We start from the raw sequence: 144,179 nt of genomic DNA, 5'->3' as shown, positions 1-144,179 counted from the left end.
TCATGTTAAACATAAAGATGTTTCACATGTAACTTTTTCCTGTTTCTTATCTAAAGGAACTCACTTTACAGTGATCACTTCCAATAATCATCAGCTGCATCTCATTCGTGCTAAAAAATGGATATGAAAATGTAAAGGCCTCATCCTCACCAGCATCTGCTGTTACATTTGCAACCCCATTGGAATAGCAGCAATATCAACCTACAAGACCCCCCCCCCAAGAGCTCTCAGGGACTAAACTGCCAACCAAAGTGTACACTTAGAATGACACATGGCTCCAGCTGCATTTGTAGCAGAGGGTGATCTTATTGGGTATCAGTTAGAGGAGAGGCCCTTGGTCCTGTGAAGGTTTAATGCTCATTGTTGGGGCACGCCAGGGTGGGGATGTGGGAGTAGGTGGGTGGTTGGAGGAGCGGCCTCATAGAAGCAGGGGGATGGGGAGGGGATAGGGGGTTTCTTGAAGAGAAATGGGGAAAGTGGATAACATTTGAAATGTAAATAAATAAAATATCCAATAAAAGATGAAAAAAGTTGATAAATGCAAGTGAAAGTGTAAATGTTGACAAGAAAGTGATTTAACACATATAAAATAAATGAGAAATACATTATATTTATTTCCCTGCCTATAATACTGTTGTATTTGACTTCAAAAGTTCAGAGTCCTAACGTTGATCAGTGGAGTTCTAATAAATTTTTAGTCTATCTCTGGTAAAGCCTCCCAGTATACAATCTACTACTGTAGTCATAAGCTTAAGATTTTAGATTTTCTTTGGCTCTCTGTAAGTTAAAATTGTTTTTTCCTTGTACTATATATATATATATATATATATATATATATATATATATAGTACATATATATATATATATACTCAGGCCTCTGGATAAAATGAAAAAGCCCCTTTCATGGTCTGTAGTCATCCTAAAATCAAGATCAAATGACCTTTCACCTCTTCTGCTCCATAGAAGGATGCTGTCTTCTCTGAGCTCACCTTAAGAAGTATTCATGTTTTTAATAACAAAAAAAAAAACTGTTTCCTGAGCCTCTACTATGACATAATGATATATATTTCCTACCATTTCTGAAATGTGGATTTTAGTACAGATTACAAGCAATGTAACATATCTAAAATGCGTCTATTTTTGTAAACTTAAAAAGATTCTTGTAAGATTCAGAGAATCCACGGGAATCTACTTCTCATGGGTCAAATGGACTATAGATAAGTGTTCCCAATAATCAAGAGCCTAATTTCCTACCTGTTATCTATTCCAGAGAGTGTGATTGCTGTCTTGTGCCCTAAGTTTTGGACTCTCCTTTCCCAAGATACCAAAAGCATGGCCCTACAAGATACAAATATACACCTACCAAAATATGTCCTTATTTATCTTTTGCCTATAATACATATACATATATACATACATGTATACTACTTTTACACACACACACACACACACACACACACACACACACTATGCTCCAATATCCTGCCATGTCCAAGTGTTTCTTTGAGTTCTGCAGTCAGGAAGGCTCCAGAATGGCCACCCACAGATCTTCCAGCTAGCCTCAGAGATCTTTCAGATGGGCCTACACTTTCCCAGCCACAGATAGTCTCACGTGAAGCAGTCAGCTCTCCTAGTATTTAGTCAACATTCCAATTTTCTTTGGGTCCTCAAAAATGACATTGCCTCCACTTGTCAAAAAATAATCTAAAATACACAACTCCCTCACTCCTGCCCCACCATTAACCCTTCCTAGTTCCACACTGTTCATTTTAAAAGAAAGTGAGAGAGGTTAGCTTATAGACAATACTTCTATCCTCCTCCCAGGACCTAGCAACATCTTCTTACATCATTATCTGCTGCCATGGCCAGGTGTGCCAGATGTGGGCTACTTGTAAGAGGACTTCTTACCAACTCAGGTTCTCTTCTCTCTCTCTCTCTCTCTCTCTCTCTCTCTCTCTCTCTCTCTCTCTCTCTCTCTCTTCACTCTCTCTCTCTTGTTGTCCTTCTCTGCATTCATAGCTGTGCTCCCACGTGTCTATCTGCCTACAAGTTTATTGATTGCCTCTAACCCCTTTCCCAGGCCCACACTTCACTCTATTCCTCCAATAAGCCCCCTTTATACCAGATCTGTTTTATGGCACATGACACAGGGGTATACCTTGGTATGCTACCCTCTTGCTCTATTATGTCCCATGAAATTTCATAACATTGAACTCTTAAAAATTATTTCAGATTGGACCAATCAGTTTTCAGCATGTAAATGTGCTTATAACTGGTGATAAGAATTTGAGCATAAAGCATGTATTGGATGCAATATTCCCCCCCACACACATATGCACAAACACACAAAACCACACACACACACACACACAGAAACACTCAAATAAGTGCATGTCCTAATACATAATTTTAGAATTTATTCTAAACTATTTCTTTATTATCTTGCCTTATTTTTTGAGAACCATTTTATACAATTTGAAAATGGTGTCCTACATCTTGGTTCTATATTTAATCATACCTATGTAGATTAACTTTATGATGTAATATATTCATTGGCCTAGTATCTTCATTAACTTCATTAACTTCAATAAGCTGTACTTTCTTCATAAGTATATTCTAATATGCAACAAATTAAGAAATCAAATTATTTACAAGGACCAATAATTTATACCAAAATAGTCAAGCTGATCTACCAGCCTCAGCTTAATGTTTTGCTCAGTCCACTTTAGTATAATTTAACTTGCATCTCCAATGCAAACAATTTGAAGAAACAAAGGAGTGAATGCCTTTATAATTGTAAATGTTTATTTCAGTGTTTCTCTCAAATTGTGATTGTATTTTATTTGGTATTCCTACAAAATTTGATGATTTGTTAATGGAGTACTTATGAAGTTAATGGCAATATGACTATTCATCATCGTGATTCTCTAAAATGATCACATTCAGCTCTAAATTTATGTTAGTGAGCAATAAATTTGGAATTTATAGAATGAGTATGGAAACATAGTAAGCAGAAACAATCAGGCATGCCACATAAATGACATGGTTTCTTAACTGATAAATGTTAAAGGCCTGCCTGGAACAGTAAACTGTCTACTAGAAATCCATAAATGTAAGTTTTGTTCATAATTCTGACACTGAGATTTAGTGTCAATACTGTGAGCTAAACAATGGGGTTTCAACTTGCCAATATATTATGTAAGGCCATGTGTTGGTCATATTTAACATAACAGAACTGTTTGTAAGGTTTTACTTTATTTATGGAAGTAGAATGCTTCTAAGTCTATGCTATTTTTGAAGTTTTTCTAATTTTTTTAAAAATATGTTTTGAGTTTCTGAATGAATAAGAAAACACCTTTCTTTCCTGCTTCTTATACTTTCCCCACTCAAAATAGTTATGAACTTACATGGAATGCTTTATATAGGTCTTATTAGTAGTGCTTTCCATCTTATGTGTTTGTCACGATAGAAACTAACCATTAATCCAAGAAAAATAAAGAACTGAAATGACTGATCACATCAGCTTTTAATAGAAGTTGTTTACAGGGCAGCCACAAAGGCAGATGTTAAAAGGACTAAAGAGTGACATGAAATATGAGATAAAAATATTGGCATATTTGTAAATAAAATTCTGTGGTTAGAAATATAGATGCCTAACTAAGAAGACATGTAATAAGTAGTTCATATGTATATTAATCTTTATCCATTTGTCAAATGTCATTATTTTTTCTACAAATGTAGTGTACTCTCTACTTTAAGGCAATACTGTATTTTCATGGTCAAACAATAAGCACATTTATTGAATAGAAAATTTGCATATATAGCTATAGTGTTTTACTATTTGAGAATCATACATTATCAAGTTTTCAAAAAATATTAGGCTTAAGAAGATGTTAAGAGGTGTATGTAAGATAGAATGACCTAAAAGTGAATTTTCACAATTATAGTGGCTCCTTTTAAAATTAGCACTCTATGTGATAGTTTAGAACTCTAATTTATTTCTGGTCCTATACCACTGAATAAGAAACACCAAAAACTCTTACCCTCTGGAACCCATGTTCTACTAGAGAAATTCTAATTAATTAAATACAACATGAAATGTCATAAAAATATATGCAGAGAACCATGATGACAGGAAAATACATCATCTTTGGGGTAAGACAGAGTTCTAGACAGAAACTGTGCCTTCATATTAGAAAGACATCTAAGTTGGAAAGTGACACTTAAGATAATAATTGAAGAAACTGGAGCTTATATTACAGGAGACATATACAAATGAACATATCACAGTTAAGTGTGAGACTGATCAATGTTTATAGGTTGGAGAGAAAATCTTCAATCATTTAAGGGGAGAGAGAGATGGTAGAGTTAGATCAGAATGAACTTAGGAAGAAGAAAACAATATACCAAAGATTCCAGGAAGCAGAAGGCTTCATGTTGTTTTAGAGGAATTTTAATCCAGCACAAATCCAAAGTGATCACAGCCAAAGACCTTCTAAGATTATGTGATCTGGCTAGAATCCAGATATATCCTAGATTACAGTTATGATCTGGTTGGAATACAGAGATGTCTTAGGGAAACACCTTTAATTCCAAACAATGAACATAAGGTTCGATTATTGAAGAAAGAATCCAGTTTAAAAGTGGCATCTACTTGAGGGGTAGACAAAGTGAAGAATTTGAAAGAGTTTTGGGAAGGTGAATCAGAGATAGGATATTCACAACTCTCACGAGAATAGCACAGAAAAGCTATGTAAGAGTAGATAGCTCAGTTGAGTGGAGTACAGTTAATTTCCATTCAGGGACTTGATTTTAGGCAATGCAGATGGGAGTTTAGTAGAGTTCAGTTCAGTCAAGATTGATACAGTTCAGTTGAATGTAGTTTTGTTCTGTTGAGTTTGTGCAGTTCTGTTCAGTTCCATTCTGTTTAGGTTTGGACTTGCTATAGGACTGTTAAGTGTAGGCCCCCAAGACCTGGAGCCTGAATGTAAATTCAAGTGACCCTACATCCAAGTTATGTCTGATTGGTGAACAAAGAATTCAAAAGCCAATAGGTGGGCAGAAGAGACATAGGTGGGGCTTAGGTTCCCAGGTCTTGGCATCTGAGGAGAATGATTGGGAAAAAAGAAGGTAAGAGTGGAAGGAGAAACTACCATGAGTTAGGTGAGTCATGAGATCATGGCCTTGAGGGCTGGCCAATTGGAGTTAAGATCATCCCAGATGAAACATAGTGAGTAATTAGTACTTTAGGATTATCAATAGGAAAGCAGAAGGGGGAACAAAATACACAAGGGAGACAAGTGTGGAACAGAGACTGAAGAAAATGCCATGCAGGGACTGTCCCACATAAGGATCCATCCCATATACAGACACAAAACCCAGACACTGTTGTGGATGCAAGAAATGCTTGCTGACAGGAGCCTGATGTAGTTGTCTCCTGAGAAGTTTTGTCAAAGCCTGATAAATACAGAGACAGATGCTCACAGCCAACTCTTGTACAGAGTGCAGGGTCCCCAATGAAGGAGTTAGAGAAAGGACTGAAGGAGCTGAAGGGTTTTGCAACCCCATAAGAAGAACAACATCAATCAACCATACACACACACACCCCATAGCTCCAGGGATTAAATCATGAACCAAAGAGCACACATGGATTGACCCATAGCTCTAGTTGCATATATAGCAGGGGATGGCCTTGTCAGATATCAATGGGAGGAGAGGCTCTTGGTCCTGGTAAGGCTTGATGCCCCAGTGTAGGGGAGTGCCAGGGTTGGGAGGTCCAGAGATAGACCCAAAGTGGGATCAAGGTTAAGGGGGGTCCCAAGTCATGAAACTATTGCTGAGGTTATAGAGTGCTCACAAAAGGGGACCAAGCATAACCGCACTACAGAAGACATAACAAGCAACTGAAAGTCATATGCAGATATTTGCACCCAACCAATGGGCAGAATCAGCTAACCCTTATTGTTGAATTAGGAAAGTCTGAAAGAAGCTAAAGAGGACAATTCTATTGGAGCACCAACAGTTTCATTTAATTGGGTACCCCGAGATCTCTCAAATACTGGACCACCAAACAGGTGGCATAAACCAGCTGATATAAGGCCCCCAATTCACATACAGTAGAGGACTGCCTGCTGGGTCTGTGTTCATTCAGAGATGATGTACCTTACCCTCAAGGGACTAGAGTCCCCAGGGAGTTTAGTGGTCAGGGGTGGGGGTAGGAGGTAGGGACATTCATGTGGAGACAGGGGGTGGGGAGGAGGCAGAGGATGTAGAACAGTCAAAGGGTATACCGGGCAGGGGGAGGAATAATAAAAAATCTAAAACATAAATAATTGAATTAATAAACAAAGAAATTGTCTAATGAAAAAATTAACAAAAAGAAAACTGGAAAAAATCAGATCTCATGAAGCTAGAAATCTTCTTTATAGTAAATGACATACTCAAGTAAAGAAGGTACAGCACACATGACTGCAGAAAATATTGCCAAGTGTATATCTGACAGATGATCAATCTGACAGAGTGTTTAAGAGAAACTATCCTGTTAATAAATGGAGCAGGGAATTAAGTAGAGAATTCTCAAAAGGAGAAATACAAATGGAGAGAAAACACTTTGCAAATCATTGACTATACTTAGTCATCAAGGAAATACACTTTGGAACTTAGTTGAGATTTCTCTTCTTTACACTCAAAATGTCCACCATCAAGAATATAGAGGTGATATTTGTGAGGAGAGGAAAAATACTATTTATTGTTAGTGGCAGTGGGATTACTAGAGCCACTTGGGAAATAAGGTTGACATTTTTCAAAGAATTACAAAAAGAACCACACATGCATTCCATCCCTAGACAATCACACAGAGAACTCAACATCCTACTACAGAGGCACCTGCATGTTCTTCACTGCTGTTTTATTCGCAGTAACACATAAGTGGAATTAGTCTAAATTTCTATCAACTATTGAGTAAAAAATGAAAATTTGCTACATGTATACAACAGAATTTTATTCAGCCATAACAAATATCATGAAATATGCATTAATATATATGTCCATATGTCTATCTGTGTGTGTGTGTGTGTGTGTGTGCGTGTGTAATTTTGTCTCAAATTTTTGTTTGTTTACCTAGGAATGTTTGCAGAGAACTTCATGTGACCAAAAGACGCTGCCATTGAAGCCTTAAGAACGTGGGCAGAGAACATTTCTACTGTGAAAATACACAAAGGGAAATGGGACTCCAAAGGATTAAACAGGGTGGACAGGAGATAAAATTCGGTTCCAAGTGACTGATTAACTAAAGCTAAGAATCTACTGGAAGTCACTCAATATTTCATAAGCTCATTAAAGAAAAAATTAAATAAAAAAATATATTGAAATTTCTTTACCAAGTGACAAAAACCAGAGATATAGAAAATACACTGCTATTTTTAAAGGAAAGTTCAATTCTCATAAAATTATGGTGTTCAGGGACAGGACCTATTTCCTTTTCAAAGTGGCCTTTAGTCAAACGGAAAAACAGCAACAAGCCTTCCCTGAAAATTATGCTTAATTTGAGATGTCCTCCACTCTGTTTTAAGTGTTCATGTGCAAGCAAATATGCATAAACACACACATGCACACACACACACACACACACACACACACACCACACACATCCAAAGAGAGATAGAGACAGAGAGACACAGAGGGAGACAGGGAGAGACAAAGAAGAAGGAGGGTAAAGAGTTATCTCACAGCTGTTTGTATAATATTATAGTATCCTTTGCTTAAAGTCTTAAGGTGATTTTTTAAATTTTTGTTGCTTAGCATCTAAAACCAAAATTTTAGTTATTTTCTAAAAATACCAGACATTTTGTTATTAAATAAATATGCTATATAAGTTCTTTAGCAGAATGTTTTGACATATTATATTTAGTATAAATGTATTTCTAGTCCATAATTAATATCTTGTAAAATAAATGTTTACATAAAAAGTGTTTATAACAATATGTAAGCCAACTTTGTGTCACTGTCTAGAATAAGCTTTAAAAGGTATAGTAGGAGTTGAGACTATAAGTTAAGTAGTAGAGCACTTAGCTAGCATATGTAACTCCTTGGATTTGAGTTGGTTTCCTTTTTTAAAGAACAAATAGAAAACAAAATGTAGAATCATTAAGAAAATATAGTAGAGTAAGTAAATTATGTAATGAGTTGTTTTAATATATAATGGACCCTTATACTTTTAGTCTCCTAAGAAGCAAGTTATGATGGCACATTCTGTCTATCCCAGAGTGGGGGAAGGGAATGATGAGTGCTTACCATGGCTTGCCAGTAGACAAGGCTAACTGATCCCTTAGCTTAGGGTTTACTTAGAAATCCTGTATTAAAGGTAGTTTTGAGTGTGATTGAGAAAGACAAGTAGTAATGATCCTTGGACTCCATAGGTATATACACTTAGGTATGTGTGTGTGTGTGCACATGTGTGTGTTTGCACACACATACATACACACACACATACACACAGAAGTGAAAAAAAATGAAAAAAACTGTGAACTAACAATGCTATGTTCATAACACACAGGTAGTCCAAGACAAAAGTATTAATAAAATATTTAGAGAGAAATCTAAATTGCAAGCCCTCACCCCAACATACTGTAATAAGATTTTCTTCCAATTTGTTTTAAATAACTGAGGATGCTGGGAGCCCTAAATGTTAATTAGTTGATGAGCATTTCTCAATGATGTCTGCAGATGGATAAGGTCAGGTATGTTCAGGATCAGTTTGATCCTTTCTGATCAGTGGGTACCTGTGAAATTTATTTTACTACCCACTGGTCTTAGTTCCCAAAGGCCATCTCTATGCATCTATGCTAACTCAAAGCTCAACAGGTTCAAGTTGATATTTAGAGATTTTGGTGTTCTTGATACTCTGTCCTCAGAGTTGCTACATTTTCATTCTATGTACAGAGGTTACAAATTTATAAAGGCCATAGCTTTATCTAAGGTTTCAAATTCATTGTCTACAAAACAGTAGTGTCACAGCACAAAAGTCTTATGTTGAATGGAAATGAAGCAATTTACATCAAAAATAGCTATCTGTCTTAAGGGTTATAAATGAAACAATTTACATCCATAAAAGTTGTGTTTCTTAAGGATTCTAATGAATGACTCATTTGGTGTGGCATTGGAGGCACTAATTGGGTCACTATATTTGCTTTTGTTGCATAGTTTTAAGTGGAAAAATAGGTTTTGTTGTACACAGTGGATCACCATAGTGGTTCTCAAGCTTCTTATTGCTATGAAACTTTAATAGAGTACTTTATGCTGAGGTGATCCAAACCATAAAATTATTTTGTTGCTATTTATTGTGCTACTGGTCTTAACCATATGCAAATTCTTGAAGTGCAGGACATTAGATATGCAGCAGGTAGGGGAATGCAACACACAGTATGAAAACCAATGTCTTTGTGATTTCCAAGATACATCAAATAGTTTAGAAAATATAGTTTATTATAAATTATTAAATTTATAATTTAATTTTTTTATTATTCTAATTTGATTTCCTTATGTCAACTTGTTCGTATTTTCACAGTTTTCTATATTTAGTTGTGAAAACAGTAATGATTCATTTGTTCAAGTCCAACCTGTGTTTGCATAAATATTTAAAAATATAAGCAACTTGATTCTGAGTGACCTCATTTGACTATGCAAAGACTCCTTTCTTAATATCCTTCTTTAGCCTGATTAAACTAATGTGCATTAAAGGACACAAACTCATACTCATATAGGTTATGGAATAGTGACCACAGCTGTGTCACTAATACAAATGTCAGAGACAATCTCCGATTTATTCCTACTCTTATTTTTTTGTAATTTTTATTGCACAATAATGTGTTGTCAGAAGGATTATCACAAAAATATAATAATAAGTGATATATAGAACACATTGATGGGGTTGATTACATGTCCTGAAATTTAGCGTTAAAGTTCAACACTTAGGAACTGAGGAAACAGATCATGGTTGAAAACATTAGCCACAGAAGTCTAAGGACAGGGGGTCTGGGTCCCAGAACCCTTGTAAAGTGCCAGTGGCAGGGCAGCAGGCCCTTTTATAAAAGTCACCAAATAAAGATCTCTAGAGCAAGCAAATGACCCTGCATAGATGCAGACCTTAGCATTTGCTTTAAGAAAGCAATCATAATGAGAACAGAAAATACTGAGTTAAAGTTTCGTTTCTCCTTGTCAATTATACTGTCTCAAATTAAGTGATGGATTTCTTTTTTTTTATTTTATTCGCTATATTTTTTATTTATATTTCAAATGATTTCCCCTTTTCTGGTCCCCCACTCCCCGAAAGTCGCATAAGCCCCCTTCCCTCCCCCTGTTTTTCCACCCGCCCCTGCCCACTTCCCTGTTCTGGTTCTGCCCTATACTGCTACACTGAGTCTTTCCAGAACCAGGGGCCACTCCTCCTTTCTTCTTGTACCTCATTTGATGTGTGGATTATGTTTTGGGTATTCCAATTTTCTAGGCTAATATCCACTTATTAGTGAGTGCATACCATGATTGATCTTTTGAGACTGGGTTACCTCACTTAGTATGATGTTCTCCAGCTCCACCATTTGCCTAAGAATTTCATGAATTGATTATTTCTAATGGCTGCATAGTACGCCATTGTGTATATATACCACATTTTTTGCATCCATTCTTCTGTTGAGGGACACCCGAGTTCTTTCCAGCTTCTGGCTATTATAAATAGGGCTGCTATGAACATAGTGGAGCATATATCCTTATTTCATGCTGCCATTTTAACTATATTAATCCTGCTGATCCATGAGCATGGGCGGTTTTTCCATTTTTCGAGGTCTTCTTCTATTTCCTTCTTCAGAGTCTTGAAGTTCTTGTCATACAGATCTTTCACATGTTTCACCCCAAGGTATTTTATACTGTTTGTGGATATCGTGAAGGGTGTTATTCCCCTAATTTCTTTCTCAGCCTGCTTATCCTTTGAGTATAGGAAGGCTACTGATTTGCTTGAGTTGATTTTATAAACTGCCACTTTGCTGAAGTTGTTTATCAGCTGTAGGAGTTCTCTAGTGGAGTTTTTTGGATCACTTAGGTAGACTATCATATCATCTGCAGATAATTATAGTTTGACATCTTTCTTTCCAATTTGTATCCCTTTGACCTCCTTATGTTGTCTAATTGCCTGAGCTTTTTTTGGTTGGCAGGCTTTCTATGACCCCTTCTATATTTTTAGGGGTTATGGGACTGTTTAGATGATCTATTTGGTCCTGATTTAAATTTGGTTCTGATGTAGCTTCTGTTCAGTGAAAGGTGCTATAAATCTGCCACCACTTGCAGCCCTGCTGGCCTGCGAAGGTCAGTGGTAGCGGGCGCAAGGCCTGCCTAGACCTTGTCACCTTGGTTCCACTGCTAATGGCCCTTCTGCTGGACCAGCTGCCTCTACCGCTGCTGCAAGTGATAGACTTCTTTATTTTATTGGGATGAGAACTGAATTAAGGATACTGATAAACTTTAAATGACTGAAAGATATTAACATACTCCTGAGGACTATTAACTATAAAATTAAGTATAACAAAACTTATAAAATTAATGCTTGGATGTAGATTTCAACCTCTCTACCATCATCCTAGACATTGAACCTAAATTTAAAATTCCAATGGTCTTGATTTTATTTTACTGTTTTTATAATCCATGTGGCTCTCACTCCTGAAGTGTCTTCAGAATTGCCCCCAGATTCCATTCAATTGCTATGCCTTTACTTCAGAGTCTAATCACTTTCTTTGAGTTACAAGAAATATCCCATAATTAATCTTCCTTTAGAAAGCTACATTTCACAAGTCCATAATTTTCTTATTTAAATTTAATCATTTTTAAATTAATGACAGAATGAAGCAATGCCCTTCTGTGTTTTATGAGTCACCCTATAATTTGCTGTGACTGAACTTCTCATTGTTACTTAATACACTCTACATTCCAACGCTATTAATCCAGTCTCATACCTAGTATTATTATCCTCATGAAATAATCAATATGGAGACAACGGTACCATTGTTTTATGATGAGATAAAATTCTTTCATATAGAAAATGCACAAACATTATTCTGAGAACTATGGATTTTACATTGTGGCTATTTCATTTAATATATCAAGATTTGCTTCCCTGTCATTTGCAAAGTGCTAATTCCTGCCTTAAAAAATTACTATTGAGAAAAAAAATATACTTAGTAGCCATCTATACTATTGGATTGACAGCTATTTGATCACCTATTATTTTGAATGCGTGTATGAGATGGTTTGTAATTGAAACTGACATTTAGATAAGTAAATTAGATTGCCCACCAATGTGAAGGATTCTTCTCCATTTAAATTGATCTATATAGAAATAAAAAGTCTAATAACCTGTGAATAGTAACTCTTTCCAATTTGTTCTTTTTTTTTTTTTTTTGAGACAGGGTTTCTCTGAGTAGCCCTGGCTGTCCTGGAACTCACTGTGCAGACCAGGTTGGCCTCGAACTCAGAAATTCACCTGCCTCTGCCTCCCAAGTGCTGGGATTACAGGCTTGTGCCACCAGGGCCCGGCTTCACAATGAAACATTTTTATTTAGACTTTGAAATCTGAATAGGATTATCAAGTGTTTGTAACTATTAAGGTTGTCAGCTCTTGTGGTAATAGAATAGATTGGGTATTTATTTCTATGAATACAGAGTTGCCCTTTGTTTCACTAAATTAGTATAGTGATACATAATCTGTCTCTCACACTAGCTTTCTCAAATACACACACAGACACACACAAACACATACACACCTTCATGCACATATACTAACTAGGGTGTCTGCTTCTCAGAAGAGCCTCTATTAGTGTGGAGTTTGGTACAGAGGTATAGAGAAACACTTTATTGACCAGTTTGTAAACTTATTTTGAGAATTCTGAAATTGAATATTTAATATGACAATTGTAAAATATAATTATAGATAATTTCAGTTTTAGAAAGTATACAGGTAGGATAAGGTGTTATCTGGAGGAAGAGATATTTTTCTCCAGATAATTCAATTTTACTATTGGGAACCTAAAAGTATATAAGAAGCACATGTATCGCTATCTTTAAAGTTCAGTCTGTACTGTTACTTTTATGAAATCTCTGAAACAGGCTGCTTATTATGAAAATGGACTAAGTTAACTCACAGTTTTGTTGAGAGTTAGATGGCAGATGATGGAGTGTATACAGCAGAAAGAGTCACACACAGGACAGGAAACTTGAACGGCTGTCTACTGTCCCATTCAGGCCTTTGTAAAACTGCTCTGACAGTTTTAAAATTGTTATTAATTAATTATTATTATTAATTAATATTAACCACCTACCAGAAGAATCATTTTAATCCCTTTCAACGTCAGCCCCAAAGGTCTTCCCACCTATGCTCCAACCCTAGAATGTAGGCGTCAATTCTTAACACTATCATTCTTGGTAAGGCGTATCCAAACTAAGCATTTTAAGGGAAATTTATCTAAGACATACAAAATATAATGTATACACACAGTAATTTGAGAATTTCTTCCAATACAACAAATAATCGGGTCTTCTGGCTACTCCTTAGATTACTAGGCAGAGTAGTTCTTTACATATCCTCCCTTCTGGATCCAGTCATTGACTGTTCCTCATAGGAAAGAAGAGTCTTCTAAGTGATAATGACCAGACATGATAAAATAAAATATAATACGATGAAGCAAAAATGATCATATAGAAGTGGGTCATGGCAACCCATCAAGAAAGAAAGAGTCCCAAGAACAAACACAAGAATCATTACAACTATACTCATGTCCTAGCTGGACTCCAGATAAATGACAAAATATTACTAAATAAAAGGCTTTCTTCTAGCCAAGATAACTAATTCAGAATTTGAATATATACATATCTGAATCCAGAAATATTCAGTAGGAATAAAAATTTAATAGTTATCATGAGGTTAAGCACTACAAACACCATAATATTGGATGTACAAAGTGATTTATCTGGGCTACCTTATAAAAATATACTTCAATAAATATCCACTCAAGGAATTAGTAAATTTCAACTTGTCTGATTTGTTGCCTGAAATATAGCCAGCATGTTTCCCTATAGTGAACAATTGGAAGGTGACAGGAATTCCCTACTATCATGCTGAGAATGATATTCGAGGATTCATACAAACATTGGAATGTGACAATTGATGAATGAGCCACATGCAATGGAATAGATAAAAGACTTACCTGTCAATAGTCACATGTTGCACATATCTTATCTGAAACTTACAGAGACATGAATTGTTTCTATAATATTGAAAGACATTAGAAGGTTTGTATATTTGCTGATAAATCCAGGACTATGAATGTAATCTTTTACATATGGACTTCTCAAAGCATATGAAATTTTCTGATTTACCGGGTTTTCATGTTTTAAATATTGGATTTTCATATAAGGCATTCTCAATATGACTGAGAAGTGAGTTTCTAAGAGAGTGACTGTACTTATAAAATCTGTACAGTTTTATGTATCAGACCTTACAGTGGAATATGCAGTTACTGAATTTAGAAATCTAAATACAAAGAAAATAAGTGGATTCTGTGGTGGGTGGTCTGAAACAAATAACGGCATTTAGTCACCAACGCTTGCCTGAGAGTCACTCAGCATGCATGTAGCAGTTCTTAAACCCGAATTATGTCTATTCTTCCAGACATGGTGTATAAAAATGGGGGAATCCTACTTTGCTGCTTGTGAAATCTCACACTTGACTGCTGTTCTGTAGCGTGAGGGCCATTATTTTGGCAATATCAAAGTAGAAAATATGACGCTCTGTCTTTGTTGAAAATCGGCAAAGTCAAAAGCCAAGGCAGCAGAGTGTTCTTACATGATTTAAAGTGAAATTTATATGAAATATTTAGAAGTGGTAATTTGGACACTGATATTTATATACAAGTATTGTATTTGATCTGGTCAGCAGATAAATATTCAAGCACAACTAGGTAATGGTACAAGCCTAATCAAAGATACTGTGTCATGGCAGATACTCTTACAAATATGGTTTCATTATACACCCCTGGTTCCTAAAACATTGATACTGATCTGTTATTGGAAGTTTGTCAACACTTGATCATAAAGATATTGTTATCAAGTGCTTCCTCTCGGGACTCATATATTCAAAGGATGAACCCCAGGTAGTGGCTCCATAAAAGAGTGATTGGGCTAAAAGTGCAAAAAGTTGATCAATGAGCTATTAGGAGATGAGGACTGGAATTTTGATGATGATGTATTTAAGTTAAACGAATCATACTCCTGACAGTTTCAAGCCCTTTTGGCTTCCTGGCTGTCATGAGGTGAGCATGTTTATAGCAATATGCACCTTCTCCGTGATAATCTTCCTCACTACCAGCCCAGAAAATAAATGCAGACGACACATGGGACTGCCACCCAGTGTAAATACTTTCACTTAGATTGTTTCTCCCAGGCAATTTATAGAAAGATAAGTCTAGATGAGACAGAATTCAAGAAGTTCTCTGCTGCCAGATGCCAATAAGGGCATGTTTGCAGGCCTACTTCAGAGGTAAACCCTCCCGTCAGTCTCTGTCATAACTTACTCCACAGGGAATCTAGGCATCTTTTCTTTTCCAGAAATACCTTGTTCTTTGCAGAACCAATGAATTTAGGCCGAGTGGATGTACTATGCAAGAAGTTAAAGCTATTCAAGACTTATAAAATAAGTTCAGATAGCTTCTATCTGAATCCACCGAATCCATGACGGGGCAGTTTAAGATGTCTTCGTAGATGAAGTATAATTTATTCACTGAACATCAAGCCACTCTCATTAATTTTCCTTTTTTTTCCTCATTGCCATTGGATAAGTTATACAACCTGTGGTAACTGATCTGACACCTGTGATCTCATAAGCAATTCTTATGGAGAATTCCTGTATTAGATTGTTTCATTTCATAATGTTAATAAGAATGTATATGAAATTAAGTTAATTAATTATCCATGTGGTTAAACTAAGTTCTCATGAATTAATATGTAGATTGTGTAGCACAGACCACATTATAAAGTCAGACTTTCACAAGATGAAATATCCTTGATTGACAAGATGTTAAAATATGCATCTATAATTTTGCTTGGTCTGGAAGAATTAAATGCTACCTACATCCTTATATGATACTTTATTGACTGCAGCCAATAATTAAAAGGCCTTTTCAAGGACATGCATAGAACTTTTCTAGAAAACTGGTACAAAATAAGTCCATGGAAATAATGTTTGAGTAGAAATCTTTAATGGATAAACCCAAAATGACAACAAAGTTATATGTGCATATCAAAAGATCAACAGAACTAAAAGGATTGTGAATGATATAGGATGGTCTAGCATCAGATTCTGGCATCACTTTTTGTTTAGTCTTCTCAGTGCTGATTACAATTCTGATTCAAGTATTTACAATGAGAGACAAAAATAAATATGGGAGGCAAAGTAGCTGCCATGTTTAATTTTCTGGTAGAAAAAATGATCATTTACTCACTCCATATAGGGCACAGGAAACAATCCAATGGAACATCTCCACTCTCCCATCCTGAAGATGAATGCTGATACACATGTATATAGTAAAGTATACAATACTTTATTTCCCTTTGGAGAATATTTATGAATACAAATTGAGAACATTTCTATAATTGTGAATGCTTTACTGTAGTGGAATTTAAAGTAGTCCAGAGGTTGTTATTTCAAAATAAAAATGTTTTCAATCTGTGGTGTTTTGTTTGTTATTAGACTGCAATCTACTTTATTTTTTAAAGCATGAGGTTCTTTGAGTCACACATGGGCTCAATCAGAAACATATAGCATTCAATCGAGACTAGGTGTTTTCATGAATAACCCAACCCTGCAAATATGATCTGTGCTGTATAAGCTATATTTTAGTCTATGTGAATTTTGGTTCTTCACACATAAAAATAAATTAGCATTACTTTACTTCTATACTTATTAACAATTAAATAATGCAACACTTAAGTAATATTGCATTAATAAATGTATTTTATTGCATAATCATCTGTCATTATTTTAAGAAAAGCCACCAACCAGAGAATATTCAAGAGCTGAATCTAGGCCCCCTGAACATACGTAGGAGATATGTAGGATAATTCCTTTTTTGGAATTAAAAAAAACTTTATTGATTAAGGTATTTGGTATATCTTAATGTTTATTCATTTAGAAAAGACAGTTTAATCATCACAATTCAGCCATAATAATTATAATGCAAGATATTTTCATCACCCACAAGAGATTTGGCATATGTAACAGCTGCCGCCACTCAGTCTTTACACCTCCCCAAACAATTTTTTCCTTCTGGATCACACAAACACTCATCTTTTAAAGTTTTGAAATACTAAGATCATAAAATCACTATTTTGTTCTTTAGTACTGATCAATATCACTCGTGAAGGTTATGCCCTTTTTCATGTATTAATTTTTTATTAATTTTAATATGGGTTGATTTTTGTTTGAATATACCATATTTAATTTTTCTACCTTACCACATGTTAAACATTTATTCTCATTTCTTTTACATGTGTCCCTAGGAGTAGAAGGAGATCATTTAGTACTTCCCATACCTATCTAAGGAACTAAGGAACTCTTTCAAAGTCTCACAATATATAATTCATAGCTACCAACAGTGTATGAGAGTTCCACATCCAACCTTGCCAACACTTTGTTAGCTGAAAGCTCAGAATACCCAAAATACAATTCACAGACCACATGAAGCTGAAGAAGAAGAAATAGCAAAGTGTGAGTGCTTTGGTCCTTCTTAGAAGGGGGAACAAAATACTCAAGGGAGGAAATATGGAGAAAAAGTATGAAATAAAGACTAAAGGAAAGGCTATCCAGAGAAACTGCCCCACCTAGGGATCCATCCCATACATGGTCACCAAACCCAGACACTATTGTGGATGCCAAGAAGTGCTTGCTGATAGGAGCCTGATGTAGCTGTCTCTTGAGAGGCTCTGCCAGAGCCTGACAAATACAGAGGCAGATGCTCACAGTCAATCATTGGACTGAACACAGTGTCCTCAATGGGGGAGTTAGAGCAAGGACTGAGGGAGCTGAAGGGGTTTGCAACCCCATAGGAAGAACAAAAATTTCAACCAATCATTCCCTCCCTCCCCCCAGAGTTCCCAGGGGGAGCTATACCACAAACCGAAGAGTATACTTGGAGGGGCCCATGGCTACAGCCACATTTGTAGTGGAGGATGTCCTTGGTTATATGAACGCCCCAGTGTAGAAGAATGCCACGGTAGAGGGGGTGTGCGTGGATGGGTGGAAGAACACCCTTACAGAAGAGGGGTGATTAGATAGGGGGTTTCCTGAGATCAAACCTAGAAAAGGGGATAACATTTGAAATGTAAATAAAGAAAATATCCAGTAGAAAAAGCAAATGTAATAATTTGAGAAAGAAAACAACATGTTTTTAATAATCAGAAAAATATGACTAGACATGTTCAAAAATCTAATGTATAGAAGACTAGAAAGAACATGAAAAGATGCCCAGAGTCCTTATAGAATGCCAATTAACACCTTACAAGACAGCACATTGCATCCATTAAGAGCTCCCCAACAGACAAGCCAGCTAACAAAGTGTTGGCATCTTGGTATTAATGTGAGACCCACAGCAAGTGGAGTGGGAAATTATCCTGACTGTTGCCTGCCTGTGGATCTTGGCCCCCTCAGAGTTCTGCCTTGTCTGATCTCAATGGGAGAGGGTGTACCTTGTTCTGCAGCGATTTGAGGTGCCAGGGCAGGTTGGTTCTCAGCCCAAGGGAAGGGAGAGATGAGAGGAGGGGCTATGTGAGGAGCGACTCGGAGGAAAAAGGTCCTCTACTCAGAATGAAAAGTGAATAAATATATGAATACTGGGGAAAAAAGAAAAGGCATGCTAAAACTTAAATGTACTTAATAAAAAGGAGAAGGAATGTTTGTCAATCATGATGTAGAATGTAAGACAACAGGGAGGAAAATCAAGCCTGTTAAAAATAGAAAAAAAAATATAGCATTTTCATAAGATATAGGCAAAAAAGTTAGTGTCTGATAAGGAGAAAAACCTATTCTTGTGAGAAGAACTTTATAAGATGCATGCATGCAAGATAATGGTGACTTTTTCTGTAATTACTTAATCATAGGCACAAGGTTAGACTTGAAGTACCCCAAGTCCAAGGACATTGCCATTAACACTCAGCTGGGCTCTATCTGATGGAAACAGTGTAACACTTTATTCAGTGAATTAATATCACAGCTTAAGAGACAGAGTTTTACCAGATTGTGTTTTTCAATGGCCTCTGGTATGCATATAAAATCTTTATGCATTTATTCTTATGGAATTTTTGTCCTGAAGGGGAAATCGGATATTCATTTGAAGCTACTAAACCTTAATCAAACTTAAATTATATCCAAAGGGCCACACAACCTTACTATCTAACAGTTTGTCATTTTTGATATGTCCTAAAATGGCAATTCTAACTTTGGAAAGAAAAGAAAAGTATATATATATATAGTCAATATCGGATTTATGGTTTCTGTGTGAAGTCTCGTCATAAGATGACCCATGATAAAATTTTCTGAACTCACTGTGCTAGAAAAATTGATCCCAGAAATATAAATTTAGTTTTGTCAAATATGAGATATATAGCTCAGGATTTATATATTTAAAAAAACAGCAGTAAAGGTGTTAAAAATAGTCCCTTCATATGTTTTTATTTAAGCAATCACATGAACCACTACTAAGTCTACAATAGATTTTGTTTGATGTTTATGAATTTAATCGGTTATTATTTTAAATTTTTTACTTATTTTAGATATTCAGGCATAAGTACTATATTAATTTCCACCTCTCTTTCTGTCCTTAAGAGCCTTCTTCATCCCCACATTCCTCAAATTCAGAACCTCCTATTATTTAGCTATAGTTATTACTGTCAACTCCATTTAATGTTGCTGCTATGGATATCTATTTAGGGTTGGCCGAGTGAACTTAGATAACCTACCCGAGGATTGCCCACAGAGACTCGTTCTCCCTGTCCTCACAGGAGTTGCCAGCCTGCAACAGTCCATCTCCACTCAGCATCCTGTGAAATGTCTCCCACTCATGTTGGCACAGTATGGCTGATGCCATTAGTTAAATCAGTTAGTCTTATATTTAATAATTGTACTGCTTTTTAATTGAGATATTATTATGTCAATGTAACAATAGGATTTTAGAGTGAAAATTTTCCCTTTTCTGTTTATACCTGGCGATGTACAAAGCAGTAGTTATCAAAAAATCAATAGGGCATTTGGGAATTTTGGAGAGAAAATTCTGCAGGTGGAATCACAGTGTGGTTTTAATTTGCATTTATCTGATCATTAAGGACTTTCAACATTTCTTTAAGCGCTCCTCAGCCATTGGAGACTCCACTGTTGTAAGTTCTCTCTTTAGTTCTATACCCCATTTTCCGATTAGTTTTTTTTTTTTTTGATTATTTTGTTGCTTAGCTTCTTCAGTTCTTTATGTATTTTAATTATTAGCCCTTTATTGGATGTAGGGTTAGTGAAGATAGGTTGATGGTTCGTCTTATTAACTACATCCTTTGCCATACAGGAGCTTTAGAGTTTCATGAGGTCCCATTTATCAATTCTTGACCTTAGAGCATGTGTCATTGGAGCTCTCTTTAGAAAAACTCCCCCCTGTGCTAATGAGTTCAAGCCTCTTTCTCACTTTCTCTTCTATTAGATTCAGTGTATCTGGTTTTATATTGAGGTCCTTGGTCCACATGGAATTGATCTTTGTGCAGGGTGATAAATATAGTTCTATTTATATTTTTCTACATACCGACAGATAGCAAATTAGAACAACACCTTTTATTGAAGATGCTTTTTCCTTTGTATATTTTTGTCTTCTTGACAAAGATCAAGTGTCCATTATAACAGCCAATACCAAATTAAATGGAGAGATACTTGAAGAAATCCCACAAAATTCAGAGACAAGACAAGACAAGAGACAAGACAAGAGTATGCCTACTCTCCCTATATCTATTCAATGTATTACCCGAAGTTCTAGCTAGAGCAGTAAGACAATAAAAGAAGATCAAGAGGATACAAATTGATAAAAAAGAAATCAAGGTATCACTATTTGCAGATGATATGGTAGGCTCATACCCAAAATTTCTGCCACAGTAATTCTATAGCTGATAAACAACTTCAGCAAAGTGGCTGGAAATAAAATTAATTCAAATAAATCAGTAGCCTTCCTTTATACAAATGATAAACAGTCTGAGAAAGAAATTAGAGAAATGACACCCTTCACAATAGTCACAAATAATGAAAAATACCTTGGTGTGACTCTGGCAAACAAGTGAATGATCTGTATAACAAGAACTTCAAGTCTCTGAAGAAAGAAATTGAGGAAAACCTCAAAAAGTGGAGAGGTTTCCCATAGTTATGGATTGGTAGAATCAACATAGTAAAAACGGCCATTCTAACAAAAGCAATCTACAGATTTAATGCAATCCCCATCAAAATTACAAGAGAAATCTTCAAAGTTATGGAAAGAGCATTTCTCAAATTCATTTCGAAAACCAAAAAATCCAGAGTAGCAAAAAAATTTCTAAACAATAAATTAACTTCTGGGGGAAACATAAGCCCTGACCAAAAGCTGTACTACAGAGAAATAGTGATAAAAACTGCATGATATTGGCACAAAGACAGACAGGTTGATCAATGGAATAGAACTGAGGTGAATGTTTCTGAAAGGACTAACATGTGTGCAGGATGAATGTGGTTGTTTGAATATCTTTGGGCCAGGGAGTGACACTATTTTTAAGTGTGGCCATGTTGGATTAGTTATAGCTTTGTTGGAGGAAGTATGTCACTGTGGGTATAGGCTTTAAGACCCTTGTCCTAGCTGCCTGGAAGCTAATCTTCTAAAGGCTTTCAGATGAAGATGTGGTACTCTCAGATCCTCCTGCCCCTTGCCTGCCTGGACACTGCCATGTTCTGACCTTGGTGATAATGGACTAAACCTCTAAACCTGCAAGCCAGCTCCAATTAAATGTTGTTCTTAAGAGTTGCCTTGGTCATGGTGTCTATTCCCAGTAGTAAAATCCTAACTAAGACAATGGAGAATTATTTTGCACTGGGAATTAACTAGAAAATTTAGGTGATCTGAGTTCGAACAGTATTGTATGTCTAGAAATAAGCATAGAACATAAAGACATTATATTTCAGTTACCACATAGGCCAAGGACAAAATGCTGAGCCTCAATATTGATAAGTAAAGTACAGTGAATAATTGATCCAAAATATGTTTCTGTTTTAAAAATTAGGATTAAAATGTAGGCTAAAATATGTTATCTAATTCTAAATATGTAATACATAAATTTTCATAATACTATGTTGACTGTGATTGACTGTCGTTCTCTTCAGAGCAATTTTGTTGTTGGTAAACAAGCCTTGTTTATAGACAGGTGTACTCAATATTCCATAAATTTTAGATTTAATTAGCTAGCCTTAGATAATTTTGCTTTGAGTTTACTTTCAGGAAGAATCTTAAAGTAGATCATATTAAGGAGTAAAAATCTTCAGAGTAGATGGTTTTTGTTTATTTTGTGTGTTTTGGCTGTCTTCACTGTGGTAGTCAACACTCCTTCCAATATTTACTCACTATGATTACATCATTATGATTCATTTCAAACCCTGTCAAAGACTTCAAAGTTACTACTTAATTGACCATAATATAAGATTCCTGGCTGTCTTAGAGCAATTGGCCTTCCTCTATCATGTCCTTCTTACGAAATGCAAGGCTTAATTCAGTCCTAAGTGTAAATATTCTGTTAGCTATGGTATGAAATCTTTATACAAGAAAAATTCCTATCTTTTCTGGGATATTTTCGTCAATGAGATAGGAAGGTAACTGATCCTATCCATTTCTTAGAAAGATTATAGTAGTGCCTTTATACCCTGAAAAAGGCATACCTCTTCTCAGTGAGAAGAGAAAACTTTTAGAGACCACTTTCAATCATGTTAAGTTATCTTAAATAACTTTAAGAACATATATTTAATTTTCTTATTTATTAAAAGAAAATAATTATATTTGATTAGATTTCTAATTTCTCTGTAGCTTGTGCTGGGTCATGTATGGAAACTGAAATATAAGACAACAAAAAGGATCTTAGATGCCTAAGGATACTCTGGTGGGGTAATCATCCACACATTCAAGACAATAAAACAACTTTGTTAGCCTGCCAGCAAATATACTAGTTATTGGGATCTGAATGTAGCACAGATCCTTTCCTAGGGTGAAAATGTAAGCATAAGATCGCATCATGGATTAGTACACCTCAGTTAGCAAGATCAGTTAGCCAGAAGCAGAACAATGGGAGACCAAAGGCAAAGTTAATATGTTGAAAGACTAACTACAGACTTAGATAGATTAGGTCTTTGTTTTTATTTTCATAGGTGGTGTTGCCTATTTGGTGGTTTCCATGCCCAGTGCAGTATATCTATCATGGTATCAGTTGTCTAAGGTCAGGGAGCCTGGGGCACTTTCAGGGTTTCCTGGTAGTTATAAAAGAAAAGGTCTGAAAAATAAATTTCTAAATTCCTATGCAATGTCTCTGCAATGTGTTTGTTCTTCCTGTATCTTGGACGATTCTATAAAGCAGAGAAAATGACATTGAAGTATTGTTGTTATGAGCCTCACTTTCTCAACACATTGGAAGAAGGGGAGGAAAAGGGCAAGAGATTGAAACATCTTTGTCTGCTTCCTTCTAAAAGACAAGCTCTTCTCAAACCATCTGCCACGCAATCAGCTTCTCCGGTCATCACAGAAAACCTCAGTCAAAGCAAGTACAGATGGTCGTTTATTACAAAACAACACAGGAGGCTTAGAATAGATGATACATTTGGTCACTTTTGCACATAAAATCTCTGATTAAGTATGAAAAATGTGAGCATTTGTTTATCTTGGAAAAAGTGCTATCACTTGTCAGGCATGACCAATTAGTTGTTTCTAAACTGCTATCCATATAATTAAGAAAAACAACCATCTGTAAAGTCAGAACTTTGTTTCTTTTTTTTGTTGTTGTTGTTGATCCACATGTAACTATAATATCTGAAATCTGATTTACTTAAAAGAGAATTATGAGACACAATACAAGACAGATGACAGAAAATGATATGGGCTTTATAATTTGCATTTTTATTCATCCCTCCACGTATATGAGACCATTCAGCAAATGTCAATGAAATCAGAAACCAAATAAAAAAAAAACCAAAGGAATATTTAAAAAAAATTCGTGAGTTGTATTTCTCAGATATACAAAATGACTGGAATAATAATATTTAAATATTGTAAAATAAATTTTGTGGATGAAAATGATTAAATACAGTATATAAACATACAAAGTTGTAAAAGAATTATTCAGCCTTTAAAATCTCAATAAAGAAACAAGGAAGATAGCAGAGAAATGTAATGTGAAACTTCAAGAGACTTATGGGGACAGGTGAGGAGTCATAATCAAATTATATGGTTTAGATATGAAATTTTCAGGGAATAAATAAAAATAAAGATTTTAAAATGAAATATAAAATAAGTGTTAACATATTTATCACAATTGGCAAAAAAATTATCAATATTTTTATTTATTGATAACATGGCCTCCTGATATAATCCTAAGTACCCTTGGATTTCTAATTTTCCTGCTTTAGCCTCCAGGTTGTTATTTGACTATTCCAACCTATCATTTGGCACCCAATGTTAATCAAGATCCTTTAGGAAAAAAATGAGGGGTCCTTAGATAAACACATGAAAAGTAGTCATAAAAATAATGCAAATTATAATAAAGTATAGAGATATATAATTAGATATAAATAAATAGACAATAGCCACAATACTGATGTAGATGTAGATGTGGATATGAATGCATTCATTCAAGTATCTATCTATCTTTCTATCTATTTATCTATCTGCCTATTATCTATCTACCTATTTACATATCTTCCATCTATCTCTCTATTTATCTACATTTCTAGCTTTTGTGAATCTATATATCTATCTATCATTTGTCTACCTATCATCTATTTACCTACCTGTCTATCTACTATATATCTGTTTATCCATCTACATATCTATCATCTATTTATCTATGTATCTACTTATCAGCCTTTTTATTAGGAACTGAACATTAGCCTTTAGAGGATTTATACCATTTGTACTCTGAGAGTTGGAATCATATAAAACTGGTCTGTAGTCCCAAATTTTGTTAGAATGCCTAATAACCACAATCTCTAATTGTGAAATTATAATCCTGAAAACCTGCTTAAATCAATAAGATGTCTATATTTTATTCTAAGCTCAGGTCAAATAGAGAACTGCACTGTTTTAAGATATTAGTAATAGAAGTTTGAATTTGCACAGTCTACATGTTTGTATGGGATCTTCAGTGATTTTACAGTGTTCCCACATTGGGAAGAGCAAACTGCTTTTCAGGACTCACCAACTACCATGTATATGTCACTGATTCATTCCCTACCAATTTAACACTGAAGAAGGTTCAAAAGACATTTGGCTAAATTATATGCCTGCCAATTTAACTTATGACTTTTATAAATCATACACATTTAATGCATGATTAAAAATAGAGTTTCTGGAGGGAAAACTGGGAAAGTGGATAACATTTGAAATGTAAATAAATAAAATATCCAATAAATAAAAGAAAAAATGGTAAATAGCCAAGTCTTTAAAGTAATTTAATGGAAGTATAACTAGAATGTATGCTTATGAATTATATAACTGTATATGCTTTTTCTTAATAAGAACTATATAATTATATGTAACCATATATTTTACATTGATCGGATAAGGAAATTTATATAATATTAAAATATTATTTATAATAAAAGTACAACAAATTATTTTATGGATTATATTTAATTATATTATATATCATATACTTTGTTATATGTTATGTAATATTCCATGCTTATTTTATATATTTATATAATATAATATGTAATTGCATAATATAAAGCATAAAATATATAAATTATATATTACATTATATAGTACTTATTCATATTTAATTTTTGCCAGCCAGGATTAACTCAAAATATCAATGGTTTTGGCTTGTTAAATACAAAATAAATCATAAGTACATTATTTTAGGATGCATAGAACAGTCTTTCTGGGTCTCAACACAGATAATCCAACCTTGACATAAATTGCCAATCCAAGCAACCTTTAGCTGGAATTTTGGTGTAACATTCTATAACCCAATAACATTTTTATTCAAAATGCCTAGAAATTCAAGGATATGTCAGTGGTTTGTGGCTAAATCTACTGCTTAGTCAAGATATGTCCATGGCCAATAACAGTTACACAAAAGTCTCTGTTAGTCTTGGAATTGAACATATGTCTCTCTATGTGCTATGGGGTATCTATCAGTGAGGAGTACTCACACTTAATTATATAAAGTCTTTATTAATCAGCCTGTGATTTCAATAGGTATTGGGGATGAGTAGAAATAGCATTAGAGGTAAGTGAGCATGTCTCAGGGTGAACTTTTAGCACAAAAAATCTTATGCTGGGTTGACATACTTCAGTTATGAAAAACAGTTTACCAGCAGATGAACTATAGAAGGTAAAAAAAGCACAGTTAGTACATTTAGGGATGTTCCCCAGAATTATTGACTTTGCTGGATTAAGTCTTTTTCATTTTGGCAAGTTTGGTGTCTACATACTGAGTCTCATGACCTGAATAAGTACTTCCATTACAACATCAATTTTATTTTTATTGGATATTTTATTTATTTATATTTCAAATGTTATCCCCTTTCACAGTTTACCCCCATCCTGTAAATTCTCTATCTCACCCCCCTCCCCCAGCTTCTATGAGGGTACTCCTCTACCCACCCACGCAAACCTGCCTCCCCACCCTCGATTCCCCTTCACTGGGATACCTATCCAGCTTTCAAAGGACCAATCCCCCCATGGATGCTGACAAGGCCATCCTCTGCTACACACGCAGCTTAACCCATGTGTACTCCTTGGATGGTGGCTTAGTCCCTGGGAACTCTGCGGTCTGGTTGGTTCATATTGTTGTTCTTCCTATGGGGGTTGCAAACCCCTTCAGCCTTTCAGTCCTTTCTCTAAGTCCTCCATTGGGATCCGCACTCAGTCCAATGGTTGGCTGCGAGCATCCAGCTTTGTATTTTTTAAGGCTCTTGCAGTGCATCTCAGGAAACAGCTGTAAGAGGAACCTATCAGCAAGCATTTCTCTGCATTCACAATATTGTCGGAGTTTGGTGACTATATACAGGATGGATCCCCAAGAAGGATAGCCTTTAGATGGCCTTTCCCTCAGTCTCTGCTCTACACTTTGTCTCTATCTTTGCTCCGATGATTATTTTTGTCCCCTATCTAGAAATGACTGAAGCACCCACACCTTGGTCTTCCATCTTGAGCTTCATGCAGTCTGTGAATTGTATCTTGGGTATTTGGGGCATTTGGGATAATATCGGTGAATGCATACCATGTGTGCTCTTTTGTGATTAGGTTACCTCACTTAAGATGATATTTTCTAGTTTTATCCATTAACCTAAGAGTTTCATGAATTCATTTTTTTTAATACCTGACTAGTACTCTATTGTGTAAATGTACCACATTTTCTCTATACATTCCTGTGTTAAAGGACACCTGGGGTTTTTCAAGCTTCTGGCTATCATAAATAAGACTGCTATAAACGTAGTGGAGTGTGTGTCCTTGTTATATGTTGGAGCATCTTTTGGGTATATGTCCAGTAGTGGTATATCTGGGTTCACAGGTAATACTATGTCCAATTTTCTGAGGAACGAACAGAATGATTTCCAGAGTGGTTGTACCAGCTTGCAATCCTACCAACAATGGAGGAGTGTTCCTTTTTTTCCACATCCTTGCCAGCATATGCTGTCACCTGAGTTTTTAATCTTAGCAATTCTAATGGTGTGAGGTGGAATCTCAGGGTTGTTTTGAATTGCATTTCCCTGACGACTAAGGATATTGAACATTTCTTTCAGTGCTTCTCAGCCATTAGAGTTTCCTCAGTTGAGAATTTTTGTTTAGCTCCATTCCCATTTTTAATAGGGTTATTTGGTTCTCTTGAGTCTAACTTCTTGATTTCTTTTATATATTGGATGTTAGCCCTCTAACAGATTTAGGATTGGTAAAGATCTTTTTCCAATGTGTTGATTGCCATTTTGCCTTATTAACAGTGTCCTTTGCCTTACAATTTTGCTTTGCAATTTTATGAGGTCACATTTATCAATTCCTGATCTTAAAGCATAAGCCACTGGTGTTCTGTTCAGGAACTCTTCCCCTGGACCCATGTGTTCAAGGCTCTTCCCCATGTACTGTTCTCTTAGTTTCAGTGTATTTGGTTTTATGTGGATGCCCTTGGCCCACTTGGAATTGAGCTTTTCTCTACATGCTGACTGCAAGTTGAACCTACACTATTTGTTAAAAATGCTGTCTTTTGTCCACTGGGTGGTTTTTGCTCCTTTGTCAAGTATCAAGTGACAGTAGCAGTGTGGGTTTGTTTCTTGGTCTTCAACTCTATTCCATTCATCTTCCTGCCTGTCTCTGTAGCAATACCATATAGTTTTTATCACTATTGCTCAGCAACACAGCTTGAGGTCAGCGATGGTGTTTCCCCCAGAAGTTCTTTTATTGTTGAGAATAGTTTTTGCGATCCTGGGTGTATGGTTATTACAAATGAATTTGAAAATTACTCTTTACACTTTATGAAGAATTGAATTGGAATTTTGATGTGGATTGCATTGAATTTGAAGATTGTGTTTGGCAAGATGGCCATTTTTACTATATTAATCCTACCAATCTATGAGCATGGGAGATCTTTCCATCTTCTGAGATCTTCGATTTCTTTCTTCAGAGACTTGAAAATCTTGTCATACAGGTCTTTCACTTCCTTGATTAGAATCACACCAAGGTATTTTATATTATTTCTGACTATTATGAAGCATGTCATTTCCCTATTTTCTTTCTCAGTCTGTTTATCCTTTGAGTAGAGGAAGGCTATTGATATATTTGAGTTAATTTTATATCCACCACTTTGCTGAAGTTGTTTATCAGGTTTAGGTGTTCATTGGTGGAATTTTTGGAGTTACTTAATTATATGATTATATCATCTGCAAATACTGATAGTTTGACTTCTTCCTTTCTCATTTGTATCACCTTGACATCCTTTTGTTGTCTAATTGCCCAAATTAGAACTTCAAGTACTCTATTGAATAGATAGATAGATAGAGAGAGAGAGTGAGCAGCCATTTCCATTCCCTGATTTTATTGGGATTGTTTCAAGTTTCTCTTCATTTAGTTTGATGTTGGCTACTGGTTTGCTGTATATTGCTTTTACTGTGTGTAGGTATGGGCCTTGAATTCCTGATCTTTCTTAGACATTTAACATGAAGGGATGCTGAATTTTGTCAAATGCTTTTTCAGCATCTAATGAAATGTTCATGTGGGTTTTTTCTTTGAATTTGTTTATGTAGTGGATAACATTAATCCATTTCTACATATTGAACCATCCCTACATCCCTGGGATGAAGCCTACCTGTTTTTGGTGAATGATTGCTTTGATGTGTTCTTGGATTTAGTTGGCAAGAATTTTATTTAGTATTTTTGAATCAATATCCATAAGGGAAATTGGTCTGAAGTTCTCTTTCTTTGTTTGGTCTTTGTGTGGTTGAGGTATAAGTGTAATTGCGGCCTCATAGAATGAATTGGGTAGAGTCCGTCTGGCTCTCTTTTGTGAAATAGTTTGAAGAGTATTGGTATTAGGTCTTCTTTGAAGTTCTGAGAGAATTCTACACTAAACCCATCTGGTCCTAGGCTTTTTTTTTTTGGTTGGGAGACTATTAATGACTTCTTATATTTCTTTAAGGGTCATGGGATTGTTTAGATTGTTTATCTGATTCTGTTTTAAGTTTGGCACCTGGTATGTGTCTAGAAAATTGGCCATTTCATCCAGATTTTTCAATTTTGTTGAGTATAAGCTAGTGTAGTAGGATCTGGGGAACTGTTACATGGGAAGCCATTTTCAAGCAAGTAACCATCAAGCCTTTATCGTTGCTCTTACATTTCTTAGAAATGAATGTTTTTCAAATAGATGATTTTAGATGATCATGATGTGCTTGATGAATGGGGTGTTTCCTCAAGGAACCTTTCTTAAGTCTTGTGGAAATAATTCTCTACTATCCTTGAGAGCACAAAGCACTTGCATCTATTATGATTTTGATTTCTCTATTACTTTAAATCTTTTACCATGTCAGCTCTCATTTCCTGCATAACTTTCATGTTTTGGTTTTTTTATTTAAATATGGCCCATAAATATGACTTAATACAATGAGACATAACAGTGCCACAGATGGAATTGTAAAACTGTTTGAAAATTTTCCCTACATTACTATTTGCTCATGACTTTGAATTCAGCTTCACTCAAATTTTCATTCATCGCACTAGAAGCAAGTAGCTGGGTTGTTTTTAAGAATGTAAAATAAATTGTCTCAAGACAGTCTACCTACTTCTGATACAGTATATATGTCTCTCTGAAACTATATGAAGAAATCTTCACTGTCTGAATTTTGATGAGCATCCTGGAGCCCCACTCTCACAGGAATTATTCAATAAACATTGCTAAGGCTATTTTGTAGCTCCCCTATATCCCACAAATCCAAAATCTTCACCTTTTCCTCTCAGGCACTAATTCCACAGAACTCTGAATGTCATGATGAGGTTTGTCACAGCCACAACCCAATTCAACATAAATTTTCTGTATCAGTTATCCTTTACCATATTGAGGCATATTTTTTTAAACAAATAACTACAAAAAATAAAAGGGAGGAAAAGTTTGTTTCATTTTTTTGACTTGGGAACATGCAACAGATCATGACAATAAACACATGTCCTGGTTACTGATTCCCTCAGAAGTTCTTTTAATGTTGAGAATAGTTTTAGCTATCCTGGGTTTTATGTTATTCCTGGTGAATTTGAGAATTGTTCTTTCTAACTCTATAAAGAACTGAGTTGGGATTTTGATGGGGATTGAATTAACTCTGTATATTGCTTTTGTCAAGATGGCCATTTCTACTATATTAATCCTGCAAATCCATGAACATGGAAGATTTTTTTTTCCATTTTCTGAGGTCTTCTTCGATTTCCTTCTTCAGAGACCTGAAGTTCTTGTCATACAGATCTTTCACAGCAATAGTTTTAAAAATGGCATGGTATTGGTACAGTGACAGGCAGGTAGATCAATGGAATAGAATTGAAGACTAGAAATGAACCTATACACCTATGGTCAACAAAGGAGCTAAAACCATCCAGTGGAAAAAAGATAGCCTGTCAACAAATGGTGTTGGTTCAACTGGAGGTCAGCATGCAGAAGAATGGAAAACGATCCATTCTTATCTCTTTGTACTAAACTCAACTCCAAGTGGATCAAGGACCTCTACATAAAACAAGACAAACTGAAACTAATAGAAAAGAAACTGGGGAAGACCCTTGAGGACATGGGCACAGGGGACCCTTGAGGACAGTTCCTGAACAGAACACCAAATAGCTAATGCTCTAAGATCAAGAATTGACAAGTGGCACCTCATAAAATTACAAAGTTTCTGTAAGACAAGGACACCGTGAATCAGACAAAATGGAACCAACAAATTGGGAAACCCTATATCCAACAGAGGGCTAATATCCAATATATACAAAGAACTCAAGAAAGTAGACTCCAGAGAGCCAAATAACCCTATTAGAAAATGGGGTACAGAGCGAAACAAATAATTTTCACCTGAAGAATTTCGAATGGCTGAGAAACACCTTAAGAAATGTTCAATATCATTAGTCATTAGTGAAATGCAAATCAAAACAACCCTGAGATTTCACTTCACACCAGTCAGAATGGCTAAGTTTAAAAACTCAGGAGACAGCAGGTGTTGGCGAGGATGTGGAGACAGAGGAACACACCTCCACTGCTATTGGGATTGCAAGCTGGTTGCAACCACTCTGGAAATCAGTCTGGGGTTCCTCAGAAAACTAGACATGACACTTCCAGAGCACCCTGTTATACCACTCCTAGGCATATACCCAGAGGATTCCCCTTCATGCAATAAGGACACATGCTCCACTATGTTCATAGCAGCCTTACTTATATTAGCCAGTAACTGGAAAGATCCCAGATGTCCCTCAATGGAGGAATGGATACAGAAAATGTGGTATGTTTACACAATGGAATACTACTCAGCAATTAAAAACAATGAATTCATGAAATTCTTAGGCAATTGGTTGGAACTGGAAAATATCATCCTAAGTGAGGTAACCCAATCACAAAATAACATACATGGAATGCAGTCACTGATAATTGGATATTAGCCCAGAAGCTCTGAATACCAAATATACAATTAACTTATCAAATTATTCCCAAGAAGAAGGAAGGAAAGGGCCCTGGTCCTGGAAAGGCTTTATGCAGCATTGTAGGGGATTATCAGAACAGAGAAGTGGGAGGGGGTGATTGGGGAATGTGTGAAGGGAAGAGGGCTTATGGGACTTATGGGTTGGGGGGAACCGGGAAAGGGGAAATCATTTGGAATGTAAACCTAGAATATAGGTAATAATAATTAATAATAATAATAATAATTAATAATAATAATAATAAAAGAAACACATGTCCCAATCACACAGAGCTTGAAATGTCAATAACTCTTCAGATCAAGAATCAGGCAAGTGAGATAGCTTCAAATCAGAGCCACATTCCTGTCACCATATCTCTCAGGTAGATATCCACTGTAACAGTTTGCACATCCTGAAACAATTCCTCTAGCTGACCACTAACTAATCAAACATAAACTATAACAGCAATATATAAGTAAGAATATAATTTATGAAGAAATTAATTTTGTGTGCTTTTCCATATTTCTATGATTCTATCCTGAATTCTCAGAATATTGAAGAATGTTGCGTACAAGATTGACTGTATTACTTCCCAGTTTCAGATGTTTTCTAACCTACTGTTTGTACTACATAGTCATACACAACCTTTTTTCATTTCAAATTAGTAAGTTAAAAATATATAAGTTTCAGAAGTGAAATTGTTAACTCAGAGAACTATGTATATAGCTTCTATGACTCATGTCACTATTTACCATTGAATTACTCATTCGTTTGTGTTGAAATTTTGTATTACCAGAGTAAATTGTTAAATTAATGACCTTTAGTAACTTTTAATTAATCATTAAATGAGAAAAATCTAATATTCTGATAATGTACTACTTCTGTGTATAAGAAATATGTCTGCTATTTATTAAAGCTCATAAATGAATGATGAAGTTCAAAGTTTTATAGATAGTATATTTATTTCATTTAGCATATTTACATTTTCTTAAATAGAAGCATATTTTAACATTAAAGTGACTTTTAACTCATTAAAATACTTATCTTTAAAAGTAATATGACATAGGATATTTATACCATATATATGTAGACAGGTTCTGTATAAACATCTAGTCAGACATTTGCCACAAACAGTATTAGTAGTATGTGTTCTGTCTTGTTTTTAACTGATGATGGAAGGCAGGGCCTTAAGCAAACTAAACAGGATGTATACTAATCAACATGTGTCCCAGATACACTCAGTTTTTATACTCTTTTGCCAAAGATTACATATTAGGTCTCTAGTATTTCCAACAATATCTCAAATGTTTATTGGTTAAGACAAATTTGGAAATATTCAACAGAAAAAATTTATGAACTTCAATCATATGATCTGAAAACTATGCAAATGAATTGAGTGGTCCTAAATAAACTAGAAAATAATACTGAGAAAAATTATATTTATTTATATTTAAACAGGTTTATATATATATATATATGTGTGTGTGTGTGTGTGTGTGTGTGTGTGTGTATATATATATATATATATATATATATATATCAGGTTTCGGCTAATTGCTGTGCATACTGACAGAAAACTACTCTTCCTAAATCAACCATTTTCCTGGATACTTCCTGATTCAAATTCTTAAAGAAAGTTTTCATTTCTCCAGTTTGAAACTGTTTAGTATAAAGGGGTTCCTTTTAATTTTATTTTAGAACTATATTCTTTGTAACTTTATTGAGATTTTCAGAAAGTAAATCATTTGTTCATGAAATACAATTGTATGCTTTTATGTATGTACATATTTAAATGATCTCTAAAATTATCTCACATATTACCACATAAAGATACACATGTGATTTCATGAGTATGATCATATCATATGGCATTTGTGCTTTTAGCAATGTTAAGTATTTCATGTTTAAAGCTATTATTCGCTACTATGTAACATATTGTAAGATTGTAATAGCAATTTTCAGTAACATCTGTATTGATCCCATGATGAGGTGGTAATGTACAGTGGTGACAACAGTTTAAAAGGGTTATGATTTCTATATGCTCATCAATATTTTTAATCAATTATTAGTTTGCAGATTTGAAGGATTTGCACCCTACTTGTTTTGTCAAGTTGCTTTATCCTACATAACCAATTATGTTGACTAATTTTCTCTATATATGTTAATCATACAACTGTGTCAACAGTTATTTTTCCTTCTTATTAAGTTGTTTCTGTTATTATTTATATGGTATATCAAAATGTTATCCAAGATGTAACTTGGGATTCTATTCTCCTGGGATTTTTTCTATCTTTAGTGCTATCATCTTCCATGTATTTACAGTCTTTGTTTAATGCAGTCTTATTTACACCTTTATCTCTACTTTTATGGTTATACTTAAAAATCATAAGAAAACATTATCCCCTGGATTACTTCTGTTAATTTTACATTTTATAATGTTATCTCTAATTTGTTTACTGACTTTAGATACAATACTTCAAACTCAGAGAGCAGAGTCTAGTTTTATTCTTCTACTTTTATTCTAGTTTGATCATCCAGTGATTCAAACATCAGATATATCTATTTTAATTATTATTCTTTAATCTTTATTACAGTCCAGTCATTATTCTCCCTCCTTGGTCTGCCCTCTGATTGTCCCTCATCCCATTCCTCCTCCCCCATTTCCAAGAGGATGTCTCCACTCACCCAATTCACCAGACCTCCCCATTCTCTGGCACTTCAAGTTTCTCAAGAGCTAAGTACCTCTTCTCACATTGACCAGGCAGTCCTCAGCTGTATTTGTGTCAGGGGTCTCATATCATCTAGTGTATGCTACCTGGTTGGTGGCTCAGTCTCTGAGGGATCTTGGGGGGTCTAGGTGAGTTGAAACTGATGGTCTTTCTATAGGGTCCCCCTCCTCCTCAGCTTCTTCCAGCTTTTCCTTAGCAATCCCACAGGTCCCCAGCTTCTGTCCATTGGATGGGTATAACTATCTTCATCTGACTCTTTTATCTGCTTGTTGGGTCTCTGGAATGACAGTCAAGCTAGGCTCCTGTCTGTAAGCACACCATAGCATGAGTAATAGTGTCAGGCCTTGGAGCCTGCCTGTGAGCTATATGCCAATTTGGGATGGTCACTGAACATCCTTACCCTCAGCTTCTTCTCAACTTTTATCCCTGAAGCTTTTTTTTTTTTTTAGACAGGAACAATTCTAGGTCCTAGTTTTTAACTGTGGGATGGCAACCCTATCCCTCCAATTGATGTTTCGTCTTTCTACTGCAAATGGAGTCTACAAGTTCTTTCTCCCCAGTGTTGGGCATTTCTTCTAAGGTACCTACCTACCTTTGAGTCCTGAACATCTCTTACTTCCCAGATCTCTGGTACATTCTAGAGGATCTCCTCTTACCTCCTACATGCTGAGCTTGCCTGTTTCCATTCACTCTGCTAGCCCTCAAGATATCACTCCTGTTCACACAAAACCTTATTATGTTCCCATTTTCCCCTCCCTTACCCCTCTCCCACCCAGGTATCTCCCTCTCTCTGCCCTTCATGAGAGATTTGTTCTCCCTCCCATGTGGGATTGAGGCATCCTCACTTGATCCCTTCAGCTCGTTAACTTTTTTGAGTTCTGTGTATTGTATCCTGGGTGTTCTGTACATTTTTGGCTAATATCCCACTTATTAGTGAGTACATACCATGCATATCCTTCTGGGTCTGAGTTACCTCACTCAAGAAGATATTTTCTAGTTCCATCCATTTGCCTGCAAAACTTAGGATGTCCCCATTCTTAATTGCTGAGAAGTATTCTATTGCATAAATGAACCTCATTTTATGTATCTATTCTTCCTTTGTAGGACACCTGGGTTTTTCCAGCTTCTGCTATGACAAATTAGGCTGCTATGAGCATGTGCGATCTTGTAGCATGGTGGGGTATCCTTTGGGTATATGCCCAAAGTGATATGGCTCAGTCTTTAAGTAGAACTATTTCCAAATTTCTGAGGAACCTCCAGATTCATCAAAGACATGGAAAAAGTACTTCTTTATTTCATATGGAAATATAAACAGTCCATTATAGTAAAAACAATTCTTAACAATAAAATAACTTAAGGAGGAATCACCATCCTTAAGCTATTCTACAGAACAATAAAACTGTATGGTACTGGTAAACAGGCAGACAGGTTAATTAATGGAATAGAATTGAAGATCCAGAAATAAAAACCACACAGTTACTGACACTTGACAAAGAAGCCAAAAATGGAAAAAATAAAGCATCTTCAATAAATGGTGCTGGTCTAACTGGTAGTTGATATATAGAAAAATTAAAATAGTTGCATAATTGTCATCTTGCATAAAGCTTAAGGGAAAGGATGGAAGGAGCTAAAGGTGTTTGCAACCCCATAGGAAGAACAACAATATCAACCCACCAGACCCTCCAGAGATACCAGGGACTAAACTACCAACCAAAGAATATACATGGAGGGACCTTTGGCACTACCTGCATATGTCGCAGAGGATGGCCTTCTCTGGTATCAATGGGAGTGGAGGCCCTTGGTCCTGTGAAGGCTTGAGGCCCCAGGGTAGGGGAGTACTAGGGCTCTGGGACAGGAGTGGTCAGGTGGTTTGGGCAGCACCCTCCTGGAGGCAGGGGAGAAGGAAGGGGATGGGGTTTCAGAGAGGAAATTGGGAAAGGGAATAGCATTTGAAATGTAAAGAAACAAAATAACCAACAACTTTAAATGAAGTCAGTAAGTAGAAATGGAAAATAAAAGGAGAGGTGGGTGGGCTCAACATAAAACAAGATACACTGAATCTAGTAGAAGAGAAAGTAAGAAAGAGCCTCGAACTCAGTGGCACATTTGAGGTGGTCATTTCCTAAACAAAACTCCAATGACTCAGGCTCCAAGAACAAGAATGGGGTATCGAGGAAAGGGGACAATATTTGAAATGTAAATAAAGAATATATCTAATAAAATAATAATAATAATAGTAAATGGATAGATCGGACCTCATGAAACTGTAAATATTCTATATTACAAAGGACATAGTCAATAGGACAAATTATCATCCTACAGATTGGGAAAAAATCTTCACTAAGCTCACATACAATAGAGGACTAATATACAAAATATATATGAACTCTAGAAGCTAACTCCCGCAAAAAACTAACAACCCAACTAAAATAATAAACAGAGAATTCACAACAGAAGCACTTTATGTTCAAGTCCTTAGTTATCACAGAAATGCAAATCAGAGGACTCTATGATTCCACCTTACACCACTCATAATGACTAATATAAAAACTCAACTGAGAGCACATGTTGGCAAAGATGTGAAGAAAGAGGAACTCCCTTCCAGTGCTGATGGGATTGCAATCAGAGATAATTCTAAATGGTTTTTTGTGTAGTGATTTTGTAGAAATGCTGTTGGAGAGCAATTGACTGCATGCCATTTCATGTGTCTGTTTATAAGATTTTTTTCCATTTTTTAGGTTTATGTTTGTTATTTTCTACTACTATCCTGATGCCTTGAGCAAAAACTTAAGACATGATTAAAAATAGTATAAAGTCTTTAGATTTTCTTCTTATTCTATTGGTTTTTCTCCTGGAGCTATTTTAGAATTTTGTAAAATTTAAGTATCATTTTTTTTTGTTATTTTTTGTTTGTTTCTTTATTATTTTTTTTATTTTAAACTCAAGATTTTATTTTCTACCCAGTTCACCCGCCAACTGTTCCACTTCCAATACCTTCCCCACCCCATCTCCAAGAGGATATCCATGCCCCCACCCCACCAGACCTTTAAACTTTTTAGGGCCTCAAGTCTCTTGAGGGTTTGGTGCATCTTCTTTGACTAAACACAGACCCAACAGTCCTCTGCTGTATATGTATTAGGGGGTTCATAACAACTGGTGTATGTTGCATGGTTTGTGTTCCAGTGTCTGAGATATCTCTGGGGTCCAGATTAATTGAGACTGCTGGTTCTTCTACAGGGTTGCCCTCCTCCTCAGCTTCTTTCAGCCTTCCCTGAACTCAACCACAGGGGTCAGCAGCTTCTGTTCATTGGTTGGGTGCAAATATCTGCATCTGACTCTTTCAGGTGCTCCTTGGGTCTTTCAGAGGGCAGTTATGGTAAGTCCCTTTTTGTGAGTGCTCCATAGCCCCCTTAACAGTAACAGATCTTTATGCCTCCCCTTGGGCTGTATCCTACTTTTGCTCAAAATAAGTAACATGGATTTTGATAGGTGCAGCATAATGTGATCTTGGTCAGTATGAACATTTCAGTAATACTTGCTCTTCCCATATATAAATACAAATATATTTTCATTTACTTATATATACAAATTCTATAATTCTTGTCAAGAATGTTTGAATGGAGTACTATCTGAGAGCCAACACCTGATCCAAAAGTTTCAGATAGAGGGTAATCTGAAATTTGCATGGGCTTCTGAAATTACAAAGCTGATTCCCACAAACACAACTCCTCAGATAAGGTCATACCACATAATCCTTCCTAAATATTCTACCTACTGAGAACCAAATATTCAAATATATGATCATATAGAGCCATTATCAATCAAATCACCACAGTGACCTTTGTATATTTTCCATTTTCCTGTTTCCATTAATGTAGACAGATGTAAATATTTGGTTTTCTGTCTGAATACACCTGTCCTTTGTATTCTCTCCTAAGCTTCCCTCATTTATTCCTATATCGCCTGAATTGTCACTTTATTACTCTGTTATTTACTTGTTTTTTTTAAAAAACATAGACTAAGCGTATAGATTATTTGACTTATTCCATTTTGTATCACAGAGGCATGTGTTACAACAACCTTTTAAGAAAAGTTTCCCTGTAGCAAGGAGTTTTGCTCTATGAGACCCATATTCACTACACTAGGCTTTTAAACTGAAAAAAGCTTTTAATTAGGTGCTTATTATGTTAAATTGTTTTATTATTGTGTGTTTACTTATTTATTGTAATAAATTCATGAGCTAATAAAAAATAAATGAAATCTTCTAGGCAAGGAGAAAAAAAAAACAGTAAAATGTAATATTGCTTCAGTTTTTCCACATCTCTCCTAATGGCAAGCCGTCTGGATTCTCACCTTCTTCTCTCATTCAAGGCATTGGGTAGTGCATATCCAACAGCACCTGACAACAGAATGAGAGGATGGGTGATGCAGAAAGGTAAAACTACTGTGAACTACTGTGAAAATGATAGTGTTTCCTGCACCGAGACTCACAGAAATTGTTTGGAGATCTGTGCGGTTGCTGCAATATTTTATGAGATCTAGTTCTACAATGTGTACATGATACTTCTTCCTATCTCTCAGATTTGAGATGAGTAGATAAGCATTAATATGGAGATACACTTATGTTATTATTTGTGCAATAATTTATATCTGATTAAAATCAATAAAATCAATAAAATACAGTGCTGTTGAATTTTACATGAAATGTGACAAAGTTACAAGCATTGTAAAACTATGCAGCATTCATTCAAAAGCAGCAAAATTATATTTAATAGGACATTATAAATTAATATAAACTAGAAAACAATACTTTCAAATTTGGTATTACAAAATGACAGAAATGTTTAAATGACAGTCTAAAAACAAAAAACATTTTATAGGTAGCTACTTCTACTGTTTAGATATATTTCCCGGAATTTGTGTGCTTAAAATGTAATCTCTTTTCTAATTATGTTGAAAGGCAGCACATTGGAATAGAATGGCAGAGTTCCACATTCATAAATGGGCTGCTTTTATTACCATAGAGTGAGTTCATTATTAGTGAGGTGAATTTTTCTTTATTCAACATATGCACACATATGTGTGCCTCTGCATACATATGTGGGATGAATATATCTTCATGTGCATTAACATGTATGCAGACATAGATGTCAGAGACACATTGTCACTTTCTATGCTCCCCTCTGCCCTAACTCAGGAGGAAGGGGTAACCATTTGTTCAGAGGACAGGCAGCCAACAAGCTACTTGAATCTTAAGTATCACAGCCTGGATTACTGGGGCTTAAGATATGTGTTTTCCTGTTACCCTTTCTTTTTTCTTTATTTTTTTAATTTAAAAAATGCATTTGCTATATATTTATTTTTTTCACATTTATTCTGTTTCTTTAAGTTGGATATTTTCTTTATTTACATTTCAAATGTTATCTCCTTTCCCAGGAAACCCCCTATCTCATCCTTCATACCCCTGCTTCTATGAGGGTGTACTTCCACCCATCCTACTCCCACCTCCTCCCTCCCAATTCCTTACTCTGGGGGCACCAATCAAGCCTTCATAGGACCAAGGACCTCTCCTCCTATTGATGTCTGACAAGGCAATCCTCCACTGCAGCTGGAGAGCTGGAGCCATGTGCACTTTATGGTTGATAGCTTAGTCCTTAGGAGCTCTGGGAGGGTCTGGCTGGTTGATATTGTTCTGCTTCCTATGAGGTTGAAAACCCCTTCAGCTTCTTTACTCTATATTCTAACTCCCCCATTGGGGTCCTGGTGCTTAGTCCAATGGTTGGCTGTGAGAATCTGCCTCTGTATTTGCAAGGCTCTGGCAAGGCCTCTCAGGAGACAGCCATACCAGGCTCCTTTCAGCAAGCCTTTCTTGGTTAGCATCCACAATAGTGTCTGAGTTTAGTGACTCTATCTGGGATGAATCTCTAGGTTGGACAGTCTCTAGTGGCCTTTCCTTCAGTCTCTGCTCTGAACTTTATGTCCATATTGACTCCTGTGAATATTTTGCTCCCCTTCTCAGAAGAACCGAAGCACCCACACTTTGGTCTTCCTTCTTCTTGAGCTTCATGTGGTCTATACATTTTATTGGGTATTCTGAGCTTTTGGACTAATATCCACTTATCAGTGAGTGTATACCGTGTGTGTTCCCATTACCCTTTCAATCACCAAGCCATTTCCTCACCCTTGAAGTACACATAATGATGGAGATGACTGCTCCATTTGTCTCAAATTCAGAGAAAAATTATTCTCTCACCCTTCTACTTCTACCAGGCAGTGACAAAATGAGAGACACCTTCCTTGCCAGGTAAAGGTTCTTCAGTGTCTCAGAAGATAGTTGTTGCTGTTTCTATTCTTTATAAGGTACTCAGTTGGATGCACAAAATACACTAAAGAAAATAACTTAGCTTAAGTTAAAACATTAACTACTCTGTTGGATATCTAGTAACATTGTGAAAGATTAATATACTTTAGACTTGCTCCCTGGTATAACATTAAAAACAAGTTTATAAAACTCTCAGACTAAGTAATATACAAGAAAACTATACCATGGAGTACTTACTAATCAAAATGCTCAAATGTAATGAACCAAAGGCATTGCACATATTAATTGACATAATTTTTACTGTCAGTTAGCTTGCCAAAAAACGAGGGAAATTTGCCATTACTTATTAAAAAGGATAAATTAAATCTCAACTTATGACTGAATAGAACACATTTTTAAATGACTTTTATAGAGATCCCATAGGATAATCCTTATTTTAAATCCAGTTTTGTTATAATCATTATATAGGAGCCCGAATGCTTCAAAAAATTATTAGTGAATTAAATAGTGAACAAGAGAAAGACAAATTTGAAGGAGAATAGTCATGATAAGAAAGATCGGAGTAAGTTCCAAACAAAGACCCAGAAGTAGCAACCAGTTCATAAAAGTACAACTTAAAAGGTGAAAAAGCAGAGAATGAGAAATAAGCCTCAGGAGAAGGGAGAAAGAAACACCATGGAAGTGCTATTCGGCCCACTGAGGGAGGAGAGTTCAGAAATCCCCATCATAAGCATAAGCCAGAGGGCAGTGGAGAAAAACAACTGCACCTCAAAACATATTCCAGTCTCTCAGTTCTACAAAAGCCAAAAATTAGTTAGAGATTTAGCTGAGATTGTGAGTCCTCTGAGGAAATAAGACAGTAGTAAAATACAACTCAATTTCACTACGTTTCTTGGCTCAGGAGTCTGTGGCCAGGTGCCGTCATGAAAGGGCTCCAATATTTAAAACAGCTGCCCTGGAAACCTGGCCTGGAAAACAGAACAATAACTGGTCAGGATATTCAACTTCATCTGCCACAGTCCAAGTGTTAAAGAGGCACATAAGGTAGTCATAGAACAAAAGGATTATGGTCTGACTATTCCATCAATGTATCCCTCTCTGTTCAAAGTGCTAGAATCCAGGAGTTATTCAGTACATGAGGTTGGGGGTCTATGGTGGATTTCAGGATACACTGGAATTCTGATAAAGTGCACTGTAAGGGCCAGTGAAGGAGTGGACTTCCCAATAAGAGTGAGAGTGGACAGGCAAAGTGCAAAGACTTCCTTCTTCCAGAAGATATGGCCCAGATTTAAGGTGCATCTTTCCACCTCAAAATTATATTTAGAATGAGTCCTGATGTCTGTGATCCATATTGCCACAGGAGGATATTGATACAAGTCATCTGGGCTGCTACCTGAGGCCATGGTGAATTTCTAGGTCTATTTTGCCTCTGGCTGCCATGTCTAAGCCCAGGGTCCTCCTATGATCAGGATCTGTGTTGATGTCCATGGCCTGTGTTTCCCAGGATATGTGTTCGAAGGCCACATGGGTATCCATAGACTTTCTAGCCTGCAGCATGAAGCCGTGTTGATATCTGCTGGCTGTGTTGCCTCCAGGTGACATATTGCTATATATAGTGTGTGCCGACATGTGAGTCCTTGGTGATGTTCAAGATCTCAGCTGCCTCGAAGCTTCTTGTTTGAGTCTGTGGTTCTACTGCAGCAGGAGGCCTAAATAGAGGTCCTTGCTGTCCCCTGAAACTGTGTAGAAGCCCATGACCCATGCTCCCTTTGACTGTAAATAGCATTGAAGCTACTTTTAAAGTGAAATCATTGACTGTAGATATTCAATTGAAAAAGATGACCATTGAGCACTTCAGTGACAGCCCTTATCATTGCCTAAACCCTCACTCACCAAAGAGTAGCAATAATAACACTGTAAAAGAATGCTAAGGATGATGAAGTTAGCTCTATAAAATTGATGGCTTCTACAGTTCTGGCAAGAGTGCAGGAGGGGAAGGATTCAGGTCTATTTAAGGTGCAGGCCACTGAGACTTTGGCCATGCTCCAGTGAGTAATATATAACACAAATTTGACAGGGTTGTTGTTGTTGGTGGTTTGTTGTTGTGGTTGTTGTTATTGGTAGGAAATCTCAAGGATGGGGTGGGAGACATAGAAGGACAAGGAAATGAGTGTTATCAGATTGCCTAATGTAAAATCTCCAGAGAATCAATAAAAAAAATAGAAATAAAAATTGCTCTAAGGCGTATCCAGCTACCAGAGTTTTAGCTAATTCCATATGTAGTCAAACTGACACCAAGAGTAGACAACAGCAATCCCTTATCCCAAGTGTCTATGTCATGATTTTATCACCAGAGAATAACTCTAGGACAAGATAGTCCTGAACCTAATGTCAGACTCTAAGATTTCTATCGATCCTAAATTTTACTCAGGAGCACTGTGAACCACTGAAAGATTCACAGCTTCATCCCTGTATCAGGGAACTAAATGCTTACCAGGATTTGAGAGCATGGGAAGCTGTTTTTCCTGCACATACTCTCATGAGGTGATTTCTTCCTTCAGCCCCACAAACAGATGGGATGCATATGCAACTATATGATAATCCACCTAGTGGTATTCATATTGTAGACTGTCAATATAGTAGACAATACCTGACTCACAAACTGCAATATTTAGTGTGGCCATCAGAGGCTTCTGGAAAACAGCTATCAGTCAATCAATGCAAATAGCAACCAATAAACATGAGTAGTAATTTAATAAAACTGCAGCATAAAGAATATGTAGTGATTGAATCCTTGTAAAAGATGTAAAATAGCTGGTTGGGTAAAAAACACGGTTCAGCTATTTCTTATCTTCAAGAAACATGTCACTCCAAAACCCAATCACAAATAGAGAAAGAAGTGATTAAAGTCAGGTCACCAAATAGATGGATTCCAGAAAACATGCAAGCATAGCTATTCTTCTCACTGATAGGATGAACTTTCAGGCAAGTTTATCCAGAAAATAAATGATCTACTGAATATTAACAGGTTGTGTGATCCAACAAGATGACACAAAATGGTAAGTATACCCACTCAATCCTGGCTTCCAATTTTATAAGTCAAATATAAACAGGTGTAAATGGACAGATAGATCTTGATACTATGACAGTGGGTGGTGTCAACACCAAATTTGCATTATTAGATGCTCAATTCAGACTAAAAGCAAATAAACAAATAAGACTATATCTATATCATTGATTACATGGTTTTAACAGAACTTCACCTAATTTCTGCCATGTTTACATACTTCATAGCAGTTCATGGGACTTTCTTTGAAATAAATCACATTTTTTACCCAAATAATCTTAAACACACAAAATAATAGAAATTATCTAATATGTAGTCATAGGATAGCAGAGTAAATCAAGAAACTAATAGCAAGAGAGGCAATTAAATCTATACAAACAATTTGGAATTCAATAAGGCATACATGAATGGACAGATGATCATAGGCAAAGCCATAAAACAATCAGGACAAAAATGAAGGTCTAAAGAGAAGGATCAGCAGCAAAGCTCTTGCTCTTCCAAAAGACTCAGGTTCAATTCCCAGCACCTGTAGAGCAGCCCACAATGACCTGTAATTCTAGCAACAGGCAATTTAACTATCTCTTCTAACATCCGTGAGCACTTGCATGTATATTGTAAAGTAACATACAAGCAAAATACTCAAGCATATAAAAATAAGTACATTAAAAATGAATGCACAACCTTTCATACACTTGAAGATACAATAAAAATTATCCCATGAGAAAACTTTGAGACTCTTGGTGCTACTGGAAGTGACACATCAGGCAGATATCAAATTTAGCCATAAAGGAATTGCCACAAAATATTAAGGTAATTGAATCTCATTCATTTTAAGAAAACCGAAGAAGAAATCTAAGAAGTAAAAGACCTCTATACTGCAAACTTCAAAGCAATGAAGAGAAAACCTGAAAATACTAGGCAATTCATGGACCCTGAATAATAGTGAATGCAAAGAACTAAGGTCATGAAAATGCCGTACAACATAGAGCAATTTACAGACTCAGCACAACTCCTCTCATAAGTCCAATGACTTTCTCTGCATATCAATAGGAAATATATGTTGAGGACCATATGTAATAACCAGAACAGTCAAATTAAACAGAAAGAGCAATACTTGCTGGGGATTTCACAAAACCAGTTTTCAATTTGTCCTACAAAGAGGGTCTTTTTGGAGAACCAGAAAGAGGGAAGATGGTAGAAGGGGTGATTGTAGAGACACAAATTTGGGCAAGGTGTAATGATACATCTTTATCAAAAAGTTATAATTAAACTGAGGGCCTTGCATGATAAAAATAATTATAAATAACAAGGACATATGATGATTGCTGTCTAAATATAGCACAAATTGTTTAACCAGTCATAAATGAATCAGCATCTAGGATAAAACTAATGCAAAAATATCTACATGGTGTGTGCTCAACTCAGTGAGCAGGGATGAATCTGAGCTATGATAGCCAGCAAAAGAGCAGTAGAGGCCAGTCAAATGTAGTATCTAATTGGAACAAACTATTTTGCCCTTGGAAATCCAAGCTTAGTGTTATCTCAGATATTCTAATTATTAACATTTTACAAGCTTTTCTCAATATTGATGAAAGGATAGTGTCTTGAATCCAAAGTCAAAGTAGCAAAATACTAAGCAGATATATAAGTAAGTGCCTTGTGAACAACTTCTGATTTCCCAATGCAATCATCATTTTTATGACTCTCCATAGTAGAATTTTGGTATATAAAATCAAAGAATATAAATATATATTAAATTTATCAGGCAAGAATCAAAATGTTAGATTTATATAAACTATCACATTAATTTTGAATGCATGACAAACACTGTTGCAAAAATTGAAGTGAAATGTAAAGTTACACTGTAGTTATGTACCAGTGTTATGATACAATATTACAAATAACCATCATTTTCAAGTTACATATATAGACAAAGACATAGAATTACATCAAAGATTGTTAAGAGCTCCAAATTTAAATCTTGTCAAACTATATTAGTATTGCTCCAGTGATATCTGGATTGTTTAAATAAGTTACTAGTAAGAGATGGACTTGGATATTGCACTGAACTTACAATTACAAAGATATCAAGTTTCAAATAATCTTGTCAGACTTATCCTATTATTTTTTAATTGAAATTTCATTTGATTTACTTCTCTCTTCTATATTCATTGAGGAGTCAGGAAATGAATTGTGCTGTATATCTGGAATAAGATGTCAGGTGGCTTTCTTAGAAAGCGGCAGACAGATTTAAAAAAATAAAGATGCAGTGAGGAGAAGAAAGCACAGGTGACATGGAGGTGCCATAAAACCAAGATCCATTTCCTCTCCATGATGTGAACTCTTCAGCTGTAGTCTGTCTGAGATTTCAAGAAATTTATATAACTGATTAGAGTTTCACATCTTTCCCCCAATTAAATGGTTCCAGCACTTATTGTCTCAAAGCTTTTGGTTTCCTTTATGTCTTAATGCTATACTCCCTTTCAATATCAAAAGAAATGATCACCTTGGGATGACTACAAAACCTCTCAATAACATGCAAAGGCCAGTCTAGTTACCTTGCACTTCTGAGGCAGTAAAGCTGCTTGTGTCAAATAAATAAAGAATTGCATTTTTGTATTAGAATGTCAGGTCAAGTTTTACAACTGTGAAATGAAACATAGCACTTAAAATTCAAATGTGGTTGAGATAAAAGGCAGGCACAATTACTCCAAAATTAATATTATTCTTTTTTAGTCTTGTGGCCTGTGGGTAAAATCTTGCCTAGATACTCTAATCACTACAGAAGATAAAAATTTGTATAGTTTCCCAAATCTACTAGAGAAACAGAAGAACAGATGGGATGGAATATCTCTAAATTTATGCTTCATAAAATGTATAAATTAAAAGTAAAATTCTATAAAATAGATATTTAGGATAATAAGCTCTCCTGCTAGCTAAATACTTAACTAAAAGAGCTCAGAAAAATGGAGCAAATGGGAGTATTTACAATTTTCCTAAATTACCCTACTTCTCACCATGGTCAAATGAATTTCAAGGTATTCTGTGCTTTGATGATATGTTTTAAAATGTTCTACATAGTCAGGACAATAAATGCTCTCCCTCTCTCACTCTCACTCTCTCTCTCTCTCAATATATATATATATATATATATATATATATATATATATATATATATATATATATATATATATATATATATACAGACTTCTAGGCAAGCCAAAATTATTACTTCTACAGTAAGTTTTTTCACTGACATCATAATAGCTTTATCATAAAGACTCACTTTGCAATATAAAGGTAGAAAAACACCAACCAGTTTCTTATAAAATCCCAATGTCAATATAAAATACAAATATTAATATTGTGATTCTGTATGCAGATTCTATCAGGAAAGAAGTTGGTTCATATTAAGATGACAATAGTGTATATTACAGCAGAATTTCAAGAGTCCTTTTCATCAAAATTAAATCCATTTCAAACTTAACAATCACTAAAAAATAACCAAACAACAATAATAACAACAACCACACTACCACACTGGTTCTTTTCACCCTATTTGATTTCTGTTCCTTATGTTTAATTTTGGTAGAAAGGACTCTTGAAATTCTGTTGTAAATGCACACTATTGTCATTTTAACATGGCCAACTTCTGATAGAATTGGCATAGAGTTACAATATTAACATTTATATTTTATTTTAACATTTGAGGTTTTCTAAGAAACTGGTTGGTGTTTTTCTAGCATTTTTCTGCAAAGTGAGTCATGTTTTGGAAAAGAGTTAACAATGCATTAAAATGTTGTCTAGGTTAGCAAAATTGTTTAGTTTTCAACATTTTTGAGTAAGGAAAATTCTAGGATTTTTCACTAAGTGAAGATTTGCATTTAGATTGAATTACAGTGGACTTACAGATTGGAATCAATCCACTCTCAAGGGGTGAGAATTTAAGGCCAGATTGAGGTACACAGTGATTGTCTCTAAGATGAATAGTTAAAAAATATGAATCCTTATTTGTTCCAAGATTCATGAATTCCCCTAGAGTACAAGAAATTGTATCCATCTCTTGGGAAATGGATAGAATTTATAGCTGCCAATGCCTCTCAAGCCTGGTTCCTGAACTCTCAACAATGTACTTAACTTATATTGAGAAGAATCTACTGCACTAATTGTAAAGATTACTTGTATTTGAAGTTGGGCACATTTGGAAAAGCCATGTCAATTCAGGGAGAGAAGTTCGTAGGAGATGTGTTTATTATGAGTTATTTATTGTTCTTTCTATTTTGGAAAGTCATACAATAAAAACTGTGATGACTTTAGGAAAGCAAAATGGACCTTTTTCATTTTGGACATAATCTCAGTGAACAAACTCATTCGATGGAGTCAATTATCTTCTGTGAAACCAGTGAGAGAGTAGAAAGCATTATTGTTTTTGTTTGTCTCATACTATTACATAAACCCAAATCAAATGAGGTCTCACAAACACAGGACATTTCTTTGAGGCAGATTGTGGGTCTTCTTTTCTGAGGGTTCAACATTTTTTTTTGCCCTTCTTTATTTCTTTTCTTCTTTCCTTTCAATTTTTCTTTTATTTAATTTTCTCCTGCTCTGGCACCATTTCTTCCTCCTTCTGTGATTTGTAATTGTCATTCATGTATTTTGTGCCCATTGGAGAGGCACTGTTACCAGTGTTTCTCATCCCAAATGATTTCTATGTCGGTTCTAGATTATTCAAGTCCTCACATCTTTGCAGTGAGTACTTCAATCATTCGTTTATTTCCCCAGTCTTAGACTCTATGTCTTGTCTATAAGTGCCTGGTAGATTCTTTAGCAGGGTAGTGAGCCAAGAGTCTTCTGAGAGAAGCAGGGACAGTATTGAGGAAATAAGTCCCCTGGCTTCAGCTCTACATAAAAGCACCTAGCATGTGAGTCAAGCTTTGATAGAGCATTACTAACAAATCCCCTCAACTGATGCTGTGGAAATAGGCAAAATAGATGTGTTTTATCAAGAGTTCTGAATTAGACCATCAGCAAAAGGTAGCAATCCTCGTTTTAAATCACTAAATTTCAAGTGGTTGTTTTAACAACAGTGACACAGAATGTATGCTATGCTTTTGAACTAATGAACTGCTCATCTTTTAACTGACTATACAAGCTCTATGGCATCATAACAATGATATCTGAACTTGCTGCTTTATCATAGTGTGCATTAACTATAGTTTTTGTGGGTCAAGAGTCTTTAAATAGAAGAGCTGAGTCCATTTTCTGTATCTCATAAAGCCATAAGCAAGGTGTCATCAGAATGTTGAACTCATTTGAAAGTAAGTTCTTTGCTCTCTCACACTCATTTACTCAAACCTAAATCTTCATGCTAAAACCAAAACATACACATACACACACACACACACACACACACACACACACACACACACACAAGCAAATTCTCCACATAAGTGCTGAAAAGATGAGAGCATTGTCAGGTCTCTGCTTACTGTGCCTTATCCTTCTGTATCTTTATTGTTGTGATAACAGATATTACTAAAGCTTTTAGATAATGCTTATTTGGTAATAGTGCTGCTAAAGTCTGATGTTCTGTAAGTGACAGAGGCACTGAGACTATGATAGATAAAAGTACTTAGATTTTCCAGTTCGGTAGTTAATTCTGCTACTATACCATGGGACTGAGTGATTTTCAAGACACACATTATGACTTAACATTATGAATTAAGATGTTCAAGTATCTACAAGAACTAGATTGTCTTCTTATTGAGGAGTCTGTGAAGAGCTTAAGAACATACCATAAAATTCAAGTCTTCTAAAGAATCTAAAATTTTGGTATGAGAATAAAAAAATTAAAGAAAGTTACTAATTTTTCAAGAGAGTGACATAAATATGTAAAAGTTTCATAAAGCTGGTTGTGATCCACCATGTGGTTGCTGGGAATTGAAATCAGGACCTCTGGAAGAGCAGACAGTGCTCTTAACCGCTGAGCTGCCTCTCCAGCCCCCTCTGCAGAGGCTCTTAACCTCTGAGTTACTTCTTCAGGCACACAATATATCTACTGAAACTACCAAAGAGGGTTTGCAACAAAATAATACCCATGGTGTAGTTTTTTTTTAGGACTCTCAAACAAATTTAAAGAAAGAAACTAAATGCTTATCTTTGTGGATATACTATTATAAACCCACTTTTGTATGGACATGCCACAATTCAAGTCCCCTTAATGTCTTACTATTGTCCATCACTAAGAGCAAATTTCAGTAGCACATTGACTTTAATCATTGCTTTGTCACCACTAGGAAAATAAGTAAGTATATCTAACATTTTCATATAACAAAATAAACTGATTTTTAACGAAAGAAATCTACTATGATTGTTTGATGACATTTTCTAAGTACCATAGTTTAAGGTGACTCCCTTTGGCTAGAAATTGAAAATGAAATATAACTTTCAATTCATTCACTGGAGAATTTTAAATTGAGAAAACCATGTGGTTACAGTTTCACACTGAAACTATGTTCAGAATCACAATGTATATTATGGATAAAACTTGTTATTATTGGCTTTATGACTGCACTCAATTTACCATGTGTAATCTCCAGTGAGTTTACAATATAATTTAAATATGCATAAATGTATTATTTTATCCTAGAGGACCCCAAACCAGATACATTGTTTTTCCTCAAAGGTCATCCCAGGGAAGGATGGGTCATTGCTTGTATACCTATAATTTCTACATGTTTTCCAGAAATAGATTCTTTAACTTGCGGATGTTTGAAAGCAACCTAAAAAAATTAGCAATTCTAATAATGATGCTAAACTCGACAGGCCATTTTATTCACTTTATAATTTTCTAAAGAAATGGGTGCTTCTTGGACCTGAGGATCGGCTGACATCAAACCTTTCAGTATTTTATTAACTGTAAAAATGTAAAGATTTTGAAATGGCTTCCAATATGTACAGCATTGAGTCACTTACCAAAGAAGAGTACAGATTCCAATTACAATTTTCTATCTTTGTCTGTCATTTTCATTAGCTATGAAAGCAATTTAGATAACAATGGATAGGAGAGAATGAGTGGGCTAGTGCTGTCTTTTATAACTTAAACACACAGCTTAAAATATCCTAAACACAGTACCAGAAAGTGGTTGAATGCACAAAAGACTATGAATACGAATGCCAATCACAGATTCTAAGCAGCAGGCAAAGTGTCTAACTATACAGCTATGTAAATCTCTGTTCAGTGCACTGTCTATGCTCTGCTCTCCCTACCATAACAAGTGCAGAGAAGCTACTGAGAGGTCAATTAAAGTTGAATAACTAAGCCCCAGCCCAGCACTTCTAAGGAATCAGGGTTATAGTTTACGACATATTAAAAGCAGTTCATTAAACAATTTAGAGAAATAGCTTGGAGTTCTGTTGGTAGCTATTAGTAACACTGACTGTGAAAGCAGCTGCTTGATTTAATTGGTAAACACTTGTTCTTTTCATTTCTAAGCAAAATTAGCACCTACAGTTTTGCCAATAAATTAGACATTGTCCTTGTTCTTAAAAAAAATACCACTAAACACTGTCTGTAAGTTTAGGAGAAGATCTCCTCACTTGCTTCTTCTTATTCATGTGCCTCTACGAAGCGAGGAAAACACAAGACACTAATATGGACTTGATAAAGGAAACTTCTTTATAGATGTCTCAGTGTCTTGATGAACCCATGATATAATGAACACCAAGCTATTAGTCTGAATTGAGTACCGTCATGTATAACTGTGTAGAGAGAACATATGCTCAGATTTGATTTTGCAAATATAAAAGACATAATTTTCTTTACATGGATTTCCTAAACTTGAAATGGTGTAACTTTAATTTTTTAAGAACTTTAGTAGATTAAGAAAATATTTTTTTTCCAAAACAGACACAATAATGAACACATTGACACACCTACACACACTTTTAGAATTAAAATTCATCCTACTAAATGAGAACTATGTGATCAAAATTAACTCTGATCAAATATTTAATGTCCAGATTTTTCCACCTTTACTGAGATGTCTTCCTAGGCTGAGCCAATGTTTGAATTAGCAATCTGTAGGAAGATTTCTTTAACACAGTCTGGAAACAAAGGAGAAAAAAAGAGAACTTGGTGGGGATGCTATCACTTAAACTCTGCCATAATTGCAATGAGACCATAATTCAATTCTCACATTAAGAGCAAACTATGAATAATAATGCTGAATTTTATCCAGCAAAAATATTTCTATATATGTTCCTTTCGTCTTGACTAGTCAGTTTATCCATGCTAGTACACTGATTTTTATTCTATCAGACAAATAAATGAGACAAGGGTGGAAATGTAATTAATCTTCTCAGATATGGGTATTGGTCTTTGGGTAACCAATAAGTTACTAATAATATTCTGTAGAATATTGGGCATGTGATGATGCCCTAACACATACCTAACTGGAGTTCCCTGGATAATGGCTTCATTTTCACTATCTACATACGAAATGTCTCCTAGGAGGATTTAGTCCATGTGTCTTTCTCAAAACCGCTAATGTGTTACAATGTAGACATATCCATGTTGGTTCTTTGAAGTAAAGATTACAACATGTATCATATATCCACAATTTTTCCTTCTTAGTTGTTACTAATGATTAAAGATAGGGCCCGGCTCTTCCTATAAGTTCTCATTGATCAATATCCCCATGAATTGATTTTTAAACTTTTTCTTCTACCATTGGGATCTCAGTAAGTTTTCAAGAAGTCTATGATTTTTCAATCTTTTTCTCAGTGTATTGAGTGCCTTGGTTTACAGCCTATCTTAATCCATGCAGGCTGGTTGGCTGTTAGTTCAGTCTCTTTGAGTGCCTTGTGCTCAGACTACTTTGATTCTGTGGGTTGTCTTGTGGTAACCTCTGACTGTTCAATCTTTCCTGCTGCTTTTGACAGGATTTCCCAAACTCCACCTAATGTTTGACTCCACCTAATGTTGTGGTTCTCTGGATCTGTTTCCAACAACTGTAAGATAAAGCCTCTCTGATGAAAATTGAGATAGGCATCAATCTATGAGCCCTGTCTCAAAACCCATGAATGATATTTTATTAAACATCATGTTATTTTAAAGCTCTTTAGTGTTTGAGTAGATGAAATCACTTCCTCTAGTGGTCTAATATTTTTCTTATTATTCTTAGTATATTTCTTAATATTTTTGTATTTTTAGTATATTTTACTTCCTAACCACAATTTCTCCTTCCTTCTCTCCTGCCAGTATCTCTGTTCACTTCCCCTTGTCCCTTCATTCCTATTCATTCTTACTCCATTTCTATTCAGAGAGGTCCAGACTCCCATGGATATCAACCAAACATGGTATATCAAGATGCAGTAATAGTAGACACCGTCACTCTTATTGAGACTGGATAAGGCAATTCAAAATGAGGAAAAGTGTCTCAAAAGCAGGCAAAATCTCAGTAACAACCTCTGCTTCCACTGTTAGCAGTCCCACAGGAAAACCAAGCTACACATTTGTAGCATGTATGCAGAGGGCCTATCTTAATCCATGCAGGCTGGGTGGCTGTTAGTTCAGTCTCTTTGAGTGCCTTGTGCTCAGACTAGTTTGATTCTGTGGGTTGTCTTGTGGTAACCTCTGACTGTTCAATCTTTCCTGCTGCTTTTGACAGGATTTCCCAAACTCCACCTAATGTTTGACTCCACCTAATGTTGTGGTTCTCTGGATCTGTTTCCAACAAATGTAAGATAAAGCCTCTCTGATGAAAATTGAGATAGGCATCAATCTATGAGTATAATGGAATATCACTAGGCATCTAGGCCTCATTTCTTCCTTTCTGTCTTTGTATATTTCTTCTTTCTTTTCTTTCTTTCTTTCTTTCTTTCTTTCTTTCTTTCTTTCTTTCTTTCTTTCTTTCTTTCTTTCTTTCTTTCTTTCTTTCTTTCTTTCTTTTTTCTATCTCTCTGTCTTCATTGTGGCCTTTTAGAGGATGTAAGGTGTGCACTCTGTCTAATGGCACTGATCTCAAGCTGGGTATATCAATGGTTGGCCGTTCCCACAGTCTCCATTGTACACTTGACCCCAGAACATCTTATAGCCAGAACATACTGTGGGTCAAAAATTTGGTGACTGGGTTGGTGTCTCAAGTCTTCCATTGGAAATTTTGTGTGGTTACAGGAGATGGCAGTTTTAGGGTGCATAATCCCCATTGCAAAGAGTTTTAGCTAGGGTCCTCCCTTTAGATATCTGGGAGTTTCCATTACCCTAGGTTTCTAGTCATCCCTGAGATGACCCAAAATCCTAGTTATCTCTCCCAGTACGCTTCCCTCCATCGTCTCTCATTAGGTTCCCTCATGTACCCATATTCCCACCCCACCTGTGATGTCTATTATATTTCCTCTTCCCAGGAAGATTCATAAGTCTCTCCATGAGTCCTGCTTGCTACTTAGGTTCTCTCTGGTTGTAAATTATAGCCTACTTATTTTTTACTTTACAGCTAATATCCACTTATAAGTAAGTATATACTATGTTTCACTTTCTGGGTCAAGGTTACTTCACTCAGAATAACTGTTTTTTTTTTTTTAGTTCCATCCATTTGCCTGTAATGTTCATGATTTTATTGTTTTTAATAGTTTAGTAATATTCCATAGTTTAAATGTACCACTTTTTCTTTATGCAATTTTCAGTTGAGGAGCATCTAGGTTTTTTAAAGATTCTAGAAATTACAAATAACTGTTTTATAAACATATGGAACATTCTTTGAGTATATGTCTAAGAGAGGTATAACTAAGTCTTGAGATTGAGTCCCTATTTTTTAACAAACTAGCACTCAGGAGGCAGAAGCAGGTATATCTTCAAGTTCAAGACCATTCTGGTCTGGAGAGCCTAGCTTTCTCAATGTCTCTCTGTAAATTCAAACTTTGAACTGAAATTTATTCTCAATGGTACAAATACACCCTATTCTCTCTACTTTCTGATCTTATGACCAGTTACACATTCACCATATGACCACCAATTATCTTTTGTTCCTCCACTCTCTATGGTTTATCTAAATGAGTTTCTCTTTCCTAGTTACACAAATGCATTTCATATATTCCTCATTTATACATAAAATGGCATTTAATTGTTCCATCGTTCATAATTTCTAATTAGTGATCTAATTTGGTATATTGTTTTTTAATTATTGATGTTAGTGTTCATCATGCAAACATGAGGTTCTATGAGAAGGAGCTTATATAGTCATTAAAAAATCTATAAATTAATTGGTACACAACTCTACCATTTAGTAGTCAACAACTAATTGGCCATCATTAGTTAATTGTGAACTTAAATGACATAAATATTTTAAACAATTATGACCCAAAATAGAGTTTGTGCCGACAAACAGTAAATCCAGTCATCCAGGATTAAAGTGGTTCCCACATTAAGGTTGTCTAATTTGGCATAGTGTACTTAGAAGTCTCTAGACACTCTAAATCTTCTCCTATATACTCAATTTCTTATTTAGTTACCTGTATAAAACAAACATTGTAAATAAGAAATAAACATCATATTCACAGTGTCTAGAGAGTCTTCCCTGAAGACTCATTGAATTTTGGATCTTCAAGTTCTAAATTAAATATTCTGGAGGTCAGGGAAAGTCATAACAAGGCATCAAAGAAATCTAAGTAAACAAGGCTTTTCCTGAGGAGAAATACATGGCTGCCCAATAAGCAACAGAAATCACCTGTCAGACAGACCTACTTCAATCGGAATTCAATTCTAGCAAAAAGTCTTTTTCATTTCATTGAATTCATTTGTGTCTAAAGTCTCACTATTATTGATTATAATTGAGAATTTATTTCTATTCTTCTTTTAGTCTGTTATTGAAACACAGTTTTTGAGCACAAGTGAGATGGCTCAGTAGGTAAAAACTTCATGTCAGCAATCCTTATGACCTGAACCCAAATAGTGGGAGGAGGAAACTGACTCATAAAGTATCCTCTGTTCTTTGGATATATGCCAATGTGCTCATGCATAACACAATAAATAAATGAATAAATAAGTAAATGTAATTTAAATTTCTGGGTAGACATTTTCATGAAGTAAAGCTTTGAAGGTAATATACAATCTTCTATCCCAAATACAATATACTTATGTTATTGTGTTATAGAAAATAACACAATATAACACAAATATAGAAAATAACACAAATTTCTTTTAAAATTTGATATTATTATACTATGTATAATATATTTTATTATTAGAAATGACGTTGGAAATAACAGTAAAACATGGATGCTATTCTACATACTTATAGGCAGGAATTAAGTTAGCAAGTTAAGAGTGTGGCAAATTGCTGGGATAGAACGTATCCACATTGAGCAGTGACAGAACTTATGGCACACAGAAACATAAGTAATTATATATTTGAAAAATGTGCTAACATTTCTTTTTTCTATAAGTTCATACTTTGATATATATTTTATGGAATTTTAATTCAGTTACATTCCAATGAATTTAACAATGAAAATATTTTGTTGACCAGAAGGAACATGAAAGGAACCAGACTTAGGCAGAAGGAAAATAGACCTGAAACATTGTTGGCTTTGGAACTGGCAAGTGTCATGAAACTAGAAGTGCAGCAATCCCTCAACTGGAGACTGCAATGACATAGAAATGCAGCTATTTGAATGCAAGTTCAGTCCAATGATGTTCATGACATACTTCTGACCAAAAACTATAAGAAAATAGGTATATGTTAAATTCCTAAATTTGTGAATAGTAATTTGTGAATGTCACAGTAAAAACAAACAAACAAACAAAACAAAAAAACGAAAAAAAAAACTCTAACAAATCAATTATCTAAATTTGAAATACAAAACCTGAAATAAAATCCAAAAGAACTCTTTATAATTGTTATTATTAGCATGGCTAAGGTATATTTCAATAGAAGCTGTATGATAAAACCTCAAATTTATTTGATTTTGAAGACTGTCCTTTGGCATCCATAAGTTCCTCCTTCATTTTCTTCTTTACTTTGGGCAATTCTGAACCTCATCTAAGTTAATTTAAGCCACTTCATGACACTGAATAATTTAACTCACTTAAGAAATACCCAAATTCTCCACCCTATAAGGTACCATGAAACTCCTAATTACTCCATAGTTTGTCAAAATTCCTCCATTGGACCTTCTATTTGAGCCTCTCATTCCCTCAATAAATTAATTTAAATTTCAAGCAAACCATCATATTTTGTTGGGCATGAGGTCTAAGACTGAAATATAAAGATATAATCCATACCATGGATTTATACAAATCAGTGCCCAGTATATTTATTAGAGTTTCACACTACTCATCAGTGCAGTTATAGGTAACAAAAGCATTTCATTATATACAGATCAGAAGACAAAAGATGCCATTGTTAGCAAAACATAATATTAGTATAATAGGCTTGTAATTATCACATTTCATATTATATCTTAGTTTTGCTTTATTGCTAACATCACCTTCCTTGTCTATAGAAGTATATTTTCAGAGAACAGAATCATAGTTGTATGAAAATCTTGAATATTGGAAATGTTTTTTTTCTGTGTTTCTAGGAAACTAAACTTTTCTATAGAAACTAAGTTTATGTCCATTAACCTATTTTATCATTGACAATAAATTTTCTGTATCAGTGGCTATAAATGGCTTTTTACATTTTAAACCACGTGTGATCTACTGTGGACTACTTTAAAATGGATAATTTTTAATGTAAACAATGAAGAATAAAATGTAAAAGGAGAGTAATGGGAGTAAAAATAAGCTCATCTGAACTGATATAAAAGATATTTTATAAAAGTATTATATATTGATTAAGATCATTTTTTACCCCAATTGAAAATATTTCCAATTCACATCAGAAAAAATTATGATTTCTCTTTTTAAGATTCTATGCAAGCTGAAGATCAACTGTGGTTGTTTAATGAAAATGCCCCACAGTATTCATATAATTGAATCATTAGGAGATGACTATTTGAAAGGATTAAGAGGTGTAGCTAGGTTAGAGGAAGTGTGTTACTAGGGGTGGCTTTGAGATTTCAAGGGCCCAAGCCAGGCCTAGCAGTTTTCTTTATTTTGATTCCTGAAAATGTGGCCATAGAACTTTCAGCTCCTTTTCCAGCAATATGTCTGCCTACTCACCACCATGCTTCCTGCAATGCTGATAATGGACTAAATAGCTGAAACAATAAGCAAGCCCTGATTAAATGCTGTCCCGGTCATGGTATCCCATCACAGCAATGGAACACTTATTTTTTTTAATTGGCTATTTTCTTTATTTACATTTCAAATATTATCCCCTTTCTTGATTTCCCCTCCAAAAACATCCTATCCAACACCACCTCCCCATGCTCACCAATCCACCCACTCCTGCTTTCCTGTCCTGATACTCCCCTATACTGGGGCATTGAGCCTTCTCAGGACAAGAGGAATCTCCTCCCTTTGATGTACACCAAGGACATCCTTTGCTACATTTGCAGCTGGAGCTATGAATTCCTCCATGTGTGTTCTTTGATTGGTAGTTTAGCCCCTAGGAACTCTGGAGGTACTAGTTGGTTCCTATTGTTGTTCCTCCTATGGGACTTCATGCTCCTTCCTACCCTTGAGTCCTTTCTCTAGGAGGCCTATTGGAGACCTTGTCCCAGTCCAATGGTTTACTAAGAGTACCCACCTCTGTATTTGTCAGGTAGTGGCAGAGCCTCCCAGGAGACTGCTATATCGGGCTCCTATTAGCAAGCACTTGTTGGCATCCACAATAGTGTTTGGTTTTGATGACTGTACGTGGGATGGAACCCCAGGTGGGGCAATCTCCAGATGGTCTTTCCTTCAGTCTCTGCTCCACATTTGGTCTCTGTTTCTCCTCCCATGGTTATTTTGTTCCCCCTTCTAAGAAGGACCAAAATATCCATACTATGTTCTTCCTTCTTGAGCTTCGTTTTGTCTGTGAATTGTGCCTTGGGTATTCCAAGCTTCTGGGTTAATATCCACATATCAGTGACAGCATTCCATGTGTGTTCTTTTGTGATTGGGTTACCTCACTTAGGATGATATTTTCTATTTCCTTCCATTTGCCTAAAAATTTCATGAATTCATTGTTCTTAATAGCTGAGTAGTACTCCATTGTGTAAATGTACCACATTTTCTGTATCCCTTCCTCTGTTGAGGGACATCTAGGTTCTTTCCAAATTCTGGCTATTATAAATAAGGCTGCTATGAAAATAGTGGAGCATGTGTCCTTATTACATGTTGGAGCATCTTCTGGGTCTATGCCTGGGAGTGGTATAGCTGGATGATGATTCTGCCAGAAGTTCTTTTATTGTTGAGAAAAGTTATTGCTATCCTGGGTTTTTTGTTATTACAGATAAATTTGCAAATTTCTCTTTCTAGCTCTATGAGAAATTGAGTTGGAATCTGATAGAGGATTAATATCCAATATATACAAAGAACTCAAGAAGTTAGACTCCAGAGAACAAAATAACACTATTAAAAATGGGGTACAGAACTAAACAAAGAATTCTCAACTGAGGCATAATAAATGGCTGATAAGCACCTAAGGAAATGTTCAACATCTTTAGTCATTACTGAAATGCAGATCAAAACAACCTTGAGATTCTACTTCACACCAGTGAAAATGGCTAAGATCAAAAACTCAAGTAAGAGCAGATTCTGGCAAGGAGGTAGAGAAAAAGGAAAACTCCTCCATTGCTGGTGGGATTGCCAGCTGGTAAAAACACTCTGGAAATCAGTTTGGCAGTATATCAGAAAATTGGACAATATTATTTATTAAGTCAGAAGTTGATATCAGATATTTGGGTATTGGTATAAAAGACCTGACCACTGTTTGTTGGAGGAATATAGAAAAATTTGGACTTTGGGCAAGAAAATTATTTGGATGATTCATATGATACTTAATCGGCCCTCCTTGTAGGATCATGGAGGACTTTGGTGTTGAGGGCAATGTGAAATATGGGGACCTGGCTCAAAATGATTCAGAAGACGAGACTATTTGCCAGTGGCCTAGATTCTTAGCTTGTGGCAAATGACTAGACATCATGATAGCTTAGTATTGACTGTATTATATGGTTATTAGTGTTTACTCTTATAGAAATCTATAATGAAAAGAAACATGGTGAACAAAGGCAAATACAAAATGCATACTCTGAGAGCGAAAGGATCACCAGAAATATAATGTGGAAGCCAAGACTACTGCTCAAGGGGATAACACATATTAAGAAAACCCTAATGCTAAAAGAAGCAAAGGGAATAGTGAACTCAGGGCAAGGCCACACATATCTGAAGTTTTAAAAATCCCCAACTTGTGACTGGGGATTTTAAAAAAACTTAAGAAGTGCAGAAATGGTAAAAATGGAAAGCTGAAAAACATGTATTTGAACAAGGAGATCAACTTTTAGTCACATAGTTCTGGTATTATAGACAAGGATGCAATAATGACAATGTGGAACTTACCTCCTCATCTTGGGGAGAACTGGTGCAGTAGCAATAAAATTAAGATCAAAATAATACCCAATGTCATCTACTGGGGTTATGTATAGAGCACTTGGAAGTCATTTTACAAGGTGACTTTCACATATTTCAAAAACAGTAAGATCTACTACTTACTTTTAAAATGTGCAAATATGTCATTTCAGAAAAGTGTAAATATGACTTTATGTTGCAGACCAAAATAATAGAAAAAATAAAAACAAAACAATACAAAAAGTAAAACAAAAACTATTAAAACAGAAATCAAGCATAACAAGGTGTTGCAAGGACTTGAAAAATATTTTTTTATTATTATAACTTTTTTATTTAGAATTTTTGCATGTCTTAACTTTTATTCTGAGACAGGATTATATGCTGTGGCCAATATTGGCCTTATCCACTATTCCCTATCCAAGCTTCATTTGAACATTAAGAAATCCTATTGCCTCTGTGTCTCCAATTTTGGAGTTACAGACATAGGGTACCTCACAGCTTCACCATATCACAGCTGAAAATGAGAAAAGAATGTGCATCATAATTAGCATAACAGGAAGGAAAATGGTCATAGCTACTTCCAGAGAGGGCACAAGGCAAATGGAAAATCCTCTTTCGGACTTCTTTCCTCCCTCTAGTTCTATGTTTCTGATGCCTACATAGGCATTGCATAGTTTTTCTTTGGTACTCAAGACACATGAACTCCACCTTAAACTCAAATAATTTATGTGTGCAAAAAATGACTGAGAAAACAACATTCTTTAAATGACCACATTATCACTTATCTTTCCACCTCTAAATATCTATAGGCAAATATATATACACAGTGACAATAGAGTGCAACAAGAAAAGAGTGGAGTACCTGTGGCTTTTCCTACAGCTGCAGAGAACACCCCAATATCACCTGCAGGCACATTTCTACTGAAGTTATCCCTAAGGGTTGTCATAATCTTGTTGATTAATTTTGCTTACTTAAATTACTAATCATTATAATTCAAGATCCCATCCAAAAGATCGTTCATCATGACACAGTTGGCTTCATTCAGAGATTCCGTGGATGATTCAATACACACAAGGCAATGAATGTCATCTATCACATAAGATGACTCAAAGGTGAATATCAAATAATCCTTTGATGCAGTAAAAATGTTTTACAAACTTCAATGACCCCTTATAATCAAAACCATGGACAGATTAGGAATGCAAGGGACATTCATTCATTAAAAGTGATATGTAAAGCATGCCTATGCCCAACATGGTTAGTAGAGAAACCCTGAAAGCATCTCCACTATGATCAGGAACCAGAAAAGGAGGTTCACTCTGTACTCTTAATATAGTAACTAAATCTTTACAAGGGATAAAGCTACAATTAGCAGGGACTTTAATTATTATTGAGCATTTTCTTGCTAATGATTGATGATGATACTCTTGTTTATGGTGAAAAGCTTTGTGTAAGAAACTGACATATTGCGATTTATCAAAAATATCAATATAATAGCAACATTACACTGTTTCATGGAAGGAGATAGAAAACAACAGACAGTTAATTTATGTCTCAAATTAATAAAAAATTACACAGACCTGAGTCAAGACTACAACCAATGTATATGGGCTCCTTGTTAATATGTTGAAAGCAGTAGGATGCATTTGATAATATTTACAATAGATGTGAAATGAAAGTTTGAAACTCATTTTGGTATTCATAAAGAGGCCATTGACTGTTTTTGAATATTTATGTGAATATTTCTGTGAGGTTGGAGAGAACGGACACAATGCAGGGAGACTGATGAAGAAGAAATTGCAGTATTTGAGGGATGATTTTATGTGGAGCAAAATGTAATCAAGTGCAATATGCAAGTATTCAGAAACCTACACAGTCTAAGTACCAATCAATCATATTGAATGTCAGATCAATCAACTTAGACAACAGTTACTTTACTAGAACCTGGATGGCCAGGCTCATTATCATCCCACTTAAAAATGGGAGGACAGGGGGAGGGAAGAGGGCTTATGGGGCTTTCGGGGAGTGGAGAGCCAGAAACGGGGAAATCATTTGAAATGTAAATAAAGAATATATCAACTAAAAATAAGAATGGATAGAGTGCTGAGCTCCTGTTTCTATGTTAAATGAACAGGTGGGAGCAACAAAGGATTTATGACCAAGGTATAATGCTGTGCTGAATTACAGTGTGCTCTTTTTTTCCTTAACAAAATAGTTTTTTTGCAGTTTTCTCATAAAAAATTGAAGCGGTTTGTGCTAAGACCATGATAGTGAAATTGTAATGCCAAGCCAAATTAATAAATTGGCATAGACTCACCAGTAAAAAATAGTATTTACTATTGAAATTATTTTCATTTTGTTCATGAAATGTGTACTTAAAATAAAGTTAACTTAGGTTTTATCAATTGCATTCTAAAATATATATACCTCAGCAAACTGAATACAGAAGAATAATTTATTTAAAGTTGTTTCTTCTCGCTGTACAACATAATAGTTTCAACATTATTATATTATTTAACTATTTTAACAAATTATTGTAAGGTATCATGCAGATATATGTAATAGTTATTTATTAAATAGCTAAATGGTCCATCCATAATGATTGGAATATGTAAATTTCATAGTTATCAGCATTTCCATGGGTTATATCCTACTGTATTTTGACTTTGCTATATCTCTTCAAAGATTGTCTAAGGTAAGCTTTAGATAGGAGATCCTGAGAAGCAATGAAAGCACTGGGAATATTGTCTTTATTTACCTTCCTGGGATTCTTACTTTTAGGACTATTTTTTAACACTAGCCTAAAAATGTGTACATGAGAAAAAAACCCTTATTTATGAGAGGATATTTAATTGCTACAACTTATTTAAGATTAATTTGTCAACAAAATATCTTTTAAAATTAAAATTCATTCATTCATTCATTGTGTGTGTGTTTGTGTGCTTGTGTGCATGTAAATGAAGGCATTCCGCTGCTGCCATTTGGTACATATTGGCATCAAAAGTGGAGAGCCAAATTTATCTTTCAACTCTGGATGCCAATATTGAAGTATTATTTGTGTCCTACAAACATATATACTGAGGTAATTTCTGAAAAACAGAACATCAATAACTGATCATTTCCATTTAGCTACACACACACAAAAAAAAAACCATAAAACAAATATCTGTACAACAACAACTGATAACATTTTTAAATGCCCTCATACCAGTATCAAGAGAAATGGGGGCAACAATGAATAGAATGAGTTCAATATAATCAGTTACCCATGGAAATAGTGACAGCATATTGTTAAGTGATAGAGGGAGGATTTTTTTTTAGCACCATGTAATGCAATTGATTCCTTTGGTGAAACTGAGAAATGAATTCTATTCTTAGGACTTCAGAGCTTTTCTGTGTCTCTCTATACCCTGCAGACTCACAGCCATATTAGCACTAATCAGCATAAATATAACCCTTGTGCCTTAGATTCCCCTGATATAAGGAACATCTGGTTAATTATTTCCAATTGGGGCATGGGTGCCTAGTGGTATAGATCACCATTAATTTGACTTGTGCCTTGTTTAAACTCCTGAAGATTAAAATAACAGATATATTTGTTTAGCTAAACAGATATATTCATAAACATTTATAAAGGCATGCTTCCCACACAGTTTAAGAAACAATTCTAAATACAGACAAGCACAATTAATTCTACCATTACGAGGTAGTATTGTGGTGATCTTTTAAATCAACAGATAAATAAGAATATTTTACAAAAGGAAGATAAGAATAATAAATTGGGTAAAGAATATAAGGATATATTGAAGGGGAAACTTAAGGGTTCTTTGGGAAGACAATAGCATGTGACTTACTGGGGCAAAAATGTGAAGGGGCATTTCCTTAAAGCAGACCCAGGCGTGAAAGACTAAGGCAGACTCTTGAAGGAGCCACAGGACAAGGAATATTCTGCTAAAGTAAGTATGTGAAAGGACATGTGATAGAAGAGTCTTTGCTAAAATCATGCATGTATTAGTCCACTTTCCACTGTGTAACTGAGTTGTGTCTGTAGGGACTCCATAGAGAGCAACACAGCAAAGTTTCTGGTAGTGTACTGCAGTTTGTTGCCATTTCCAAGGACTCCAGCTGATTGGATGCACGTGCTGAAGCAAGACATGAGCCGAGAAAAGAAGCTAATCTGAGAGCCATGGTGAGGCAAGGCACGTGGAAATCATGTGATGTTTGCAGGGTATAAATAGCACTCAATGGAGTGATGGCGGCAGAGCTTGGCTTGATGATACAGCTAGCTGTGCAATGCTTGTGGGTCTCACGTCTTTCATGGTCTTCACTTCCTTGAAAGAGGCACAGCCAAGAACTTCTCCTGATGTTCCTGTTGGTCCTCCTGATGACTCAAGATGAGCCTTAGGTCTGGCTGTCTCTGCTAGGTTGTGTCACCGCTGTTTCTTCCCTGTCTTTACTGAACCGGACTGCTGTTGTATCCCTGAGGCACTTGCAAGTGGATCGAGCTGTTGCTGCCTGCTATGAACTGAACTGCTGATTTCCAGACAACACAGATGGGTGTTGCTCCAAAGAACCTTTCTAACAGATCCACTCCTTCCCTCAGGATCCCTTTCTTTTCTACTACCTGTTGTGGGTAATGAGCTACAAGAGAACTTAAAGCATTTAAGAACCATCACTATAAATAGGATTTGAAAAAAGTTAAAGTTTCAACCTATCTTTGATGTGTTTAAAACCCACTCTTCTTTTAAGTGTATCCCAAGTCAATGGAATAAAATAGTTAAGTATCTTCCCACATAGGATTTTAATTTTATTTTATTTATCCAGTATTCAATAAATTCAAGCAATCTGATCACTACTCTGTCTTCATTATTTCTAAAGACAATTTAGAAACAATTGCCCTATGTATCATGACAGAAAACTATGCTATATTGTGCCTCTAGACACAAAATATTTTGTTTGGCCTGTACACAAGTAATTCACAGACATAGCTATAGTTATGGGGAAAATAAAGAAAATTAATGTTTCTTGTCTCTTTAGAGTTTATGAGTTTTATAGAATTATTTTGCAGTAGAGGTATAATATATTTCATAGGCTTAAAAGGGTGATTGGAAACTCCCTGTGTTGTTTCTTTATTGTATTTTGGCTAACAACATGTCAACTTAATAGTTAGAGTTCCCATCATCCCCAGTCCACAGAATTAAGCCATATCGCATCAAATCAGCTTCTCATGGTCACAATTCTACCTAGCCCCAGCAGATTTTTAAGCTTTTGGACACTTCAAGTTCTTCTTTTTCTTTTTGTTTATTTATTTATTTATTTACTTACTTATTTATTTACACTCCTGGTTTTATTTCCCCTACCCTGGTCCACACTATGACACTGTTCCACATCTCATGATTCTCCTCAACCCCTTGTCTCCATGAGGATGTCCCCACCATCCACCCAAACAGGTGGACCTCTAAACTCCCTGTGCCCTCCAGTCTCCTGAGGGTTAGGTACATCTATGACTGAAAGCCAGAGTCAGCAGTCCACTGCTGTATATGTGTTGGGGCTTCATATCAGCTGGTGTATGCTGGGGATCCAGTGTTTGAGACATCTTGAGGATCCAGTTTAACTGAGAATGCTGGTCATTCTACAGGGTTGCCAGGGTTGCCCTCCTCCTTAGCTTTTGCAGCCTTTCCCTAATTCACCCACAGGTGTCAGAAGTTTCTGTTCATTGGTTGGGTGCAAATATCTGCATCTGATTCTTTCAGCTGGTTGTTGGGTCTTCCAGAGTATGGTCAGGATAGGTTCATTTCTGTGAGTGCTCCCTAGACTCAGTAATCGTATCAGACCTACTCTTGAGCTGGATCCCACATTAGGGCTTTCACTAGAAATTCTTTTCCTCAGGCATTTCTCCATTTCCATACTGAAGTGTGCATTCTAGAGGGTCCTCCCAACCTCCTACCTTCTGAGGTTGTCTATTTCTATGCTTTCTGCTGGCCCTCAGGGCTTCAGTAATTTTCCCTCACCCAATACAAGATCAGGTTCCCCTTTCCTCACCATTCCCCATCCACTTTCGTTCCTTGGTTCCACCCTCCCTCCCATCTCATGATTGCTTTCTTCTACCTCCCAAGGGGGACTGAGGTGTTGTCACTGGGCCCTTTTTGAGTCAGCTTGTTGACCTTTTTGAGTTCTGTGGACTGTATATTGGTTAGGCAATATGTATTTTTGGCTAGTATCCACTTATTAGTGAGTACATAACATGCATGTTCTTTTGGGTCTGAGTTCCCTCACTCAGAAAATGGATGATCTTTTGTAGTTCCATCCATTTGCCTGCAAAATTCAAGATGTCCTCATTCTTAATAGCTGAGTAGTATTTCATCGTGTAAATGGACCACATTTTTTGTATCCATTCTTCTGTTGTGGCAAATTTGGGTTGTTTCCAGCTTTTGCCTCTTACAAATAAGTCTACTATGAACATAGTGGAATACAAGTTCTTTTATAACAAGAAATTTTGTTGTTTTTAAAGATATCCTTCAAATTAGAATGTAAAGTTTCTCTGTTTTTTGTTTGACTAAGCTATCCTCTTACTGAGTATATTTCTCAGATATTCTGAGAGTTCTCATATTTGAGATAATTACTTTCTTCTACATTATTTATTTATTCTTCTATCTATTGTGTTGGTAAGCATGTGAATGTGTGTGTGTGTGTATGTGTGTGTGTGTGTGCATGGTGTATGTGGTGTGTGTGTGTGCATGTTTATTGCTATAACACCAATGTGAATATTAGAAGATTCCTTGCTAGAGTCCATTCTCTCTTTCTACCACATGGGATCTTGGGATCAAACCTAAGTCATCAGACTTAACAGGTAGTATCCAAATCATTTCACAGCCCCATTAAGCTCATTTTTGTGAGACAGGGTCCCATTTCTTTAACAGGTTATGTTTTCTTCATCATATGTTCACCTGAAATTATACCAGCTGTTTACCAAATTTTGGTTGTCTTTCTATCTTATCACAATGCTAAGACTGTTTAAAATAGAGTTTAGTGTTAATTTCAGAGGTTACACTAGAGTTCAATGCATAGACATGGTACAGGAAACACACTGGTGCATTCACCATTTGCACTAAAAAACAAAGGCAGTTTTGGTTTTAGCATCATTAAAAAGAGTGAAGAGGAGTCAGGGTGCAGATTGTAGAACTGTTCTCCACGTGTCAAATATGGAATCAGCCTAGTTGCCTTATCAATGAATGACTCGTTAAATAAAATGTGCTAGATATAAAAATACTTTAAAATGTGAAATAATCAATTCTGTTTCTGTTTTAAAATCTTGAAATGACTCGTTCTACAAATAGCAGTGTTAGTGTTCATTGCTGGAAAGGAAATAACATTATCGTTTCAGCGTTGCCTACATTCGCACAATGGCTGCCCATTGAGCACCCACTACTATAGATGGCCTAGCCTTTCCTAGATGTTGGTGTGAAGGGCACACTTGGATCATCTCACAAAGAAAATGCAGTTACAGCTTCACACTCATGGAGCAGCTGCTGCAGGAGACTAATTGTTGCTACTTATTGCAGCTTTTTTCAACTTGAATAGGAATTATGAAAGGAAAGGAAAGGGGGGAACACTGAGGGAACAAATTACTTTGTAGAAATTCTCATCTAGGAACATTGAATTACAACTGAGAACTGGAAGCAGATACAAGACTACAGCCACAATGCAGGAACAGATAGGTAATTATTTATTTATTTACTTCTTTATTTTTACTTTTCTATAGAAGAGGTATGGAGATACAAAACGACATTTGCCTCTAAATTGATACCTCTCTTTCACCATACTACAAAGCGTACAAGTGGCATCTGACCCTGCAAGGAAAATGCAGTGCTGCAGTGCAGACTCGGCCTTGGGTAGCTTGCCCAGACTGAGTGATTAGAAGTGATGAGCCAGGGCGTTTCACAAGGGATTTTGAAGTTGGAACTCAGTTCCTGCTTTGATGGACAGTAAATTCACAAGTTTAGCTAATTAATGTCTTCTAGCAAGTAGAGCTTCTACATATTTCTCATTTTAGCTTATTTATTGTACATTCATGTACTTCTAAAAGGAAAAACACTAGTGGCATACCTAGTAAACATACATCTAGAGAGTTGCTACAGTAAATATACCACTAACTCACTGGTATATTTATAATAAGTAATAAAATACAATCGATAATGTATTTGATATATAACTATATATTCATATTATAAGATGAATGTATAAAATAAAAACAACTAAAGAAGGGAAGTATATTTTATTCACAGTTAAATGTTCTATGTGGAAGCCAGTCATGACTATGAATGTGTTGAATTGTGAACAACAATATATAAAACTATATACAGAAACATATTGCCACATTGGACAATTGAGATTTTTGCATAGGCTCTGGGAACTGAATCCAAAGACTTTTCAGTTTATGCGTTTATACATTGGACCGTCTTCCCAAGATCATCAGGTGAAGTATTTTCTTATTAATACATGTGACCCTGCCCCAAACTATTCTTATAGAGTATTTATCTTTTTCCTGTTCAAAATCCACCCATCAGCACGCACACTTCTGAAAGCAAAATCTAATCTCACTGACCGATTTTCTAACTGTCTACTTACAAATAACTGCTGATATTTAATGTTAACTTGTAACAGCTAAATAATCAAGTTATATAATTTCAATACCAATAAAATCAACACTCACTATTTTTCATCTTTGAGGTACTGCTACATTCTTCCATTTTTTGTTTTGCTTTGTTTTGTATAAACAGATACTGGAAAGAAACAGATGAAAATAAAAGGCACGTATTTTATAATATGTTGGACCAGGCTTAACACTCATTTTAAAAAGAAAATCTTCATTTTTAAATTTACATTCCAGTCAATGCCCTTCTGCCTCAGTCTCAATCCCACAGTTCCTCATCCCAATATTCCTCATCCTCCTTGCCTCTGAGAGGGTACTCCCTACTCCAACAGGACTCCCCTTCTCAGGATCCTCAAGTCTCTTGAGAATTAATCGCATGCTTTCCATGAAGGCCTGGCCAGGCAGATCTCTGCTATATTTGTGTCAGAGGCTTCGAACTGGCCCATGCATGCCCTTGGTTGGTGGCTCCATTTGTGGGTCCTTGGGGTCTCAGTAAGTAGAGACTTCTGGTTTTCCTATGCAGTTGTTCTCTTCAAGATTCTTCAGTCCTTCCCCTAATTCAACCATAGGGGTCCATGACTTCAGTCCAATGGTTGGATGTAAGTATCTACTTCAGTCTCAGTCAGCTGCTGGTAGGGCCTCTCAGAGGACAGCCATGCCAGGCTCCAAACTGTAATCATATCATAGCATCAGTAACAGTCTCAGGAATTGGTGCCCTCTAATTGGACTGCCTATCCTTCAGTCTCTTCTCCATGTTTGCCCTGCAGTTCTTTTAGAAAGGAACAGTTTGGGTCAGAAATTTTGACCATGGGTTAGTAGCCCTGGTCCTTTTGTCTGAAGCCATATCTATCTACTGGAGGTGGAAAGTACCAGGTCTCTGTTACCTTCCCACTCATTGGAGACTGTTTATCTCCATTCATTCTCTTGGCCTTCTAAGCGTCTCTCCTATTTCCTGCCACCAATACCTGATCTTATTCCCCGTTTCCCTTTGTAGAATATAGGATTTTATAGTAGATTCTGATGAAATTTCTAATTTCCTCACTTTCTCATTATGTTTCCCATTTCATTCCTGATACTGTCTCTGTGCCTATTATTTAATTTGGCTAAAAATTTATCTACCTTGTTGATTTCCTCAAAGAATGAGTTCTTGGTTGTCTTGATTCTTTGTATCATTCCCTTTGTTTCTATTTGGTAGATATCTGTCCTGAGTTTGACTGTGTGTTTGTTTCTTTCTGTTCTGGAGCTTACAGATGTGCTCTTATATTCCTTGTATGTGACCTTTCTTATTTCTTTATGGAAGGCACGTAGTGCTATGGATTTTCCTCTTAACACTACTTTGCTTATGTCCCACAAGTTTGGGTATCTTCTGTTTTCTTTTCATTAAATTCTATAAAGTCCTTGATTTCTTCCTTTATTTCTTCCATATCAATTATCATTGATTAGGTAGTTGTTTTTTTTTCCATGAGTGTGTGGGATTTCTGTTGTTTTTGTTGTTATTGAAGTTCATGATGATCTTCTGGAATGCATGTGATTGTTTCAAACTTCGTGTGTCTCTTTTTTTTCCTTTTTTTAATTCGATATAATTTTTATTTACATTTCAAATGATTTCCCCTTTTCTAGCTCCCCACTCCCCGAAAGTCCCATAAGCCCCTTTCCCTTCCCCTGTCCTCCCGCCCACCCCTTCCCACTTCCCCGTTCTGGTTTTGCCGAATACTGCTTCACTGAGTCTTTCCAGAACAAGGGGCCACTCCTCCTTTCTTCTTGTACCTCATTTGATGTGTGGGTTATGTTTTGGGTATTCCAGTTTTCTAGGTTAATATCCACTTATTAGTGAGTGCATACCATGATTCACCTTTTGAGTCTGGGTTACCTCACTTAGTATGATGTTCTCTAGCTCCATCCATTTGCCTAAGAATTTCATGAATTCAATGATTCTAATGACTGAATACTACTCCATTGTGTAGATATACCACATTTTTTGCATCCACTCTTCTGTTGAGGGATACCTGGGTTCTTTCCAGCATCTGGCAATTATAAATAGGACTGCTATGAACATAGTAGAGCATGTATCCTTAATACATGGTGGAGAATCCTCTGGGTATATGCCCAGGAGTGCTATAGCAGGATCTTCTGGAAGTGAGGTGCCCAGTTTTCTGAGGAACCGCCAGACTGATTTCCAGAGTGGTTGTACCAATTTGCAACCCAACCAGCAGTGCAGGAGTGTTCTTCTTTCTCCACACCCTCTCCAACACCTGCTGTCTCCTGAATTTTTAATCTTAGCCATTCTGACTGGTGTAAGATGAAATCTCAGGGTTGTTTTGATTTGTATTTCCCTAATGACTAATGAAGTTGAGCATTTTTTAAGATGCTTCTCCGCCATCTGAAGTTCTTCAGGTGAGAATTCTTTGTTTCACTCTGTACCCCATTTGTAATAGGGTTGTTTGGTTTTCTGGAGTCTAACTTCTTGAGTTCTTTATATATATTGGAAATAAGCCCTCTATCTGATGTAGGATTGGTGAAGATCTTTTCACAATTTGTTGGTTGCCAATTTGTCTTCTTGATGGTGTCCTTTACCTTACAGAAACTTTGTAATTTTATGAGGTCCCATTTGTCAATTCTTGCTCTTAGAGCATATGCTATTGGTGTTCTGTTCATAAACTTTCTCCCTGTACCGATGTCCTCAAGGGTCTTCCCCAGTTTCTTTTCTATTAGCTTCAGAATGTCTGGATTTATGTGGAGGTCCTTGATCCATTTGGATTTGAGCTTAGTACAAGGAGACAAGGATGGATCAATTCGCATTCTTCTGCATGCTGACCTCCAGTTGAACCAGCACCATTTGTTGAAAAGGCTATCTTTTTTCCATTGGATGTTTTCAGCCTCTTTGTCGAGGATCAAGTGGCCATAGGTGTGTGGGTTCATTTCTGGATCTTCAATCCTGTTCCATTGATCCTCCTGCCTGTCACTGTACCAATACCATGCAGTTTTTGACACTATTGCTCTGTAGTATTGCTTGAGGTCAGGGATACTGATTCCCCCAGACTTTCTTTTGTTGCTGAGAATAGTTTTAGCTATCCTGGGTTTTTTTGCTATTCCAGATGAATTTGATAATTGCTCTTTCTAACTCTGTGAAAAATTGAGTTGGGATTTTGATGGGTATTGCATTGAATTTGTATATTGCTTTTGGCAAAATGGCCATTTTAACTATATTGACTCTACTGATCCATGAGCATAGGAGGTTTTCCCATTTTTTGAGGTCTTCTTCCATTTCCTTCTTCAGAGTCTTGAAGTTCTTGTCATACAGATCTTTCACATGTTTGGTAAGAGTCACCCCAAGATACTTTATACTGTTTGTGGCTATTGTGAAGGGGGTCATTTCCCTAATTTCTTTCTCAGCCTGCTTATCCTTTGAGTATAGGAAGGCCACTGATTTGCTTGAGTTGATTTTATAACCTGCCACTTTGCTGAAGTTGTTTATCAGCTGTAGGAGCTCTCTAGTGGAGTTTTTTGGGTCACTTAAGTAGACTATCATATCATCTGCAAATAATGATAGTTTGACTTCTTCCTTTCCAATTTGTATCCCTTTGACATCCTTATGCTGTCTAATTGTCCGAGCTAGTACCTCAAGTACAATATTGAAAAGATAAGGAGAAAGGGGGCAGCCTTGTCTGGTCCCTGATTTCAGTGGGATTGCTTCAAGATTCTCTCCATTTAGTTTGATGCTGGCTACCGGTTTGCTGTATATTGCTTTTACTATGTTTAGGTATGGGCCTTGAATTCCTGTTCCCTCCAAGACTTTAAGCATGAAAGGATGCTGAATTTTGTCAAATGCTTTTTCAGCATCCAATGAAATGACCATGTGATCTTGTTCTTTGAGTTTGTTTATTTAGTGGATTGCATTGATGGATTTCCATATATTGAACCAACCCTGCATTACTGGGATAAAGCCTACTTGATCATGGTGGATGATCGCTTTGATGTGTTCTTGGATTCGGTTGGCAAGAATTTTATTGAGTATTTTTGCATCGATGTTCATAAGGGAAATTGATCTGAAGTTCTCTTTATTTGTTGGATCTTTGTGTGGCTTTGGTATCAGCGTAATTGTGGCTTCATAGAAGGAATTGGGTAGTGTTCATTCTGTTTCTATTTTGTGGAATAGTTTGAAGAGTATTGGTGTGAACTCTTCTTTGAAGGTCTGATAGAATTCTGCACTGAAACCATCTAGTCCTGTGCTTTTTTTGGTTGGAAGGCTTTCTATGACTCCTTCTATTTCTTTAGGCATTATGGGACTGTTTAGATGGTCTAGTTGGTCCTGATTTAATTTTGGTATTTGGTATCTGTCAAGGAAATTGTCCATTTCCTCCAGATTCTCCAGTTATGTTGAGTACAGGCTCTTGTAGTAGGATCTGATGATTTTTTGGATTTCCTCAGTTTCCATTGTTATATCTCCCTTTTCATTTCTAAGTTTGTTAATTTGGATACTTTCTCTGTGTCCTTTGGTCAGTCTGGCTAAGGGTTTATTTATCTTGTTGATTTTCTCAAAGAACCAGCTCCTGGTTTTGTTGATTCTTTGTATGGTTCTCTTTGTTTCTACTTGATTGATTTCGGCCCTGAGTTTGATGATTTCCTGCCTTCTACTCCTCCTGGGTGAAATAGCTTCTTTTTGTTCCAGGGCTTTCAGGTGTGTCATTAAGCTGGTAATGTATGCTCTCTCCATTTTCTTTTTGGAGGCACTCAGGACTATGGGTTTTCCTCTTAGCACTGCTTTCATTGTGTCCCATAGATTTGGATATGTTGTATCTTCATTTTCATTGTGTTCTAAAAGGTCTTTAATTTCTTTCCTTATTTCTTCCTTGACCAAGGTATCATTGAGTAGAATATTGTTCAGTTTCCACGTGTATGTGGCTTTTCTGTTGTTTTTGTTGCTATTGAAGACCACTTTTACTCCATAGTGATCTGATAGGAGGCATGGGTTAGTTTGATCTTCTTATATTTGTTGAGGTCTGCCTTGTGACCAATTATATGGTCGATTTTGGAGAAGGTACCATGAGGTGCTGAGAAAAAGGTATCTTCTTTTGCTTTAGGATAGAATGTTCTATATATATCTGTTAAATCTAATTGGTCCAAAGCTTCAATTAGTTTCATTGTGTCCCTGTTTAGTTTCTGTTTTCCTGATCGGTACATTGAGGAAAGTGCAGTGTTGAAGTCACCCACAATTAATATATTAGGTGCAATGTGTGCTTTGAATTTCAATAAAGTTTCTTTTACGAAAGAGGGTGCCCTTGCATTTGGAGCATAGATGTTCAGGATTGAGAGTTCTTCTTGTTGTATTTTTCCTTTGACCAGCAAGAAGTGTCCCTCAGAGTCTCTTTTGATGACTTTGGGTTGAAAGTCAATTTTATCTAATATTAAAATGGCTACTCTAGCTTGTTTCCTGAGACCATTTGCTTGTAAAATTGTCTTCAAGCCTTTTACTCTAAGGTAGTGTTTGTCTTTGACCCTGAGATGTGTTTCCTGTAAGCAGCAAAATGTAGGGTCCTGTTTACGTATCCAGTCAGTTAGTCTGTGTCTTTTTATTGGGGCATTAAGTCCATTGATGTTAAGAGATATTAAGGAATAGTGATTGTTACTACCTATCATTTTTGACGTTATTTTTTAAATTTGATTGCTTAACTTCTTTTGTGTTTGATGAAAGGTTACTATCTTGCTTTTTCCAGGGTGAAGTTTCCCTCCTTGTATTGGTGTTTTCTTCCTATTATCCTTTGTAGGGCTGGGTTTGTGGATAGATATTGGGTAAACTTGGTTTTGTCATGAAATATCTTAGTTTCTCCATCTATGGTGATTGAGAGTTTTGCTGGATATAGTAGTTTTGGCTGGCATTTGTGTTCTCTTAGAGTCTGCATGAGATCTGCCCAGGACCTTCTAGCCTTCATAGTCTCAGGTGAAAAGTCTGCTGTGATTCTGATAGGTCTTCCTTTATATGTTACTTGGCCTTTTTCTCTTACTGCCTTTAATATTCTTTCTTTGTTTAGAACATTTGGTGTTTTGATTATTATGTGATGGGAAGTATTTCTGTTCTGATCCAGTCTGTTTGGAATTCTGTGGGCTTCTTGTATATTCATGGGCATCTCTCTCTTTAGGTTAGGGAAGTTTTCTTCCATAATTTTATTGAAGATATTTCCTGGCCCTTTAAGTTATAAATCTTCACTCTCATCTATGCCTATAATCCTTAGGTTTGGTCTTCTCATTGTGTCTTGGATTTCCTGGGTATTTTGGGTTACAAGCTTTTTGCATTTTGCATTTTCTTTAACTGTTGAGTCCATGGTTTCTATGGAATCTTCAGCATCTGAGATTCTTTCTTCTATCTCTTGTATTCTGTTGTTGATATTTGCATCTCTGTCCCCTGATTTCTTCCCAAGGCTTTCTATCTCCAAAGTTGTCTCCCTTTGAGTTTTCTTAGTTGTTTCTACTTCTGATTTTAGATCCTGGATGGTTTTGCTTAGCTCCTTCACTTGCTTGTTTGTACTTTCCTGTAATTCTTTAAGAGATTTTTGTGTTTCCTCTTTCATGACCTCAGCCTGTTGACCAAAGTTCTCCTGTATTTCTTTAAGTGTTTTTTGTGTTTCCTCCTTATTGGCTTTTGTAATCTCCTGGATTTCTTTCAATCATTTTTGTGTTTCCCTTGCAAGGGCTTCTAACTTTTGATCCATTTTCTCCTGAATTTCTTTAAGTATGTCCTTCATGTGTTCCTGTACCCGCATCATGACCAGTGATTTTAAATCCAAATCTTGTTTTACTGTTGTGATGTGGTATCCAGGACATGCTGGTAGAGGAGAATTGGGTTCAGATGTTGCCATATTGCCTTGATTTCTGTTAGTGACGCTCCTGCGTTTGCCTTTTGCCATCTAGTTCTCACTGGTGTTAGTTGGTCTTGTCAGTGCTGGACTCACCAGTGCAAGCTGCCCCTTCCCAGGTGGCCTCTGGTGCACAGCTTACCTCCTGCACTGCCTGGAGACTGGGTGTTGTTGCCCAGGCTGTTCTGATCCTGAAGCAGACACCCGAAGGCTCCCACTTGTGCCCGCTGAATTCACTGGAGCACACCGACTTCTCCCAGCTCGCCGCCCAGAAGCCCCTCCTGTCTCTTGCAAGACCTGGAGAGGACCTGGGTGTTGCCACCCAGAGTGATCTGGATCTGGAAGCGGAGAGAGTTGAGCTGAGGGCTCCTGCCACAGGCCTCAGTACTGGGACCCATGCTCTGGGCTGCAGGAGCAAGCAGAGCTGGGAGCTCCCAGACTGTCTCTGGGTGCACAGTGGGTCTCCCGCACTTCCTAGAGACCAAGCGCTGTGGCCCTGGTCGTTCAGATCCCAAAGCAGGCACCCGAAGGCTCCCACTGGGGCCCGCTGGATTCACCGGAGCACACTGACTTCTCCCCGCTGGCCTGCTGATGTGTTCTTCCTTCGTGTATCTCTTAAGGCTTGTTTTATATTCCAACTATATGGTAAATTTTGGATAATACATGAGGTATTCAGAGAAGGTATATTCTATCGTTTTGGAGTGAAATGTTCTGTGGGTATGTAAAATGTATTGTTCATAACCTCTATGAGTTTCATTGTGTCTCTGATGAATTTCTGTTTCAATAACCTCTCCATTGGCAAGAATGTTGAAGTCTCCAGGGCTTGCTGTGGTAGGAGAACTGGGTTCTCATGATAATGGATTACATTGGGTTCTGTAATTTATGATCTTGCACTTGCCTCTGGACATCTGATTTTTTCTGGTGTTAACTAACCTTTGTTCTCTGTTAGAGCCAGCCTCCATGTAGTCAGTTAAAACTGGTCTTCTTGGAGGCAGGCAGTACTATCTCTGGTTAGGGTGGGCCTCCTGTTTTTCTGGTTAGAGCAGGTTTCCTGTGACCCTAGTTACTGTGGACCTCCTGGGAGGTAGGCAGGCTGATTCACTGGTTACTGCAGGCCTCCTATGACTTGTGTGCTGTAGGTATGGCCTGGTATCTGGACTCTGATCTGGCCCTGGAAGGAAGCAGGCTGGTAGAGAATTGGAGCTTGTAGATTGGTATGAATTTTTCAAATGTTAGAATTTTTAATTTCTCCCATCTATCACCATATATATATATATGGTGATAGATGGGAGAAATTATATATACCTTATTTTAAATTTGAAATTTTTCATGTAATGAATTTGCATGCATTCAAAGTATTTTTTAAGATTTATTTATTTTGTGTATATGAGTACACTGTAGCTGCTTTCAGTCACACCAGAAGAGGGCATCAAATACCATTAAAGATGGTTGTGAGCCACTATATGTTTGCTGGGAATTGAACTCAGGACCTCAGGAAGAGCAATCAATGCTCTTTTTTTTTTTCTTTTTTTTTATTATTCGATATAATTTATTTACATTTCAAATGATTTCCCCTTTTCTAGCCCCCCCACTCCCCGAAAGTCCCGCAAGCCCCCTTCTCTTCCCCTGTCCTCCCACCCACCCCTTCCCACTTCCCCGTTCTGGTTTTGCTGAATACTGTTTCACTGAGTCTTTCCAGAACCAGGGGCCACTCCTCCTTTCTTCTTGTACCTCATTTGATGTGTGGATTATGTTTTGGGTATTCCAGTTTTCTAGGTTAATATCCACTTATTAGTGAGTGCATACCATGATTCACCTTTTGAGTCTGGGTTACCTCGCTTAGTATGATATTCTCTAGCTCCATCCATTTGCCTAAGAATTTCATGAATTCATTGTTTCTAATGGCTGAATAGTACTCCATTGTGTAGATATACCACATTTTTTGCATCCACTCTTCTGTTGAGGGATACCTGGGTTCTTTCCAGCATCTGGCAATTACAAATAGGGCTGCTATGAACATAGTAGAACATGTATCCTTATTACATGGTGGGGAGTCTTCTGGGTATATGCCCAGGAGTGGTATAGCAGGATCTTCTGGAAGTAAGGTGCCCAGTTTTCGGAGGAACCGCCAGACTGATTTCCAGAGTGGTTGTACCAATTTGCAACCCCACCAGCAGTGGAGGAGTGTTCCTCTTTCTCCACACCCTCTCCAACACCTGCTGTCTCCTGAATTTTTAATCTTAGCCATTCTGACTGGTGTAAGATGAAATCTTAGGGTTGGTTTGATTTGCATTTCCTTAATGACTAATGAAGTTGAGCATTTTTTAAGATGCTTCTCCGCCATCCGAAGTTCTTCAGGTGAGAATTCTTTGTTTCACTCTGTACCCCATTTTTTAATAGGGTTGTTTGGTTTTCTGGAGTCTAACTTCTTGAGTTCTTTATATATATTGGATATTAGCCCTCTATCTGATGTAGGATTGGTGAAGATCTTTTCCCAATTTGTTGGTTGCCGATTTGTCCTCTTGATGGTGTCCTTTGCCTTACAGAAACTTTGTAATTTTATGAGGTCCCATTTGTCAATTCTTGCTCTTAGAGCATACGCTATTGGTGTTCTGTTCAGAAACTTTCTCCCTGTACCGATGTCCTCAAGGGTCTTCCCCAGTTTTTTTTCTATTAGCTTCAGAGTGTCTGGCTTTATGTGGAGGTCCTTGATCCATTTGGATTTGAGCTTAGTACAAGGAGACAAGGATGGATCAATTCGCATTCTTCTGCATGCTGACCTCCAGTTGAACCAGCACCATTTGTTGAAAAGGCTATCTTTTTTCCATTGGATGTTTTCAGCCTCTTTGTCGAGGATCAAGTGGCCATAGGTGTGTGGGTTCATTTCTGGATCTTCAATCCTGTTCCATTGATCCTCCTGCCTGTCACTGTACCAATACCATGCAGTTTTTAACACTATTGCTCTGTAGTATTGCTTGAGGTCAGGGATACTGATTCCCCCAGATTTTCTTTTGTTGCTGAGAATAGTTTTAGCTATCCTGGGTTTTTTGTTGTTCCAGATGAATTTGATAATTGCTCTTTCTAACTCTGTGAAGAATTGAGTTGGGATTTTGATGGGTATTGCATTGAATCTGTATAGTGCTTTAGGCAAAATGGCCATTTTAACTATATTGATTCTGCCGATCCATGAGCATGGGAGGTTTTCCCATTTTTTGAGGTCTTCTTCCATTTCCTTCTTCAGAGTCTTGAAGTTCTTGTCATACAGATCTTTCACATGTTTGGTAAGAGTCACCCCAAGATACTTTATACTGTTTGTGGCTATTGTGAAGGGGGTCATTTCCCTAATTTCTTTCTCAGCCTGCTTATCCTTTGAGTATAGGAAGGCCACTGATTTGCTTGAGTTGACTTTATAACCTGCCACTTTGCTGAAGTTGTTTATCAGCTGTAGGAGCTCTCTAGTGGAGTTCTTTGGGTCACTTAGGTAGACGATCATGTCGTCTGCAAATAATGATAGTTTGACTTCTTCCTTTCCAATTTGTATCCCTTTGACCTCCTTATGTTGTCGAATTGCCCGAGCTAGTACCTCAAGTACAATATTGAAAAGATAAGGAGAAAGGGGGCAGCCTTGTCTGGTCCCTGATTTCAGTGGGATTGCTTCAAGTTTCTCTCCATTTAGTTTGATGCTGGCTACCGGTTTGCTGTATATTGCTTTTACTATGTTTAGGTATGGGCCTTGAATTCCTGTTCTCTCCAAGACTTTAAGCATGAAGGGATGCTGAATTTTGTCAAATGCTTTTTCAGCATCCAATGAAATGACCATGTGGTTTTGTTCTTTGAGTTTGTTTATGTAGTGGATTGTATTGATGGATTTCCGTATATTGAACCAACCCTGCATTCCCGGGATAAAGCCTACTTGATCATGGTGGATGATCGTTTTGATGTGTTCTTGGATTCGGTTGGCAAGAATTTTATTGAGTATTTTTGCATCGATGTTCATAAGGGAAATTGGTCTGAAGTTCTCTTTCTTTGTTGGATCTTTGTGTGGCTTTGGTATCAGCGTAATTGTGGCTTCGTAGAAGGAATTGGGTAGTGTTCCTTCTGTTTCTATTTTGTGGAATAGTTTGAAGAGTATTGGTGTTAACTCTTCTTTGAAGGTCTGGTAGAATTCTGCACTGAAGCCGTCTGGTCCTGTGCTTTTTTTGGTTGGAAGACTTTCTATGACTCCTTCTATTTCTTTAGGCATTATTGGACTGTTTAGATGGTCTAGTTGGTCCTGATTTAATTTTGGTATTTGGTATCTGTCAAGGAAATTGTCCATTTCCTCCAGATTCTCCAGTTGTGTTGAGTATAGGCTCTTGTAGTAGGATCTGATGATTTTTTGGATTTCCTCAGTTTCCGTTGTTATATCTCCCTTTTCATTTCTAAGTTTGTTAATTTGGATACTTTCTCTGTGCCCTTTGGTCATTCTGGCTAAGGGTTTATCTATCTTGTTGATTTTCTCAAAGAACCAGCTCCTGGTATTGTTGATTTTTTGTATGGTTCTCTTTGTTTCTACTTGATTGATTTTGGCCCTGAGTTTGATGATTTCCTGCCTTCTACTCCTCCTGGGCGAAATAGCTTCTTTTTGTTCCAGGGCTTTCAGGTGTGTCATTAAGCTGGTAATGTATGCTCTCTCCATTTTCTTTTTGGAGGCACTCAGGGCTATGAGTTTTCCTCTTAGCACTGCTTTCATTGTGTCCCATAGATTTGGGTATGTTGTGTTTTCATTTTCATTGTGTTCTAAAAAGTCTTTAATTTCTTTCTTTATTTCTTCCTTGACCAAGTTATCATTGAGTAGAGTATTGTTCAGTTTCCACGTGTATGTGGGCTTTCTGTTGTTTCTGTTGCTATTGAAGACCACTTTTACTCCATAGTGATCAGATAGGAGGCATGGGATTAGTTCGATCTTCTTATATTTGTTGAGGTCTGTCTTGTGACCAATTATATGGTCGATTTTGGAGAAGGTACCATGAGGTGCTGAGAAAAAGGTATATTCTTTTGTTTTAGGATAGAATGTTCTATATATATCTGTTAAATCTAATTGGTCCAAAGCTTCAATTAGTTTCATTGTGTCCCTGTTTAGTTTCTGTTTTCCTGATCGGTCCATTGAGGAAAGTGCAGTGTTGAAGTCACCCACAATTATTGTGTTAGGTGCAATGTGTGCTTTTAGTTTTAATAAAGTTTCTTTTACAAAAGAGGGTGCCCTTGCATTTGGGGCATAGATGTTCAGGATTGACAGTTCTTCTTTTTGTATTTTTCCTTTGACCAGCAAGAAGTGTCCCTCAGGGTCTCTTTTGATGACTTTGGGTTGAAAGTCAATTTTATCTGATATTAAAATGGCTACTCCAGCTTGTTTCCTGAGACCATTCGCTTGTAAAATTGTCTTCCAGCCTTTTACTCTAAGGTAGTGTTTGTCTTTGACCCTGAGGTGTGTTTCCTGTAAGCAGCAAAATGTAGGGTCCTGTTTACGTATCCATTCAGTTAGTCTGTGTCTTTTTATTGGGGCATTAAGTCCATTGATGTTAAGAGATATTAAGGAATAGTGATTGTTACTTCCTATCATTTTTGACGTTATTTTTTAAATTTGAATGCTTAACTTCTTTTGGGTTTGATGAAAGGTTACTATCTTGCTTTTTCCAGGGTGAAGTTTCCCTCCTTGTATTGGTGTTGTCCTCCTATTATCCTTTTTAGGGCCGGGTTTGTGGATAGATATTGGGTAAACTTGGTTTTGTCATGAAATATCTTAGTTTCTCCATCTATGGTGATTGAGAGTTTTGCTGGATATAGTAGTTTTGGTTGGCATTTGTGTTCTCTTAGAGTCTGCATGAGATCTGCCCAGGACCTTCTAGCCTTCATAGTCTCAGGTGAAAAGTCTGCTGTGATTCTGATAGGTCTTCCTTTATATGTTACTTGGCCTTTTTCTCTTACTGCCTTTAGTATTCTTTCTTTGTTTAGAACATTTGGTGTTTTGATTATTATGTGACGGGAAGTATTTCTGTTCTGGTCCAGTCTGTTTGGAGTTCTGTAGGCTTCTTGTATATTCATGGGCATCTCTCTCTTTAGGTTAGGGAAGTTTTCTTCCATAATTTTATTGAAGATATTTGCTGGCCCTTTAAGTTGTAAATCTTCACTCTCCTCTATGTCTATAATCCTTAGGTTTGGTCTTCTCATTGTGTCCTGGATTTCCTGGATATTTTGGGTTACAAGCTTTTTGCATTTTGCATTTTCTTTAACTGTTGAGTCCATGGTTTCTATGGAATCTTCAGCATCTGACATTCTTTCTTCTATCTCTTGTATTCTGTTGTTGATATTTGTATCTCTGTCCCCTGATTTCTTCCCAAGGCTTTCTATCTCCAAAGTTGTCTCCCTTTGAGTTTTCTTAGTTGTTTCTACTTCTGATTTTAGATCCTGGATGGTTTTGCTTAGCTCCTTCACTTGCATGTTTGTGTTTTCCTGTAATTCTTTAAGAGATTTTTGTGTTTCCTCTTTCATGAGCTCAGCCTGTTGACCAAAGTTCTCCTGTATTTCTTTAAGAGATTTTTGTGTTTCGTCTTTCATGACCTCAGCCTGTTGAGCAAAGTTCTCCTGTATTTCTTTAAGTGTTTTTTGCATTTCCTCCTTGTTGGCTTTTGTATTCTCCTGGATTTCTTTCAATGATTTTTGTGTTTCCCTTGCAAGGGCTTCTAACTTTTGATCCATTGTCTCCTGAATTTCTTTATGTATGACCTTCATGTGTTCCTGTACCAGCATCATGACCAGTGATTTTAAATCCAAATCTTGTTTTACTGGTGTGATGGGGTATCCAGGACATGTTGGTAGAGGAGAATTCGGTTCAGATGTTGCCATATTGCCTTGATTTCTGTTAGTGACGTTCCTGCGTTTGCCTTTTGCCATCTAGATCTCACTGGTGTTAGTTTATCTTGTCAGTGCTGGACTCACCAGTGCAAGCTGCCCCTTCCCAGTTGGCCTCTGGTGCACAGCTTACCTCCTGCACTGCTTGTAGACAGTGTGCTGCTGCCCAGGCTGTTCAGATCCCAAAGCAGGCACCCGAAGGCTCCCGCTGGGGCCCGCTGGATTCACTGGAGCACACTGACTTCTCCCAGCTGGCCGCCCGGAAGCCCAGCTAGCCACTTGCAGGACTTGGAGATGTAATGCTGCCGCCCAGACTGATCTGGATCCGGAAGCGGAGAGAGTAGAGCTAAGGGCTTCTGCCTGAGGCCTTGCCCCAGATTGTGTCTGTGGAGCAGATGGAGCCCGTGTGCACTCCCAGGGAGTGCCGAAGGTGTATGCTACTGTGACCTCCCCTGAGTTCCGCTCACTCCGCTTGGCAGCCGATCTGCCAACCGGGCTATCGCACACAAGGTTAGCCTGGCCGCCCAGTCCCTGAGTCCAGGCAAAAGCCTGGGAGGCCAAGGTCCGAGCAAAGTTCCCCTAAGGCTTTGACTGTTAATTGGGTTTGCCAGGTGACTAGGATGGCGGGCGTGTGCGCCCGCGCTCCCTGAAAGCACCGGGAGAGTCTGCTTTGCTAACAATCACCTGGGCGGGTTGACTCACAGATGGCCCACCAAGCCGCCCAGTTCTTGGGGTCAGTCCTGTGCCTTTTGGGGCCTGGACCCCCGCTTTGTTAGCCTTAGGCTATGCCTGTTACAGGTCTGCCCGCCTGAGCTCTCTGTCGTCCTGCAGGCAAAATGGCGGCGGCGCGCTCGCAGGCCTGGGCAAAAAACCTCCTGGTTGGGTTGGCACCCCGATGGCCCCCTGACCCGCCCAGGGCCTGGGTGCAGGCCAACGCCCGTCGGGCTCAGACCACCGCGGTGTTGGCCTCGGATTATGTTTGTGTACCTCAGTCTGTCCGATTCCTGGAGTACGGAACCAAGATGGATCCTCCTCTCCTGACTGGTGGGAGGCCGAGTTCTGAAGTGGCCTCCGTGCAGGAAAGGCGCCGCACAACTGCAGCTGCTTGCTGTCCGGCTGGTCAGCGAAGGTCAGTGGTCGTGGGCGCAGGGCCTAACTGGTCCCTGTGACGCCTTGGTTCCACTGCTGATGGCCCTTCAGCTGGAGCAGCCACTGCTGCCGCTGCTGCCGCCACCGCCCAACCATGCAGTTTTTTTCGCAATCAATGCTCTTAACCACTGAGCTATCTCTCCAGCCCCCAAAATTTTTATGCATGTTCTATCCATATTCAAAATGCCAATTATTGAAGCATTTTACAATAAACTGTCCTCTGATTTTTTTTTTTACACAATCACAATGTTTCTGCATTAACAGCCCAACTCAGGAGCTCAATGTGATGGTTGATACTCTCAACTTGATAGAATCTAGGATCACCTGGGGTACAAGTCCGTGGGTATGCCTGGAAAATATTATCCTAAACAGGTTAATTAATTAATTAACTAAAGAAACTTTTTCTTTAATGTGGGTAGCACCATTCCTTGGGCTTAAATTCTAGACTGAGTAAAACAGACAAAGTAAATCAAATACTGACATTCATCTCTCTTCATCCTAGCTATATCCTAGCCTTCCTTCCTATGCAACAGGAAGCTTCTTCACGGCTCTGCTGCTATCCCCTTCCCTAAGGATGGGTATTCACTCCAAACTGTGAGCCAAAATAAACAAGCCCTTCTCTAAATTGCTGTTGTCAGATATGTTATTGCAGCAACATTGTAACAAATATGTCTCAATGGTGGACTACTTCAATCACTGCAAACATCACTCTATGCACTGCAGTGCCTACTTCACTGCCTATCATTACCCTAGTGCAATCACAGATCTGCAGAACACTTGGATTTCTCTGTGCGTCTCTTCTGAAAAGGTCATAGAATGTTTATGAATTGTGTCATTGTTTTGTATGGTTTATCCTTCACAATAGTGAGCTCTATGATACTCACTATATTGCAAGTGGATATCAATATTCCACATCTTTCTATATTTGTACCAAAAATATTCCAGACTATATGTGTAAGGATTTGTTAACCCATTTATCCATTGAGAGCCTTCTGGTATGTCAACTACCCCTTTTCTTTTAGGAATAATTTTACTATCCCTTAAGGACTGTACCTTAGAGAGGGAAACAGAAGAGAGAGAGAGAAAGAGAAAGAGAAAGAGAAAGAGAAAGAGAAAGAGAAAGAGGAAGAGAAAGAGAAAGAGAAAGAGAGAGGGGGGGGGAGGGAGGGAGACAGAGACAGACAGAGAGATACAGAGACAGACAGACAGACAGAGACAAGCAGAGAGAAAGAGACAGAGAAAGAGACAGAGAGACCGAAAGAGACAGAGAAGTTGAGATTGATTCCTGAGTAACTTGATAATTCCATGTTTACTTGTTTGTTTGTTGTTTAGGTACTTTGATGTATTTTCCAGGGTACCTGCTCCCTTTAACTTCTCATATATGATACACATGGATTCCGGTTACCCCATTATCATCAACACATTTTCCTAGTTTCTAATTCTGTGTTTTATTTCTTTAATTTAACCATCATGATGGTTAAGAAGCTATGCTTGTAATTTCTTCACATTTTGCTAGGAGTTACTAATCATGGGCAAGTTTCCAAATGTTTGTTAGTCATTTATACATCCTATTATGTAAAATGCATTTAAGATATATTTTAATATAGTTATTGGGGTTATTGAACTTGTTACCTATATATTTTGTTAATTAGTTCTTAGGTAAATTTGTAATTGTAAATGAAATGACTTTCAAAAGTGCAATCCATAATTGTTAGATTAAAGAAAAATGAGGGCCTAGAATAGGCCACAGCTATTTCTTTTTACTTCTTAAGAGTAGCATCAGGTGGCTCATAAAAACCTGTAGCTCTAGCTTCAGGATCCCAGTGCCTACTTCTGTACTTCATAGACACCTAGGCTTATATGAACACCCATCTGCACAGATACACCCATAAACACATAAATATAAATAATATTTTAAAAGAAAGTATAAATTCAAATGCTAAAATCTTAAGGTTAAAGGCAATGTAATAAAGAGTATACTTTCATAGCTTTTTAAGATTTACCTTGGAAATACTTTAATGTTTATGCTACATTTAATTCTAATTGGTGGTATTTTCAAATAAGATTATGCCAGATAAAATTCATGCTATTTTGGCATTGATCACAAGGTACTTTTTGTCTTTTGAAATACTTTATTTTTCCATTACTAATTTCATATCCTCTCTTTCAAGTTTGTCATCATCAGACTAGATTAATTATGCATTTGTATTACTCATCCAATTTTGAGCTAATTAGATTGTAAATAGCTTGATCTCTTTCATATTTTAATCTCTATTTAAAAATCTTGTGCATTTTAATTAATGTAGTTGCACTCACTGGTAAATTAAAATTACAACCTTAAACAGATTTTGAGAAGCATAAGATACTGTTTTATGTATTTTGAAATGAACACAAGTTGAAGGTTGATAATGTAGTAAGTGCATTTATTACAATTATCTCACCTTTTAACCCAGTGTTAGTGCTAGTGTTATGAGCAATATATATGCACCAATATCAAACATTTCAACTCATATGCTTTAGAACAAAGAGAGGGATGCCTCCCTGCATCACAAAGAAAGCACATATAAATGACACATCTGCATATTATCTTACTCCAGAATCATGGTATCCTAAAATAATTATGGTAACTTCAGAAAATAGTTAATATCTAATTTTCTATGTTTTATAATTTATATGAGAGGGAGGAAATATATACAAACACACAGTATGATACAAACGTTGGCATCATTTCTCTTCTGAGAAAGGATATTTAGGTTGTGGTAAAGGATTACAACTTTCTTAATCAGTACCCCTTTACTCTTTTAGTTTAAAGATAAAAGATAAAAGAAACCAAGAAGAAAGATAAAGCACTGGTCATGATGCTGGTACAGGAACACATGAAGGACATAATTAAAGAAATTTGGGTTAACTTCTTTTGGGTTTGATGAAAGGTTACTATCTTGCTTTTTCTAGGGTGAAGTTTCCCTCCTTGTATTGCTGCTTTCCTCCTATTATCCTTGTAGGGCTGGGTTTGTGGATAGATATTGGGTAAAATTGGTTTTGTCATAGAATATCTTAGGTTCTCCATCTATGGTGATTGAGAGTTTTGCTGGGTATAGTAGTTTTGGCTGGCATTTGTGTTCTCTTAGAGTCTGCATGAGATCTGCCCAGGATCTTCAAGCTTTTATAGTCTCAGGTGAGAAGTCTGGTGTGATTCTGATAGGTCTTCCTTTATATGTTACTTGGCCTTTTTCTCTTACTACCTTTAATATTCTTTCTTTGTTTAGTACATTTGGGGTTTTGATTATTATGTGACAGGAGGTATTTCTGTTCTGGTCCAGTGTGTTTGGAGTTCTGTAGGCTTCTTGTATATTCATGGGCATCTCTCTCTTTAGGTTAGGGAAGTTTTCTTCCATAATTTTATTGAAGATATTTTCTGGCCTTTTAAGTTGTAAATCTTTACTCTCATCTATGCCTATAATCCTTAGGTTTGGTCTTCTCATTGTGTCCTGGATTTCCTGGATGTTTTGGGTTACAACCTTTTTGCATTTTGCATTATCTTTAACTGTTGAGTCCATGGTTTCTATGGTATCTTCAGCATCTGAGATTCTTTCTTCTATCTCTTGTATTCTGTTGTTGATATTTCCATCTCTGTCCCCTGATTTCTTCCCAAGGTTTTCTATCTCCAAAGTTGTCTCCCTTTGAGTTTTCTTAGTTGTTTCTCCTTCTGATTTAAGATCCTGGATGGTTTTGCTTAGCTCCTTCACTTTCTTGTTTGTGCTTTCCTGTAATTCTTTAAGAGATTTTTGTGTTTCCTCTTTCATGACCTCAGCCTGTTGACCAAAGTTCTCCTCTATTTCTTTAAGTGATTTTTGCGTTTCCTCCTTATTGGCTTTTGTATTCTCCTGAATTTCTTTCAATGATTTTTGTATTTCTCTTGTAAGGGCTTCTAACTTTTGATCCATTTTCTCCCAAATTTCTTTAAGTATGTCCTTCATGTGTTCCTGTACAAGCATCATGACCAGTGATTTTTAAATCCAAATCTTGTTTTTCTGGTGTGATGGGGTATCCAGGACATGCTGTTATAGAAGAATTGGGTTCAGATGCTGCCATATTGCCTTGATTTCTGTTAGTGACATTCCTGCATTTGCCTTTTGCCATCTAGTTCTCACTGGTGTTACTTGGTCTTATCAATGCTGGACTCAACCAGTGCAAGCTGCCTCTTCCCAGCTGGCCTCTGATGCACAGCTGACCTCCTGCACTGTGGCCCAGGCTGTTCAAATCCAAAGCAGACACCTGAAGGCTCCCTCCTGGGGCCTGCTGGACTCACCAGAGCACACTGACTCCTCCCAGCCGGCCTCCCTGGTGCCCATCTGGCCTTTTGCAGGGCCTGGATATGTGGTGTTGTAGCCCAGGCTGTTCTGGATCCAGAAGCAGAGATCTGAAGGCTCCTGCCAGAGGCCTCAGGACTGGAACCTAAGTTCTGTTGGCCAACCCACCGGAGCAAGCTGTGTGCTCCCAGTCTGCCTCCAGGTGCACACCAGGCCTCTTGCACTTCCTGGAGACCAAGTGCTGTGGTCCAGGCTGTTCAGATCCCAAAGCAGACATGTGAAGGCTCCTGCCAGAGGCTTCAGGACTGGAACCTAAGCTCTGTGGTGCTGACCCACCGGAGCAAGCTGTGTGAGCTGTGTGCATCCGGAACCCTGGATCGCATTATAAATCTCCTTCAACATGTGTGATACTGAGAGGTCCACTCCTCTGTGGCACACATATCAAACACTACGCATCTCAATCTCCTGCTATCTCAGAAATTCCATTGTAATCACTTTTGTTACCTTCCTAATCCCTTCAAATGTTTCAAGAATTCATCATTGACTTCCCTCATGTTTTATTGGCCTACTATCTACTCAGAGTTGTCTTGTAGACTCAAACACAACATCATCAAGGACAATAACAATTAATACATTCTTGGAAAATTTTATTGTTCTTTCTTTCATGCATTCTCATCCTGCTTGGGAGATCTACTTCCACAGTTTCTTCTATAGTCTCAATTATTTTCTTACGTAGAATTTTTATAAGTCATATATATATATGTATATATATTACATGTATAAAAGAGGGAATTCTTAGAAAATAAGAATTAATAATTCTGTTTCTCTAATAGATTAATAATCTTTCACTCATAAAACTTCATCTTTATGTTTATGTATCTACTACTTAAAATATTTACAAAAGGAAAATCCTAACTTTTCTAAGCATTTTGCCACAATGGTTAACAAGTTCCTGGTATAATGCTGAGAATTCATTTATGTTTGCAAAATTAATGAGTGACTAAGAAACATAAGTCATTTATATTGGAAAAATATAAATATTCTGCTACATATAACTTCTTAGTGAAAACTATCATTAAATCAGTTTGAACAGATCAATTTCTAAATGTATATATAATCAACATGCACTATCATATTCTTTCCTGATAGTATCCTAGGAATCTTGTTCATACAAATTATTATGGATGGACAGAGATGCAAGGGGATTCTATTATATTTTTTTAAATAAATAAGTATGTTTAATCCCAAAAGCTTGTGGAAAGAGTAAAAACTAATTAAAGTCACTGAAAACCTCTCCACCACAAACCCAGAATCTATTAGGCATGTCAACAAGTGCTTGCTGACAGGATCCTGATATAGCTGTCTCCTGAGAGGCTCTGCTAGTACCTGACAAATATACAAGGGGATGCTCTCAAACAACCACTCCACTGAGCACAGTCTCCCCAATGGAGGAGCTAGAGAAAGGACCCAAGAAGATGAAGGGGTTTGCAGCCCCATAAGAGGAACAACAATATGAACCAACCAGTATCCCCAGAGTTTCCAGAGACTAAACTACCAACCAAAGGATACAAATGGAAGGACCCATGGCTCCAGCCACATATGTAGCAGAGGATGGCCTTTTTGGACATCATTGAGAGGAGAGGCCCTTGGCTCTGTGAAGGCTTGCTGCCCCAGTATAGGGAAATGCCAGGACAAGGAGGCAGGATTAAATTGGTTGGTGAGCAGGGGAATGGGGCTGGGGGTGGGTGAAGGGGGATGGGTTAGGTTGTTTTCAGAGGGGAAAGGAGGAAAGGGGATAACATTTAAAATGCAAATAAAGAAAATATCTAATTAAAAATAACAATATAAGTGCCAGCCTTCCGAAGTAGAAGCAATTAAATCATCTGAGATTAGGAAAGGGATTTGTTTAAGGATATGGAACACAGTGAATTTTCTAAGGAATATTAATGTGTTCTAGGTATGCGGGTTGGAAAATATCAAAGGCACAAATCCAAATAAATAATTAGAGAGTGTTTTTCTGTGTCTTAAGTAGGTTTTATGAAGGTCTTGATTATAAATAACTCATGGTTAAATCCATTGATGCATATCTAAAACATAAAAGATTTGATGATTTATTTGAAATAAGCCATATGATTTAGATATCAAATATTTCTCTCTTATATACATAGCCTCACATGGTAGGTCTAATATTAATTATACTATTCATAAGGGCCTATAAATATACCTGACATATACTGGAATATTTATAATGTCAAAATAATAATCTTGAAACTATTGATACATGCTGCTTCAAAATTAATAATTTTATCATCGCTTTAAAATTGACATTTTGACTATTATATCATTAAATGTGGGATTTAGTTTTAATTATGTTTCTAGACACATTTGTATGTCTTGTAAATAGCTTCATTTTGACATTTACAAAAAGAATGTTTACTTGCGTAGCAATTATATAACATTATGGAAATTATTTTGCTGATCATTTGTATCATAGGGAGTGTGATTGAAAACTGCTGAAAAGAAACTGTCTAAAGAACCTGATTGACTGATGAGAGCTTCAATACAGTAGACAGATTATAATATTGTAAGTCCAGAGGCTACATACCTCATCTTGGGCCAGTGATAGCCATCCAGAACCTTGGACATCTCTGAGCTTGTACCAATAGGATGTGTTTAATAGAAACCTTGGGAATCAATTAGCTTAACCAGCAGACCACTATCATCCACCTACCCAAGAGCTAAGAATTTCATCAAATAGCATCTCCTGCCTATAGAAAGTCTTTGTTCACATTGCTGCAATTGCCTCTTAGGTGAGAACATGATTATTTTCAAATTTCCTATGACTTATGACTTTATTTTATGAAACTATAAAACCTCATGAAATTGAATCTACATTGGAACATGGAGATTATAATATATTGAATGTATGTTCCTGGATCACGGTCACTTAAAATGGCTCAAAAATAAATCATCTCTTATTTTCTTAAATATGAAAACTGTAGTTTTTAAATCAAAAAAGCTAATCATAGTGGCAGAGAATGTAAATCATGAATCTCTGATCAGTTAGGAAGTTTGACGGTTATTTGTATAAAACATGATTCTTTGAATATCATTTCTTTAATTTCAGGGTATATATGTTATCTTAATGAATTTAATTAAAATGAATTTCCTTGAGAGTTTCATCCAATGTGTTTCAGTCATATTCACCTCATTTTCTTACTCTCAGAGATCACATCCTTTTCTTCCCACCCAACACAGTATGATTTTGAAAACTCTTCCAAGTCCAGTTTGTGCTCCCAATATATTCTTGTATCTGTGTCTACCACTGGAGATAAGTCATCTTCCATGGGACTGCATTCATAGATAAAACCCTCACTGTATATTCAAGCAACTAAGAATTGCAGAAGTTTTGGCTTAAGTGATAGGATTCTCCATCTAAATCCTCTCTTCTTGTAGGATTTTCGTCTGGCATGGGTTAGCACAGGTCTTGTCCAAGCTATCGCCACTAATACGAGTTTGTATAAGCAGTTTCTCTGTTTTATCCAGAAGACAATGTTTCTTTGAAGTTAACACTACCTAAGCATCTTAAACTCATTCTGGACCCTTTTCAGCAATAATCCTCAAGAACTGGTAGCAAGTTTTTGATATATACATTTTGTTACAGGCAAGTTTTCTAGGTTCATTATGTACTAAGAAAAGTTAAAGGATGCAGGAGAAACTTGAAGCAACATAATGGATTTTATAAAGTACTTACTAATATACTGGCTTAAGAAATACTAAGTTGCATACAGCAGTGTTAGCTAAAGGTCTGCTGCAGTGAGTATGGCTGGAAGATAAGCAGCATTTTTTTAATAAAAACATTATATGATTATTAGAAATTAGATCTTGTAGGAAGAATTATATGTAAATGTTTGTTCATTAAAATTGACCTCAAGTTAGGTTCTATTCCCACAATGAAAGCACATAATTCTCACTTACAGTTAGATATTTAGACCATCACCATAACTAGCAGCTTAAGAGGGCAGCAATCATTAAGTATTGGTCTGCAATTTTGTCTTCATCAGAAGAAGTATAATTCTGCCAGGTGGGCAAGATGATCCTGGGAAACAACTATCGCAAATGAACAACACTGTTGTACTTAAATAATTCTGCAAACAAAAAAGCAGTAATTACCCAAATATAAAAATAACATCGAAAATGACAGGAAGTAGTAATCACTATTACTTAATATCTCTTAACGACAATGGACTCAACTCTCCAATAAAAAGACATAGACTAACAGACTGGATAAGGAAGCAAGACCCTAAATTTTGCTGCATATAGGAAACACACCTCAATGTCAAAGACAAAAACTACCTTAGAGTAAAAGGCTGGAAGACAATTTTACAAGCCAATGGTCTCAGAAAACAAGCCAAAGTAGCTATTCTAATATCAGATAAAATTGACTTTCAACCTAAAGTCATCAAAAGAGATACAGAATGACATTTCTTGGTGGTCAAAAGAAAAATCCACCAAGAAGAACTTTCAATTCTGAACATCTATGCGCCAAATGCAAGGGCACCCTCATTCATAAAAGAAACTTTACTAAAGCTCAAAGCACACATTGCACCTAACGCAATAATTGTGGGTGACTTCAACACTCCACTCTCCTCAATGGACCAATCAGGAAAACAGAAACCAAACAGGGACACAAAAAAACTAATTGAAGCTTTGGACCAATTGGACTTGACTGATTTATAGAACATTTCACCCTAAAACAAAAGAATATACCTTTTCCTCAGCACCTCATGGTACCTTCTCCAAAATCGACCAAATAATTGGTCACAAGACAGACCTCAACAAATATAAAAAGATTGAACTAATCCCATGCCTGCTATCAGATCACTATGGAGTAAGAGTGGTGTTCAATGGCAACAAAAACAATAGAAAACCCACATACACATGTAGGCTGAACAATACTCTACTCAATGACAACTTGGCCAAAGAAGAAATAAAGAAAGAAATCAGAGACATTTTAGAATTTAATGAAAATGAAGGCACAACATACCCAAATCTTTGGAACACAATGAAAGCAGTGCTAAGAGGAAAACTCATAGCCCTGAGTGGCTCCAAAAAGAAAATGGAAAGTGCTTACACTAGCAGCTTAATGACACACCTGAAAGCCCTGGAACAAAAATAAGCCAATTCACCCAGAAGTAGTAGAAGACAGGAAATCATCAAACTCAGGGCTGAAATCAGTCAAGTGGAAACAAAGAATACCATACAAAGAAACAACAAATCCAGGAGCTGTTTTTTTGAGAAAATCAACAAAATAGATAAACCCTTAGCCAGACTGACCAAAGGGCATAGAGAAAGTATCCAAATTAACAAAATTAGAAATGAAAAGGGGATATAACAACAGAAACTGAGGAAATTCAAAAAAATCATCAGATCCGACTAAAAAAAGCCTATACTCAACACAACTGGAGACAAGAACTTCAAGACTCTGAAGAAGGAAATGGAAGAAGACCTCAAAAAATAGAAAAACCTCCCATGCTCATGGATCAGCAGGATTAATATAGTTAAAATGGCCATTTTGCCAAAAGCAATATACAAATTCTACACAATACCCATCAAAATCCCAACTCAATTCTTCATAGAGTTAGAATGAGCAATCCTCAAATTCATCTGGAATAACAAAAAACCCAGGATAGCTAAAACTATTCTCAACAACAAAAGAAATTCTGGGGGAATCAGTATCCCTGACCTCAAACAATACTACTGAGCAATAGTGTTAAAAACTACATGGTATTGGTACAGTGACAGGCAGGAGGATCAATGGAACAGGACTGAAGATCCAGAAATGAACCCACACACCTATGGCCACTTGATCCTCAACAAAGGGGCTGAAAACATCCAATGGAAAAAAGATAACCTTTCAACAAATGGTGCTGGTTCAACTGGAGGTCAGTATGCAGAAGAATGCAAATTGATCCATCCTTTTCTCCTTGTACTAAGCTCAACTCCAAATGGATCAAGAACCTCCACATAAAGCCAGACAGTCTGAAGCTAATAGAAAAGAAAATGGGAAAGACCCTTGAAGACATAGGTATAGGGGGAACCTTCCTGAACATCACACCAATAGCGTATGCTCTAAGATCAAGAATTGACAAATGGGACCTCATAAAATTACAAAGTTTCTGTAAAGCAAAGGACACCAATCAAAAGGACAAATCGGTAACCAACAAACTTGGAAAAGATCTTCACCAATCCTACATCAGATAGAGGGCTAATATCCAATATATACAAAGAACTCAAGAAGTTAGACCCCAGAAAAGCAAATAACCCTACTAAAAATGGGGTACAGAGTTAAGCAAATAATTCTCACCTGAAGAACTTTGGATGGGGGAGAAACATCTTAAAAAATGCTCAACATCATTAGTCATCAGGGAAATGCAAATCAAAACAACCCTGAGATTTCACCTTACACCAGTCAGAATGGCTAAGATTAAAAACTCAGAAGACAGCAGGTGTTGGCAAGGATGTGGGAAAGAGGAATACTCTTCTACTGCTGGTGGGTTTGCAAATTGGTACAACCACTCTGGAAATCATTCTGGCGTTTCATCAGAAAACTGGGCACATCACTTCTGAAATATCCTGCTATACCACTCCTGGGCATATACCCAGAGGATTCCCCAGCATGTAATAAGGATATATGCTCCATTATGTTCATAGCAGCCTTATTTATAATAGCCAGAAGCTGGAAAGAACCCAGGTATCCCTCAACAGAAAAATGGATGCAAAAAAATGTGGTATATATACACAATGGAGTACTATTCAGCCATTAGAAAAAATGAATTCATGAAATTCTTAGGCAAATGGATGGAGCTGGAGAACATCATACTAAGTGAGGTAACCCAGACTCAAAAGGTGAATCATGGTATGCACTCACTAATAAGTGGATATTAGCCTGGAAACCTGGAATACCCAAAACATAATCCGCCCATCAAATGAGGTACTAGAAGAACAGAGGAGTGGCCTCTGGTTCTGGAAAGACTCCGTGTAGCAGTATAAGGCAGAACCAGAACAGGGAAGTGGGAAGGGGTGGGTGGGAGAACCGGGGGAGGGAAGGGGGCTTATGTGACTTTCAGGGAATGGGGGCCCAGAAAAGGGGAAATCATTTGAAATGTAAATAAAAAATATATCTAATAAAACAATTAAAAAAAAGAAGACTTACAATGCTAAAATCACTAGCCAGTACCTGCAAACATAGTTTATGGCTGTGTTACACTTCACAATTAGTTATTACAGATCTTTCTATAAAATAACAACACACACATATGTATGTGATGGACTTGATAAGTAAAACTCAATTATCCTTCATACCTATAAAAAACCATCACTTCTAAGTTCGACAGTAACCAATTTCTATTATAAGCTCATTGTAGGAGAAGTTGTATATGCAAAATTCAAACTGGAAACTGAAATTAAAGCATTCATGATCAACTGAAACCACACCTATTTATTGATCCAATATCACTGAATTATTATAAGCAAATAATTGTTTTATTGTAAAATTAATATTAATACATTGGGAAACTAAAATTATAAGTATGCTTTTATTGGAACAAAATAAAAAGTAACATATTTTATGACTGTAGGTCCTTTTATATTAATTAATCAATGTGAAACATATACATTAATATATGCATATAATGAATCAAGAAGGAGTTGGTAAAATTTAATGACGTATATTTAAAATATAATTAGAAGCAGTACAAGAATATTTTTTCTGTGTATATAACTAGATCAGGTAATCTGACATACCAGGAAATACTTAAATATTCTGCTTTTTAAATAATTTCATTAAGGTATCATAAAACATTTTGAGAACATTTTTTCAGTTTAAGTCACCAAGAAGATTTTGAGTTGGAAGCTCTGAAGCTGGGTATGGTTAGGTGACATTCACAACTAAAAATCCTAGGTAGCTCTCAGGCCACAACTTGTTTGAATAGTTTCAGGAAAGAAAAATATATGTATATACACACAAACATACGTGTGTGTGTGTGTGTGTGTGTGTGTATGTGTGTATACACATATATGTTTTCTATTAACATAAAAGATCAACATGGAAATAAAATGAATTCTCAATAAATTTAAAAAATTGTAAACAGTGTTTCCCTTTTCTTTTATTTTACCTGTGTGCTGTAGGGGCATAGCCTTTAGTTGCAGAGTTCAAATTAGTAGAGAGGTAGGGGTATTATTTATACCTCTTCTACAAAGAAAGTCAGTTTTGGAGACTGGAGAGATGATAACAGCAAGTAAAGTACTTGCTGTGAAAGCAGGAAGACCTTGGATTTGAATCCTACATGGAGCCAGGTATAGTACTGTGTATCTATAATCCCAGCTGTGATATAGGAAGTAAAGACTGAATACCCTATATCATGAAAGGTGGAAGGTGATACATCTTCCACTCTCCATGTATGTGCTGTGGCACACACACACACACACACACACACACACCATATACACACTCAAATGCATACAGAAACAAACATAAGTCATCACACCACTTTAGTCTTTTAATGTGTGCAGGTGGGAAAGATGTTCTATGCTGCGAACTTCCCAAGGAAACAAATTCTGTTTATTACCTTTCCCCCACCTCTTATTCTTAATGGTAAAAATAGTTCATACTTCAGAGTATCTTGACAATGGTTTAGATAGGTATTTCCTACAACCTATCTGAGACAGTCTGTTCAGCACCCAGTTGTCATATTGGTAAATGGAAGAATCGATTAAATAAAGATTATTGAGACAATAAGGAGCAGCATAAGTGTATGCCCTTGAATGTTTGGAACCACAGATCCCAAACAACACAGTCAGCTGGCCATAAATTCAACTTCCAACATTGTAAACCCAAATAAATACTCTTTTATACTTTCATAACATACCTGTAGTACTTCTACAGTATTGAGAGTTTCCTAGCATCTGCATTTTAATAGAGAATTGTTAGATGAATATTTTTCTTTTTTCTTTTCACATCATCATTCAGTCAAAGATTACTGCTGCATGCTCAAAAGTTAATAATAACTATTTCCATTTTACATTTTGCCACTGGGGTATATATGTAGTGAAGTTTTGGGAGGAAAATCATGTAGTATGAATTTTTGCTGGTAATAGCTGACACTAACTTCCAGGAAATTGATGTCATAAGTGTAACCATCTGGTTCACTGTCTAGTGACCAGTAATTCTATAGTACCATAGTACTCTTATTTGGGAAGAACTTATAAGCTTTTGGAATGAAGTTTAAGCTCTAGTTTGTATGTCACTCACATCTCTATTCAAAGTGAGTAAGGCAAGGGTGAGAAATCATCATAGTATTATATCAAGTCATTAATAATTGACATAGATAAAATTGAAATAGGGCCTTTACCCCTGACAATTAAGATTCATAGTGCAACTGGGGTTCTATGTTCCCAAATGTTGAATATGAAAAATTATTCCAATGATGAAAATAACATTTTAAATTGATTTTTGAGATATTGACCCAATTCTTAAAATATTTATTCGTATTTAGTCATGCTCTTTGCAATATAAAACCCACTGGTTAGGTGCATGTGGAATTTTTGGTAACATACTTTTATTCTTAAAATTATAGATAAATAAATTGTAGTGGTAGAAAAATACAAAAACTTCAGATTATGATTTTAAGAGTCTTTCATTTTATTCTCTCACTTTCATGATATTTCCTGTCTTAATAATGCTGCACAGGTTTGTCCATGCTAGGAGCATGTTTCATATATTACTAGTGATCATATGTCAGATGACAATGGATACGTCTTTTGGATCATATGTCAGATGACAATGGATACGAACCACTGATCAATGACAATCATACGTCTTACGTATGATTAATGTTTACATGAAATACATTTTGAAGTCAATAAAGAAAACATATACCCAGAATTATATGGTCTTTTGTTTACAAAAAGAAAAAAAAAGATCTTATATAAATGCATTCAATGATTTTGTAAAGATGGCATCAAGTAGGAGGCCACTTCCTGCCTGTGAAAGATGATGCATTTTAGACCATCTTGTCTTGCCCAGAATCCTTTGCTTCTTGGCTCCTGGCACTACACTACCACTTTGACTCTTAAACTGCTTCCTTCAATTCATTTTATCTTCAGTTTTGAAACGACAGAGATGGCATCCTGTGTTCGGAATAAGCAACTTCATATATTTATTTGGGATTATATATAAATTTAAATGATGAAATTATATATCTAATACGTAAACATGTATGTTTCTAAACATATGAATACTACCTGATCAGTTGTTGTAATGTTACTTGTATGTATGATACATATGTATACATATATGTATATCATGGCTGACCATTTGCTACTTGACAACCAATTGGTGTGCTCCTCTCTGCGGAAGATTAGTTATCCTGCTTTGAGCATTAGTCTCCTGTAATTCTTTGTGTATGAGGCCGAGAGATGTTGTCTTAGTGCACTATGGCATAAACATTGTTGTCCTTGTTAAGCTCATGTTTAAGCAATCTTGGTATCTCTTTTGAGTACTTATTTATCTGTTTATTCATTTATTTTATTACATGTGTATAACTGTTTTGCCTAAAGGTATGCTTAAGCAACAAGCAAAAGCAAAAGTACTAGCCTACTCTAGCCCAGTAGTAGAGACAATTGATTCAGATCTCCTGGAGCTAGGAGGTATAGGCAGCTGTGAGCTGAAACCTTGGACCTGGAAACTGAACCCACACCCTCTGCAAGACTTGTAAGTATCATAACCACTGATCATTCTCTCCAAATCCTTGAAAATTGTCTCGATAAAACCACATTTCCCTTAAATGTTAGTACTGCAGGATCTAATTTTTCTTGTTCTAATTATTCTGATTAAATTCAACATTTCAATATCAATGGAATTATGTATAAATTTTGTTTAAGTTACTTGTTTCTCTTACTTGTAATGTCTATTAAGAGTCTTCATTTGTATTTGTGAATTTTTTCAGACACTGTGTATGCTTTTTGCTCATGCAAAAATTATTGCAATAGCCTTAAACTGAAATGTTACATTATTAGATTACTCAATTATACCACCATTATCCCCAAACCCTTCAAAATAGATGCTGAGTTTAATATTTGAAATGTACTCATTTGAGACAAAAGACATCATAGAATTAACCAATACATTTTGTAATAAGATGCCAGGTGATTTTTTATTTTATGAAAATGAAACAGCTTTATATGTTAATTATATATAATCATTATGGCAATAATGAAATAATTTTAACAATTACTTTCCATTATATATTTAATATAATAATATATTTATCTATCTATATCTATCTATATTTATATAACTATAACTGTAACTATATATATATATATATATATATATATATGCACATGAGTTTCAGTCTTCAACAACACCTTGTGATGAATTTATATTTGAAAATACAATAGGACCACTCTAAAGAAGCTGGATGGAGTTGTTTAGAAAAGAGGCTATCAGACCCAGAACTACAGTCCAAATCTCCATTGCTGGTGGGATTGCAAACTGAGTACAACTAGAAATCAATCTGGCAGTTCCTCAGAAAACTGGAAATAGTCCTACCTAAATACCCAGCTATACCACTCTTGGGCATATGCCCAAAACATGCCCTAGCCTACCACAAGGACATGTGCTCCACTATGTTCATGACAGCCTTATTTGTAATAACCAGAGACTTAAAACAACCCAGATGTCCCACAACTGAAGAATGGATAGAGAAAATATGGTTCATTTACAGAATGGAATATTATTCAGCTACTAAAAACAAGGACATCATGAATTTTACAGGCAAATGGCTTGAACTAGAAAATATCATGCCTAGTGAGGCAACCCATATCCAAATTTACATAGATGATATATATTCACTGATTAGTGAATATATATAATATATTAATGGATATTAGCCAAAAGGTACTGAATACCAAGGATTCAGACCACAGAATTATAACAATTACAAAGGCCCAAATGATGATATACTTTCAATCCCAATTAGAATCGGGAATAAAATAATCATAGGACGCAGAGGGAAGGAGGGATGCGGGAGGGAGGTGAGGGGGAGGGGAAAGGGTGAATAGGATAAGATATAGGGTAGACTCAGGAGAGAAACCCAGAGAATCAGGAAAATGAACAGAAATATGCAGCCTCGGGGAAAAGAGAGGTAGAGGAACCATCTACAAAGTACCAGAGACCCAGGAGGAAAGAGACTCTAAGGATTCAATGGGCATGACCTTTGATGAAATGCCCATCACTGGAGAGAGGGAAATAAAAGAGGCTACCTCTAGTAGATAGACAGGGCATCAGGCAGACAGAATTTTTCCTGTCTAAAAGAACTGCAGGGACAAACATTGAGAAGAGACTGAAGGAAAGGCAGTCTAATGATTATCTCATTAAGGTGGGCACCAAGGATTGGTACTATTACTAATGCCATGATGCTCTCACAGACAGAAACATAGCATAGCTGTCATCTAAGAGGCACTTCCAGCAGCTGACTTAGACACAGATACTTACTCCCAACTCTTGGTCTGAAGTCTGTGACCCTGATGGTTGAATTAGGGGAGGAATTGAAGAAGCTGAATGGGGAAGGTGACCCCACAGGAAGACCAACAGTTTCAACTACTCTGAACCTCAGGAAGCTCATAGAGACTGAGCCATCAACCAGATAGCACACTTGGGCTGGTTAGAGTCCCCTGGCACATGTACATGTATGTGTATACATATATGTATATGTATAAAACAGTGGACTGCCTGGTCTTGCTCAGTGTGATGAAATATGCCTAGTCCTTGAAAGACTTGAGGCCCCAGGAAAGGGAGCAGGCCTGGTGTGGAGAGGAATCACCCTCTTGGAGACAAGAGGGAGAAGCAATGAGATGAGGAAGATGTGGGGGTGGGAGAGACTGGGAGACGGGTTCAGCTAGAATCTAAATAAATAAAATATTTTTAAAAAAGAAGAGCAAAAAGTTAAATAAGAATTCAGGGCATAGTTCTACATTATGTCCCTTAAGCAGAACAACTGTATTAGGTCTTCCTCTAGAGGAGTGCTTCTCAACCTGTGGGTCAAATTCACTTTGGTGCTCAAATGAACCTTTCATAGAGGTGGCCTAAGAAGATTGGAACACACAGATGCTTACATTAGGATTCTCAACAGTGGCAAAATTACAGTTATGAAGTAGCAATGAAAATAATTTCATGTCTGGGGGTCACCATAACTTGATGAACAGTATTAAAGGATGACAGCATTTAGGAAAGTTGAGAACCACTGCTCTAGGGCCTCTGACCTAGACAGACAAGAGTTTTGGGCCAAAATAACAATAAAAGGCAGGAGTAATGTCTCGTGACATATATTTTAAATATGACCAGAAAGCAGTTTCTTACTCCGACAGCTGGTAAAAAGCACAAGACTTGGCTCCAAAATAATAATTCTTGTGGCTCATTTTCTTCTCAGAACTGTACATTTTAAATTTCTATTTGCTCTACTTGTTCTTTCGCGTTCTAGATATCTCTAAGAATGAAGACAAATAGCCAGGCAGCAAAGTCATTTCTAAGTTCTCTTGAAATTTCCACTGCCAAAGCTATTTATCTAAATTTTCTTCAATTTAGCCCCAGTAAGATTCTTAGAACAAATAACAAAAGCAGCCACATTTTTTTTTTTACCAAAATGTTAAAAGAATGGTTCCTCAGCTAGCTGCCAACATTCCTCCTTTCAGGAAGCACTTTTCCTGGGCTCCCATAAGCCACACTGCTCACAGCACTACTGTTTTCTGTTCCGAGGACAATGAAACCCTGCTTACAACTTTCTTTATTTTTTGTTTTTTGTTTTTTTTTGTTTTGTTTTGTTTTGTTTTTTCCTTTTCTTTTTTTTATTCGATATAATTTATTTACATTTCAAATGATTTCCCCTTTTCTAGCCCCCCCCACTCCCCGCAAGTCCCGTAAGCCCCCTTCTCTTCCCCTGTGGCAGGTTATAAAATCAACTCAAGCAAATCAGTGGCCTTCCTATAGTCAAAGGATAAGCAGGCTGAGAAAGAAATTAGGGAAATGTATCTCCCTTTTCATTTCTAATTTTGTTAATCTGGATACTGTCTCTGTGCCCTTTGGTCAGTCTGGTTAAGGGTTTATCTATCTTGTTGATTTTTTTCAAGGAACCAGCTCCTGGTTTTATTGATTCTTTGTATGGTTCTCCTTGTTTCTGCTTGATTGATTTCAGCCCTGAGTTTGATGATTTCTTGTCTTCTACTCCTCCTGGGTGAAATAGCTTCTTTTTGTTCCAGGGCTTTCAGGTGTGTCATTAAGCTGCTAGTGTATGCTCTCTCCATTTTTTTTTTTTTGAGGCACTCAGGGCTATGAATTTTCCTCTTAGCACTGCTTTCATTCTGTCCCATAGATTTGTGTATGTTGTATCTTCATTTTTATTAAATTCTAAACAATATTTGATTTCTTTCTTTTTTTTTCTTCTGAACAGAATTTTGTTTAGTTACCAGGTTTATGTGGGCTTTCTGTTGTTTTTGTTGCTATTGAAGACCACTTTTACTCCATAGTGATCTGATAGGGGGCATGGGATTATTTCAATCTTTTCATATTTGTTTAGGTCTGTCTTATGACCAATTATATGATCAATTTTGGAGAAGGTACCATGAAGTGGTGAAAAAAAGGTATATTTTTTTTTGCTTTAGGATAAAATGTTCTACATATATCTGTTAAATCTAATCGGTCCAAAACTTCAGTTAGTTTCACTGTGTCCCTGATCCGTTTCTGTGTTCCTGATTGGCCCATTGAGAAAAGTGCAGTGTTGAAGTCACCCACAATTATTGTGTTAGGTACAATGTGTGCTTTGAGCTTTATTAAAGTTTCTTTTATGAATGAGGGTGCCCTTGCATTTGGAGCATAGATGTTCAGGATTGAAAGTTCTTCATGGTGTATTTTTCCTTTGACCAGCAAGAAGTGTCCCTCAGAGTCTCTTTTGATGACTTTGGGTTGAAAGTCAATTTTATCTGATATTAGAATGGCTACTCTGGCTTGTTTCCTGAGGCCATTTGCTTGTAAAATTGTCTTCCAGCCTTTTACTCTAAGGTAGTGTTTTTCTTTCACACTGAGGTGTATTTCCTGTATGCAGCAAAATTTGGGTCCTGTTTAAGTATCTAGTCGGTTACCCTAAGTCTTTTTATTGGGGAATTGAGTCTATTGATGTTAAGAGATATTAGGGAATAGTGATTATTTCTTCCTGTCATTTTTGATGTTATTTATTAAATTTGATTGGTTATCTTCTTTTGGGATTGATGAAAGAAGTTTACTATCTTGCTTTTTCAAGTGTGAGGTTTCCTTCCTTGTATTGGTGTTTTCCTCCTATTATCCTTTGTAGGGCTGGGTTTGTGAAAAGATAATGGGTAAACTTGGTTTTGTCCTGGTTTCTCCATCTATGGTGATTGAGAGTTTTCCTGGGTATAGTAAATTTGGCTGGCATTTGTGTTCTCTTAGAGTCTGCATGAGATCTGCCCAGTATCTTCTAGCTTTCATAGTCTCTGGTGAGAAGTCTGGTGTAATTCTGATAGGTCTTCCTTTATATGTTACTTGCCCTTTTTCTCTTACTGCCTTTAATATTCTTTCTTTGTTTAGTACATTTGGGGTTTTGATTATTATGTGACTGGATGTATTTCTGTTCTGGTGCAGTCTGTTTGGAGTTCTGTAGGTTCCTTGTATATTCATGGGCATCTCTCTCTTTAGGTTAGGGAAGTTTTCTTCCATAATTTTATTGAAGATATTTGCTGACCCTTTAAGTTGTAAATCTTCACTCTTATCTATGCCTATAATCCTTAGGTTTGGTCTTCTCATTTTGTCCTGGATTTCCTGGATGTTTTGGGTTACAAGCTTTTTGCATTTTTGCATTTTCTTTAACTGTTGATTCCATGGTTTCTATGATATCTTCAGCATCTGAGATTCTTTCTTCTATCTCTTGTATTCTGTTGTTGTTATTTTCATCTATGGCCCCTGATTTCTTCCCAAAGTTTTCTATCTCCAAAGTTGTCTCCCTTTGAGATTTCTTAGTTGTTTCTACTTCTGATTTTAGATCCTGGATGGTTTTGCTTAGCTCCTTCACTTGCTTGCTTGTATTTTCCTGTAATTCTTTAAGAGATTTTTGTGTTTCCTCTTTCATGACCTCAGCCTGTTGACCAAAGTTCTCCTGTATTTCTTTAAGTGATTTTTGCATTTCCTCCTTATTGACTTCTGTATTCTCCTGAATTTCTTTCAATGATTTTTGTGTTTCCCTTGTAACGGCTTCTTACTTTTGATCCATTTTCCCCTGAATTTCTTTTAGAGATGTATTTATGTCCTTCATGTGATCCTGTAACAGCATCATGACCAGTGATTTTGAATCCAAATCTTGTTTTACTGGTGTGTTGGGGTATCCAGGACATGCTGTTTATGGAGAATTGGGTTCAGATGCTGCCAAATTGCCTTGATTTCTGTTAGTAATGTTCCTCCATTTGCCTTTTGCCATCCATTTCTCATTGGTGTTAGTTGGTCTTGTTGTCAATGCTGGATTCACCAGTGCAAGCTGCTTTTCCCACCTGGCCTCCGGGTGCACAGTTGGCCTCTGGGTACACAGCTGGCCTCCTGCACTGCCTGGAGACGGGGTGCTGTGGCCCAGGCTGCTCCTGATCCCAAAGCAGAGACTGGAAGGCTCATGCGAGAAGCCTCAGAACTGGATCTTCTGCTCTGCTGGGCTGGACTCACCAGAACATGCTGCTTCTTTCCAGCCAGCCTCCAGGTGCACAATTTTTAAGTTTTAAGTTAAAACATTTGGCATTTTTTGTTTCGAATTCTAGACTGAATAAATTAGTAAATTCATATTAAATAGAAAACAGGTTCCACTTTCTCACAGTTGGAAAAGAATGAGGAAAACACTTATATTCAAAGAGGAAAGGTTGGGCCATCTACTTGCTCACTGAATCCAAAAGCATATGTGTATTCATATATGAACCTGTACTTTCTGTATTCCCTAAGTGTATGCAATGAGAACATAATGTGCAGTAGCACTCCAGTATTAAGAAGCATGACACTGGCTGAGTTTTATTCCACCAAAATTAGAAGTCATTCAGTTTGAGAGACTGAGCACTGATTATTACTGTACTGGCCCCACAGGTTTTAGCACACCCATGAAGACTAAATGAAACAGATACCCAACTTTCTGAAACAAGAATATATACAGACCAAGGTTAAACATTTCAATAACATAATGTGTATTTGAATAAAGATCAAAACTGAGTTAAATTAATTAGAATGTGAATATACTGTATGAAAATATAAACATACACAAGACTATACATGTGCACACCAGCACACTTGCATATGTATTTGTATACTAATACATATTCATGTCTCCATCCATATCCATGTCCATAGATTCTTTTAATATATAGGGTTAGGTACTTGCAGGGATAAAACTCAATGTTATCTGCTTTGTGAATCTGTATGTGTGGCATAGTTTGTCATTAACCTCAAAAAGGCTTCACTTTCTATGTTGCCCCCACAAACATATACTCAACAGAGACAGAGAGAGAGACATAGAGAGACAGAGAGAGACAGCGGAGCAGAGAGAGACAGAGAGAGAGAACACAGGGGTATGGTAATTGAAGTAGACAGCCACAACTGTAGTTTTGTTATAGTTAAACTGAGTCCCCATTAAGGATTTTTTTCAATATGACATACTATCAGATGATGAGAGATGATAATTTGGGGAATAATTTACTAAACCACATGAGAAGGTGATATATTCATTGGCCTGAGAAAGTGGAAATAAAATGCTTTCATTACCTATTTCAATGAACCCACTATATTTGTGAGACACTAGAAGAAACAACATTTTAAATGTTTTTTCATCCCTCCTGATCTGGTATTAAATAAAAATTTAAATTATTTTAATTTATTCTTTTGTGATCTTTTTTAAAGTTTGCAAATAAACCAAGGATCAATCTAAGTAGATTTTTATTACTGATGTAAATTAGAACTTCTGCCTCACTTCTACAATATAAAGAATGGGTGAATGTGCTATCATACAGAAGGACAAGTGTTTCAGTGCTGGCTGTGATCCTATGTACATATGTTATTCTTACCTGAAATCCCAGTCACTTTGTTCATGTTGCAAGCTTACTCTCTCCTGTACACTCTTGAAAGCTAGAAGACACAATATAACAGAGAGCAGTAGAATCTTTTGGTTGGTAATGCCAAATGACTTCATTTCTCATTTATTTACTGAATGTCTTCATCCATCTTAAATTATATGCCCCATCTTAGATAATACATCCAGTCACTAGTGACTTCAACTGTCCTCTCTTGTCCCTGAAATGTGATGATCTACCTCAAACTGAATCTCTTAGTGGGAGTAACCATGACCATAATGGAATTGCATATCCGCAGTTCCTTCATCTGCTCTTTGTGAACAAATGAAAAGTTCACAAACAAAAATCAAATGATCAATCAAACCAAAGAAAATCTCCTTTTCTTCATCTTTGAGAAGAGTTTTTCTGGTGTGTTGGGGTATCCAGGACTTGCTGTTGTTGGAGAATTGGGTTCAGATGCTGCCATAATACCTTGGTTTCCTACGTTTGCCTTTAGCCATCTTGTTCTCCCAGGTGTTAGATGGTCTTATTGTCACTGGCTGGTGCTTCAACCTACTATGGATCTTTAAGGTTATTTCTACAACACTGGATGACTGGGTTTCCTCTGGCACAGATTACTGTTATGCTGCCTTCCTCTTTTGTGCCTTTGGAGCCCCGCTCAGTCTTGCCTCAAGCAATGTTATACTTAGGTAGTCAAGGTCAACCAGGTGTTCTCTGTCTGCTCTATTATGGAGCAAAGATGGTGTGGTGGGCGTCACTCCCTCTGTTGATTCTCACCTAGGACACAGGTCCCACGATGGACTGGCTTGCAGATGAACTGCCTAGGGGCTCAGTTCCTGAGTGCAGGCAGACCCCTGGAGATTTGCATCTCCAGAGATCTAAAGCTCAGGGTGATCCAGTACCTAGTGATGCTTTTCTGTCCCAGCTGGGAGCGAATATGGCCACAGGGAATATCTTCCTCTGCTGCTCTCTGGGCAGGACACAGGCCCCATGCCCAGCGGGCTGGCAGACAAACTGCCTACGTGCTCAGTTCCTTGGCACAGGCAGACCCCTGGTGGTTTGCACCACCAGAAATCTAAAGCTCAGGGTGATACAGTACCTAGTGACCCTTTTCTGTCCTGACAGGCAACGAATATGGCCATGGGGCTTCTCTCCTTCTGCAGCTCTCTGGGCAGGACACAGGCCCCACTCCCGGTGGGCTGGCAGACAAACTGCCTACATGCTCAGTTCCTGATGCATCTATGACTGTCTCTGAGCTCTGTCACCAGAGGCCACAAGTGCCTTTCATGAAAATGTCAGATATATTTTTTCATCTATATAAACTCTTATAGACTCAAGACAAGGTCTCTCATCATTTTCTGTTTCTTCCATTGGACCAATAGAGGCAGGCAACTAGTACAGCATAAATAAAATATAACACCATTGGGAAAACATGCTGACCTTCCTGCAAGCATTCTCCTGTGCTGCATGTGGTTTTGCTGAAGCTAAATCAGACAAAATAAAAGTCCGCCTTTTGGATGTAGGGCGTCATTATTAAAAGGGAACTTGACAATGACATTCAAAATACAGCTTAAAAATGTGAGCAAAGGCCTGCAGAAAAGTGTTTCAGTGTATAAAGCAATGGCCACGCACACTTGGGGTCCTGAATATGGAGCTGCAGAAACTGCATGATTACTAAATGGTCACAGGGACTCGTAGGGGCAGGAGAGCTTGCTAAGCAGGCTGAATCAGTGGGCATACAGTTTATTTAGGATCCTCCCTCAGTGAACAGAAATGCTTCCTTGTAAATAAAGTGCAAAGTGAGGAAAATCTGTTTTTTTCAGAACATGCACACACACACATGCGTAGACACACACATGCATGTATACGTGCCCACACATAAACACACATAAACATGCAAACAAGCACATAATATATACATACATGCACACATGGATGTACACGCAGATACACACCACAGGGGATAGAATGAGATACAGAGTGACAGAGACAGAAAGAAAACATATATTCTCAGGAAAACTGATCAGTAGTGACCTAGACTAGGTAGTTTTTAAAAACCAAGCTAAGCATTTTGCTGGTTTCACATAAATCTCTGACATGAGCAAGTTTACTTTTTCCTCTTCTGGAGCAGAGGTGTTGGCAGTCCTTAATTGTTTGGTGAGTTGGGGGACGTGAGAGTCAAATGCCGCAGTAGCAGTGTGGCCTGGAGGAGTCTTTCAAATGACAGTGTTGCTTTCTGTAGAGAAAAAGACGTGTGTGTGTGTGTGTGTGTGTGTGTGTGTGTGTGTGTCTGTCTGTCTGTCTGTCTGTCTGTGTCTGTGTGTCACTCTTTAAATCCTGGCCTGAGACATCTTTCTTTAAATGCTTTACCTAGATACATGTGATTTTTTCCATGTATTTTTGACAACTGTGTTATTCATTTCACTATTTTCATAAGATTATTAAATTTGTCTTGTATTTTTCTGTGAAAATTTAATACACATATACAAAACATGTTAATCACATTCAGTCCTGTTCTCCACAGCTGCCCCATTTTGCTGACAGGACTCATTCTCAGCTTAATAACTTACCTTCAATAATCAATTAAGTCCAGCTAATGTTGCCTTTATGCATCTTCAACTGTGGCTTGGGTGTCCCTCTCCCCTCCTTCATGGAGACTGAGATGCTTTTGCGTTTTAAATTTTAGTTTAGTTGGAGAAGTGTTGACTGTGCTTTCAACAGTCTGTAGTCTTGTGTAAAGGCCTTTGGTTTTAATAATCAGATGACTTAGGAAATAAAGGAAATTGAGGTAAAAAAAAAAAACTCTTGCAACTTAAATTTAAGCCATTTTTCTTTTTACCCAAAACATAATCCACACATCAAATGAGGTACAAGAAGAAAGGAGGAGTGGCCCCTGGTTCTGGAAAGACTCAGTGAAACAGTATTCAGCAAAACCAGAACGGGGAAGTGGGAAGGGGTGGGTGGGAGGACAGGGGAAGAGAAGGGGGCTTGCGGGACTTTCGGGGAGTGGGGGGGCAAGAAGAGGGGAAATCATTTGAAATGTAAATAAATTATATCGAATAATAATAATAAAAAATAACAAAAAAAATAACACATACTAAAAAAAAAATATTTATTTATTTATTTACACTCCATATTTCATTCCCACCCCTGTCCACCCTCCAGCTGTTCAATATCCCATACTTCCTCCCCAATACCCTGTCTCCACATGGATGTCCCCACTCACCCTCCACCCACCAGACCTCTAAACTCCCTAGGGCCTCTAATCTCTTGAGAGTTAGGTGTATCTTTTCTCACTGAACCCACACCTCTGCTGTATGTATGTATGAGCCTCATATTAGCTGGTCTATGCTGCCTGGATGTTGGTCCAGTGTTTGAGAGATCTCAGAGATTCAGGTTAATTGAGTCTCATTTTAACTCTTTTTTATTAAAATAGAAATAGTTGACTCTATCTCAAGACAATCTTTTATAATTTTCTAATATTCATTCAAATGTGGTATATTTTATATAATCAGAAACAAAATAAAAGTTTACTTAGCAATATTATTTTTAAAATGCACCATGGAGTTAGAGTAAACTATGTTGTTGACAAAATAAATTAATAAAAATGGAGAATTCTGCTCTAAAATGACTGATTGCTAAGCTTTCATCCAGCTTAAGTGTAGACAAAGACGTCTAGAGTACTCTTATCACTCAAAATTGCCTTGTTCAAATCTTTCCCATTAAAATCATATTTGCAAATCAAACAGACAAGCCTGCTGCTTGCACAGCTGAGGAACTCTCTTCAAAACCTACCTATCTTTATGGTACAGCAGATCTCTTCTTAAACAGAGCAACACAATTGCACATTTTCATTTTCCTTTCCCTTGATAAGAAGGAATTCAGTTTTATGCTTCCCCAGAATTAAAAGTGAAATTAGTAGGAAGATTAAATCATCCTATGTAAAAAAAGGGGGGGGGGTTTGAAAGTGGCATTTAAAATTCTATTCTACTCTGCATCAGAGTCTGTCACATTGGACTTGAACTTATCAATGTAATTTCCATTGTTTCCTTTAAATCTTAACATGCCTAATAAACTTTGTGTAGGCTGTAACTGGCATATCCTGTGGGAGATTCTACATGAGGCTGCACAATGGTACCCAGATGCAATTATTTTATATCGCAGCCACAATGGTAGTATGTGGAGTATTAGATTAATTTTTAAAATCACCACAAACTTTCATAAATATTTTACCAGAAAGTATAAAAGGCACAAACAGTGTGAGAGGTAATATTGCTGACTAAATGCTCTTTGAATCAAGTTAGTACACAAGTTTTCAAAGCATTTATGCTTGAATTTGTTATGAATAGGAGATCTCCCTCAAGATTTGTTACAATGCAGATGTATAAATATTCCAGGAATGCCATCAAATAGATTTGGAGAGGAGATATCAGGGTAGCAGAAAGGAAACATACTTAAGTGCAAGCTTACGTATGTAGAAATGGGATCAAAGGTTAAGAGGGCAATAAAGAGACCACATTGTAGAGAGAATACTTTGTAAGAGAGTATGGTAGAAAACATACTGATAAAGGCAAACTTGGGTCAGAAAACTATAAATGTATGCCTAATATACTAAGTAGGATTTGGACAAACACATCAAGGAATATATATTCAGCAACTACAGTGAACGAATCAAAATCTAATATATATATATATATATATATGTATGTATATATATATACATATATATATACACAAACATACATATGTATATATATACATAGATATGTATATGTATTTATATATTAACTCATGTGTATTTCAGGATTACCTTATAAAATAAATACTGATGGTTTTGGATTATGATAGTTCAACAGTCATTTTCTTTTTATAAAGTGTAAAATGATATATAGTCAATAGCAAGCATACATTGAATCATAAACCTGATTTGCATTTTGTAAATTATGGCTATGTATTAGGACAGTTTTTGTAGGACTTGGCTATGGAATTACATCACAGATTCCAGCATTCAGCCTGGTAGACATAATTCTTTACATTAGGATGAGCAATTAGCATTTGTTATTGTGTCAGTTGCTAGGCTTTGGTGTCCAGTGAGTCAGGGAAATTATATGAATATTTGACTAATGACTTCTTCAGCTTATTGTTAGTTTGTGGAGCTATAGCTCCATAGTAAGACAAGGAGCATCTGCATTGTGAAAACCTTTTAGCAGACAAAACTTGAGTTGTATTTAATATCTCTGAAGACACTTTGTTAATTAATTAACACCTATGAAGTCAAACACTTGCCTAATTTGGGAGCATTAGTAACAAAGCCAGGTGAGAGATCTCCCTGCTTGATACTTACTTCAATAAATAAACTTCATCCTAACAATAAAGACTGCTCCCCATACTATAATGAGAAGTATAATAAACTTCATGACTGCTTCATCAATTATATGCAATAGAAATGACACATAAATTATATACAAATGTCAATTATTATAGTAATCAAATTAGGGTATAGATTCCATGTCTTCTGATGTAGCTATTTTATGCTGAAGACATAAAGTGCACTGTTTTATTGATCCTTTAAACACTATTATGCAAGTTTTATTACAGGGTCACAGAGGAAAGTCTTATATTCTACAAAGGGATGCACTATTAGTAGAGGAGTAGGCTGAAGCTTAGCAAAAGGGGGTATGTTACTTAAGGTGGTATAGCTATTAAATGAAGGATAAAAAATTACAGAGGTGGAGTACAAGGTATAGAGAAATAGAAACAGGATTCACAGAGCTTACTGAATAAGACTTTGACTTAGCATCTTGATACTGTGAATGAGAGTGAAAACATAAGCCAGTTGAATAGTCTTAATTAAGAAAATTAAAAGGACACAGGAAGACACAGATTTGATTTCATCAATCATACATGGTCACTATCACACCTCTTTACTTTTCAGTACTAGATACGAGAGACTCAGGATTGTGAAGCATTTAAGGAGAATTGCAGAGATAAGCAGGCAGATCAGAAAGGAGGAAAATCATGGTTGGGTTAGTATTTAATTTTGAGGAGCATGAAACAAGCAAGGAGTAATATAATCATTTAAGACTTTATGTTCTCTATTAAGGAAAATATTTGACATGAAGAATGAGTAATTGCTAGGTTTGCTCCATCATAGGATCTTGGAATTTTAATTTTAGTTGAAAATAAATCATGTTATGTCCTAAGACATCTTGATAGTTCATGATCTAATGATGTAATTACATATAATTCTCAAAAGAAACAAATTAGAATGAATAAAAGTACATAATATATATAATACATAATATATGTATATGTGTATACATTTTTCTATATATACATATTGCTTAAAAATGATATTAAATAAATAGTAAATACAACATGTAAACATGTATGTAATCCTTTTCTAAAATTTATATACCAATTGTATTAGTTTTGTGTCTCAGAAACAAAATATCTTATAAAGGTGTTTAATTGCTATAGTTTCATTTCCATTATAGATTGAGGGTTATAATTCATGATGCTTTTGTTAGGTTTTATGGGTCTAAAACAGAAAGTCCATCATTGTTGGATACCAACATAGAAAAGGATTGTTCATGCCATGGTCATCAGGCAGGGCAAAATTTTAAAGTAAATATAAAGGAACTATTCTGTCAACACTTCATTCAAGGGCATGGCATTATGTGAATTTCTTTGACCAGTAGTAGTTCCTGAAAGTTTTTCTTACTGGCTATACTATATGGAGAAGACAGAGCTTTCAACGCTTAATCCACTGGATAACATTCATGATGCATTTTTTCCAGGTTGCAGACTTCTCTTCTTTTCAAAAATCACCACTGCTGATTACATATTTTTTCATAGCTTTAAAATATGGTTGGAATTATTTCCAGAAACTTTTACCATGAAAAGACCCTACTATTTATTTTGAATAAGGATTTGAGGTCTTGATGACTCTATAAACCATTGGAGTCTATGTTTCCTTAAAAAGAAAATGAATTCTGGCGAAGCAGTTGGATAGGCATTCCTTTTTACTCAATATATTCAACACCTTCTTCACAGTGGAGAATATTTTTAAAGGACTTTTCATTATTTACATTTGATTATAGTGATATGGTTGTTTGGTTGAAAATGGGCTCCATGGGCTCATATATTTAGATGTTTAATGTTCAGAGAGTGGGAATGTTGAGAAGGAGTAGAAGGATATGGAAGTGTGCCTTGGCATATAGTATGTATTCCTGAGAATAAGGTTCCAGGTATTAAGTCTCACCCCACATCCAGTTTCTCTTCTCTCTCTCTCTCTCTCTCTCTCTCTCTCTCTCTCTCTCTCTCTCTCTCTTTCTCTCTCTCTCTCTCTCTCTCCCAGTATCAGAAAATAAAATCGTTAAGTACTGCTCAAGAAGCACACCTATCTTTTTCCCATCATAATGATCCAGGACTAACCTTCTAAAATGTAAGCAAGGCCCCAGGTATATGCTTCCTTTCATAAGGTTGACCTTGGCACAGTTTCTCTTCCTACCAATAGAATAGTAACTATGACAGAAGTTGGTACCGGGAATGGGGTATCGCTCTGAAAGGCCTGAAAACCATGCTGTTGGTTAGAGGAACATGGAAGACTTTTCAACTTTGGTGTAGGAGAGAAGTTGAAAGTTGTAAGCAGGGCAGTGCAGCAGTGGCTGGTCCAGCTGAAGGGCCATCAGCAGTGGAACCAAGGCGACACAGGGACCAGTTAGGCCCTGCGCCCACGATCACTGACCTTCGCTGACCAGCCGGGCGGCAAGCAGCTGCAGTTGTGCAGCGCCTTTCCTGCACGGAAGCCACTTCAGAACTCGGCCTCCCACCAGTCAGGAGAGGTGCATCCATCTTGGTTCCGTACTCCAGGGATCGGACAGACTGAGGTACACAAACATAATCCGAGGCCAACACCGCGGTGGTCTGAGCCCGACGGGCGTTGGCCTGCACCCAGGCCCTGGGCTGGTCGGGGGGCCATCGGGGTGCCAACCCAGCCAGGAGGTTTTTTGCCCAGGCCTGCGTGCGCCGCCGCCATTTTGCCTGCAGGACGACAGAGAGCTCTGGCGGGCAGACCTGTAACAGGCATAGCCTGAGTCTAACAAAGCGGGGGGTCTAGGCCCCAAAAGGCACAGGACTGACGCCAATAACTGGGCGGCTTGGTGGGCCATCTGTGAGTCAACCCGCCCAGGTGATTGTTAGCACAGCAGACTCTCCCTGCGCTTTCAGGGAACGCGGGCGCACACGCCCGCCATCCTAGTCACCTGGCGGACCCAATTAACAGTCATAGCCCTAGGGGAACTTTGCTCAGACCTTGGCCTCCCAGGCTTTTGCCTGGACTCAGGGACTGGGCGGCCAGGCTAACCTTGTGTGCAACAGCCAGGTTAGCGGATCGGCTGCCCAGCAGAGTGAGCAGAACACAGAGGAGGTCACAGCAGCATACACCATCAGCACTCCCTGGGGGTGCACACAGGCTCCATCTGTTCCACAGACACAATATGGGGCAAGGCCTCAGGCGGAAGCCCTCAGCTCTACTCTCTCCGCTTCCGGATCCAGATCAGCCTGGGCGGCAGCACCACATCTCCAAGTCCTGCAAGTGGCTAGCTGGGCTTCCGGGCGGCCAGCTGGGAGAAGTCAGTGTGCTCCAGTGAATCCAGTGGGCCCCAGCGGGAGACTTCGGGTGCCTGCTTTGGGATCTGAACAGCCTGGGCAGCAGCACCCTGTCTACAAGCAGTGCAGGAGGTAAGCTGTGCACCAGAGGCCACCTGGGAAGGGGCAGCTTGCACAAGTGAGTCCAGCACTGACAAGACTAACACCAGTGAGAACTAGATGGCAAAAGGCAAACGCAGGAAAGTCACTAACAAAAATCAAGGAAATATGGCAACATCTGAACCCAATTCTCCTCTACCAACATGTCCTGGATACCCCATCACACCAGTAAAACAAGATTTGGATTTAAAATCACTGGTCATGATGCTGGTACAGGAACACATGAAGGACATACTTAAAGAAATTCAGGAGAAAATGGATCAAAAGTTAGAAACCCTTGCAAGGGAAACTCAAAAATCATTGAAAGAAATCAAGGAGAATACAAAAGCCAACAAGGAGGAAAGGCAAAAAAACATTTAAAGAAATACAGGAGAACTTTGGTCAACAGGCTGAGGTAATGAAAGACGAAACACAAAAATCTCTTAAAGAAATACAGGAGAACTTTGGTCAACAGGCTGAGGTCATGAAAGAGGAAACACAAAAATCTCTTAAAGAATTACAGGAAAACTCAAACATGCAAGTGAAGGAGCTAAGCAAAACCATCCAGGATCTAAAATCAGAAGTAGAAACAACTAAGAAAACTCAAAGGGAAACAACCTTGGAGATAGAAAGCCTTGGGAAGAAATCAGGGGACAGAGATGCAAATATCAACAACAGAATACAAGAGATAGAAGAAAGAATCTCAGATGCTGAAGATTCCATAGAAACCATGGACTCAACAGTTAAAGAAAATGCAAAATGCAAAAAGCTTGTAACCCAAAATATCCAGGAAATCCAGGACACAATGAGAAGACCAAACCTAAGGATTATAGGAATAGATGAGAGTGAAGATTTTCAACTTAAAGGGCCAGCAAATATCTTCAATAAAATTATGGAAGAAAACTTCCCTAACCTAAAGAGAGAGATGCACATGAATATACAAGAAGCCTACAGAACTCCAAACAGACTGGACCAGAACAGAAAAACTTCCCGTCACATAATAATCAAAACACCAAATGTTCTAAACAAAGAAAGAATATTAAAGGCAGTAAGAGAAAAAGGCCAAGTAACATATAAAGGAAGACCTATCAGAATCACAGCAGACTTTTCACCTGAGACTATGAAGGCTAGAGGGTCCTGGGCAGATCTCATGCAGACTCTAAGAGAACACAAATGCCAACCAAAACTACTATATCCAGCAAAACTCTCAATCACCATAGATGGAGAAACTAAGATATTTCATGACAAAACCAAGTTTACCCAATATCTATCCACAAACCCGGCCCTAAAAAGGATAATAGGAGGACAACACCAATACAAGGAGGGAAACTTCACCCTGGAAAAAGCAAGATAGTAACCTTTCATCAAACCCAAAAGAAGTTAAGCATTCAAATTTAAAAAATAACGTCAAAAATGATAGGAAGTAACAATCACTATTCCTTAATATCTCTTAACATCAATGGACTTAATGCCCCAATAAAAAGACACAGACTAACTGAATGGATACATAAACAGGACCCTACATTTTGCTGCTTACAGGAAACACACCTCAGGGTCAAAGACAAACACTACCTTAGAGTAAAATGCTGGAAGACAATTTTACAAGCAAATAGTCTCAGGAAACAAGCTGGAGTAGCCATTTTAATATCAGATAAAATTGACTTTCAACCCAAAGTCATCAAAAGAGACCCTGAGGGACACTTCTTGCTGGTCAAAGGAAAAAATACAAAAAGAAGAACTGTCATTCCTGAACATCTATGCCCCAAATGCAAGGGCACCCTCTTTCGTAAAAGAAACTTTATTAAAACTCAAAGCACACATTGCACCTAACACAATAATTGTGGGTGACTTCAACACTGCACTTTCCTCAATGGACCGATCAGGAAAACAGAAACTAAACAGGGACACAATGCAACTAATTGAAGCTTTGGACCAATTAGATTTAACAGATATATATAGAACATTCTATCCTAAAACAAAAGAATATACCTTTTTCTCAGCACCTCATGGTACCTTCTCCAAAATCGACCATATAATTGGTCACAAGACAGACCTCAACAAATATAAGAAGATAGAACTAATCCCATGCCTCCTATCTGATCACTATGGAGTAAAAGTGGTCTTCAATAGCAACAGAAACAACAGAAAACCCACATACACGTGGAAACTGAACAATACTCTACTCAATGATACCTTGGTCAAGGAAGAAATAAAGAAAGAAATTAAAGACTTTTTAGAACATAATGAAAATGAAAACACAACATACCCAAATCTATGGGACACAATGAAAGCAGTGCTAAGAGGAAAACTCATAGCCCTGAGTGCCTCCAAAAAGAAAATGGAGAGCGCATACATTACCAGCTTAATGACACACCTGAAAGCCCTAGAACAAAAAGAAGCTATTTCGCCCAGGAGGAGTAGAAGGCAGGAAATCATCAAACTCAGGGCCGAAATCAATCTAGTAGAAACAAAGAGAACCATACAAAAAATCAACAAAACCAGGAGCTGGTTCTTTGAGAAAATCAACAAGATAGATAAACCCTTAGCCAGACTGACCAAAGGACACAGAGAAAGTATCCAAATTAACAAACTTAGAAATGAAAAGGGAGATATAACAACGGAAACTGAGGAAATCCAAAAAATCATCAGATCCTACTACAAGAGCCTGTACTCAACACAACTGGATAATCTGGAGGAAATGGACAATTTCCTTGACAGATACCAAATACCAAAATTAAATCAGGACCAACTAGACCATCTAAACAGTCTCATAATGCCTAAAGAAATAGAAGGAGTCAAAGAAAGTCTTCCAACCAAAAAAAGCACAGGACCAGATGGCTTCAATGCAGAATTCTACCAGACCTTCAAAGAAGAGTTAACACCAATACTCTTCAAACTATTCCACAAAATAGAAACAGAAGGAACACTACCGAATTCCTTCTATGAAGCCACAATTACGCTGATACCAAACCCACAAAAAGATCCAACAAAGAAAGAGAACTTCAGACCAATTTCCCTTATGAACAACGATGTAAAAATACTCAATAAAATTCTTGCCAACCGAATCCAAGAACACATCAAAACGATCATCCACCATGATCAAGTAGGCTTTATCCCGGGAATGCAGGGTTGTTTCAATATACGGAAATCCATCAATACAATCCACTACATAAACAAACTCAAAGAAAAAAACCACATGGTCATTTCATTGGATGCTGAAAAAGCATTTGACAAAATTCAGCATCCCTTCATGCTTAAAGTCTTGGAGAGAACAGGAATTCAAGGCCCATACCTAAACATAGTAAAAGCAATATACAGCAAACCGGTAGCCAGCATTAAACTAAATGGAGAGAAACTTGAAGCAATCCCACTGAAATCAGGGACCAGACAAGGCTGCCCCCTTTCTCCTTTTCTTTTCAATATTGTACTTGAGGTACTAGCTCGGGCAAATTGACAACATAAGGAGGTCAAAGGGATACAAATTGGAAAGGAAGAAGTCAAACTATCATTATTTGCAGACGACATGATCGTCTACCTAAGTGACCCAAAGAACTCCACTAGAGAGCTCCTACAGCTGATAAACAACTTCAGCAAAGTGGCAGGTTATAAAATCAACTCAAGCAAATCAGTAGCCTTCCTATACTCAAAGGATAAGCAGGCTGAGAAAGAAATTAGGGAAATGACCCCCTTCACAATAGCCACAAACAGTATAAAGTATCTTGGGGTGACTCTTACCAAACATGTGAAAGATCTGTATGACAAGAACTTCAAGACTTTGAAGAAGGAAATGGAAGAAGACCTCAAAAAATGGGAAAACCTCCCATGCTCATGGATCGGTAGAATCAATATAGAGCAATCTAAGAGCAAGAAATGACAAATGGGACCTCATAAAATTACAAAGTTTCTGTAAGGCAAAGGACACCATGAAGAGGACAAATCGGCAACCAACAAATTGGGAAAAGATCTTCACCAATCCTACATCAGATAGAGGGCTAATATCCAATATATATAAAGAACTCAAGAAGTTAGACTCCAGAAAACCAAACAACCCTATTAAAAAATGGGGTACAGAGTTAAACAAAGAATTCTCACCTGAAGAACTTCGGATGGCAGAGAAGCATCTTAAAAAATGCTCAACTTCATTAGTCATTAGGGAAATGCAAATCAAAACAACCCTAAGATTTCATCTTACACCAGTCAGAATGGCTAAGATTAAAAATTCAGGAGACAGCAGGTGTTGGAGAGTGTGTGGATTCAGTATCCCATACCTCAAGCAATACTACAGAGTAATAGTGTTAAAAACTTCATGGTTTTGGCACAGTGACAGGCAAGTGGACCAATGGAATAGAATTGAAGACCCAGAAATGAATCCACACACCTATGTTCACTTGATCTTCGACAAAGGAGCAGAAAACATCCAGTGGAAAAAAGATAGCCTTTTAAACAAATGGTGCTGGTTCAACCATTTGGAACCATTTGGTCAGCATGCAGAAGAATGCAAATTGATCCATCCTTATCTCCTTGTACTAAACTCAACTCCAAGAGGATCAAGGACCTCTATGTAAAACCAGACACACTGAAACTAATAGAAAAGAAACTGGGGAAAACCCTTGAGGACATGGGCACAGAGGAAATGTTCCTGAACAGGACTCTAACAGCTTATGCTCTTAGATCAAGAATTGACAAATGGGACCTCATAAAATTACAAAGTTTCTGTAAGGCAAAGGGCACTGTCAAAAGGACAAAATGGCAAGCAACAAATTAGGAAAAAAAATCTTCACCAACCCTACATCTGACAGAGGGCTAATATCCAATATATACAAAGAACTCAAGAAGTTAGACCCCGGGGAAACAAATAACCCTATTAAAAAATGGGGTACATATATAAACAACGAATTTTCACCTGAAGAAATTCAGATGGCCAAGAAACATCTTAAGAAATGCTCAATATCATTAGTCATTAGGGAAATGCAAATCAAAACAACTCTGAGATTTCACCTCACACCAGTCAGAATACCTAAGGTTAAAAACTCAGAAGACAGCAGGTGATGGCAAGGATGTGGAGAAAGAGGAACACTCCTCCACTGCTGGTGGGGTTGTAAAATGGTACAACCACTTTGGAAATCAGTCTGACATTTCCTCAGAAAACTGGACATGACACTTCTGGAGGACCCTGCTATACATCTCCTGGGCATATACCCAAAGGATTCCTCGGCATGCAATAAAGACACATGCTCCATTATGTTCATAGCAGCCTTATTTATAATAGCCAAAAGCTAAAAAGAATCCAGATATCCCTCAATGGAGGAATGGATACAGAAAATGTGGTATATTTACACAATGGAATACTACTCAGCAATTAAAAACAAAAATTCATGAAATTTTAGGCAAATGATTGGATCTAGAAAAATATCATACAAAGTGAGGTAACCCAATCACAAAAGAATACTCATGGAATGCAATCTCTGATAAGTAGATATTAATTTGTCCAGAAGCTCTTAATACCCAAGGCACAATTAGCATATGACTCCCATGAAGAAGTAAGGAGAGGGTTCTGATCCTGGAAAAACTTGATCTAGCATTGGAGAGGAGTACCAGGACAGAGAAAATGGAGAGAAATGATTGGAGAATGGGTGAAGAGAAGGTTTATGGGACATATGGAGAGGGGGGAACTGGGAAAGTGGAAATCATTTGGAATGTAAACAAAGAATATAGAAAATAAAAATATATAATAAAAAACTTAAAAATTAATATAATTACATAGACTTCATAATTGAGTCTTCAATTTTGTGGGTCTTCACATTATTTTTTTATTTTAGAATATTTTCCTTGTATACTCAGTGTTATTATAAACTGGTCTTAGTGCAAAGTAGCTTATTTCAAACAGGTTTTTTTTTGCAAAGAAAAAACTTCGTTTTCAACACATGCAAAAAATATAGAAAATGAGTTGAAGAAGAGTAAACCTATCAGTTTCACAGTAATATGATTGTTTTTTAAAAATATTTTTAGCAGATATATTATATCTGGCAGATAACAAACTGCCTGAGAGATGACCAATCTTTCTGGCATGGTGGAGACATCCTTGGTAAAACAAGAAAACCACACAATTTCTGTGTTTTCCCCCCAAATCTCGTAGGCAACATGTAAAAGTAATGCAATTTGAAAATCAGTGTTATGTTTACAAGTAAATTCCCACAACTTAATAATATATGATTGATATTAAGACCATGGTTTATGTGGCCTTGAAAACAAAGTGGTAGTGATTGTGTTTAATAGTACAATGCCTCTTCAATAACTGGAATTACATGTCTTGTGTTGAAAAATTGTTGAAGCCCTAATTCTCAAGAAAAAAATAGCTAATATTACAAAAAAACTTAGTGGTTGCTTTTGCCTGATTTGTGCTAGATTTCCACTCCTAAAATTAGTTCTTTATTCTCAGTTTTATTTTAAAGTAATCAAAGTTTGAAATTGATGTGTCAGGTTTAATATTTTTTTTTACTTTAAATAAAGGAAAGAAGGACAAAGGAAGAATAGAAGGAACTGCTACTCTTTTTATAAGAAAAGAGAAAACAATTTAGAAAACGTTTCCTTAATACCTTCACCCAGTATTCATGATGCTAATACATCAAGACTATTTAAATGGAAATATCTTTTCTTTTTTTTTAAATATTTTTATTTTCTATATTCTTTGCTTACATTCCAAATGATTTCGCCTTTCCCCATCCCCCTTCCCCATATGTCCCATAAACCTTCTTCTCCCATCCCTTCTTCAATCAACTCCCTCCTTTTTCTCTGTCCTTATATTCCCTTCCTATGCTAGATCAATCCTTTCCAGGATCAGGACCCTCTCCATACTTCTTCATGGGAGTCATTTGTTATGCAATTTGTGCCTTGGGTATTCAGGGCTTCTGGGCTAATTAATATCCACTTATCAGAGATTGCATTCCATGTGTATTCTTTTGTGATTGGGTTACCTCACTTAGGATGATACTTTCCAGATCAAACCATTTGCCCAAATATTTTGTGAATTCATTGTTTCTAATTGCTGAGTAGTATTCCATTGTGTAAATATACCACATTTTCTGTATCCATTCCTCCTTTGAGAGACATCTGGGTTCATTCCAGCTTCTGGCTATTATAAATAAGGCTGCTATGAACATAATGGAGCATGTGTCTTTATTGCATGCCGGGGAATCCTTAGGGTTTATGCCCAGGAGAGGTATAGCAGGGTCCTCTGGAAGTCTCATGCCCAGTTTTCTGAGGAACCTCCAGAGTGATTTCCACAGTGGTTGTACCATCTTACAGCCCCACCAGCAGAGGAGGAGTATTCCTCTTTCTCCACATCCTCTCCAACACCTGCTGTCTCCTAAGTTTTTGACCTTAACTATTCTGACTGGTGTAAGGTGAAATCTCAGGGTTGTTTTGATCGATCTGCATTTCCCTAATGACTAATGATGTTGAGCACTTCTTAAGGTGCCTCTCAGCCATCCAAATTTCTTCAGGTGAAAATTCTTTGTTTAGATCTGTACCCCATGTTTTAATAGGGTTATTTGGTTCCCTGGGATTTAACTTCTTGAGTTCTTTGTATATATTGGATATTAGACCTCTATCAGATGTAGGGTTGGTGAATATCCTTTCCCACTTTGATGGTTGCCATTTTGTCCTTTTAACAGTGTCCTTTGCCTTACAGAAACTTTTTAATTTTATGAGGTCCCATTTGTCAATTCTTGATCTTAGAGCATAAGCTATTGGTGATCTGTTCAGGAACTTTTCCCCCATGCCCATGACCTCTAGGGTCTTCTCCAGTTTCTACTCTATTAGTTTCAGTGTGTCTGGTTTTACATGGAGGTCCTTGATCCACTTGGAATGAAGTTTAGTACTCGGAGATAAGAATGGATCAATTCGAATTCTTCTGCATGCTGACCTCCAATTGATCCAGCACCATTTGTTGAAAAGGCTATCTTTTTTCCACTGGATGTTTTCGGCTCCTTTGTCGAAGATCAATTGACCATAGGTGTGTGGATTTATTTCTGGATCTTTAATTCTATTCCATTGGTCCACTTGTCTGTCATTGTGCCAATACCATGCAGTTTTTAACACTATTGCTCTGTAGTATTGCTTGAAGTCAGGGATACTGATTCCCCCAGAATTTCTTTTGTTGTTGAGAATAGTTTTAGCTATCCTGGGTTTCTTGTTACTCCAGATGAATTTGAGAATTGCATTTTCTAACTCTGTAAAGAACTGAGTTGAGATTTTGATGGGGAGTGCATTGAATCTGTAGATCGCTTTTGGCAAGGTGGCCATTTTAACTATATTAATCCTGCCGATCCATGAGCATGGCAGATTTTTCCATTTTCTGAGATCCTCTTTGATTTCCTTCTTCAGAGACCTGAAGTTCTTGTCATATAGATCTTTCACTTGTTTGGTTAGAGTCACACTAAGATACTTTATATTGTTTGTGGCTATTTTGAAGGGTGTCGTTTCCCTAACTTCTTTCTTAGCCTGCTTATCATTTGAGTATAGGAAGGCAACTGATTTGCTTGAGTTGATTTTATAACCAGCCAATTTGCTGGAGTTGTTTATCAGCTGTAGGAGGTCTCTGATGGAGGTTTTCGGGTCACTTAAGTAGACTATCATGTCATCTGCAAATAGTGATAATTTGACTTCTTCCTTTCCAATTTGTACACCCATGAACTCCTTATGTTGTCTAATTGCTCTAGCTAGAACTTCAAGTACTATATTGAAAAGATATGGAGAGAGAGGACATTGCTTTAACTATGTTTAGGTATGGGCCTTGAATTCCTGTTCTTTCCGATATTTTTAGGATGAAAGGATGCTGGATTTTCTGCAACTAATGAGATGTCATATGGTTTTTTTTCTTTGAGTTTGTTTATGTAGTGGATAGCATTGATGGATTTCCTTATATTGAACCATCCCTGCATCCCTGGGATGAAGCCTACTTGATCATGGTGAATGATCGTTTTGATGTGTTCTTGGATTCGGTTGGTAAGAATTTTATTAAGTATTTTTGCATCAATATTCATAAGAGAAATTGGCCTGAATTTCTCTTTCTTTCTTGGATCTTTGTGTGGTTTTGGTATCAGCATAATTGTGGCTTCATAGAACGAGTTGGTTAGAGTTCCTTCTGTTTCTATTTTGTGGAATAGTTTGAAGAGTATTGGTGTTAGGTCTTCTATGAAGGTCTGATAGAACTCTGCACTGAAGCACTCTGGTCCCGTGCTTTTTTTGGTTGGGAGACTTTCTCTCACCCTTTTTATTTCTTCAGGTGTTATGGGACTGTTTAGTTGATCTATTTGATCCTGATTTAGTTTTGGTATCAGATATCTGTCTAGGAAACTGTCCATTTCCTCCAGATTCTCCAGTTGTGTTGACTATAGGCTTTTGTAGTAGGATCTAATGATTTTTTGAATTTCCTCAGTTTCTGTTGTTATATCTCCCTTTTCATTTCTAAGTTTGTTAATCTGGATACTGTCTTTGTGCCCTTTGGTTAGTCTGGCTAAGGGTTTATCTATCTTGTTGATTTTCTCGAAGAAGCAGCTTCTGGTTTTGTTGATTCTTTGTATGGTTCTTTTTGTTTCTACTTGATTGATTTCAGCCCTGAGTTTGATGATTTCCTGCCTTCTACTCCTCCTAGGTGAAATAGCTTCTGTTTGTTCCAGGGCTTTCAGGTGTGTCATTAAGCTGGTAGTGTATGCTCTCTCCATTTTCTTTTTGGGGGCACTCTGAGCTGTGAGTTTTCCTCTTAGCAATGCTTTCATTGTGTCCCATAGATTTGGGTATGTTGTGTCTTCATTTTCATTGTGTTCTAAAAAGTCTTTAATTTCTTTCTTTATTTCTTCCTTGACCAAGGTATCATTGAATAGAATATTGTTCAGTTTCCACGTGTATGTGGGTTTTCTGTTGTTTTTGTTGCTATTGAAGACCACTTTTACTCCATAGTGATCTGATAGGAGGCATGGGATTAGTTCGATCTTCTTATATTTGTTGAGGTCTGTCTTGTGACCAATTATATGGTTGATTTTGGAGAAGGTACCATGAGGTGCTGAGGAAAAGTTATATTCTTATGCTTTAGGATAGAAGGTTTTATATATATCTGTTAAATCTAATTGGTCCAAAGCTTCAATTAGTTTCATTGCGTCCCTGTTTAGTTTCTGTTTTCCTGATTGGTCCATTGAGGAGAGTGGGGTTTTGAAGTCCCCCACAATTATTGTGTTAGGATAAGTGTGTGCTTTGAGCTTTACTAAAATTTCTTTTACAAAAGAGGGTGCCCTTGCATTTGGAGCATAGATGTTCAGGATTGAGAGTTCTTCTTGTTGTATTTTTCCTTTGACCAGCAAGAAGTGTCCCTCAGAGTCTCTTTTGATGACTTTGGGCTGAAAGTCAACTTTATCTGATATTAAAATGGCTACTCCAGCTTGTTTCCTGAGACCATTTGCTTGTAAAATTGTCTTCCAGCCTTTTACTCTAAGATAGTGTTTATCTTTGACCCTGAGGTGTATTTCCTGTAAGCAGCAAAATGTAGGGTCCTGTTTACGTATCCAGTCGGTTAGTCTATTTTTTTTTTTTAATTGGAGCATTGAGTCCATTGAAGTTAAAAGATATTAAGGAATAATGATTGTTACTTCCTGTCATTTTTGATGTTATTTTTTAAATTTCATTGGTTAACTTCTTTTGGGTTTGATGAAAGGTTACTATCTTGCTTTATCCAGGGTGAAGTTTCCCTCCTTGTATTCGTGTTTTCCTCCTATTATCTTTTGTAGGGCTGGGTTTGTGGAAGGATATCGGGTAAACTTGGTTTTGTCATGGAATATCTTAGTTTCTCCATCTATGGTGATTGAGAGTTTTGCTGGATATAGTAGTTTTGGCTGGCATTTGTGTTCTCTTAGAGTCTGCATGAGATCTGCCCAGGATCTTCTAGCCTTCATAGTCTCAGGTGAAAAGTCTGCAGTGATTCTGATAGGTCTTCCTTTATATGTTACTTGGCCTTTTTCTTTTACTGCCTTTAATATTCTTTCTTTGTTTAGTACCTTTGGTGTTTTGATTATTATGTGACAGGAAGTATTTATGTTCAGGGCCAGTCTGTTTGGAGTTCTGTAGGCTTCTTGTATATTCATGGGCATCTCTCTCTTTAGGTTAGGGAAGTTTTCTTCTATAATTTTATTGAAGATATTTACTGGCCCTTTAAGTTGTAAATCTTCACTCTCATCTATGCCTATAATCCTTAGGTTTGGTCTTCTCATTGTGTCCTGGATTTCCTGGATATTTTGGGTTACAACCTTTTTGGATTTTGCATTTTCTTTAACTGTTGAGTCCATGGTGGTTTTTTTTTTTTTTTTTTTTTTTTTTTTTTTTTGTTGTTGTTGTTGTTGTTGTTTAAAAAACATTTTTTTACTTATTTTTTTTATTCGATATAATTTATTTACATTTCAAATGATTTCCCCTTTTCTAGCCCCCCCCCACTCCCCGAAAGTCCCGTAAGCCCCCTTCTCTTCCCCTGTCCTCCCTCCCACCTCTTCCCAGTTCCCCGTTCTGGTTTTGCCAAATACTGTTTCACTGAGTCTTTCCAGAACCAGGGACCACTCCTGCTTTCTTCTTGTATCTCATTTGATGTGTGGATTATGTTTTGGGTATTCCAGTTTTCTAGGTTAATAACCACTTATTAGTGAGTGCATACCGTGATTCACCTTTTGAGTCTGGGTTACCTCACTTAGTATGATGTTCTCTAGTTCCATCCATTTGCCTAAGAATTTCATGAATTCATTGTTTCTAATGGCTGAATAGTACTCCATTGCTGAATAGTACTCCAAAAAATGGGAAAACCTCCCATGCTCATGGATCGGTAGAATCAATATAGTTAAAATGGCCATTTTGCCTAAAGCACTATACAGATTCAATGCAATACCCATCAAAATCCCAACTCAATTCTTCACAGAGTTAGAAAGAGCAATTATCAAATTCATCTGGAACAACAAAAAACCCAGGATAGCTAAAACTATTCTCAGCAACAAAAGAAAATCTGGGGGAATCAGTATCCCTGACCTCAAGCAATACTACAGAGCAATAGTGTTAAAAACTGCATGGTATTGGTACAGTGACAGGCAGGAGGATCAATGGAACAGGATTGAAGATCCAGAAATGAACCCACACACCTATGGCCACTTGATCCTCGACAAAGAGGCTGAAAACATCCAATGGAAAAAAGATAGCCTTTTCAACAAATGGTGCTGGTTCAACTGGAGGTCAGCATGCAGAAGAATGCGAATTGATCCATCCTTGTCTCCTTGTACTAAGCTCAAATCCAAATGGATCAAGGACCTACACATAAAGCCAGACACTCTGAAGCTAATAGAAAAGAAACTGGGGAAGACCCTTGAGGACATCGGTACAGGGAGAAAGTTTCTGAACAGAACACCAATAGCGTATGCTCTAAGAGCAAGAATTGACAAATGGGACCTCATAAGGTTACAGAGTTTCTGTAAGGCAAAGGACACCATCAAGAGGACAGATCGGCAGCCAACAAATTGAGTCCATGGTTTCTATGGAATCTTCAGCATCTGAGATTCTTTCTTCTATCTCTTGTATTCTGTTGTTGATATTTGCATCTATGTCTCCTGATTTCTTCCCAAGACTTTCTATCTCCAAAGTTGTCTCCCTTTGAGTTTTCTTAGTTGTTTCTCCTTCTGATTTTAGATCCTGGATGGTTTTGCTTAGCTCCTTCACTTGCTTGTTTGTGCTTTCCTGTAATACCTTAAGAGATTTTTGTGTTTCCTCTTTCATGACCTCAGCCTTTTGACTAAATTTCTCCTGTATTTCTTTAAGTGTTTTTTGTGTTTCCTCATTATTGGCTTTTGTATTCTCCTGAATTTCTTTCAATGATTTTTGTGTTTCCCTTGCAAGGGCTTCTAACTTTTGATCCATTTTCTCCTGAATTTCTTTAAGTATGTCCTTCATGTGTTCCTGTACCAGCATCATGACCAGTGATTTTAAATCCAAATCTTGTTTTACTGGTGTGATGGGGTATCCAGGACATGCTGGTAAAGGAGAATTGGGTTCAGATGTTGCCATATTGCCTTGATTTCTGTTAGTGACCTTCCTGTGTTTGCCTTTTGCCATCTAGTTGTCACTGGTGTTAGTTGGTGTTGTCAATGCTGGACTCACCAGTGCAAGCTGCCCCTTCCCAGGTGGCCTCTGGTGCACAGCTTACCTCCTGCACTGCCTGGAGACAGGGTGCCCAGGCTGTTCAGATCCGGACGCAGACACCTGAAGGCTCCCGCTGGGGCCTGCTGGATTCACCAGAGCACACTGACTTCTCCCTGCTGGCCGCCCAGAAGCCCCTCTTGCCTCTTGCAGGACCTGGAGATGTGGCGTTGCTGCCCAGGCTGATCTGGATCTGGACTGAAATATCTTTTCTAAAACAACAGGGTCTTTGATTGGATGCTCTCATCATTTTGTAGGTTATTACTTCCTGTTTTCAACATGAGCATTCCAGTTACTAAAAGATATCCACACTATGCATGCTTTGTTGTTTAATCTTGATTTGGATATTCTTTATCACCAAAGAAACATGAATATGTTTAGTTTTTCATCTGAAATAAAAAGGTGTCAAATCGACTCCTTCACTCTGATTTTTGCTTTTGAATATGGCATTATTACAGATTACCCTAAAGCATAACTTTTCTCCTAATATCATGTCTCAAATGCTAACTTTCTGTTGTAGTTTTTGTTCAAAACTATGTAACCAAAGAGAAATGTCACCTAGTTATTAAACTGTCACAACATTAAAGCCAAATAAATCATAACTAAACACATGGTATATAAAGCCATAATAACAAACAATATTCCCCAGTAAAAAAACTATAAAGGATATAGGGATAACTATAAGGCCAAAACTGAGAAGAGAAATTTACTGTCTGTAGTTACTTGAAGGAATGTCATACAATTAACCATATACTTTATTCCTTGAAATCATTAGTTGTTAAGCATTCAGAAGATGGCTTTATAAAATTAGCACTTGACATGCAACCATTGAGAATAGAGTTTGGAAGCTTTGAAACCACCTCAGTTTGGACAAATAATAACAACAATCAGAGTTGGAGAGATCAGATAACCATGGAACGATGACTAGTCAATCTAGCACTTAACTCTGTCTGTGCTCTTGATTAATAACATTTCTAAAAGAATAATGCTTTTCTAGATAGATAGAATAAACACATAAACTTTTATCATCTGTTTTCGAAAACAAAGGTCACATGGGTTTCTATTCAGTCATATCAAAACATTCAATGAACTATTGACATTTTTCTCCATTTTATCTATTTGTCTGTGTGTTTCTCTGTTTATGTATCTATCATCTGTTTATCTATTTCTCTGTCTATCTTGGAAACATTGGTATAATCTGAAATTTTCACAGGAAGAATATCAAAGCTCTTGTTGTCAATTGAGGGGAAGGGAAGGCAAAGATGCAAACAATTTAAAACTTTAGCCCAGAATCTTGGGCTACCCAAGACACAATTCACACATCAAATGACGCTCAAGAAGAAGGACGAACAAAGTATGGATACGCTGGTCCTTCTTAGAAGGGGGAACAAATTACCCACAGAAGGAGATACATAGACAAAGTATAGACCAGAGACTGAGGGAAAGACCATCCAGAGACTGCCTAACCTAGGCATCCATCCCATATACAATTACAAAACCTAGACACTATTGTGAATTCCAACAAGTATTTGCTGACCAGAACTTGATATAACTGTCACCTGGGAGGCTCTGCCAGTGCATGACAAATACAGAGGGTACACTCAGCAAACCATTGAACAGAGCACAGGGTCCCCAATGGAGGAGCTAGAGAAAGAACCCAAGGAGCTGAAGGGATTTGTAGCACCATAGAAGGAACAATAATATGAGCCATACAGCACACCCAGAGCTCCCAGCGACTAAACCATCAACCAAAGAGTACACATAGAGGGACCCATGGCATGAGTGGGTAGATTGGTGAACAGGGGAAGGGGGGATGGGCTAGGGTATTGGGAGGGGAAACCAGGAAAGTGGACAACATTTGAAATGTAAGCAAAGAATATATCTAATAAAAATTAAATAAATAAAACATCAAAAGGTATCATGTATTCAGTAGGCATTTCTTGAGCACCCAGTGTTTTCCATGCCTGGTGTTTAAGGTCTGAATGGTAGGAGAGAAAGAATGGCTACAAAGTGATATGGTCTATTGAGAGAATGAGATTGTCTGGATAAAAATAGGCAGGTTGTCAATGGAAAATAGAACTGAATAACTGTAGAGGGCAAATTCTGATCAGCAGATCAGTCACCTCAGGAAACACCTCTGCTCTATGTGCATGCACAGTGTAAGGGAAGTAGAAATGGTCAGGCCTGGCTGAAAGGACTTTCACCTACTGTGCCATCTCATTGGAGTCAGGTTTCATTTTCATTTTTTTTAAATACAAGTGATATACAGGAGGAATAGAAATAATGGAGATGGAGGTTTAAGTAGGGAGAGGATTAGGAACTTAGAGTGGAGGAGGATCAATGAGAGGAATAACTAATCCTAAGGATGTTTGGAAATGTCTTACGGAAACCTACTGGCTTATCTGTTTGTTTGTTTGTTTGTTTGTTTGTTTTGTTTTGTGTTCTTATCTTATTTTTTATTGGAATTTTCTTTATTTACATTTCAAATGCTCTCTCCTTTCCCGGTCCCCTCCCCCACTGGAAACTCCATATCCCATCCCACCTCCCCCTGCTTCTATGAGGGTGTTTCCTCACCCACTCCTGACTCCCATCTCCTTGCCCTGGCATTCACTTACACTAGGGCATCGAGCCTTCTCAGGACTTAGGGCCTCTCCTCCCATTGATGTTAAACAAGATCATCCTCTGCTACATATGCAGCTGGAACCATGAGTCCCTCCATGTGAACTCTTTGGTTGGTGGTTTAGTCCCTAGGAGCTCTGGGGGATCTAGTTGATTCATATTGTTCTTCTTCCTATGGGATTACAAACTCTCTTCCATAAGACATAAACTGCTAAACAAAAATTCCATTGTAGGATTAGGGTATCTCTTCTCTAATTTTTGCTCAGAAGTGTCTCAGATATTCCAAAACAACATAGGCTGTTGTTATTCGTCTTGATTGCCATCCCAAACTTGATGGTAACACTTGGTTGCTGAAAATACCACATACCATTGTCACAGAACTTAAATTGCTACTAACTAGAAAGCTTCTTCCTTCTTGGCTAATCTCATATTGCTGGAGTGTGTAATGCAAGGGATCTCACTCAGCCATGGACTCTTGAACTACAACAATGATTGGTGTGATAAGATAAAATTCTAGTGGTAATTAGCCTGCTTTGTGCTCCAGACTGGTCACATGAATGAACCTGCCCAAGAACTATCTGGATTCATGAATGAAAGAAACACACACACACACACACACACACACACACACACACACACTCACACCAGTTAATTTGTATATGCCTTGGCTGCCTCATAGGCTGGACACTTCTATTCCTTCTTGCTAGCACACACTCCCCTCTGGTATTCCAGATTTAATATCGTTTAAAATCTATATCTCATCTATGCTAACCAAGACCCAATTTGGGAAGTGCCCACCAGGGCCACTTACCCGAATTCTTACATGGCTGCTCCATCCTATGCCCTATCACAGCGATTCTGCTTCTTCCTCTCTTTCATTCTTCCAAAACTGGGAATCCTGAAGTCCTACCTCTATCTATCCTGCCCAGCCATTGGGTGCTGGCTTCTTTATCAATCAGAGCCAACTGGGGGCAGGGTCCTTTAGCGTCTTAGGTGCAGACACTCATGTAAGCAGTTTGGGGTACCAAATTCAACATTATGACACAAGTAATATTAGGCCAAAACCATCATCAGTGGAATAGAAAAGGGGAGGGGGAGCAAGTGAAGAACTCTTAGAGGGGATCTGGGAAGGGGCAACATTTGGACTGTAAATAAATAAAAAGTTTGAGGAATGGATTGTTGGTAACAGCATTGAGTGTAGGGTGGGAAATATTTTTCAACATATTATGTTATTTCTTACAACTTAACTATGAAAATAGAAGCTAAATGTAACTGATAAAATTGATGTGCTTTTAAATATAGTCTTCCACTTATTTGCTGGTTGCTAGCTCACTCTATTATATTTGGAAGAAATTATCCTGAGTTGAGTAAATTGAATGCAAGTGGGCTGTGCTATTATGTATGTTCTTGTTTTTCACGGGGAAGGAAGGATTAAAGGCTACCTAGTGATCATGAAATATGAACTGTTAAAATTTATACCAAACAGATACTAGTTATTCAAAAACCATTTGAAAAATAAGCATGAGTTGAGCCATACATACTGGTAAATCACATTGCAGAATTGTACTAAAAGGAAATGAATCAATCGCCACATCAAGAAAAAAAAGAATGGCGGAGTGCCACAGCTTATCTCCGTTGTTTCTCAGCTATTATTGTCATGTTGAAGCCAAGACTAATAATATTTGAATGATCTGAGTGCTCCTCAGAAAATTTTTTGTATTCAGAAAATTTTTTGTATTCAGAAAATTTTTACAACTCCACCAAGCTAAAGAAAATTAAAAAAAAAAAATCAAGATAAATTTAGCTGTCAGACATTCAGCAGTATGAATTAAGAAGAATAATATGCTTATAGGAAAGAGGAACTGGTCAGCTCCAAGGGCCTGCAAGGTCACCTTCACCATCTTTTCCTTGTGGCTACCCCTTTACTTGTCAGGAATACACAACTTTTTCTTGACCCACTAAAGCAGAATCTGTCAGAGTAGATTCATTGTTAACTATTTGCACAAAGCTAATTCATAAAAGTACCCTGAAAATATATACATCCATCAAGAAGGTTTTGGCATGGATTTAAAGTGACTAGATTCAGATAAGTAAAGATTCCAGGAAAGACGGGGCTGAAAATTAATTGAATGCTGGTGACAAATAGCAATGATATCATATAATTATCATTGCATTTAGCAACGGCACATTACGGGATCCCAGGAAGAACAGAGATTATTTCCCTCAAGGTTTTTGAGTGTAGAATTTCTTCTAGAAAGTCATAGATGGGACTGAGGCAGAAAGAGCCACATGTCTCTGCTTCTTAAAGGTTATTTCCCCTTTGAAGTTTTTCTTGTATATGCTCATGCTCCTGAATCGTCACCACCTCCACCAATGCAATGCACTTGAATACTCACATAAACCTGTCCTTTGTGGTACTCGACAATTAGGCATGAGTTATCACTTTTTACATTTTTTAAAATAAATTAATTTTTTACATCATAATTGCTGACCCCTCCTCAGGTCTACCGTTAATGGGTACTTCCCCTCCATCTCCCTGCCCTTTTGTCTCTAAAAGGGTGGCATTTCTTGTATAGCTGCCCTGTTGAAAAAGGGATTCCACAGTCAGACAACAGTTTTAGAGACAGGCCCACTACAGTTACTGGGGGACCACATGGAGACTGAACTGCCTGTAACTCCTGTTCCAGGGCATCTGATGCTCTCCTCTAATATTCACAGGGACAAGGGACACACATGTCAAACAGACATGCATGCAGTTAAAACATTTATAAAATAAAACTAAATAAAATACAATTTAAGAAAGAACTATCACTTTTAACATTCAATAACTCAACAAAAAGGACAGTTTACTTTGCATTTCATTTTTCGCTTCTTAACTCTATTTTTGTCTCTTACAATGGCAAGAAATTTGTTCCTGTAGTAAACATTAGTCTTTCTGATTCAGGACCACAAATTATTTCTGAGATTTGATAGAAAACTGTCTTTGTTTTTTTGGGGTTTTTTTTTTTTGTAACATGTGATCTTGACACAGTTGTAAATCATATATTACTGCTGAATTCACTTCTGTAATAATAATGTACTAGTATTAGTAAAATAAAATGTATGGATTAAAGTAAAACAAATTTACTCACTATTCTGATTTACTCACTTTATTCTGACTAATAAAGTTCTAGAAAGTTGTCCTTGTGAAATACAATGCTACATACATATCTCTGAGGCCATTAGAAACTACACTCAACAATGCTTAAATAAAGATACACACTTGAGAAATATTAATCTTTTTTATTACAGGGAGAAGGTCCTAGAGCCTGTTTGACATGTGCAGAAAGATAATTCTCAATTCCATCCTGTTGTGTAGGTTTTTGGTCAGGGGCCCACTGTCCATAGCTGTCACTGAATAAGCAGATGTGTCCATGTGGGCCTCCCAGTCAAACATTTCTTTAAAATACTTCTTTAAGAAATGGAAATGTCACTGGGCAGTGGTGGCACATACCTGTAATCCCAGCACTCTGGGAGGCAGAGGCAGGCAGATTTCTGAGTTCGAGGCCAGCCTGGTCTACAGAGTGAGTTCCAGGACAGCCAGGGCTATACAGAGAAACCCTGTCTCAAAAAAAAACCAAATCCAAAAAAACCAAAACAAAAAACAAAATAAGAAAGAAAGAAAGAAAGAAAGAAAGAAAGAAAGAAAGAAAGAAAGAAAGAAAGAAAGAAAGAAAGAAAGAAAGAAAGAAAGAAAGAAAAAGAAAGAAAGAAAAAGAAAGAAAGAAAGAAAAAGAAAGAAGTGGAACTGTCTTGGAAAAATAATTTCAGTAATAATCCAAATTGAATGTTTTAAAGTCTTTCTCAGTTACACTACGAATCATTTTCTAAATTTGTTCATGATAACTATATTTTTAGATTAGAAAATAGCATTCCACTGGTAAATTTCAGCTGCAGTTTCCTGGTATAGCTAGGCAAATAATGAATGACTATTGGAATTAACCTTGTGTTTCAAGTGAATTAACTCAGATACATTTTAATTAATAATTTAAAATATATCTGCTTAGGCTGACCATTCTTCACAGTCACACTCACATATATGTGCACTATAGTGTTCATGTTGATAGGGAGATTCATCAAGAAATGGGAGGGAGTGATTGGGAAATGGGCAGAGGGAAGAAGGCTTATGAGACCGATGGGGAGGTGGGGAACTGGGAAAGGGGAAAGCATTCAGGATGTAAACAAAGAATATAGAAAATAAAAAAATTAAAGATACATAAAATGTATTAATAATGCCCATGGCAGGAGAACATCACTACAATGATGCCATTTGAATGATATATCTGTGTTAATCTCTTATAACTTTAGTTAGTACCCAGTTGAGTGTGAGTTATTTAACATCAAAAGATGTCAGACACTTATGAGGTCTATACAAATTATGGTAGACTTAGTTTTCAAGTAAAAAAACACACATTGTAGTATTAAGGTGCCATGTTTATAGCTCATTCAACATCACTTTACATCAATTTAAGAAATATTTCATTTAAACACAATTCACCTAATTTTGGATAAGGTAGGGTTCTATAAAGCTTCCTAATATCACAGACACTGTATATGTATCTAGCAAATAAGAAAATCTCAATATTAGAATCAATTTGCTCATGTTTCCTGAGGTTTGAAATATATCTTTTAATTATTACTAGTAATTATTATATGCATTTTCATTTTTAGTATTGTCCACAACTATTAACAAATATTATGAATGAAATTGTCATCATATAACTAGTAAGCCATACCTGCCCTTTTAAAATAGGTCTGTTTCTCTTACAAACTTTAAAAGATTCTTCACTCTTTGATACATCATTTAGCATTGGATGATAGTCAAGCGTTAACAGTAACTATCTCATAGACTGAGGTATATTAACTTTTTCATAGCTACTGCAGCCTAATTGAACTTGTACATCATTGTCAATAATTCATTCAATTTCAAATGCTCTTTTATTATACAATTGTTTGCAAAAAAAGTTATTATACATAAGTGAATAATGACTTTTATTTAATTTTATTTTTGCATTAAAAATGAAAAATGCAAATTTTCTTACTGCACAAATAAATTTGTGGGCACAAATTTTCAAAAAAACTCAGCATCATCTTTAGGATCTCTTCTGCCATACAGTCACTGGCCACTTCTATCTGGTCCTCTGTCTGCCTCCAGCATCTATTTCCAGAAACAACTACCCATGTTTAAGGTACCATATTCCTAGGTTCCCACTACTTCTTCTCCCATTCATCTTCATGGAGAAAGTCTAAAAGTACTTCTCCATGTGAAGATAACAAGGTCCTCTACAATGACATGAGAGGTATTAACCTACAGACACCTGAGATGGTGCTGAGATTAATCATGAGTTTGAAAGATATCACTTTAAAACTATTCAACAAAATGACTTATTAATTTCACTGTGTAAGAATTCTGCCCACATTGGTTTGTTTATAAAATTGTTCCAATATTATGATGATATGAACACCATTAGCTATCCACAGTCATATTCAAATAGTTCTCATCTGTCTTAAGATGGGTGACACATTCTGCAATTAACTGTTTTCTCTAGGTAATGGTTAATACACATCAAATTCACTGAGCTGACATGAATCATATACTTAACCATGCAGGTCTATTCTAATGCCACAGCATGACTAATGTTAACTAAGACACAACTATCTCACTGTAGAGTTCAGGAACATCATAATCAATGTGCCATTAGATAACAAGACTAAATTAGTTATTGTAAACAGTAGCTGGATGAGATCATGCTGCCCTATAACGCTAGAATTTGGGAATGGACATGAATGGACATGAAGAAAGAGTTTCACATTCCTTCAAGCATAGATTTCTCAGCAAACAAAAAATGCTGCCGGACATAATAACCAACTTCTCTAATCCCATCCTCAAAGAAGCAGAGGCAGAAGGATCAGGAGCTCAAGGTTAATGTCATCTTTAGAGTGATGTAATGGCTATCTCAGGCTATCTTAAACCTTGCTTTGTGATAACAAAATCAGGGATTGAAAGAAGGCTCAGCTGTTAAGATCACTAGCTATTGTTCCAGAGAACCTACATAGCATCTTAAGAGTAAGTTATAACTCCAGTTCCAGGGCACCTGAGACCCTTCTCTGGCCTCTGCAAGAGTTCATAGACATACCTGCAGGCAAAACACACATACACAAAAGCATAAGTTTAAAAGGCTGAACAAAAACATAACGAAACCAAACTTCCCAAAATAACATTAACAGCAATTATTTAAAAGAAGAAATTTTAAGTTACACCACCTTTAAAGATACTCTTGCTGGCTGACACAGCAAGTTATTCAATCTTTATTGCATTTCAGATATGAAAATATGAACAAGTATAGTGTTAGTCACTGCAGGAAAATTTGAAGACACCAATATGTACCCACTACCACAATCCGTACAACTTAATTATGAAAATAGAAGCTAAAGTAACAGATGAAATTACTCAATAATATCCTACAAGAGAGTAAAAGTAGCTGCATTCTATAAATGATTTGAATTTAGTCATCTATTGAAATGACTTCCTTTGCATTTAAACCTCTATGTACTTTCCAATTCTTACCAAATGGTAACTGATTTATTGTTTCTGAAAATGTTATACCAAATCTGTAAATACAATATTTTTATCTATTTTTGTCATTCTTTCATAAACCTGAGTGAGAAGGAGGTTGTAGAGTGTTGGTTCTCTCTGCCCAAAAGCAATTAAAATTTGCAGGAGTTTGAGTGCATAACTGTTGCATTCTAAAATCTCCGTTCCACAGAAGCATCCTACTGAGTCCCAATCTGCTGAACTCTGCTGTAATGTTTGAAAATAGAACTAGTGATTAAAGTCTGCTGGTGAAACTTAGCACATGGGGAAATCAAAGTGATAGGGCACTTTGCTTCAAATACAGAAGGAGGGATGCAGTAACAAGATGGAAACAGGTCAGAAACATACATATGATAATATAGTTAAATTATTTAAACAGCACTCTAAAACTGTTATATGCCAAATAATAATTACCCATTTGCACTTAGTCTTTGTATAAAGTATTAGAATGTAAGCTTAGAGTCCAACAACCAGCAAAAGACAAGGCAACAGAGTGTCTCTATCATAGAAGCAATAGAAAGAATCACAGCAATGAAGTTCTTTCCGAATCTCAAGTGGGAAGGGGTGGATTGGGGAACAGGGGGAGGGAAGAGGGCTTATGGGACTTTCGGGGATGGGGAATCCAGAAAAGGGAAACTCACTTGAAATGTGAATAAAGAATATATTGAATAAAATAAATAAATAAAAAGAACACAGAATATTAAAAAAAAGAGAAATGCTCATTAGTCATTAGGGAAATGCAAATCAAAACAACCCTGAGATTTCACCTCACACCAGTCAGAATGGCTAAGGTTAAAAACCCAGGAGACAGCAGGTGTTGGTGAGGATGTGGAGAAAGAGGAACACTCCTCTACTGCTGGTGGGATTGTAAGATGGTACAACCACTCTGAAAATCAGTCTGGTGGTTCCTCAGAAAATTGGTCATGACACTTCTGGAGGACCCTGCTATACCACTCCTGGGCATATACCCAAAGGATTCCCTGGCATACAATAAGGACACATGCTCCACTATGTTCATAGCAGCCTTATTTATAATAGCCAGAAGCTGAAAAGAATCCAGACATCCCTCAGTGGAGGAATGGATATAGAAAATGTGGTATATTTACACAATGGAATACTACTCAGCAATTAAAAACTATGAATTCATGAAATTTTTAGGCAAATGGTTGGAACTGGAAAATATCATCCTAAGTGAGGTAACCGAATCACAAAAGAATACACATGGAATGCAATCACTGATAAGTGGATATTAATTAGGCCAGAAACTCTAAATACTCAAGACACAATTAGCATATCAAATGATTCCCATGAAGAAGGAAGGAGAGGGCCCTGGTACTGGAAAGGCTTGATCCAGCATTGTAGGGGAGTACCAGAACAGAGAAATGGGAGGGGAATGATTGGGGAATGGTTGGAGAGAAGAGGGCTTATGGGACATATGGGAGGGGGGAACTAGGAAAGGGGAAAGCATTTGGAATGTAAACAAAGAATATAGAAAAAAAAGATCTCTGTCTAGTCACAATTGAATTATACAGAGAAAAATTATGGACCCTAACAGTTTAAATAACAAATTTGCACCCACATTTTTTAGTAATGACTTTATTCTATGAGAAAGAAACCTTGGGATTGTTGTTTACTAGAATTGTGTGTAGCCAAAGGTGAAAAGGTAACATTTGCATCACTGGATGGGATAAAACAGAACCCAAAGGAACATAAATGGTAATGCATTTTACATTGCTTTCAAAGGAAAGAGAAAAGGTATTCTCACTGCCCTGTCTTCTACTTCCTCTTCTAACCTGTTTTGTTGGCTTGTCTCTGACTACACCCCCTTGACATAGTATACGGTACTTATCTTCACTCAAGATTCTGTGTCTTATAACTTAGAAACTGAGAACTCAGACCATTTTTCTAGATATAATATCCCACACTCATATTTCCAGTTGTGGAGGCAGAGTTATCAGGCATTCAAGATCATTCTTTACTACATAGTGAGTCCTGGCTTTACTGTGCCACATGAGAATATGTCTAAACCAAATAGCACAAAAAGCCTCACACTGAGTTATAGAAAATGGAAATTTCATTATTACCATGGTGAAAGACATTGTTGATGGTAACCACAGTTCTATAGTTTGCTTATGCTCTATTATTGTGATAAAATACTGAATAAAACAAAACAACCACAATATGTGGAGGTAGAAAAAGTTAATTTGGGTTAAGATTAAGGTTCAATATGGGGGAAATCCAAGGAAAGAGCACAAGACTGGAACCCTGAGGAAGGAACTAAGTAGAGATTGCAGAGAAGCAGGGCTTAATTCCTCATTTCCCCTGGTTACTCAGCTACTCTTCCTTCCTTCCTTCCTTCCTTCCTTCCTTCCTTCCTTCCTTCCTTCCTTCCTTCCTTCCTTCCTTCCTTCCTTCCCTCCCTCCCTCCCTCCCTCCCTCCTCCCTCCCTCCCTCCCTCCTTCCTTCCTTCCTTCCTTCCTTCCTTCCTTCCTTCCTTCCTTCCTTTCTTTCTTCCTTCCATACTTACTTACTTCCATACTTACTTCCCCTTTTCCTTCCATTCATCCTTACTTTTAACATGGTATTCTTTGAAATAGTTTTATATCATATTCCACTACCTTTCTTCTCTTCAGCCTTTTCTAAATACTCTCCCTTGAATTATTCCCATACCTCCATTCTCAAGTTCATGTAGTACTAGTACTACTACTACTACTACTAGTAGTAGTAGAAGTAGTAGTAGTAATAAATGTATATATAATGCAATAGATGTATATTATATTATATGTGTATAGTGTATTAAATGTAATATATAATCAAATATATTCTATTCTGACAACCTAGTATTGTACATCCAATAAAAGAGACTTATCCCAGGAAGAAGCTAATTATTTGTCTCCCAGTAGTAATTAGTTGTCTGTAGTGCTAGGACTGTTATTCTATCAACGTCTCCTCATTACACTACCATGCGAATCGGTATTGTTCAGGTTTTCTGAGTGCAACCATTTCATGGAAAGAATGTTTTGTATTAAACTATGTGGTATTCTTAGTTTTCAATCTTTCTTTCCCTGCTTCCACAATGTTCCTTGAGACAATGTGATGTAGTTTTATTCTTTGCGGCTGGGCTACCCAAAATCTAGGAACTTCTGCACTGGCTCATTTGATGAGAGATGGAATCTACATTTAGCACTGGGTACTAGGATAATGTTTAGGATGTAGGACAGGATTATGCTGATCTTACAATGTAGCAGCAATATATTCTTTACTAAGGCCTAGAGGTTTCACTAGCTTCAGTATATTCAACAGGTTTCCAGAACCACAAATGATTTTTTTCCTGGAAAATGGGCCATATTTTCAATTAGATAGCTACTTATTGACACCAAGATATAAATGCCAATCATGGACCTGTCTTTCTATGCTGGCAACTGCAGTGGTTCAGAGGTTTTACAGCTGGTAGGTCACTTAATTACTTCTCTCCCTTGGCAGCTTATGGCATAATGTGCAAATAGAAACAAAATAAATATTTGTCAAGAAATAAATGGATAATTAAAATGTGGAGCATGTTTACAATGTAACTATTCATCTCTAAAGAAAATGAAATCATAAAGTATGTAGGGAAATGGATGGACTTAGAAAATGTTATATTGAGTGAAGTAGCTCATACCTATAAGGAGAATCACTTGGTGTTCTTTCTCTCTTGGTTACTACTTAACTCCAAAATCCCCAGATGTATAAAGGAAGTACTGAATCACTTTATAAAACAGAAAAGCATAAAAAGTATATATAGTTGAGAGGGTAGGATATAGATAATATGAAGTTGGAAACAAAATGTGTATGTCAGGTTCTCCAAGTTGGGTAGATGAAAGGATGTTAAGACAGAAAAGAAAGATGGGTAAGAGACATCTGACATCAAGATTGTTTGATAAATACTCAGGAAATATTATTTTGTCTTTGCTTTACAGTATGTATTACCAAAGAAATGAAACCCCTTGGGCTTTTATTGTTTGGCACCACAACCATTCATTGTGGAAGATCCTAGTGCTAATTCAGAGAATAAGAATAATCCAACTGACTAATAAAACAACATAGATTGTATACATAAGCCTGGTTGTCTCTCAAGGACTAATGGTATGAACTCATTACTAAAGACAGAGTACACATAGGAACCAGGAATAGGATTACGGAACCTGACCCTGACCTGAAAATTACTTTCTTCTGTCTATCCCCCATGATTTTAACTTCCTTTCTTAACCAGTCTAGGAACACCTGCCTAAGGATGGCATGTCCCAAAGTGGAATGGGCTGAATGCATTAATTAGTAATTAAGGAAATGTTTTACAGACCTGTGCACAGGCCAATCTCATAGAGTCAATTCTTCCACTGAGATACATCCTCCCAGGTATGTCTAGGTTTGTGGCAAACTGGCAAAAGCAGCTTGAGTGGAATACACTACAGTAGCTGCTGGTTCTTTAGTGGCTCAGGAATAATGAAGTCTTAATTTTCCACTTCCCCAACTCTAGATCAGAGAAAATACTGATGGGAAACTGCATAATGAACACAAAACTTCCGGAGGTTCTTGGTCTCTTCAAATATTAAAATTATCTGCTCAATAATTAGAGGTGATGTATGAGTATGATTATGTTAATAGACTGTTTAAATTAAATAGCTAGGCATATTTGAAGTAGAGTAAAAATAGTGAACTTTTTATTATCTTCTTATAAATGTTTTATGACTCTATATATTTGAAATAATACTCTATTAATAAAGGTTATCATGGGTCTTCACAAGCAAGAAATATGTAAAATAAGTGGACTGCATAAAGTAATCTGAACTTTATTCTAATTTTTGGTATGTACTATAGACATTATGTCTGAAGGGGAAATAAGCATGTCTTTATTTGATAAATACACTTATGTAAAATTTCTCTGTCTTTTCTTCCCTCCAAACACACTTATACTTCCTGACTTTTTGTGAAATCCATGGACTATTTTTCCATTAATTATTATTATATGAATGAATTTTGTAGCGCATTATATTGGTTTTATTATTGACTTTCCTTAACAATGCAGTCTAAACTATCCATATTGAAATAAGAAAGTACATTGAATGAAGCATTTTAGATCCAATGGGATTTGAGATACCAAGCAGTATTTTAGCCAACATTTATTAAAAATGAAGTGCAACCCTGATTGTCTCTTCAACTGTGTGTGGATTTAATGCTGTCAGGGAAGAACATGGAACTTATAAATGGTATGGAAAGTGTGCAGGTTAATATTTTGTCTATTAAAGACAAGGTAGAGTTGTCTAGGAAGAAGGGACATTGTTTAAATTACACTGGCTGTTGGCAAGGTTGTGAGGGATTTTTTTTCTTTTTAAAAAAATGACTAATAATTATTATGGGAATGCCCAGTTAACTGCAGGTTGTGCTGTTTGTTCGCATGTGGTCCTGAGTTTTATTAAAACATTGTATAAAAAAACAAATATTATCCCTCCGGGGTCTCCACTTTAGTTTCTGCCTCTAGGTTGCTGTGTTTGCTTTCATGCCTTGGCCTCCTTTAGTGATGGACAGTGCTCAGGTCACATAATAAAACAAACACATTTTCTTTACAAATTGAATGTAAATCAAACTAATAGAGAGATTCTCAGAAGAGAGTGAGTCACCCAGTGCTATCACAGATCTGGCCATGATGTTATAGGAGGATTATGAAGGATTTTGTTATTTTGGCATGGAAAAGCTATTGAGTGTAAACTGCTCAGTGAGTTGCTGTAGGAAGTTGTTGCTATTGGAGAGAACAATGAAGCCCTGGCTTGAAAATTTTCAGAGAGAACTTTGAGTGTCCCTCAG

This window comes from Apodemus sylvaticus, chromosome 4 (assembly GCF_947179515.1).
Source record: "Apodemus sylvaticus chromosome 4, mApoSyl1.1, whole genome shotgun sequence".
Taxonomy (NCBI): Eukaryota; Metazoa; Chordata; class Mammalia; order Rodentia; family Muridae; genus Apodemus; species Apodemus sylvaticus.
This window is presented reverse-complemented; position numbering follows the sequence as displayed.